At 38.2% G+C, this 142,368-nt stretch overlaps 10 protein-coding genes, 2 long non-coding RNA genes and 1 pseudogene across 18 annotated transcripts; 7 read left to right on the forward strand and 6 right to left on the reverse strand.

Annotated features, from left to right (window-relative positions):
• Positions 1-2,250: 2,250 nt before the first annotated feature.
• LOC122016557 (aromatic aminotransferase ISS1-like) lies at positions 2,251-9,109 on the reverse strand. The gene is made up of 11 exons (XM_042573897.1): positions 9,019-9,109; positions 7,981-8,324; positions 7,796-7,895; positions 7,410-7,457; positions 6,749-6,877; positions 5,980-6,039; positions 5,173-5,329; positions 4,516-4,619; positions 4,365-4,423; positions 3,567-3,675; positions 2,251-2,933 (listed from the first exon to the last, which is right to left on the reverse strand). The coding sequence occupies exons 2-11, from the start codon at positions 8,040-8,042 to the stop codon at positions 2,481-2,483; spliced, it is 1,281 nt and encodes a 426-aa protein (XP_042429831.1). The 5' UTR covers positions 8,043-8,324; positions 9,019-9,109; the 3' UTR covers positions 2,251-2,480.
• On the reverse strand, positions 8,709-14,226 carry LOC122016556. 2 transcript variants are annotated; one of them, XM_042573896.1, is made up of 7 exons: positions 14,098-14,226; positions 12,935-13,270; positions 12,765-12,836; positions 12,557-12,679; positions 11,559-11,594; positions 9,652-11,473; positions 8,709-9,109 (listed from the first exon to the last, which is right to left on the reverse strand). In XM_042573896.1, the coding sequence occupies exons 2-6, from the start codon at positions 13,252-13,254 to the stop codon at positions 9,670-9,672; spliced, it is 2,355 nt and encodes a 784-aa protein (XP_042429830.1). In that variant the 5' UTR covers positions 13,255-13,270; positions 14,098-14,226; the 3' UTR covers positions 8,709-9,109; positions 9,652-9,669. The 2 variants fall into 2 exon arrangements, with proteins under 2 accessions (XP_042429830.1, XP_042429829.1); XM_042573895.1 differs by having other exon boundaries at positions 11,559-11,657.
• A 557-nt stretch (positions 14,227-14,783) lies between these two features.
• LOC122017841 lies at positions 14,784-24,171 on the forward strand. 3 transcript variants are annotated; one of them, XR_006121473.1, is made up of 6 exons: positions 14,784-14,877; positions 14,949-14,989; positions 20,138-20,280; positions 20,377-20,415; positions 22,096-22,432; positions 23,825-24,171. It is a non-coding gene; the product is annotated as an uncharacterized LOC122017841 (long non-coding RNA). The 3 variants fall into 3 exon arrangements; XR_006121474.1 differs by lacking the exon at positions 20,377-20,415; XR_006121472.1 differs by lacking the exon at positions 20,377-20,415 and having other exon boundaries at positions 20,203-20,280.
• Positions 24,172-39,559: 15,388 nt separating this feature from the next.
• On the reverse strand, positions 39,560-39,708 carry LOC122018189 (annotated as a pseudogene).
• Positions 39,709-40,631: 923 nt separating this feature from the next.
• On the forward strand, positions 40,632-43,867 carry LOC122015736 (probable sulfate transporter 3.4). The gene is made up of 13 exons (XM_042572754.1): positions 40,632-41,020; positions 41,097-41,145; positions 41,220-41,427; positions 41,506-41,677; positions 41,766-41,831; positions 41,926-42,039; positions 42,113-42,229; positions 42,312-42,438; positions 42,527-42,813; positions 42,893-43,083; positions 43,198-43,283; positions 43,372-43,448; positions 43,533-43,867. Exons 1-13 carry the CDS (start codon positions 40,682-40,684, stop codon positions 43,668-43,670), a joined length of 1,971 nt encoding a protein of 656 aa, XP_042428688.1. The 5' UTR covers positions 40,632-40,681; the 3' UTR covers positions 43,671-43,867.
• A 461-nt stretch (positions 43,868-44,328) lies between these two features.
• On the reverse strand, positions 44,329-45,815 carry LOC122015737 (FCS-Like Zinc finger 8-like). 2 transcript variants are annotated; one of them, XM_042572756.1, is made up of 3 exons: positions 45,738-45,815; positions 44,861-45,643; positions 44,329-44,773 (listed from the first exon to the last, which is right to left on the reverse strand). In XM_042572756.1, exons 2-3 carry the CDS (start codon positions 45,583-45,585, stop codon positions 44,620-44,622), a joined length of 879 nt encoding a protein of 292 aa, XP_042428690.1. In that variant the 5' UTR covers positions 45,586-45,643; positions 45,738-45,815; the 3' UTR covers positions 44,329-44,619. The 2 variants fall into 2 exon arrangements, with proteins under 2 accessions (XP_042428690.1, XP_042428689.1); XM_042572755.1 differs by having other exon boundaries at positions 44,861-45,809.
• A 1,688-nt stretch (positions 45,816-47,503) lies between these two features.
• Positions 47,504-52,158, forward strand: LOC122017267. Its single transcript, XM_042574830.1, has 13 exons — positions 47,504-47,666; positions 47,759-47,811; positions 47,904-47,981; positions 48,111-48,192; positions 48,562-48,632; positions 48,910-49,011; positions 49,561-49,650; positions 49,991-50,065; positions 50,148-50,180; positions 50,308-50,385; positions 51,355-51,417; positions 51,600-51,718; positions 51,856-52,158. Exons 1-13 carry the CDS (start codon positions 47,612-47,614, stop codon positions 51,875-51,877), a joined length of 921 nt encoding a protein of 306 aa, XP_042430764.1. The 5' UTR covers positions 47,504-47,611; the 3' UTR covers positions 51,878-52,158.
• Positions 52,159-78,671: 26,513 nt separating this feature from the next.
• LOC122016201 (mitogen-activated protein kinase kinase 2-like) lies at positions 78,672-84,850 on the reverse strand. Its single transcript, XM_042573434.1, has 9 exons — positions 84,562-84,850; positions 84,376-84,460; positions 83,303-83,437; positions 81,057-81,281; positions 80,789-80,971; positions 80,472-80,677; positions 79,234-79,279; positions 79,044-79,142; positions 78,672-78,957 (listed from the first exon to the last, which is right to left on the reverse strand). Exons 1-8 carry the CDS (start codon positions 84,636-84,638, stop codon positions 79,053-79,055), a joined length of 1,047 nt encoding a protein of 348 aa, XP_042429368.1. The 5' UTR covers positions 84,639-84,850; the 3' UTR covers positions 78,672-78,957; positions 79,044-79,052.
• A 1,063-nt stretch (positions 84,851-85,913) lies between these two features.
• LOC122013887 lies at positions 85,914-87,534 on the forward strand. Its single transcript, XM_042570098.1, has 2 exons — positions 85,914-87,401; positions 87,451-87,534. Exons 1-2 carry the CDS (start codon positions 85,914-85,916, stop codon positions 87,532-87,534), a joined length of 1,572 nt encoding a protein of 523 aa, XP_042426032.1.
• Positions 87,535-87,595: 61 nt separating this feature from the next.
• LOC122014400 lies at positions 87,596-88,161 on the forward strand. Its single transcript, XR_006120663.1, has 3 exons — positions 87,596-87,887; positions 87,970-88,035; positions 88,140-88,161. It is a non-coding gene; the product is annotated as an uncharacterized LOC122014400 (long non-coding RNA).
• A 657-nt stretch (positions 88,162-88,818) lies between these two features.
• Positions 88,819-92,626, forward strand: LOC122016947 (U-box domain-containing protein 34-like). 3 transcript variants are annotated; one of them, XM_042574385.1, is made up of 10 exons: positions 88,819-89,142; positions 89,216-89,337; positions 89,434-89,546; positions 89,650-89,771; positions 89,844-89,900; positions 89,988-90,181; positions 90,311-90,412; positions 90,827-91,261; positions 91,337-92,083; positions 92,173-92,626. In XM_042574385.1, the coding sequence occupies exons 1-10, from the start codon at positions 88,965-88,967 to the stop codon at positions 92,365-92,367; spliced, it is 2,265 nt and encodes a 754-aa protein (XP_042430319.1). In that variant the 5' UTR covers positions 88,819-88,964; the 3' UTR covers positions 92,368-92,626. The 3 variants fall into 3 exon arrangements, with proteins under 3 accessions (XP_042430319.1, XP_042430320.1, XP_042430321.1); XM_042574386.1 differs by lacking the exons at positions 88,819-89,142; positions 89,216-89,337 and having other exon boundaries at positions 89,621-89,771; XM_042574387.1 differs by lacking the exons at positions 88,819-89,142; positions 89,216-89,337 and having other exon boundaries at positions 89,626-89,771.
• Positions 92,627-114,023: 21,397 nt separating this feature from the next.
• On the forward strand, positions 114,024-116,033 carry LOC122017921 (probable mitochondrial adenine nucleotide transporter BTL3). The gene is made up of 4 exons (XM_042575642.1): positions 114,024-114,665; positions 114,746-115,049; positions 115,136-115,552; positions 115,644-116,033. The coding sequence occupies exons 1-4, from the start codon at positions 114,271-114,273 to the stop codon at positions 115,707-115,709; spliced, it is 1,182 nt and encodes a 393-aa protein (XP_042431576.1). The 5' UTR covers positions 114,024-114,270; the 3' UTR covers positions 115,710-116,033.
• A 3,526-nt stretch (positions 116,034-119,559) lies between these two features.
• LOC122014109 lies at positions 119,560-120,204 on the reverse strand. Its single transcript, XM_042570293.1, has one exon. It carries the CDS (start codon positions 120,195-120,197, stop codon positions 119,616-119,618), a length of 582 nt encoding a protein of 193 aa, XP_042426227.1. The 5' UTR covers positions 120,198-120,204; the 3' UTR covers positions 119,560-119,615.
• Positions 120,205-142,368: the final 22,164 nt, after the last annotated feature.

Genomic DNA, 142,368 nt, shown 5'->3' on the forward strand with positions numbered 1-142,368 from the left:
AGAATTTATGATTTGTTCCTTGATGTTCTGGTTTTCCTCAAGGAACAAACGTTTAGTGACTTACCTTAACTTATCTGTCAGACGTCCTGTTAGTCCTTTGACCCATCTGGACTTCGTGTCAGACATCCGGTCAGCCCGTTGACTTATCTAGACTTTGTGCCAGCTATCCGGTCGTCCCGTCGACCTAGCTGGACTTCGTGCCAGCTATCCGGTCGACCCGTCGACCTAGCTGGGCTTTTCCTGCACACTTGGTCACAGCGTTAGATCACAATGAAACTAACTTAACCTATTTTGTCATTCATAAAAACCTGAGTTAGATCGTTAATGCTAACTACACCAACAACACTGACTTTTCGCGGGGTGGATCTCTTTTTATCATCGCATCAAGTACTTTTTGAGGATTAACTCACTTTATGAATTCACTTTACGGATTTAGATTAAAAATTAAAAATTCTAAACCAATGTATTCTTCTATTGCACCATTCGTCCCTTCCCTTAGCCACCTACTCGATCTCACCCTAAGAGCATTCTACTCTCAAACATTTTGAAGAAGTATGCTTTATATTTATCCTCCTATCTTTTTAACAGTGGTACCATCTTGTCTTTAAATTCAGCATTCTTAAGCTATTATGATAGTCAGCAACGAGCAAATAAAAAAAATATCTCTTGGGCCCTTTTTAATTTACCTTAATTTTTAATTTTTTTAGTATGAGATAATTAAGTAATTTAATACAAATTTATAACAATTAATCTCTCTAATCATAAAATTATTACCGTATAATTTTGAGATCGATCAAGAGTATGAAATATAAGACTGTGTAGATATCCTTTCATATCAAACTCAAAATAAGTTAATCATGAACCAAATTAAATTAAAATTTTATTTTATACTAAAAATACTTCCAAAAAAATTATATTTATCAAATAATGAAAGGTTTAACTCCAACATAAAATAAAACAATAAACATTTAATCAAATAAAATAATCAAATTTGCACAATTATGTTATAAAACCCTAAAATTAAAACGTGTTTTAGTAAAAAAAAATAAATCAAATTACTTTTTTAATCGCCAAAAATTAAATTCGTGTCAAATTTTTCTGAATATAATAGTATAAGTTAATCATGAGTAGATTAAATTAAGATTTTATTTTATAATAAAGATACTTTGAAAAAAAATGTATACCAATTTAAGTGCAAACTGTATAAAATTTATATTATATTAAAAATTGATATATTAAAATTTTGATACGATATAAATATAATTGAATTTATTATACCAAAGTTTTTGATACTGTAAGGTTTCAATATAATAATGATATATCGTACCGAATAACTCTAATAATAAGTAAAATAACAAATATTTAATCAAATAAAAATATTCAAATTACTACAACTATGTAATAGACCCCAATAATTAAAGTAGATTTATTTTTTTTAAAAAAAAAGATTAACCGCCAAAACTTAGATTTGTTCCAATGTTTTAGAAAACATGTGCTATCGACTTCAATTCATCTCTCTATTGTTAAATTCTCCTCCCTCTTGGTCGGTCCATCGATCGGTTTGCAATGAAATGATACACATCCTGAATCATGCGCGGACCATCTTCCTCCCCTTCATCTCTGACCGCCAGTCGCCAGATCAGGAGCATCACTCGCTTCAACTGATCATTTGAATACTACTTAATTTCATGTCATGTTGTGATGCTGGTTATTGTTATGTTATATGAGATTGTTAATATTATTTCATTGTCTGTTCATATTTCAGAATTAGTTTTAACCTTTTGTGCAAAGTTATGACCTCTAGATCATATTTATCCTACTTTGCAAAGTTGACTTTATCCTACTTTGCAAAGTCATTTTCACAATTGGAGTCCATAACTTCATGACTGTAATTTTATTATTACTAAGACATGCTATTAAGAAAAATTTATTTATTAATTTACCAAAAAACTATGACTCAGTCCTTAAATGCATAAATTATTAGGTGACATGATCAACATTTTGAAGCATTGTAGGAGAAAACAATCATAAGTACATTTTTTTGAAAAAAAAATTGAGATAATTTTGATTTAAATGGGTAAAAGAAAATCTCAGGTGAAAACATTATCAGTTATTTTATGTAATATTTTTTAATGAAAATTACAAAGAAAGTATTTTAGTAGCACTCAATCTTTTTTAAATGGAAGAAACATTCAGTTTGAAGGACTTAAGTGAGGAGCCTTCATCAAGCATGCCATACACAATGCCACAGAAAGCTTGCCAGATTCGGCATAAAATCTAAATAATGGAAAATATCATTCATTGTGATCTGAGAGATCTTGTTTGTTGTTATTGCATCTTCGTAATGGAAAATAAATCAAACAGAGAGGGAAAAAAGAATACGAACACAACCGACATCAGTATCGAGGAGGTCAACTGTTACTAGGTGTTATTTGAGCCATTCAAGAAGGGAAATGTAGCTCTGAAAGTGCAATTGTAAGTTACTCAACCATGCCATCCTTGACCAGTTCTTCCAAACCTTTTTTCAGCCTGTAGGCAGCAACCTCACAGTCAGCCTCTTTGAGGCCACCGAACGAGATGCGGACATAGCCTGGACTGCCGCTGGCGCTCCCGGGAATGATGACCACATGGTGCTTCCTCACCAGCCATCTGACGATCTCATAGTCATCGGAGAACTTTTCAGGAAGTTTTGCCCAGAGATAGATAGCTCCCTGTCCGCCTCTAACATTTTCTTTCCCAAGTGGAGCCAAAGCTTTCGTCAGGATATCTCTGCTCCTCACGAGGTTCTGCACCCTGTCGCGAACCCATTCCGAACCAACTTCGAGGGACCGGAGAGCCAAATGCTGGCTTATGATGGAAGCACAGATGGGTATGTTGTCTTGAACTTTGAGAAGCTGAGCTGCGAAACCATCCACAGCTTCTGGGTAGGCTATCTGTAAGATTGTATGCAAGATTAGGAAACAATACTCCAAAAATCAACATCTATGCGTAACTTGTTATACGATAATTCATCCATAATAAAGATTATTTCAACTAGCTCGGTTGTATGTTGCTTATGCATGTACCTATCTATCATCTTTTTGCCAACCCACAGCTGGTGTACTATTGGATCACAATATTGTTTAAGTTCCATAGGTATAACCTCTAACAATTAACACACCGACAAATTTTTAAACTTATATTTCTACCATAATTTAGTTTTTCCCTGCTATGATTGCCCGATGTATTAATTTGTACAGAAAGATATTAAGTTTTATACCTTATAAAGAGAGCACTTGGTGGTCGACATGGATATCAGCTTAGACTTTGGTCTTTCAACTAGAATCTGATCTAAGACATGTATTGCTCATGGGGCGCTGTTTTCAGGAAAACAAAACAGGCTTCAGAGAATTTGACTTGTCGACACACATGTATGGTTTCGAACATTAGGCACGGTAGAGTTTGGAAGCAATTAGCTCAACGAAAAAGAGGTGTAATGGAGTCAAAGGATTGTAAAGACGGTGCAACCAAGATGGAGAAAAATGTCAGCAGACAGCAATTAAGGACAATGAAAGCAGTCAACTTACATATCCAACACGCCACCCCATCATTCCATAGGCTTTAGAAAACGAGAAGAGATTGACAATGTGGTTACCTTCTATGCAAGAATGCTTCATACCATCGTACATGAAGTATCTGCATCGTTATATTTGACAGCAAAAAGAAAGTAATGAGTTTAATGTAAGGAATTTTTGTGGATCATAAGATCAGTTATTTGTCATGCCATATCTACATGTTTTGTAGGTAATAATTTGATTCAGACATTCATAATGGAATTTCTGCACGGAAGAAAATTAATTAGTAGAGATGGGAGTATTTTGGCAAGTAAAATTGAATGACTATTGGAGAGGAGATAAATGAACAAATATGCTTATGACATTAACTAGTTTTTATGTGATAAAACATGGCTTGACAACCTTAAAAAATAGAAACAGGGTAATAATTGTGATTTTGATATATATCTGATGCAAAAATAGGTCAACCTCCATTATTCAGGGACAGGTATAGTGGTACAGGCACATTACATAATGTAAAATGTCACCAGTATAGGAAGCATATCTTATTGTCTAGAACCGATGCGACAATTCTCATCTATAATGAGTAGACGATGATGAAATCATATTTGACATTAGTATAACCCAGTGATCATTGAATAAGGTTGCATCTTATGCCAATGTGCATTATCAAGGGATTTTCCAGTATATGCTCTAGTGTGCATACAAGCATAACAAACTGAGTCAATAAACATTTCAAACAATCTAAAAGTTGAATCTACTGAATAATATAACGTCGTTCATGAAAGAAAAGATAGTCATATCCCTTACTCATATGTATTATCGACAACAAACCAAACACCAGCTCTTTTACAAAGATCTGACAGTTTCTGAAAACATGTAAATATATTAGGCATAGAAGAAGGCAGCACACTCGTAAAGATGTAAAATTATACATATATTAACTATGAACCTAATGTACCACGAGAAGAGGCTCTGGGATGTAGGCCCCTGATGGGTTCCCTGGATTTACAACAGTAACTAACTTGGGAATTGGATCTTGTGATAAAGTCTTCTCTAACCATTCTGCACCAATTATGCATTTCAAGGAAAAAAAATATTATCATTTCACTGGATAATTGATAACTAATAAACACCTCTAAGATAAGAGATGTATGTTAAAAAGAACAAAGATAAGAACATTATGGGACTCAACTAGTGGAACACTGTTATCAACTGAGGCAAGAGTAAAACTTGCAAGATAAGAGCATTATGGGTAAGACTTTCAATCATAATTTCCAATTCTGACTATAAAGATCAGACCCAAGCTTAATTAGATGTCTTCATCCACTCAACTCCACTCCAAGGTTTAGAACACCTCCTAAAGACTCATGACCTTATTAACGATTACTATAGAAACCCTAACCTTTGAAAGCCCTTGTTCCAGTACTATGTTAAATGGGAGGACAGAGATATTATATTGGCGTATTATCAAAGATGTCTTACATGATAAATATAGAATTCAACACCCTAAACCTAAATCATTCAGTGTGGGACTCAACCCACTACACATATATAATGACTTATAATACCTCTAATGGTTGTTTAACTTTAGCAAAACAAGTAACAAAAGACTTGCCTGCATCGGGTTGAAGTGTTTTGGGATCAGTAGGCCCAACTAATATGTTGGTAATGCCTGTCATTTGGAATGACATGTAAGCATTGAAGTAATATGGTGCAAACATGACGACTGAATCCCCTGGATCACAGAGGGTAAGCACCACATTTACAAATGCCTGCCAAACACACAGAGTAAAAAAAATAATTAAACAATTTATTTATGAAGGTAATCAAACAATTTAGGATTTATATATCCTAGCACGTGGAACAAAACAAGACGTTGTACGAACAAACCAAATCAATTTTACCTTCTAAGCACTCTAATATACTAGTAAATAAAAATAATTAAACAAATTTTTTATGAAGATACTCAAACAATTTAGGATTTATAAATCCTCACATGTCGAGAAAAAAAAAGATGCAATAAGAACAAACTAAATCAATTTTACCTTCTAAGCACTGTAACAAACTAACCAAAAGTACTAAAGTAGTAAAGCCTATACAAACAATATAAAATTGCTTACTGAACTAATCCATATTAGTGACAATGGAGTCCACTTAGTTACCATGTAAATTCATTATTTGCTTTAGAGAAACTGAGGATGAAACTTTAGACAGGTAAATTATCCGCAAATCAAAAGACATTTCTCATATGTATTATTTTGTTAGGTTGTGGTATCTTACACTCCTATATGAAGTTAATCTGATTCAACCAAGATGATCAAATTGCAAATGGAAACAAATGATCAGCAACTTCTCTTAGGTGTTCTCACAAAAGATAACAGAGAACTCAAAAAGATGAAACCACTAATAGAAAGGTAATAACCTGATTTGCACCGGCTGTGACCATAACTGCAGACTTATTCAAATTATTCTCCCTTCGCAACTGCAACCAACTCATAATATTAATAGGATTACTTACTATAGTGAATGTAACATGCATATGTTATCAGTCTTTTTAGTTTTCACAAGTTGTACATGTGAAGTTAGAGTATTTATATACTGGAAGAAAAGGTACATTGGTTAAAATAGAATTAAAAAATTGTAAAATATTATGACACCCCTAGTATCAATTGAAAAAAAAAAATCATATCACCAAACTAAGGAAAATCTCTTATATCAATAACCAAGCACCAAGAACCTTCCTATAAACCAAATGCATCAATAGCTCTAAAATCGGAGCACACACAACAAGAGTATATTTCACAAGTTGCACATACTAAGTTAGAGAGAGTATTTATATAATGGAAGGCAACTAATAATAATGGATCCTTCAGCAATAATTTGCTCCCATCTGGGATTTCATGTCTGCCTCGAAAAAATTATTTTGAATAATCATCTACAAAAATTCTCCCTTTCTATCTCTTATAAACTTCAATTCCATGAAATTTTCAAGGTTCTACTACATTATCAGTTATTACATTTTTTATAGAGAGGAGAAACGATTTATCAACTACTTTTACAGACAATTATCTTTACATCTATTTAGAGCACTTGCATCATGATTAAGACTGCCCAAAAGAACAAAGGGTTGAATTTTTAAAACTTAAGTAGAGGAATCTTGTCAGCTATATCATGTAAATATGAGGAAATACCTTCTCAATCAGAGCCTGCCTTAGTTCTGGAAGACCTTCATCAGCACCATATTTACTAATTGAAGGGTCCCAAACAAGTTCTTTGACTTTTTCTAAAGCTTGTTCAGGTGGTGGCCAATAGACTACACCCTGCATGAGAAATTGTGAATGATTTGAAAAGTAGCAGTGATTTTAATGACAAATATTAACAAGATTGTCTATTTGATTCATAGTGAATCAAATAGAACTTAATTGAACCAAACCAACTTTTATATTGATTATTTAGAATCTGAACCAAATTGAACTCAATCAGAACACAAGTCAAAGTAATCTCCACCCAAATATCAATTTGGTTCAATTGAGTTCAAGTTGAGCAAAAATTTTAACTAGATATCATAGTTTTCTTTTTAACTTTTGTATTGGATCACAGCTCCTTATGAACGAATTTTCATTTAAAACAGAATATATTAAATCAAGCAATCATACTGTAGTTTATGACATAAACTTTATATATCTTGAGCCATTCAAAATAAATCTCCATGATAAATATATTTAATTATAAACAAATAAATTTTTAGCATTTCAGTTTGTTTGGGTTTGCAATTACAAAACAGCGAACCAACATAAAACTAAAATTTGAGAAGATAATGGATGGCAAACAGCAACTTCAGAAAATGAGTACCTGAGCTAGTGAGATTGCTTCCTTGGTTCCACGCATCAGTTCCTGAATCTGAAGGGGCAAAATAATCCCTTTAAGAAACTTATAAAATGCAATATAGGACTCCCAAAAGAACCACAACCATAGGAGCACTAGCTAATTAATTCAAATACCAATAGAAGACAAAGATCACTTTCCCACTTTTCATGTAAATAAACAAACATATACATAAAATGTGCAAAGGTTCCTTTTTTTCAGCAGCTTTGCAAGAGAATGGGAAGAAAAGAACAAAGTTGGACAATCTAGAACACCTCAGGCTTGAGCCAAATAGACCTCTTACTTCATTCCCCATCAGTAAGGAGAGAAGGGTGGATCTTGTTTTCAGAAAGCATAAATGCGAGTTAACTCACCTGGACCATGACAGGCATATCCGTCTCGAGAGCTCTCTTCGCAAGCTTAGCCCTTGTCCCCATTCCGCCTCCTCTACTGCAGCAGTAGAACCTACCACGCCTATAATATCAAGAAGGGCACAGGTGTGAGATCAAAAGAACAGCAAGAGACGCCTAATCTCTAGGAAAGACCAACGCCGACTAACCTAAAAAGAGAGACAAGGCCGGAAGCTCCGGCCACCAAGCCCCTCATCCCTACCAATGACATCAGAAACCTCAACGACTCCCTTGTGCATATAAAAATCCAATCTTCACCAGTTCACCAAATTGAGTCTGTCTGAAAGGGAAAATAAAGGCGGAGACGTGGGAGGATCAAACAGCGACAAGTCGAAGAGATCCGATGGAGAACGAAGGGAAGAGTGGGAATCCTGTTTGAGTATATCAGAGAGCGACGCGAGCCAGCGAGGGAGCAGCCAGCCTGCGGCCGAAGAAGTCACGGCGTTGCGTCGCCGAGCAATGGACCCGGCGTCCTCGCTCGTATTTTTATGTCCTGGATTTTCCTTTATTTTTAATAATAATAATAATAATAATAATAATAATATTGAAAAACATCTACAAAATAACATCCACTTTTAAAATTCTCTAAAAAAATACTTAAAAGTCATTTGAATATTATTTTTATAAAAATCATAAGTTTTCTTCCTACAAATAGAATTATTTTTTTAAAAAAAATAATTCAGATGTACACAGAAATACCTCTAGAATATTCATCTCTACAAAAAAAAAATCAAATTCAAATTTATTTATTTACTTTTAAAAATATTTTACCGCTATTGGTCTGGTTTTCTAATTCCACCAGCAAATATGATCCTTTAAAAAAAAATAAGAGTATTTTTCTTTGCCTTAAAATGATTACATATATAAAAATTACCACTAAAAAGGTCAATGCCACATGATCAGAACTTCAAAGTAATATACAGGCAATGAGTGTACTAAAGTTGTCCATCAAAAAGATTCGACTACATAAGCATCCATTGATCATACTAAAGGCAGCAACCAAAACCATTGTGTCCCTCGATACATGACATTGATCAAACACACACACACAAATAATAATAATAATAATAATAATAATGCCTGCAAAAATGAAACAGCATGATACATGTATCAACAGAATGCTGTTCGCGCAGATCAGGGCTTGAGAAATTGGAAGCAGCTAATGAAGAAGCCTAAAAAAGTCTTACAGAGTTGGCGAACTGCATGAACACAGGCTGATCGCATCTGGAGGCATTGAGAAGAAGGTAGAATGCAGATGTGCTTGAGAACAGATAAAAACTGCAAGAAAATGGCTCATTAAACTCTGTATGCAACATAGAGAAGTTCACTTTCTTAATAATTCTCACGCAAGTACTATCTTGGATGACTGAGTTTATGCATATAGCGACAGAGATTCACACTTTTTTTTTTCTCTTTGGAATATTGATGAGTTTACATCATGCCAAACCAGAAAATAGCAAAATGTATAACTAATGTATCATACTAATCCCTTTCCCTTTCTTTCGATATGATCACTAATTAAAAGTTTCAACATTATGTACTGCAGATTGGTTGTGTTCTCCTTGATGTCAATAAGAGAATAACTTGAGGTTATCGTCCCCAAGTTGATCATCTACATTGGTTTAGCAAGTTCTTCATTGAGCATATGAAAGATTAAAATTTAGGTTTCTGCTGCATTGAAGCTATACTGCAGATTAGTGGCAACCAAAATGGAATCTAAGGCCTTAAGAAAAAAAGGTGCAGAAAAGGTACTGGGAGACCTACTAAGTTAGTAGATATTTGGGAACAAAAAGGTACACACTTCAAAAATAATACAATACCTGATGTCTCCATGAAGTCTAGAGAAAGGCTTCACAAGTTGCCTTGTTGTGACCTGCTATTTTGCACCTGCTGCAGAGTCGAAGAGCAGTGTTAATCTTGTTGGGATTAAATCGCTTTCTCCTTGGCCTTCCTGGTGGACGACGTGTAGGGGGAGGGTATGAACTTGCACCAGAAAAGAAATCTATGCTTTCAATATTTGGTATCACATGGATAGATTCTGAATAAGCCAATTGGTAGCATTCGATTCTGAAATATCTTAAACAATAGTCGTAAACATTTTTTTCAACCCGATTAAAGGCTGCAATGGCATGTAGACAAGGAAGACCAGAAATCTGCCACCTCTTGCAAGTGCATTCCCAACTTCCAATGTTGACAACAAATATAGAATTGCCACGAACCTCAAACACAGTGTCGGAAGAGCATAATACATTTAGCTTTCGAGCCTTCACCATCTCCTTTTGCAATTTTTGCTCCATAACTGGTGTTAAAGGGCCTGCCCATGTATTGCATGTTGCACGCCTTTCTTCTATAATCTCTCCTAACTTGCCTATTATTGCATCAAACATATGAACCACTGATGATTCTCTCTTTGCAGGTATCCAATTAATAAATGAATCAACAATGTTTGACGAGAAATGATCATATCTAAAACCTTTGAAAATGGCATCAGACCAATTTTCTGGTTTACTAGCCAGAACCCACTCAGCAGCTTCTGGTGAAACATTTCTTATGCTCTCAATAGAAGCATTAAAATCCTCGATACTGCAGGCTTGTGCAGCGCGGGTAAAATCTCCAATCATTGCATCTTTCACTTGTGAAGACCATGGACTCTTCCTCAGTTCATTTTTAAATTCCTCTAAAAGGTGATGCAAACAATAACTGTGATGGCAATTATCCTCAAATACTCGAGGTATGGCCTCATCCAAACCCTTCTGCCTGTTTGACACAAAGGTAATTGTTCGAGAGGTAGTTACAGCATATTTCAACTGTACTAGAAACCAAAACCAACTATCATAATGCTCATCCTCTACTACAGCAAAGGCAACAGGAAAGACTGCATCATTTCCATCAACTGACGCAGCAACCAATAACTTGTGTTGATTGGTTGCTTTCAAAGGAATCCTATCAAGAAAAAGGAGAGGCCGACAACCATGCTCAAAGCCATGAAGGGAAGCATGAAATGACACAAAAAACCGACGGAACTTTGAATCAAGTGAAGTAGATAGCAAGGCAACACTGCCTGGGTTGGTTTCCAATATTCTTTCAGCAAACCAAGGCAGTTGGCTGTATGTCTCTTTCATAGAATCATAAAGCTCCTTCTGCGCTACTTCTCTTCCTCGCCAAACCTGAGAGTAGGTTAAATTCACACCAAAATCTTCATATATCTCTCTTACAAGATCTTTGGGCTTTGACTGGGGACTGCAATGTAACCTTTCCTTGATAATTTTGGTGAGCCACTGCCGTGTTGCCTTTCTCTGACCATTTCCTCCATCGCAGGTATGAACATCAGTCATTTTTTTGATGATGAACTTCAACTTACTTGATGTTTCTGAAGCATGAATACGCCATGGACAAGTTTCTTCAGCGCATTTTACCGTCACTCTACTGGATTCATTCTTAACAAATTTATATGCAAAACCTTTACCAATAGCATAATTACACAATTGAGATCGAAAGTCCTTGGCATTATCAAATTCCTGTCCCACTCCGCTTATGATCGTGTCCCAGTGGGAGCCTGAATTTATAGGTCTGACATCTTCAGTAGTGACTAGAGATGTAAAAAGAGGTGTACTTGGATCAACCAATATGTTGCCAGTTGCCCTACAAATCACAGCTCATCAGAACTAACTATGATTTTAGATATCATTCATTTACATGTATTTCATATATCCACTCAGGGAAGTACCTTTCATCAACAATGTCACAATTCATGATCCTTAGCCTGGAATTATCCATAGTAGCAGTGGGCGAAACAATTGGAATAAGAAAACCGTCAGCATTTATCCTAGACAATTGTGACCAATAAAAATAATAGTAACTGAATATATCATAAGAAGTTACATTTGCAATGGATCATATCAATTGCAAGGAAGATCGTTAAGATACAAAATGAAGTTATGTAATGGGTAAAACTTACAAATCAATGTCCTGTTAGGCGCTTTTAACAAGTAGATGAAGATAAAGATGGAACTCAGCAAATGGATTTATAGAGAATATTTTCTAGGAGGTAATCAATGAAATAACCGGCCATGGATTGTAGATATAGATGCTTTAAATGAAACATATGAGGGCCTGAGGCCATTCATTATCTTTCCAACTTAATATACACATTTACATTTGCTAAACAGAATTTACTCTTACATAAGAAGGCCCAATTTCAATCAACAATTAATCACCTTGTTAAGAAGAACACAGTTATACATGTGTCAACTTCTAGAATTAAACAAATAGATCTTATGACAGTTTACCACATTTTAGCATGTCCCTTCTGGTGCTTCCCTATTGAACTACTTTAACATATCTTCAAAGACATCCATTATAGAAGTGAAGTTAGGTTGCGGTGAATGTCAGGTGATAACATTATCAACCATAGGCAAGTAAAATGATCAAAAAATGATATAATTAATTTGAAAATTATCAGTCATATAGTTTTGCAAAGAACTAAATAGAAGGATAGATTTATGCAGTCAAACTCAAATAGTAGGTACTTGGGTGACTCTGATCCACGGTTTGATGATGATGAGGTGGCAAATGATTAAAAAAACATGGAAAATGCATGTAGCCACAAGAGAGTAAACCATAATTAATTGATACTAAATTGCAAGCATTAAAGGAGAAGATATGCAAAAAAAGTTCCATAACATCAAATAGCCAAACTTCTAAAAATTGTAAAGATAAGTTTACCTGTGGTCATCATTTTCAGTCATGATTGGCTGCTTTTGGAGATTGTTGGCAATATTCCCAGCCACACCAGGTATAGCATTTGGAATATTGGGTTGAACAACATTCACACGGGCTTTAGTTGTCCTGAAGAAGCAAACGTCTTTGATACTATTCACTATATATTTAAGCAAAACAATCTATGAGAAAGTACACATTAGCATTATTTAACCTTTTTCGTTTCCCATCTTGCGCATTTGCAGCTGTGCCAATATTTGAGGTTCCAGAATCAGCTACAGTTATCCTACACACACACATTCTCTTGTGAGTTTAAATTATGTTTGAAGTGCTGACCAATTAGGCAGCATGGTATTCTCCCCATCAACATTGTAAGGCACATACCTGTTCTCAACCTTGTTTATGATATAAACCTCAGCAGTCAAAACATTAGAAGTAAAATCAATCATCCGGGCTAAGTCCTTGTCGCTAGACACTGTGATGAGTGTTTTATTGTTGCCAGGGAGAAAATATTTGATGGACATACCACTTATATCAACATTGAACACACTACTAAGTTCAAACTTAAAAGAATCAAAGCTCATGCCATGAGCTACTTCAAGTGCATGAGCTTCTCCACCAGAATATGTCATAGACCCATCATTGTTATTGACAAATTCACCACCATATTGGCAAATAGCAACTATTCTTCGCTGCTCATCCATGCTGTTCTCTATCTACCTGCATATTAACACACATCAAACATCAGTCAGGCTAAATGCAATAAACAATATGTACTAATAATATAACCATTTCAGTAGAAACCAACACATACTTAATATCCCAAGTTCCCATGTGAGATTGACCATGACTAGCAATAGCATGGAGTATTTTAGCAGCAAAAATTGCTCAGTTACAACATACTAACCTAGCACCCATGACTTAGGACCAACGTAAGCAAATTTAGGATCTTCAAATGAAATTCCAACATATAACAACAGTACTTGCGCAGTAAAAGCAGCATCACCATACCCAAATAAATAATTATGCCACTCAATTTAGTAGGTTTTGCTGCAGGAGATGCATTTCGTAAAGCTAGATTTTGGCACTGTGCAAGCCAGCCTTGTAAAAACTTCCCTTTCTGATTTTTTTTAGACTTTTTCAATGATAGAAAAATAGGACAAATTTCTTGCAAAGCTAAGACAAATCTATTCACACTCCGCAAATAGAAAAAGTAGAGGGATCAAGAATCAAAAGCAAAGGCAAATAAATTTCAAAGGTAATAATAAAAAGATAAGTTTTCACTATGGTTCACAATATTTTATTATCTGATAACTCCCGTCACAAATCATTTTTGTGAAATCATCCTTCAAAGTAAGTCAAGCCCAATAGAGATCTTCGCAATCAGAAAAAAAGAAAAGGTAAGAAATCAAGTTTTCCGCAGAACAGTAGATTCATCGATTTCGTGTTCACAAACGGCGAGGAGATGGCAATCAAAGGAGAAGCCACAACCGTGTCACTTAAGACCGAATCGACTACACGAAGAGAGAGATAGAGAAACAAAAAACCTGGGCGCGGGAGGAATCCAGCCGGAGAAGCGGCGGCGGCGGCCGCGGCAGCTTGGGTGGGGGGATTTGGTAGATGTACGAAAGAAAGGGGGCTTAGGGCAAAGATCATCATCGGGGGCTACATTTATTGCTTTTGCATTTATCACCTCCTAATTGGTATATGTGTAAATACGCATCATGAAGAGGGTGAAAAGGCAATTCGACTAGCCCTCTTAATTAAATTACAATTTCTCAATTTGGACCCTGTTTTTTCCTTTTAATATAAATAAATTCGGATAAAGATTGTCAATAGCAGGCGAATTAAAATTAAAACATTTCCAGTATCAATTTCTCAATTCGATAGATTTATTATAATAGGATAAAAATTAATTCTCGACAGAGACATAAGCTTTGATAACCAGCTATCAAAAATTAAATATTTCTATTTTGCAAATTTATTTATTTCTCAAAAATTACAGTGAGAGATACTAACTGAGGAATAATTGTTAATGTACTCATATTATATTAATTTAATTTAATTAATATCCAAAAGTCTTTGTATCTGTCTGATAAAGGAAATATGAGCCCTCGTATTTGAAAAAACCCATTCAGTTTATTGATATTAAGTCTTTTTTAACCTTTTATCATTTTCGGACGAAAAAAATATAAAATTTAATAAAACAATAAAATTCTAATCCGATAAAAATGATGGGGAGAAAGGTTAAAAGGAAAAAACCCATGGCTCTCTCTCTCGGTTCCGCCTCCTCCCTCTCCCTCGCAAACCCACTCCATCGTTAGCAGGTCTGCCCCTCTCTCTCCCGTATCAATATCTAACTCCGGATCAATCTCATTGTGTTTTCTTCCTTGCGTAGTCAAAGCAGGCAAGCTATCCCTCAACGCCAAGGCTGTCGAGGTAAAGCAATGTAGAATGCTTCTGTCTGACCCTGCTGTGCTGTCAAAATCTCTTCTTTTTTTTGTGCCTTTGATATTATACTGAATTTGAAATTCCAATGCATGCTTAATTTGGAAGAATAGAGCTGAACTAAAACATCCGTGCAAGTATTTCTTCTACTTTTATGCTCTCGGATAAATGACTTAGGCAATATCACTTTTTTTTTGTTAGTAGAAGATGATTGTGATGTATTTTTGTTTCTTGGACTGATTCAGCAATTGATAATGAAGAGTAAAAGGAAGATGATTCTGATTTATTTTTCTTTCTTTGTCTATTTCAGTAATTGATAGTTAAGATTATTATGATGTATTTTTGTTTCTTGGGCTGATTCGGAATTTGACAACGAAGAGTGAAAGGAAGATGATTATGATTTATTTTTCTTTTTTAGTCTGTTTCAGCAATTGATAGTGAAGATTATTATATGTATTTTTGTTTTTGGCCTGATTCAGCAATTGATAATGAAGAGTGAAAGGAAGATGGTTGTGATTTTTTTTTTCTTTCGTGGGCTGTTTCAGCAATTGATAGTGAAGATTATTATAATGTATTTTTGTTTCTTGGCCTTAGACTTGTTTCAATGATCCTATGTCTCTTCAGATTGCGTGCATTTTAGTCTGCATCCGATGGTTTTTTAATCATAGATTTTAAGTTTCAGTTGGCGCAAAAATAATCGGCAAATGAGTAAAAGGAAGTAATTTTACTTTCATTAAGGCTAGGGTGGTTTAGGCATTTACTAGCCTTCCGATATCATTGGTTGTCTTCCTTTCTCACTTCACTCTAAATCTATTTCTCCTAACAAATGTAGATGAGTAGTTAAGCTGTTATTTTGGACATGTCGGTTCAGGTTTTCGATGGTGGTTGATTGTCATTTAAAAAGAAATCCTTTATATAGTTTGGTGATAGCATTTTTTTTTTGCCATTTGTTTTGAGACCTAGTGATTGTTGTGTTTTTCATACCAAGCTTAGCTAATCATCTTAGAACTAAAATTTCAACTTGATTGGTGATTCACACGAAGGTGTGTCAAGATACTATTTTACAACATCGATCCTTTAGCCTATTAAATTTACAAGATATACTGGAGCTTGACTTATTGGCAGTTACCTAGACTCAAAAATATTGTCATGAAACAAAAATAGTTGCATGTTCACCAATCAATAGGGAAACAATTCAAGTACCTCTTTAGAGTCATCAAAACTTCCTTCATCAGATCTAGGGGCAGACGCGCCCGGGAGGCTGAGGGAGGCTTTAGCCTCCCCCAACCTGGCCGTCGCCCAATAGTACTATAAGAATTGTGGGGGGTTGCTTTTGTAACCCTCCACAGATGCCAGCAATGGCCTGCACCTAGCCCATAGCCGCACAACTCATTCTCCAACAACAAGGTTAGTGAAGAAGAAGGTTGAGTTGAGTCAGCGATGCAACTCAACCTCTTTTTTTTTGCTTTAGTAAAATGACACTTTTTTATCAAAACGACGCCATGTTACTAAAACAAAATTAAAAAAAAAATCCTTTAGTGGAACGACGTCATTCCACTGAAGGATTTTTTTTTTACAAAAGTAATCCAACGGGCAACTAAAGCTGGTCAAGTGGCCCAAGTCAAACAAACGGAAAAAAAACCCCCCCCCCCCCCCCCCCCCCCCTTTCCCCAATTTACTTAGTCACGGGTCCCTCGAGCCAAATGACCCAAATCCTCCCTCTGCCCCTCATTTCTTCCCAAATCCCCCTCTTCTTCCACATTTTTTCTTCCTAAAGGTTGAAACCCTAATCACCCCAAACCTCCATCTCCAGCCTTCATGCGACGACAGCGGACAAACAGCAGCAGCACTCCAACACCTCCATAGGCTCCATTATCCAATTTTTAGTTTTCCATTCTTCCCCATTTGGATAAGGTTAGATTTGTGTTTAAATTTTTTTATTATTTAATTTTTTTTTGTAAATTTACATAATTACATTTGTAGTTTATTAAATTAATTTGGGTGTTTAAATAGTAAGGATTTTAGGTTTATGATTATTATTTATTAAAATTATTTTTTTAAATTTAAATTAAAATTAGGATTTTTAGAATTTGAATTAGAGTGAATTTACATTGTAAATTTTATTAATTTTACAGATTAAAATAGAAAAATTAAAAATTTAAACTTACAAGTTACAACTCTAATTATTCACTTTGTTTTAGTTCAAAATTTGAAGTTAATTGTGAATTGTGATTAAATTACACAATATATATGAATTTATTTTTAGTTATTTATTTGTGCAGAATATGGAGAGATTTTTTAAACGAATTCGTAGTTATGGCTCCTCTAATGAGCCTAATGTTATTGAACAAGTGGAAAATCAATCCCATGTAGAATCAAATTTGGATGATATTGTTAATGATCCAAGATTACAAAAACCAATTGAATAATTTGATATTCCTATTTGAGATCAAGCTTGAAGAGAGTATGCGCTCCAAGGGCCTTGTCAACCAAATGATCATGTGTATCCGAAAACAACTTTTGGTAATCAAGAAAGGAGTTTTCAAGAAACTTGATAAAAAAAATATACATGGCAAAGTCTAGCATATCAAAAGATGCGGCATTTTGTTTTTAATGTTATCTTTTCAAACTGTTAAATAAAGAAAATGTAGATAATGCCTTTATTAAAGATGCTAATTGAAAAAGGGCATTAGAAAGACTCAATTGTCATATAGGGACTATAAATAGTTGTCGCAATGAAGTTAGAATACAATTTGAGTCTTTTCAAGATCAACGACATAGTGTGGGAAATATTTTACAAGTACATGGTCGCGGTATAGAAATTGATTATCGCGCCCGATTAACAACAATGTTGGATGTGACACACTTTCTATTGAAGCAATGGTTGCCTTTTGAGGACACGATGAGTCAACTAGTTCTTCAAATAGAGATTATTTTCTTGAGTTGCTTGAATAGTATAGTCAACGAAATAAAGAGGTTTCCAAAATTATAAAACAAAATGCCCCTACAAACAATCAATTGACTTCCCAAAAAATTCAAAAGGATTTAAGACATGCTTGTGTCTCAGAGATCACACTTGCTAAATCAATGATATTGAAGATAAATTCTTTTTCTTTGATGGATGATGAGGCTCGGGACAGTTCAGTGAAGGAGCATATGAGAGTTGTTTCGAGGTATGTGAATAAAGAAGGTTGTGTGATTGAACAATTTTTTGCAATTGTGTATGTGCCTGACACTAGTTCTCATTCTTTGAAAAGGGCTATTGATGCTTTATTTGTGCAACATGGTTTATCATTATCTAAATTGAGAGGCTAAGGATATGATGGGGCTTTAAATATGCTTGGTGAGTTCAATGGGTTGAAATCTATGATACTATAAGAAAATCCATTTGCAATGTATGTTCATTATTTCTATCACCAGTTCCAATTAGTTATTACTACTGTTGCCAATGACAACTTTACCGTGAGTGAATTTTTTTGGATATGCCACCATGATTGTGAATATATCTGGAGCATCTTGTAAGGGGAGAGATCAACTTAGACAAATTCAACATGATAAGATAATTGTTGAATTGGAAAGTGGAGAAATCACTAGTGGAAATGGAAAAACAAATCAAGAAACTGGTTTGGTAAGATTTTGGATACTCTTTGGGGATCACACTACTTAACATTACTTCGTCTATGCTCTATGTAGTCTTCAGTGATAGAAGTGTTAGAAAATGTATATGATGACGCCTCTTATTCTGCGAATTTAGAAGATGGAGAGTTATCAATTTATTTTTGTGTTGCATTTGATGAAGTATATATTGAGAATTATAAATGAGTTATCACTTTTCCTACAACAAGGGGATCAAAATACTGTTTAAGTCATGTCCTTGATTATAAGTGTGAAATGTCGACTACAAGACTTCGAAGATGAATGACAGATAATTTTGGAACACTTTAACACATTTGTGAATTGTATATGATCCCAATACTTGATAGGGAGGACAATATGCTAACCAGTGGTCATGGCAGGCGCAGAGGGCAACTCATCACCAATTTTCATCATTCTCGTGCGAAGATTTTTTTTCTCAGCCATTATTTCTAAAAATCTATTTTTTTTGTTTGTTAAAGAGATTTCACTGATTATTAATTTTATCATGGTTGCAAATTTGAATGCTAGGTTGTTGATTTAATTATACAAGAGATGAATAATTGTTTTTCAGAAGTTAGTACGGAATTGCTTGGCTGCATAGCATGTCTTCATTCAAGAAATTCTTTCTCTCAATTTGATGTTCGTAAACTCATCCATCTTGCTTATTTTTATCCTGAGGACTTCTTTGGTACTAATTGTTTATTTTTGGAACAACAACTTATAAGTTATTTTTATAATTTGCGGGATGATCCTCAATTTTCTTCAATTGACGATTTGAGAATTATTGCTTAGAAATTAGTTGAAACTGAAAAACATTTGATTTTTTCATTTGTTTATCGTATGATAGAGTTGACATTATTTTTACCAGTTGCAATTGCTTCCGTTGAAAGTGTTTTTTTTTTTCAATGAAGACTGTGATTTACGTAATAGAATGGGAGACGAATGGATGAATGACAGTCTAGTTGTATACATTGAAAAAGATATTTTTTCTACAATTGAAAATGAGCAAATATTACAACATTTTCGACAAATGCAGTCTCGTAGAATTCAATTGTCTCCTCTTGTATCAACTCATCGCAGCAGTTCCACATCCAAAACTAATGCTTCATCCGGTGTCAATCAACAATAGTTTTATAATTATGTTTTTTTCATATATTTTTATCATTTTTACAGTTGTTGATGTAAAACTTTAATTATTAAATATATTTATTTAGCCGCACAAAAGAAATTATCTGCGCAATTCCAACCACCCCCCCCCCCTCCGATTTTTTTTTTCTAGTTCCGCCCCTACTAGATCATGAAGTCAAAGACCTTATTCTTTCTCTAAGTACTTAGCTAAAGATTGGAGTATTTAATTTTAGGCTTCATCCAACATCTCAGTGATAAGTTGCAGAAAGATAGTTTTTTTATCTGAACTTAAGAAGTTTTAATTGAGAATATTATGTTCAAACTAGAATGCTCCATTTATTTGATGAAAATAAACTGCTGCAAATGCATTTGTAGTTTTCTTTCCCATTAGCTTACATGGCAAGGCACTTTTGAAAACTTGATGATGATTGCACCCACAGAAGAAACACTTACATCGGTTTCAAAATCCGGCCAAGGTTCTAGCATACTATGGCTTGACAAACCCTCCATATAAGCTGGTAAGTAGGTGTTTAGTATTATTTTCTCCAAAAATTAGCAGATTGATAACGACTTTGGCTCGTATTCTAACTTCAGAGATGAATTTGTACTGACAGCAATAACATTTTTTGGATCTGGTTGGGTGTGGCTTGCTTGTGAGTTAATTCTTTAAATTTTAGCTCATCTCACTTCTTTGTGTATCAATATGTTGCTGGTATTTATCTGCAAACTATCTAGGAAAGTTAACTTCAAAGCTTATATGCCATTGGTCTCGAACATTTTCTGTTTGATTGCTTGCTTGGTAACCTGAAATTGGATGATCTTTATTCAAGAATTCTTCACTGAATTGAGCACTTAATATAGGGAAATATTTAAATCAAACCCACTATTCTAAAAAAAAATCGAATTAGATGCCTCTTATTTTCATTGGGCCAAGACACATGATCTTATCTTCCTAATCTGCTTGTAAAAGTCAACATATTTATCTTTTGCATATTAAACTTAAAAAAGGAAACAAAAAAAACAAAACTACTATATTTATGTAATAAATTATAGAAATTATTAGATTTGATTAAAAAAATATTCTTATGGTATATTTTGGTGTATCAGCTAAGTAAATATTATTCATATGTATCTTTTCTTAGTATTTTTTTTTTAATGCTAATCACTATCATTTGATGGAAAAGAAGAAAGCTTACTACATCAATTTACCACAATCTTTGTGGTTCTTTCGAAATCTAGCACGACCTTTAAAATTTATCAAATATAGCACATCAAAATATGCATACCATACTAAAATATAACATTCGTCGAGTATGCATCTGATTGTCATTAAGATCATGACATGAATTTCATTTGACACTTCATCAATTCAGCAAGTTGTACACAAGATATTCTACATGGCATCTTTCCATTTTGTGTCACTTTATAAGATTTATCATATCTAGTACAATCAAGATATGTTTTATTAGATATAGTATAACCAATATAAGTTTTAGGAAATCTGGCTCAACCAATACAAATTTTATCAAATCTAACATATACATAAGGTTGTGTGAGGTGAAAGATGTGAACGGGAAAGAAAGACGGCTTTCTAGCATTTTCTACAACATGTGAGATTTTGACATGCCTACATTTTTGATCTAATGATGCCTCCATTATAATCTATGAGAATGACAATCCAATGAGCATTTGCAATTCCTTGCTTTTGATTTTTTGCATTTGCAATACTGCCCAACACTATTCTAGATGTTAATAAAAGCTTGCGAAATTGCTTACATTGTGTCCTCATTAGACCTAATGAGGTCCAAGTGTAGAATTAAAATACAGCCCAATAACTTACACATAGCTTGTATTTGGAGATGGGGTTGTGGCCATTGTTGCAAGCTGGGAACACTAGCCAAAGCTTCTCTTCTTTAAAAGGTGTTCTTGATTGTGATGTAATCTACAGTTTCTCCGTGGGTGTGAGAACTTGGTCAAGGCGACAACTTGTAGTAGGGATTTTTGACTGATGTTACTCTTTGCGCACATTTGTTCTCTTATTTACCGAACTTGATATTCTTTTTCATGTATTAAGCTCAAATTGAACCGAGATTAATACATGTGCATACATTACTTGATCATATATAGAATATGGTTTATGCTAGTGTTATGCCCAACATGGTGATGATTTCTTAAAAGTCTTCTCGAGATCAATTGGTTTTATCACAGCCACAAACTTTGAGTGTATTCTCTTGCATATTTTTGGTAGAAAACAAAAGGTGGACCACGATTTATCATCCAAAAAAATCAAAATTCTTCCTATTAGACTAAATATTTCCTGTGCTACATTGCAGATAGCTATTTCCTTGAAATTAATAATGGCTGAAAGGCTTTTCTCTTGAGTTAAGATCAACACTAGCAAGTGGTGCACAAGTCATCTTTACATGACTTGCTTTGCTGGATGCATAGTTCACTAGTTGCCACTGCTGCTAGTGCAAAACTGTCATGAAGTACATTCCTGACTTCTGCCAATTGATTTCATGAAGTCAACACCGCAAAAGCTGTCACTCAATTCTGATCATTCCACATTAGATCGAAGTTGCAGTCGTCGTTGAATCCATTCTCCCTGCAGTGGAGGAGTTTGTTCATTCTTTGACATGCACAAATGAGTCTTCAACCCAATGATATCAGGTATGGATCTTCTTTGTCAAATTATTGCTGATGTCGATACTTATTTCTCCCAGAGTAGAGATCTATCTCCCCAAGTCGAGTGCTGCCATTCTATTTGCACTCCAACTCACTTCCCTTTCAAAAACCTGAGGCCCTCCCCAAGTTTGCCATTGCTCATGCTTGTATTCTTTCAGTTCCGTCAATAAACCACATTTCACTGGACCAGTTTTTCAGGTTGAACTTGAAGGTTTGGTCCGGGTTTCAAGACATCGTGTCGACCCAAAGTTGTTGACTATAAGTGGCTCAGTAATCATTCTTCAGCTAAATGCTAACCCTGCACTAGGCCTCACCATTAGATGTGAGTTAGTGAGCTTTTGGCTAGTGCTATCCCAACACTAGGGCCCTACCCTACCCATTTCTTAGGGTAAGATTGAGGCGAGAAGTTCATTGTTTTCCACTAAAAGTGATCCACAAAGGATTAGCCTCCTCACTCCTCACTCTCATCTCATAGGACTTCTGAGGACCAGAAACAAAGCTCCCCGGTGGAGGAATAAGTTCAGAGTGATGAGATGGTGCATTGAATTAAGGCACCCCTTCCACTTCTTCTTGTCCCTCCAATGCAGCACTGAGCTTGTTTCTCTTTTGGCCTCTCAGAGTAATGTGACTTTCATTTGCCAAACTCCACCTTATCTTTTAGGGATGCAAATCTATTCATTTAGGCAGTTCATGAACCAATAACTGCCTCATAATTAGCTTATTCAATTGGTTATGCTTGCATTGGTGCAATGGGTTTGAGTACACATACACTTGTTGACTCGTATCATCCGTCCGGTGATGGGCACGCCCATACTTAATCAAATGCGACCGAAAGCTACTTGATATGATTTTCGGCGAAAATGGCACTACGAAAGAAAGAAATGCACATCTCCATGAATGTGAATATCGTAAACTAGCACGACTTACTCGTGCGGAGCTCAAAAGTGTGGTTTAGAGTATATCCCTAATCCCTTGCCATGGGTCCACACCAATCTTTCAATCTAATAATAGGGTTTGAGTACACATACACTTGTTGACTCATAGCATTCACCTGGTGATGGGCACTCCCATAATTCATCAAATGAGACCGAAATTTACTCCATATGATTTTCGGTGAAAATGACACTATGAAAGAAAGATATGTACATCACCATGACTGTGAATATCGTAAACTAACGCTGCTTCTCTGGGCGCCAAAAGTGTGGCTTAGAGTATATCCCGTTTGAGTTGGGTCCACACCAATCTTTCATCTATTAATAGGCCCAAGCACTTTCTCCCCAAGTAGTGGTTTAGCCACTCAAGAAGAAAAGAAAAAAGAGAGAAGCTCAAAATTAGAGTTCTGAAAAATCTAATCTTTACTTTATTATCCCTTTGCAGCCTCATAGAAAGCTGGCTTGTCATGCTCAGAGGCAAAGGAGAGGAAGATGGCAAAAGACAAGTCAATTAGCTTATGATGGCAGCTCACAGATGAGATAAAAAAAATGTGGAACTTCCTCCAATGGTGTGGAATATTCCTGGCATATACTCTGCTGAAGTATGCTGTGTATCTTTTTTAAAGAGAAAAAGAAGAAGAAGAAGAGATTTCCTTTGAAATTTCGTGTTGTCTTTCTTATCATTCATAAAGGAGATTAATAGTTAATCATCAATTAGATGGATGAAGATTTCATGTTGAATATTTTGTATTCTTTTTTATTTCAAAAAAAAAGTCATTTTGAGGCTTTTTATTGGCTTAAAGATTATAAACTTGTTCAAGTGGAGCCCATATCATCGATCTTAGCCGTATCTTCTAGTTCGATCAGTTGGACGGATTGATCCATTTATGTTTTGAAATATTAAAAGGGCTAATTATGATATCTTCGGTCTATTGAAATCCAATTATTGTTTTATATTTATGAATTCTAGTTATTAAAGACTATCCAAAAAAAAAAAGCAAATATTTTAAAAAGAACATTTTTTTCTTAAAAATCGCTTTAAAACGATTGTAGCATTACTACAGTGTGTAGAAGCTACTCAGTAGTTATTACGTGTAGAAGTTATTCGATAATTACTACAACGTGTAAAAATTATCCAGTAGCTACTACAACGTGTGTTTATTATGAATTTAGGATTTAGAGTTTATGATATCTTAATATTATTATATCAAAATACCTTCTACAACTACTTTAAAGTTATTTTTTATGAAGTTTAGACAATTTGAACCAAATTGATAAATAGTAATTTGATATAATAGTGTTTAAATATCCTAAACTCTAAATTTACACTAAACACGTTGTAGCTGATACTGGTAGCCTCTACATGGTAAATTCTAAATTCTAAACTCACCCTAAATATGTTGTAACAACTATTAGATAGCTTCTATACATTGTAATAACTATCGAGTAGCTTTTACACATTATTACAGCTACTAGTAGTTTTCTACATATTATAAATTCTAAATCTTAAACTCATTCTATTCAATAGCTCTATACGTTGTAGAAGCTATGTAGTAACTAATATATATTGTAGAAACTGTCTGATAACTTCTACATCAAAATAGGATTTAGAGTTCAGGCGTAGACAATCATGATCTCACAATCGTTGAATTTTTTTTTTTTTAGCTTCTAGTTATTATAGTATTAAGTATAAAAAAAATTTGAATTAAATTTTTATTTTTTTAATGTGGGTCGATGGTACAAGGTGAATTGGATAGGGTATATCAGGCGGGATCCTCTTGTCCCCCCTACCTGGTTCATCCCTAGATCAGGGACAGTGATTAGAGAGATTCAATAGCCTCCATATACTAAAAGGTGGGGACCATTGAATCTCTTCAATTAATATAGTGGATCATGGCATGATTCATTAAAAGTGAATCAGAGGATCTCTGTTGAGGGTATATATAAATAAAATATATATTATTCTAATAATGATAAATTTAATACATTATTTGAAAAAAAAAAAATTGCTCGTCCTAGCGTCCCGATAAATTAAATACTTTAGGAATGTGAGTGGGCAGGTGTGGCTTGATTTAAGTCTCACATATGTGACTCCCTATCTTCGCTTTATTGACTCATGTCAACCGTTAAGGACAAAGTGAAGAAGTGCTCATAACGCGCGGCAGGGAGCTGAAAGTCCAAAAGCAAAACGTTGACCTTTTGCCTTTTTAATCTTGTTGGTGTCGGCACGAGTCTTATTGGTCAACGCGGAGTCCACCATTCATCATATAAAAACGTGCTCTTCTCGTCAAACTTAAAAGGACCTAATAAATACGTTAATATTATATTTATAGATTTATAATTTTTATAGCAGAATATGAATTATGTTTTAAGTTCGATTAACTTAAATCCGTATTGGTCGGCACAACCAAAATTTACAGGTGACTGGCAGTACCGATTTTTTATTTTATTTATTTTATTCTTATTTTTTATTTTTATAGTTAATTCCTTTCTTCCCGTCTCTTTCTCTGTTTTTTTTCGACAAACAAAAATTAAATATCTTTTTAAAGATATAGGAGATAGGTTATTAGAAAAAAAAAAAAAAAAATATATATATATATATATATATATATATATATATATATATATATATATTTTATATTTTAAAAAATATGGAAATCTTATCAACACAATATGGTATATCATCTTATCATTATAATATGAAACTTTAATATGGTTGAAAATTTTAAAATTTGATTTAAACATAAGAATTTGATTTGCTAATTGTATCGAGAAGCAATTCGTAGCTTTTCACCTCCACGTAGAAAATGATGGACCTACTTATGGTCCTCATATAAAGCCCTAACTTTGAGAATTAGTAGAAAGAATGATTCAATTAATGATCCTCTGGACATCCCTACCTAATTCTAAACTCGCATTTGAACTTATCGATAAGCATTCAAATTAAAGGACAGTATTTGCAAGGCCGGTTTTAGGCATATATTATTAAAGTTTATGTCTAGGGTCTTAATTTTTTAAAGTTCATTATTTTTAATATATTAAATATATTTTTATGTATATTTTTTTAAGAAAATAGAAAATTATAGTGTTTTGATAAAAAATTTGCATGATCTCATTCTTTGATCAAACATTCATATTTTGCAAAGATCTCGTTACGGATAAAGTCATAAAGGTGCTCTCTTTTTAACATTTTTTTTTAAAAATTATGTATGTTATTTCTAAGATCTAATCTATTTCTCTTCAATATCTTTCAACCCTACACTTTCTCCTTTGATAGGTAAGAACGTGAATTAGAAATTTTTTATCCATGCAATGCAAAATAAAATATTAGTTTTTTTTCAAATTCCCCCTCTTCTCCTTTTCCAGCTCTCCCTCTCTATGTTTCTCTCGCTAGTTGAGATTGAGAAAGAGAAATCACACCTAATGCTGTCATGTTGATTCAGTTGGTGCTACTATACTCCTTGTTTGATTAAATTCAAATGTAATGCATCCGTCTGTATTGTGTCCGATCAAGATGCATTATTTTTTTATTATTATTAAGTAAATAGCGACTTAAATATATCTTTATCATTTTGCTTCTTTAATAGACATTAAATTTAGGTTTTATTTAGATGTATTTATAATAATAAATGTTTAGATTTTCTCATTTATTTTTTGTCTTTGGTGGATGATGATGAGTTAAGATTATGAGCATTGTTTTTTTTATTATTGTGCATTCTCTTATTTTCTCAAATTTGTTACCTTTGTAAAAGTTGTTTTAAAGAAAAATTAAATAATTTAGTAATTTTATCCATTAAAAGAAATTATCATTTAAACTTGAATATGAAAATTTAATTAAAAAACTATAAAATTTATTTTTTAAAATTAATATTTTGATTAGTTTTAAAATAATTAAAATCCACCATTGTCGGTCCTAAATCTGAATAAGAAAGAGCATGAAATATTTTTAAAATAATATCAAAGGCCTAATTTTTTTTTCCGTCTAGAATCTCACAGGTCTAATTTTTTTCCGTCTAGAATCTCAAATATGCTTGAGCCACTCCTACTTCCTATTTCACTTTATTCACAATAATTGGAGACCAAATACCCCCAGGGCTATAGTGTAGCGGCAGGGTATCCAGGTTGTCACCCAGACATGCAACTAAAGGATGCTGGGCTCCTGCGCTGCCCACTGCGAGCGCTTCCTGATTTACCCGGATGGCCAGTGGGAAACTTCCGTGGAGCCGGACCGGTCACCCCAGGCTCGACGTTACCCAACCTGGTTAATCATTTCATTTTTTTTTATTAATGATTAGTCTCCGGGCCTATAGTGTCGTGGTAGGACATCCAGGTTATCACTCAGACACCTGCGGTTCGATCCCCAGCTATAGGGTATTTGCAAAAAAAATTTCTCCAAATGAGGGGCGCAATCAAAGGATGTTGGGCTTCTGGGTTGGTCGCTGCGTGCGCTTTCCGATTTACTCTGGTGGTTAATGAAAAACTTCTGTGGGGCCAGGTCGATCACCCAAGGATAGTTAATTGAAGCTAACTAGGATTATCATATATTTTTTTTTAATTAATGATTAAGTAAAAAAATTGGAGATAAAAATTTCACTTTTTTTTATTAATGATTAAGTAAGTCTCCTCATGGCGGTGCCGTGCTTAAGACATAGGGTGTTGCCATATAAGGTCTTGGGGTAAAATTCGGTGTGTCCGAGCATACCTCCTCATGCCTTGGTCACCTACACTAATGGCTAGTTGTCATCCGTGATTTATTTCCTCCGTATTGGCCTAAGGACGAGTTGGCAGGGCGTTGGGGTGAGTGAATCGCCTTTTGTCACATGATTAATGATTAAGTAAAACTCAGTGCGTCCGAGCATATCTTCCCCCATGCTTTGACCATTTGCAGTAAGGGCTAGTAGCCACTTGTGCTTTATCTTCTCCGTATTTGTCTAGGGACGGGTTGGCGGAGGCACTGGGGGCAAGTGAATCGCCTTTTAATTTGACACTTGATTAATGATTAAGTAGTCCCCTCGAGGTGGCGCGGTGATTAAAGCATAGGATGTTGTCATATTTTTCCCATTCCTTGGCCACTGCACTAATGCCTAGTATCCACCCCGTGGTTTACATCCTCCGTGTTAGCCTAGAGACAGATTGGCAGAGATCCTGGGATGAGTGAATCACCTTTTGTCATATTGATTAATGATTAAGTAACTACAGTTTCTTTGTTTACCTACTCATATATGGTTGTAGAGCTTTCATCTTTTATTATAATTGATTCATGATTAAATGCCCTCGGGCTATGGTGTAATGGAAGTGTATCAAATTATCACCTAAAAACTCATGACTCATACTCGTGGTGAAAAACTTTTATGGAATGGGATCGATGGCCCTAAGTTTGATATTATTTGATTAATTATTTTTTTTTATTAATGATTAAGATAAGAAAAAAGAAAAGGTGTCTATGGAAGAACATGCAATCGAATATCCAAAATTCTTCATCTAAATCAGTGCTAATTAATTAATCCATCATACATAAGCCCACCATGCACCTCTTCAAAATATTTAATTCCATGGAGACGAAAGAAACACTTTGCAACTTCTGAATTGTACCGGAACATTTATATGCAAGCCACACGTTTTGATTCCCTACGCATGAAGCAAAGAAGAGAAGAAGGATTAAGAAGGAATCCGCCGAGAGTGATCGGTGGACCAACACACGCCATTCAAGTTTCACCACCATGGATCAAATAGGAGGAGAAGAAGAAGAAAAAGACATTGGAGCCATTTCACCGTAGCCGCGTAACAAGCAAAGGAATCGTATCCCTTAGTTTTGATGCATGGCCATTCTTTAGTTCTTCGATCAGATATTTTTTAGTGAATCACCTGTCACTATCGTTAAGCTGAAAAGGAAGAAGGTAGGCACATGTGCAGGTATTCATGTCTCGCACTGCACTGTTTGTGGCTTTCATGCTTTGTGGACACACTTTGAGAGGGTAACCCCTTTCTCTTTTTGTCCCCACCTTCATAGCACTTGTTGGGGTACTTTGGCAAACAAAATATTGTCGTGTTTGATCGAGGACGGATTAGGCTAAGTTTGGTTTGGTCAAGCGAGGTGAGTGTAGGTTTGGCTTGAAGGTAGCTCGAGGTACACTTGTGACAACCATTTGCAAAGATAACTTCATATAGCTCTTTTCTCATATAAGACTTTCCTTGTCAATGTGCGATCTTAACTTAATCCATTTAGATTTTTCTTTATTTAACCCTCGAGTTAGGACTTTACCCCGGATCGACTCATAATGGCCTATGCTTAGGACCCCTATTATATTGGGGCCATCAAATTATATTTATATATATAATATTAATTTAGATATTAAATATTTAAAATTATAGCTAAAATAAATTTTAGCCAAAATTTATTTTTATTGATTATTTTAATTTTTTACTAGCTAAATTATATTTGGTCAATAGTTTTTAACTTTTAGATTTAATCAATAATTTTTAATTTTTTATTGATTAAAATTAAATTTAATCATTTTTTTACTCGTATTAGATTTGATTGATAATTTATTTTTTTTAATATTAAAGTTAGATTTTATTGGTAATTTATTTTTAATTTTTTATTAAAATTTGACTCGTAATTTTTAATTTTTTACTAATAAAAATTTAATTTAATTATCAGAAATAAGTTTAGTTAATAAATTAAAAATACTTATTAGTTATACTTAATTAATATTTTTTTATAAAAATACTTTTGAAAGTCTTTCAAAAGTATATTTAATATTGTACTATTATTTTTCTCTAAATTTTATTTGTCTTTCTTTCTGCTCCTTTATTATCATTTTTTTTAACATTATTTTTATGTCGTAGCTCTTCGACGAGTTATTATGTACATTTTTTTTAATAATTTACCATCGATATTTACTAGCTAAATATTTTTGACTAAATAAATCTAATTGATAATTTATCGAAGTTAAAATTGATAAAAGACAGCTTGGTTCACGAAGGTCGAAGGTCCTACCAATATGAGATCCTAAGAAATAGTCTATTATATGTAGTGTCTATATCTACTAGACTATTACTCGGACCTATTATATTTAGGTCACATAATAATAATTTGTACTGTTGCGCAGACTTACCTTCATCAAAATTAAAATTAATTGATAATTTTTAAATAAATATCAATTAAAATGTATATTAATAGTATTATAATAATTTATTAATCATGGCCAAATTAGTTAACATAAAATATTTTTTTATTTTTTAAAAATTTTACTAATAAAAAAGTGAGGTTTGACACAAGATAAAGTTATTGCTACATGACCTAGTTGGTCACTCCTTCCAATTGCATAAATAATCATTGACAATGTATAAAATTGTCTTTTTAAATTTTACTAATAAAATTAAATATCTCTAATAATATTTTTAATATTTATTTTTTTAAAAATATTAAGGTCTTATTTTTTTTTTCCAACCTAAGGCCTCAAGAATGGTTGAGACGACCCTAACTTTACCCTTATCTAATTCTAGTTAGAACTTTACCATTTGCTAAGCAAAAATGGCTCAGAACGATTGGGTAATCGATCAAGGTCAAACACAATCGATCAAGTGATCGATTATGAGGAGAAGTTCACGAAACAGAAAGGTGTTGGATCAATTGGGTAATCTCGATCAAGACCTGCGCCAATCGATCAAGTGATCGATTGGGTGCATTTCTTCACGACAAATAGGAGCTCTTGATCGATCAAGAGAAGTTTTTTGCGAAGCACAATAGCTTCCTCGTGAGATCGAGCATGATCAATTGGGAGAAGCTCGTGAGCGAATAGTGAGTTTCGTAATTGATTGATTGAGAAGGCTCATAATCAATTGGCTAATCATTTAAGTGTGAAGAAAAGAGTCGTTGCGAGGTTTGGACAGACAATTTGATGTGCTCAGATCTGACGTGGTAATTGATTGAACGTAAGGCCAAGCAATTGGAACCCCTAATCCGTGGGAGGTAATGACAAAGATTCAAACACAACTCTTCTTCTTCTCTCTTCACCGTTGATCCTTGAGTTTTGGAAGACAAGTGTTGTTACACTTTCCAACCGATCAAGAGGCATTTACAAGCTACAAGAAAACAAGCAAGGTTTTCATTTATATTGTATTTTTTCTTCTTGTTTGCATTATATGTCTTGTATGTGAGCTTGTACGAGGTTTCTCCATCTCTGGAGTGTTTCTGAAAAAGAGGATTTTCATAATGGAGAGTGTACTTTGTGTGAATTCTTAGATTAGTCACATCGTTGAGATGGATACCAAATAAATCCAAGTGTTAGCAACTTATCATTAAATAAGTGATTAAAGCTAATTACCCCTCCCCCCTCTAGTTCGTTTGAGTGTCCTTATAAGTGGTATCAGAGCGAGGTCATTCTTCATTAGACTAACTATTGAGAGAGTAACGAGCTAGAGGAAGAAGAAGATATTGAAGCTTGAAGCTCTAATTTCCAAGTCAAGAAATTATCATCAAAAGAACTCAAGTTCAAAAATAGAGTTTAGAGATGGATTTGGATATGATATTCGAGCACCTCCACCATTCGGCATTGGAAGCTTCGACCTTTAGAAATCAAAGGTTGAAAATTTTCTCATGATGGAGATAAAACAATGATTTGCTTTAATAGAGGGATTTCAAACTACAATTGATGAAAATGGGAAGCTCCTCAAGGAAAATAAATGAACCGAGGAACAAGTCAAGATATGCGAGGTCAACAAGAAGGTAACCAAATTATTGGTTAATTTAGTGTCAAGCACCGTATTATGCAAAATCAGAGAGTATAAAGATGCCAAGGAGCTATGGAGTAAGTTGACAAAGCTTCATGAAGATTCATCCTCAACGGAAAGCAACGACAAAGGCAAAGATGTAAACTCTTTGTTTTATATACATGAAGATTCGGAGGTTAAGAGGTGCTCAACATCCGAGGATGAAGTTAAAGAGACATCCACCTCCAATATTGGGAGCGTAATTTATTGACACCGGAGCAAGAAGAAGCTTCTACTTCTGAGTCAAATGAAGAAGGATCATGTGTCATCCTTATAAGAAAAGAAGGTATATCAAGTTTAATTTGTAAAAATAAAAATCATATTATTTGCTTTGAGTGTAGGGAGAACGGACACTACAAGAGCAATTGTCCAAAATTGATGAAGAAGAAGGCCAATTGACACGAAAGCGAAAGAAGAACCCAAATGAGGTCTTACTCGTGATACGCAAAGGTAAAGAACACATTATGTACTTCATATGCAATCAAAAGGGGCATTACCACAGTCAATATCCAAAGGGAAGGTTTAACAAAGGAGGAAGCTCAAGTTAATGGGAAGCTTCCAAGAACAAACTTAAGGTACCATTAGTTAATGCTACTTGCTTAAATTATGATAAAAAGCATATTACAAATCATTTTTATCATTTCAATACTATTTATCATGAAAATAGAAAGTATGAAAACCTAGAGTTAATTATAAATCATTTCATTCTAGGACTATCTCATCTAAGGTTAGGAATGTAGATAACAATTTAAGCAAGAATTCTAAGGATTTTAGGTATATGCCTAAAAATAAAAAAGCCCAAGAGAATAAAAAAAAGCCTAGATTGAAGGATTTAAGGAGAGAAAATCAAGTCTTAAGGTCAAGACTTGATAAATTAGAAAAGTTCTTTAAAAGAATAGAAAATGTCTTTAAGGGGTCAAATGAACAAGATCGAAGGATAGATAGGGAAGACTCATTCAATGGAAAAAGAGGTTTGGGTTACAAACCAAAAGTCAAAGAGAATGTGCCCTCATACCATAGAGTTCTATATAACTATGGAACTAACCCTAGGTCTAGGAGTCAAGTTAAGATAACAAGGAAAGTTATCCCTAGAAGTAACCTTGAAAAGACTAGTATAACTAAGGCTTTTAAGAAGCCTAAGAAAGTCACTAAGAAGATCATAAGGGAAGTTATCTTTAAAGTTGACCGTAAGGAGTCCAGTGTGATCAAGGTTTCTAAGAAGCTTAGGAAGGTATTAATGGAAGTTATCTCTAATGAGTACCTAGAACACCCAAGAAGTACTAATAGGTTTTGGATTTCTAAAAGTATGTTCTCTGCACCCTAGATGAGTTTAGAGAGTGTCAACTTTAATTGAAAGGGTAGTTAACCCAACCTTGGTGAAGTCAACACTTTGTGGTATTTTCAATATATTGTTACACCTTAAAAAATAAAGGATTAATATTTACTCTTTAGAAGACTAAAATATGTCAAAATTTAAAGATTTGGACCTAATTAAATTGGCACGATTAGGTTAGAAGTCAAAGAAATATCAAGTTGGGATTTTGACAATTTCTTTAAGAGATAGGGCAACTAAGGATTATTTTTAAATTTAGCGATTAGTTAGTGATACTTAGATAGATAATCTAGGTATTTCCTTTATGATTAAATTGCCATGATTTTGTGCCCTATCATATGTCATGACATTACATTTAACATTCATATATGTTTATGAAAAATATCATATGTCATGTCATACATATATCATTATTCATGATAGTTTTTCTTTTTGGAAAATATACATTTGGTATATGTCATGCTCATTTTCATGCATTATTTTAAATTCCTTGTAATTAAGGACAATAACATCAATTAACATTGTAGGTTGGATGATCAAAATTTAAATGCTTAGTTAAATATGCACAATCCCTTAATTTTAGGGAAAATCTATTGTACATTTCACAAGAACCATAGGCTCGACTTGTGTGTATTTTTCAGATACTCTAGATACAAGTGAGATATTAAAAGGATGAACAAAACTTAAGGTATTCATTTAGTGCATATTTTTGAATTTAATTTTCATCTTAACAATAGATTATGAGAAGTCCAATCATTGGAAAAGATAGTTTACAAGTCTTGTGCATTTAACTCAAAGAACATGGTTGAAAATTTGCTTTGAAAAATATTTCAAAATTATTTTGGAAAATCTTGGTGAAATCTATCTTTTGGTAGGAATCACCATTGATTAATTGAACACAAAGTAGAGTGAAGCATTGAAGTTTTTTTAATAGTTTTTAATTTTATGTCAATCTTTAAAAATGGAAGATATTTTCATAGAAAATTATTTTTTCATGATAGTATATGGCATAAATAATGTCTATGTAAAATTTTATGATTTTTGAAAAATGTAGAATTATTTATGGATTTTTGAATTTCAGTCTGAAAATAAAATTAGAAAAATTCAGAAATGTCAATTAATCAAGCAATCGATTCACCCAGACGTGAATCGATTGGTCAATCGATTAAAGGTCATTTTCATGAGCACAAAGGCTCGTGGAATCAATTAAGTGATCGATTAAGCACCCGTCGAATCGATTCACTGATCAATTAAAGTGGCTTCAATCGATTGAAACCCAACTTCAATCGATTGAAAAAGCTTATTTTGGCTGAAATGGTCTGATTTTAGTTCATTAAGCCTCGTTTAGTCATGTTAATCATCCCTAACCTTAAGAAATGCATTTATAAATATTCAAGGATATGTTTCTTGATGATAACAAGAAAGGAATAGTTAAAGAAGACTAACTTAGAGTTTAGAAGGAGGTTTAGTTTCAAAATAGAATTTTGATCTCAAAACTTCAAATTTTGGATTTCCTAAAGGTTTAGGAACTCCAAGTCATTATTGGTGCAATAATAGAAGTATAGTACATGTTTTGAGGGGGAATTCTCCCTTAAAGACTTGATTTAACTTTGTTTTTGGTGACAAAGAAACAATGGAAGGCTGAGTACCTTTATTGTTATGAATGCTCAAGGATGAGCATTGGAAACAATGGAAGATTAAAATTCTTCATTGTGATAGATAGGTGCTCTAGGGTGAGCATACGATATATGCTCAAGGGTGAGCATATGCTATAGGCTCAAGGTTGAGTATATAATATATTCTCAAGGGTGAGCATAGGATACAATGAAAGATATGAGATTTTCATTGTATTTCTTTGACAAAATTGACTTTTAAGGGGAAGAGTTTTTGATATGTGTCAAAGGGGGAGAAAAATATAAAGTTTAAATTAAAAACCCACATTCATGCTTCGAGCATGGGATAGGAGTTGGGCTAATATGGGTTGAGCTAATATGAGTTAACTTAACTTAAATATATTGTCAAATATCAAAAAAGAAGAGATTGCTGGTGCAATCATTTCCCGGGTCAAGGTTGACCAGTTTGACTAAGCTCGAGTGGATTTGAGCTTGAATTTTAATTTTGGACAATATATTGTGGATAACATGTTTGGACAATATGTTGTGGGACATATAAGAGAAAAGTCAAGTAAGTCATAGAGGACCAGTACTTGACTGGTAAAGTCCTAACTAGGGGTTAGAGGTTAGACAATGATAAAGTCCTAACTAGGATTAGGCAACAGTAAAGTCATAACTCGAAGGTTAGGTAAAGGAAATTCCAAGTGGGTCAAGGAGGACCGTGTGTTGGCAAGAAAAGTTCTAATTACGGTTAGGCAAAGGAAAGTCCAAGTTAGTCAAGGAGGACAATACGTTGGCAAGGAAAGTCTAAGTGTATCACAGAGGACTGCATGTTGGCAAGGAAAGTCCAAACTATGGTTAGGTAAGCAAAGTTCATCAAGTGGGTCAAAGAGGACCGCACGTCGACAAGGAAAGTCCTAACTGTGGTTAGGCAAGCAAAGTTCAAGTCGGTCAAGGAGGACCGCTCGTTAGTAAGGAAATTCATAACTACGGTTAAGCAAGCAAAGTCTAAGTGGATCAAGGAGGATCACACATTAACAAAGTAAACCCTAATTACGGTTAGGCAAAGGGAATTTCAAGTGGGTCAAAGAGGACATCACATTAGCAAGGTAAAGTTCTAACTGTGGTTAAGTAAGAGAAACATTTAAGTAAGTCAAGAGGGATGCACTTGGTGATCAGAAGTCCAACGAGAAGTTGGCAAAATCTAAGTAGGTAAAAAGGTTGATCGAACACTTGATAGAGAAGTCTCAATAGGTCATGATTGACCAGAGGTTGGGCAAGGGAACCCTAGATTCATGTTAAGTGAGTTAGGGCTGGGTAACTGATTGTGCCAAATCCAATCGATTAGTGGATTGATTGAGAGCCTATCTTCGTAAAGCAGAAAGGACTCGGATCAATTAGGTAATCGATCTAGGTCAAACCCAATCGATCTAATCGATTGGGAGGAGAAATTCGTGAAATAGAAAGGTATTGAATCGATTAGGTAATCGATCAATACCTACACCAATCAATCAAGTGATCGATTGGGCACATTTTGTTCACGACAAACAAGAGCTCTTGATCGATGAATTGATTAATCAAGAGGAGTTTTTCATGAAGCACAGTAGCTTCCTCATGAGAGCGTGATTGATTGGGAGAAGCTCGCTAGTGAACATTGGTGTTTGTAATCGATTGGATGGTCGAGTGAGAATGCCCGTAATCGATTGGCTAATTGATTAAGTGACGAAAAAAAGATCCATTGCGAGGTTTGAACGGCTGGATGTGCTCAAATCTGATGTGACAATCAATTGGGGGTAAGGCCAATCGATTGGGAGCTCTAATCCGAGGGATATAAATGCGACGACAAAGATTTAAACGCAACTCTTCTTCTCCACTCTTCATAGCCGATCCTTGAACTTTGGAAGAAAAGGGTTGCTACACTTACCAACCAATTAAGAGGCGAGCTACAAGAAAGCAAGCAAGGTTTTCATTTGTATTGTGTATTTTCTTCTTGTTTGCAGTGTATTTCTTATATGTGAACTTGTAAGAGGGTTCTCCATCTCCGGAGTATTTTCGAGAAAGTGTACTTTCATAGTGGATAGCGTACTCTGTGTGGATCTTTGGCTTAGTCACCTTATTTCCATATTTGACAACCTCATAACCACTTCTCTATTCATCAAATGTCATATGTTCTGGAATATTTGCAGAGAGATAGTCTTGTCGTTGAGGTCGTTGTAGACCAACATAGAATGTGAGCCTAATATGAGGATAAGGAAATGGGGTCTATGTTAAGTGGTCTTATGGATAAGTGAAGTTAACGATTGAGACTAAGAGCATGATGAGACCTACTGAGACCGTGTTTGAGAGGTTGCTAGTGATTGAGACCAAGACTAAAAAGATGTTGGGGCTGAGGCTAAGATAGGGAGAATGTTGGAATCTGAGATTGAGACTTGGACAGAATTGGTTTTTGAGATTGAGACATGGAGGATGCTGACGATTTAGGTCGAGATTGAAAAAATGTCTAGGTTGAGGCTGATATAGGGAGCATACCAGGATTTGAGGCTGAGACTTGGACATAATTGGTGATTGAGACTGGGGCGTGCAAGATTCTACGATGGAGGTCGAGATAGGGAAGATGTCAGGGTTTGAGACTGAAGCATAGTGATGTCAACGATTAAGGCCGAGACATGAAAAATATCAGGATATGAGACTGAGACATGAAAGGTGTCGGCGAATAAGGGTGAGACATAGAGCAATGTCGGTGATTGAGACAGAGAAGATGCCAAAGTCTGAGATTGAGGCACGAAGGGTGTCAGCGACTGAGGTTGAGACATGGATGATGTCAATATCTGTAATTGATCAGACTTGAACATTTGAGATGAGTGTTCTGAGTGAGTTTGATTAAACCCGCATCCCTTTTAGACTGAGTTTGCTCCCTTGTGAGCCAAGTATATTTCACCTTAACCTTAACCTTCACCGACAACTCAACATGATTTTTGACCTTACGAGATATGTGGGAGCTACGAGAAACAACCCCATCATAATATGCCAATTAATAGTACTATATATTTTATTAATGAACACGAAAATCAATCTTTTAATACTTTAACATTTACTATGTAACAAGGTTCTTACTGACTAAACTAACTATTACCTTTAGCATAATAATGCCTTAGTAACAATTATTTTATGTCTTAAAGGGAGAGATGATGCTTATTGAACTTGAATCTATTTGAGAATTGCAACAAAGTATTCATATAAAGAAAGGATTCTTCTTGCCTCCTAGATCGGAGATATAGAATCGAATGTCTAATTCGTTTGGAGGACAAAACAAAGACAAGATTAATGAGTAGTGTATGTGAATCTTTGTAAACAAAGGAATCAAAGCATAAGAGTTTTTGGCAAGCGAAGATTCAACATATATATTAACTTAAGTCACTATAGAAGAATCTAAGAGGGATTGTTAGGCTAATTGCTAAAACTAATATAACCAAACCGCATTAATGTCCCTAATAAGTCTTCTCTAATACGCCTTGTATCTAAAGACTAGAAATTATATGTGAATTTGAGACCAACAATCCTATATCCCTCTAAAGGAAGGTATCTCATATGCCTATTATAATGTAATATAAGATAAGCTAATATTAATATAAAGATTTTAGCTTTATTGAAGTTCTACTGTTTGGTTCAACTTTAATGACAAAAATATTGTATAGTTAAGTGGGGAAACCCTTGGTAGATCGCCTCAATCTATATGTAGCATCGAATAAATAAATAGTGTTAAAACTCAAGAGGAAGTGATATTCAAATCAAAATGCAAAACGCTAGAAGAGATATCTAAGAATTATATTTAAGAATTTTGTTAAATTCTTGCCATCATCTATTTTTTTTAACCATATTTAAAGATAAATTGAAATGGAATAGACGGTTGATAAAAAAAATTGATTAATTTGATAATCAATTTGTTCGATTATAATGACAAATTTTGATGGGTTTAATTTGTTTAATTTTTTTTTAATTAATTCAATTTCGATTCATTCAGTTCATTGTAATCGGATGCTCAGTCTTACTGTAGGGCTCATCTTAGACGCCGGACACCACCTCATCAATATGATAATGAGGTGGAGGTTGGCCTGGGTCTTATAGGTAACGATAATTGTCATCAAGACCCTCCAGCCAACGTTAGTATCAGTGAGGTGTCGTAAGTTTTTTTTTTTTAATTTATAAATTGATGGTCGCTAGAAAAATTTTATAGGATCGATTGATCAAGGGTTAGTTAGGTTTATTATTATTACTAACAATCGTGCACACGCATTACGTGATACGAGGAAAGAAAAATTAGACTATAAAAAATAGTTTTAATTTGTGAGTATTATCCTTACTTTGATTTTTTTTAGTGGGGTAGGACTTTAATATTTTTATAATTTTATACACCTCTAGAGGTACTTACAAAAAATTAAAAGATCATCTATAAATTGGGCAAGAGTGCGTCAAACTCATGTAATAGTGCAATGCTAGGACGACACTTGATAATCTCAGCAGTGTAGCAAGCTATTGTAACGAGCTCTCCCTTATAAAAAAATTAATTTAATATCATACTTGATTTTAACTAAAAAGTTTAGACAAAATATTTATAGAAATTTCTCTGCTCATAGTTTTATCAATTCTAATAAGATATGAAATTAAAGAAAATTTTAAAATTTTAATTTATTAATGAAAAAAATTCGAACTATATCACTGATTGATTAATGAAAAAAATTTCTAATAATACATCATAATTAGTCTTGAACTTTAGATTACTAATTAAATTATGTTTTTATGAAAAAAATATTAACATAATTTTATTTTAATTTTTATCCAAATTAGTTAGTAAAAAAGATATAATAATAATAATAATAATAATATTATTATTATTATTATTATTATTATTATTATTTTATATCAAATTCGAGGAACTCAAATATAGATGCTCTATATTAACTGCCTGCCGGTAAATTCGAAGAACTCAAACTTACACGCTCGGTGTAGTTTGTTGAATCCTCGTGAATATATATATTAAGAAAATACTAATTATCTATATAATAAAAATACTCTTTAATTAGATAAAATACATTAATAAAAACTCAAAGTTAAAGCCTTATCTCGAGAGGAATAGTGAGGAGACCGATTCTTTATAGACTATATCAGTTAGATTATCTAGAATTGATAAATCAAAATATTTGAGATATTCAATAATCAATCAAATATTTATAAATAATTTATAAGAAATTGTAAAATCCTTTAATTTCGCTTAAGTTAACGACACATTCCAGATTTGAAGCCCTGCCCTGCCCTGCCCTTCCCTGCCGTGTCCCAACTCTTCTGCACCTCCAAATCTTTTCGTATCGCATCATAAACCCTCCACTCATCGTCCGCTGCCTTCCCCGAAAAAGTAAGTGGAGTTCTCAGCCTTCTTTGATTCCTCCATTACAAATTAAAAATGAAATATAAGAGAAACAGGCAGCAGAATCAACAGTGTTCCTCCTCAATTCCTCTATAAGTAGCCACCATTCTCGCACAAGTTTCTTCAGCCCTGCGTGAGTTCCTCCTTCCAATTCCAAACATGGTTGGAAACTCCAACAGGGTCGACAATTTCCCAGACGGCAATGACCTTGAGGATCCCATGCACTTCTCACGCCCTTTCACGGCGCCTTTGGAAGTCCACAAGGTCTCCGTGCCACCCGAAACCTCCACCTTTCAGTCCCTCAGGCAGAGGCTGTGTGAGTTCTTCTTCCCCGATGACCCTTTCCACCAGTTCAAGAACAAACCTTTTGTCAGGAAGCTTGTCTTGGCGCTCCAGTACGTCTTTCCGATCTTCGAGTGGGGGTCGGACTACAGCCTCGGCCTCCTCAAGTCTGATGCTATCTCAGGCATCACCATTGCAAGCTTGGCCATCCCACAAGTATGAAAACTTCATTTCTGAATCTCTTACTTGCCTTGAAAAATTACCTTGTGATTGTTTTCGTTTTCTTCGACAGGGAATTAGCTATGCTAAGCTTGCCAATTTGCCTCCCATCATTGGCCTCTGTGAGTCTGAGTGCTTAAATTTAACAACTTGTGGAAACTGAAATGACTAGTAATGGAACTGAACTTTTTGACAGACTCGAGCTTTGTGCCACCATTGATTTACTCTGTCCTCGGGAGCTCGAGAGACCTTGCGGTTGGCCCGGTATCGATTGCATCTTTAGTGATGGGATCCATGTTGAGGGAGGTGGTCTCCCCTGATAAGGAACCTATCTTATTTCTTCAACTAGCCTTCACCGCAACCTTCTTTGCTGGTGTCTTCCAATTTAGCCTGGGGCTCTTCAGGTGACACTTTTCGCGCTCTTTATAAATAATTCACAAGCCATAAGTTCTTGGTTCCAAAATCTCGGTTCTCGATTGCAGGTTGGGATTCATAGTCGACTTCCTATCAAAGCCAACACTGACAGGATTCATGGGGGGAGCAGCAGTCATTGTGTCACTTCAGCAGCTCAAGGGATTGCTTGGAATAGTTCACTTCACTACAAAGATGGGATTCATTCCGGTCATGGAGTCTGTGTTTGAGAACAAAGGAGAGGTAAGAAACACCAATTTCTGAAAGAGCTATTGAGATCATGGTGTTTTGCTGTCCAATATCGATTGATCTTTTCTAATGATTTGAGCAGTGGGCATGGCAAACAGTTGTTATGGGACTCTCATTCCTTGCTTTCCTGTTGATTGCAAGACATATTGTAAGACCTGAATCCATCTTCATACTTAATAGACCTCTTTATACATATAAAATTTGGCCAAATTTTAAATTACTCTTGAACTTGTATGGCTCAGAGCATGAGGAGACCCAAGCTTTTTTGGGTATCAGCAGCAGCCCCACTGACGTCAGTGATCCTCTCCACCATCATTTCCTTTGTCTTCAAAGCTCCAAACCACGGCATCAAAACAGTACGAACTTTTCGTCTATAAGAAAAAAAATGTTCAGTTCTTGTTGTTCTAATTGACTTGCTGGTTCAAACAGATTGGGCATTTACAGAAGGGGCTGAACCCTCCTTCAGCCAATTTGTTGGACTTTGAAGGTTCCTACTTGAGTCTTGCAATTAAAACAGGAATAGTTACAGGAATCTTGGCTCTCACAGTAATCCTGCTAAACCTTTTTGACTCAAATCAGATTTATGGCTAGAAGAGACTAGTCGAGTTAATCGACAATGGATTTGCAGGAAGGAATAGCTGTGGGAAGGACATTTGCTTCTCTCAAGAATTATCAGATTGATGGTAACAAAGAAATGATGGCCGTAGGAGCCATGAACATGGCCGGATCCTGTGCTTCTTGTTATGTTACAACTGGTAATCCACACCTTGTTATTCCTGATATCTATTGTTGAAAAGAAAAATAGCAAGTTACATATGAAGTTAACCGCAATTGATGTTTCAGGTTCGTTCTCCCGATCGGCAGTGAACTACAATGCCGGATGCAAGACAGCAGCATCAAACATTGTCATGGCATCTGCAGTGCTCTTCACAATGCTATTTCTGATGCCACTGTTTTACTACACTCCCAATGTCATGTTATCTGCAATCATTATAGCTGCGGTGATTGGACTAATCGATGTCAATGGTGCCCTGCGGTTGTGGAAGTTGGACAAATTTGATTTTCTTGCTTGCATGAGCGCGTTCTTTGGTGTTCTTCTCGTCTCAGTGCAGATGGGCCTAGCCATAGCTGTAAGAATTCTTTACAATTCAACCAATACGAGCCACTTGCTAGCTGAGCACTCACTGTTATATTAATTGTTCTATGCAGGTCGCGGTATCGTTATTCAAGATTTTGATACAGATCACTCGACCGAACACAGTTGTCTTGGGGAATATCCCAGGAACAAACAGCTACAGGAGTGTGGCACAATACAGGGAGGCAACAAGGATGCCAACATTTCTAATTCTTGGCATTGAGTCCCCTATCTATTTCACCAACTCGATGTATCTGCAAGAAAGGTTTGTTTCGTTCTAGTGTCGCTACTCCTACATTTTCATGTTGATTCGACTAGAAGTGATACTCAATTGCGGATATATCCTTTTAGGATAAAAGTATCTTTGATTCTATGTCAGGATCTTGAGATGGATTCGCGAAGAGGAAGAAAGGATCACAAAGTTGAATGAGAATTCCCTCAAATCGATCATACTAGACATGGCTGGTAAGTTCAACATTTGTGACCATGACAAATGGAAAAAAAAGTTAATCTGCTACTTTGTCGTTGATGATAAGCTTCAAATTTTACGCAGCTGTAATGACTGTGGATACGAGTGGTATAGAAGCACTTGTGGAGCTGAAGAAGATACTGGACAAAAGATCTCTTGAGGCAAGTATTTCGGACCGTCACTGCAATTTAAAGTTTGGGTCTCTAGTTGGTATCTTACTAGACATGTCTCAAAATGGTTTGCAGCTTGTTCTGGTTAATCCAGTCGGGGATGTAGCACAGAAGCTATCTCAATCAGGAGTTTGGGATCTTTTCGGGTCCGATCACATCTTCGTGACAATTGGGGAAGCGATTGCTGCATCCTCGCACAAGGTCAATGTATGATCTTGGGTTGGGTTGTCTGTGAACATTAATCTAACATAGAAACAAAAGGGATAGGCAATAAGACAAGCCAACTGTATGATGGCATCTGCAGCAAGCAGTGGCAAGATTCTAAAATATTGCCTTATTCAAGCTCTTGTTGTAAGAGATTTTGAGATGAAAAAAAAAATAACAGAGAAATTTAAATCTGTTGCCTCAAATAGTCTCACTTTGCTTGTTCGTTATTCTTCAAAATTGATGTTTGATAAGATCTTGTTTCTCTGAGCACTTATAATTCAATCATAATTCAATATGAAGAACAAGAGAATCCTCTCTACTTCAACAGTCCAAGTATATCATAATGTATGTGAACTATTACAAATTCCTAAAGAAGAAAGTTAATTGCCAGTAAGATCAGCAAACTAGATGATGCTTGGATTCTATTATGAATGGTTCATTGGAGAGTCTTATTGGAATGTAATCAATGGATAAAAAATAATTTATTTGGAGATATTTTAGATATTAATTTCTCATTCGCTCTAGAAATTAATTTTACAACAATTTGTTCATGAAATAGATTATTCATTATTAAATAATGCTAAATCTAAAAAAGCCATATATACACTTTTTAGAGATTAAAACAATAGTTCAATCATCTCATGGCACAGAGTACATCATGCCATTTCGAAGAGAAAAATTGTAGATTTCACCAAAAGGAAGTTTGTACACAAATTATTAAGCAATTCAATTAAAACTGACCATATTCTTTGATCTGAGCTTTAGAACAGAAGAAAAAGACAGGTAGAGCAATTGCCTGCAAGATCCGGCTAACAGTACTATGAATCCTGAAACAAAGAAATGAATGTACATGGTGATATTAACTTTTTTTTGCAAAAGATCAATTTTACAACACCGGCATGGTTCTTGATAAACAGATGATCAAACTGTTTTATCTTCTGAATTTGAATCCTGATCAGCCTACAAAGCCGAAGGCCATCTCATCAAGCAATATCTCCTCATGGTCTGATGAACCAGGAGTGGCAGCTGAAAATATTCTGGGTTTCTCCTTTTCTTCCATCAATCTTTCTTGGCCACAGCAAACACAGCTACATAGAGCTTTGTTGCTACTGCAATGCATAAGGAGTTATAACGGTAAGGAGCTAATGTCGAATTATAAGGACAAGAAGATGAATTGGAGATGTTTAGGGACTAACCTACACATAAAGATGTCTTTTCCCTCTTCTAATTTCTCCTTGCAAGAAGAGCATGATAGTGAATCTTCCTCTTTATGACCAGATTTCTTAAGAGATGGTGATCCTATGATGTGGCTTTCAAGTATGCAATCTCCAAAAATGTGAGTCAGTTTGGGGCTAGGACCATGAGATATAATGCAAGTGTAGTCCTCCGATCGCTCCATCTCACTCGAAGAGATTGTGCTAAGAAGTCTATGAGAAGATCCCAAAACCTTCTGAAAATTGGACTCTGGTTGAACCTCTGAATTCAAGTAGTTCTTGACATTGTTAAAAGACTTAGTAACAAGCCCTGAAGAACCAGAATGTGGTTTGGGTGATTGAAATTGTGGCTGTGACAAGATACCATAGTCATGGGTCGAGGCATTGTTCCTCATCTGTGAACTAAACACAATGTTCCTGTTCCCAGAGTGCCCTGAGGCCTTTCCACAAGGTTTGGTTTCCTCATCATCATTGAGAAAATCAAGGAGGCCAAGGCCTACCCTGCTGCTGTCCCAACATTTAAGCCTGCCATGAATGCCTGCAGGTGTAGGGCTCCAAACTGCACCACAGTCTGAAGAGCCCTTGCTGGTGAATCCCACAAGCAGGCCAGGGGCATTAGGGAAGGGGCTACAAGAGGCCTTTTGAGACATGAAGTGCTCTTTACTTTGATCCTTGTGAACTGGTCTGCTCCTCTTCCTCAACATCATCTTATCCAACCTATGAACACTGCTACTTAATTAGTTGCTAATCTTCAAATCCCTAGTACTGGCAAAAGATCAAACAAAAAGCATGAATGATCAAAGGCTATCACATAAACAGATTACAGGAGCAGAAATGAGAAAGGAAAGGGAAAACATGCCAGCTTTTGAGTCCTTTGCCGGTGGTATTCTCCCTCTCCCTCTCTCAAATGCGAGTGTGAGAGATTCATGCAGTGGATAAAGAAAAAGAAGGGCAGTAGGTGGAGTTAAAGTGGGGTTTCACAAACGTACCAAAGCTTCCGAGGAGAGCACTGTCACACTCAGTCACAGTCACACACACCTCCCTCTCCTTTGGCTGCATGCATGGAATTCAGGGCAGGGCAGCTCTGTGGCTTCTGCTGCACTCCGTCGATCACAGTCGTCAGAACACAACGTTAATTTATTCCTCCGTTACATCAATCTCAGTTTTGTTCTGAAACCGGAAGGAAACAGTGCGAGCCTGACAACTGAACCATGCAACCATTCAGTGAGTAAACGGAAGGATGGGAGTGAGAAGGTTGGAATTTGATTGAGTTGTTGTAGTGGGTCCACATGGCAGTGTAGGCCCACGGGGGAATCTATGATACTACAATGACGAGATGGTGGTGCGAGGAAAGGGAGGGTGTTCCCTTGTCTCTTTCGGAGGCATTGAAAAAAGAGCGGGAAAGAAAGGAAAAACAAAAAGGAGATGACAAAGAGTAGAACGATGGTGTCAATGCTGGTGGATTTCGTACGTTCGGATAGAATTAAAATAAAGATATTATATATAAAAAAAAAGAAAAATAATATATAGAGAGAAAAATTTTAAGAAAAATTTTAGAATAGATATATAAAATGATGAAATTCATAAAAATGAAAATAATAGATCATTAATTTATATATCTATCCTGAGTTTTTTTCTAAGATTTTTTAAAAAAATTAATTTGTACTATCTAAATTAGAACACCCACATTAATTTTTTCTATCATTATATATAAAATTTTTAGGTAAAAACTAATTTTATTAAATTTAGATAATTACTTTTTACTATACACTATATCAATTACCTTAACTTTTCTATTATCTTTAATTTTTATTATTATTATTTTTTTATTTTTTATTATTATATTTATGGAATTAGTAGAAGGAGAGAAATTGAAAAAAATTAATGGAAGAAGAGAAATTAAAAAGAATTAGTGGAAGGAGAGACTAAAAAGAAATATTATTTATTTTTATGATAGAAGTTTTATCACTATTCATTAAATCTAAATTTAGGAATAAATAAGGTAGTTGAGTTAAATATTTTTTAACTACCATATTTAAAATTTAGGATAAAATTTATGGATAGAATAGCTAATATAACCCATTTGAAAATTATAAATCTGGATCTGAACTTAGACCAACCAAATAATTCGATATCATATTTTTTTAATAAAAAATTAAATAAAACTTCAAAATATATAATAATAATATTTTAATTTAAATACATAATAACAAATCTCGTTTTATCATATATTTTTATTTTATGAATTTAAATATTTAAATTTAAAAATTTAATTGTCTAAATTGTTAATTACTTAAAAAATAATTATTTAGAAAATTTAAACCTTTGATAAAATAAATATTACATTAAAAATTTATGATATCAAAATCTCCAAGCGTTAAACATCACAAAATAACTTTACTCTATTTTTTCATCTTAAATTTAGGTAATTCAAACCCAATTTAAATTCAACTCAATCCAAAAATAAATTTTACTTAATTTTTCATATGTTTTAATTTTTTAAAAATTTAATTTATTTACAATATTGTAATTTAAATTTTTAGGATTTAATTTTTTTTAGAGCCGGACCGGTCCAGGACAGATCGTGCCGTGCCCGACTCAATCCCGGCCCGTTTACACTGTCAAGGTTTTTGATATGCACTCATCGTCATCGACCTCCTCTTTATCGCCGCCGCCGACGGATTTTGTATTTCTCGTCTCCCAAGCGAAGGGTTCAGGCAGGCGATTAGATTGATGGCGACGCAGGTTGTTATGGGGCTGTCCAAAATCGCGCTTCTGCTAGGAGCAGGTGACTAAATTCTTCCTCTCCGATCTCATCGACTTGATATCTGTTCCTCGCTTTATTTGATTCGATCCGTGTTTTTTTTTGGAATATTTCAGGCTCGATCTTGATGCGAAACGGCAGGCTGTCTGATATCTTATCAGAGCTTCAGGTTTGAGTTGTTTAATTTTGTGCTGTTTTTTTTCTTCTTGATTCGGTGATGAATTCGAGATTCTTAGATAATTTTATCTGATCGGTGATCAGGTTATGGTCAAGGGTTTAGAGAAATCTGCAGAAGAAGGATCTGTCGATTCAGAGCATACTGAAGCACTTGCATCACAGGTACTAGTTTCATTCGTTAGCATGTGTTAGCGATGTTACCGTACCAATTGGATTTTTGATGTCAAATAGATTTCATCTTGTTTATTTCTTTATATTTACTTAGAAATCTCACATATCAATTCTATGCAGGTTCGTCGTTTGGCAATGGAGATGCGTCAGATTGCCTCAGCACGTCCAATAACTATTCTCAATGGAAATTCTGGCGTAGCAGGTATTTATTTTACATGCTCTCCCAAATGTTTGAAAGGTATAGTGAAGGCCCTCTTTTTTATTATTAATTGTTGAGGTTTTCTTTGTCTAAGGTATTTTTTTTTATCTTTTCATAATGCAAGAAAGAGTTGCTTAAGATAGGTTTCCAAAAAGTTGAATACTGTCATCATGCTATTCATATTTTGGCAATTATTACAGGGTGCACAATTTTGAGTGATGCATAAAGACATTTTCTTAGAGTCGTTATTCTTATTCTTATATTGCTTCATACTATAAAAATCTAGTTATTTTTCTTATATATATAAAAACTCTTGCCTTTTGTATTGATTTTTTTTTTTTTGCTGAAAACTACATCTACTATTGGTACCAGGAAATATGACATCACTTGTGATTCCAACTGTTGCACTTGGAGCATTAGGCTATGGCTTCATGTGGTGGAAAGTATGTTTCTTCATATTACTAGTTTTTTTTTGTTGTTGTTGTAGAAATTCTGTTTTCTATTGAAGAAATCTCTCACTTACCTATGCAAAGTAATTCTGTCAAATGGAGATTAATTGTTCTTTCTAATTTTCTTTATTTTGGATAAATATCAACTTAAAATATATGTTATCTCAACACCTTATTCTCTTGTGGTTCTTTGTGAGTTATTTGGTGAATTTTGATTTATTTAGTTTAGGCGACCTAATATACTTATAATTCTCTTTTATGTTTTTGTTAGGGTATCTCCTTTTATGATTTTATGTATGTTACTAAGAGAAACATGGAAACTGCTGTAGCAAGTATGGCGAAGCATCTAGATCAAGTCTCTGCTGCCCTTGCAGTGAGTATTAACTTTTTTATCTGCACATTTTATTACTTCATCAAAGAAAATGCTATCTAAAAGATCATCTCTTTCTTTGTGAGATTTAATGCTCAATTAGCAAATTTACTTATTAAATTGCTATGGGCCTAAAGTTGAATAGGCTTGTGACAAGTTGAGTCTTTACAATATGTTCAAACTAGTTTGAGGGGGAGTGTTAATGAGCTAATTGAGCCCTTTTCTAAATATTTAAGGTAGATATCGCCTTTTCTAAATATCTAAGGTAGAGAATTCAATCGTAATATTCCATATTTCTAATAACATTTATATATTGGTAAAGTGTGACTGCCTAGTTTTTTATGAGGAATAATTCTCCTTAATCTCAATGGTATATGGTTATCATTTTATTGTTATGTTTTATTGGAATATTTGATATTTCAATTATCACGTAGGTTTTTTTTTCTAATTGGTATTATTTGTCTTCTTTTATAACTTTGTGATTCTTAATCCCTTTTATATGTAGTTATGAAACCATTATACTAAAGAAGAAGTTTATTTATTTGTTTACAGCAAGCTAAGAAACATCTGACCCAGCGAATTGAGAATTTGGATGGGAAAATGGATGAGCAAAAGGGGATATCTGGAGAAATAAAAAATGAGGTAATTGTTTGTTACTTTTGCTATTAGCTTAGTGATTTTGTGGTTGCAAGTACATTTCTTTTGATACAAAAACAAAATGTCATTAATTTTTTGCTACAATCAAGATTTACAATAGCTTTCTGAGTTATGTTTCCAAATTTAATTTTTCATGTCTGGTCTTAACGTTAACTAGTTGTAACATCTACCCATCGAATCTTCTATACTTGGTAAGATTAAGATTGCTATTGAATACTGATTATAGACATAGGAAATAAGTATAAATGTTACATCTCTTCCTGCTTGCAAAGTTGCTATGCTATGGTGTTGTTGTCTCTCAACTCATTTCTTGTTCCATAAATAGGTAGTTGAAGTTCGCGGAAAAGTTGATAATATTGGCTTTGAATTGAATAACCTGCAACAACTGCTTTGGGGTCTGGTGAGCAATTTTCCAGCTTCTATTTAGCTGATTTTGGTTATGCAGTTCCTTTTTTTTAATGATTCCCTAATTTTCTAAACAGAATGGGAGGGTGAGTTCCATTGAAGACAAGCAGGTGAGCAATTTGAAATTGTTGTGCTTTAGTCGTTGTGCAAAAGCTTATCTTTGGTTTCCTGTTATTACGAAATAAATACAGGATCTGCATGCTATTCAAGCCATTTTCATTGTTTTTGTGATAACAGAATTTTGCCTGTGCTGGCGTTATGTACCTCTGCCAGTTTGTAGAAGGAAAAGGTGGGAAAATGCCAGATCTCCTGATGGTAAGATGGTGATGGTTATATCATTTTGCAATTGTATTCTTTATTTGTTATCAATATGGACCTTACACTATCTTTATAATATGTATTGTTAATGATCTGTTATTTAACAACACAAAAAAAATGCATCCCTATTATTTATAATTTTCTGATCATAGCAACTCCATACGACCAATACTTATGACAGATGATCCCTCTTTCATTTTTCTGTTTAAATAATCATGCTCCAAACCCTTATGCGATTAAGAATAATTTTCACAAGTTGGGCTTTGTGTGATGGAATAAGTATCATTGGCCTTCACGAGGAATTGAGAGATTGTTTTTGTTAAAAAAAAAAATGATAGAGATTGATGGTTCTGTTTGGTTTCTGAGAGCTGACACTTTGTCTACGAGGGAAACGTGTTGTTGCATCATATGAGCCACGTTAGTGGCCGAAATCATATGCATGGCAAGAAACAAACTTTTGGTTTCTGTTTTCTCTTTGAGTTGGTCTTGGTACGAGGGTTAGTTGTAATTTATAGTTGTGTTTGAAACAACAATTAGCAGTTGTTGTGGTGTGTCTAATGAATTCAAATAGTTATGTGGATTCTCTTCCCGAGAATGGCCACCTGAGGTCTTGTCTTCTCTCCTGCAATATATTAGCGCTAGTTATCTTCCACCCGTGGTTCCAATTTGTCCATAAGCAAGTTCATGCGCAATCTCTTTCCCCTTCTCACACTTAAGATTTAGTTTTTCCTGACAACCCGAAGAAGTTGGTGGATTCACATCAGTAGGAGTTACATGTTGGTCTTGTTCCCTATGTTTCTATGGATGTGCACTGGGCAAAGATTGTAATATTTTTTGTTTGTGCTTGTCTCTCTCATTTCAACTCAAATGATGTGCTCTAACTGTTCCGTCAGGTTTTTCTGTCCATACTTATTGTCAGCTATCTTATTTCCCATTTCCCTTATATAATTTTTCCTCTATCTGCAGGATGGCCTGGATAGCGGTAGGAAACGACGCTTTTTGGGAGCTAGCGAGGCTAAACAATTGAAGGTTTCTGTTTCTTATCTGAGTCCATACGTTCAATATACAAAGCTTGTATCATCATTGTAGAAAACGGCCGATCCTTTTGCTAGCAAGATTTACATAATTCATATCAATTAGAATAGTGATCTAAGTTGCTGTTGAAATATTTGAATGTTTAAATCACTCGTATGCTTTTACCATTTTTACAGGGTTTGCAGGACATAGTAGAGGCATTCGAAAATGAAAATTACGACACATCTAATATTGACGGAATCATACAGAATGACACTAACTCACTGAGCAACTTGAAGTCGAAGAGCTTGTCCCGGTCAGTGATGCCCTCCCTCACTTTCACTTTGAAACATTTATTTGGTTGAAGATTGATAGTCTTTGCCTAGATAGTAATGATGCAATGAGTTATAACTGTTTTCTATTGATTTTACATCGATTTCTATTCTTCTCCAGGACTATCTCGCTCAAGATCTGATGTGTATACAAACATCTGCATGTATTATACCATGGGCTTTTTCACAGTGTGGTTTTATTTTACATGGGCCTGAGAGATCATCTCAGAAACTCGATCATTCATTGCCCATCCACTTTGTGGAGAGAGAGTTTTCTTAATTGCTGTCATCATATATGTAAATCTATTTTTCTAGGTTCTTTTACTATTTTCTTGATTGTTCCAATTGTGTAATTGGGATCTGGCTAGAAGCTTGTTTACTTTTCTCTTGAATAAAAGTTTACTATCAAGTAGTCATTTCTCAAGATGCCTTAGTTTTAACGGGTCATCTAAGGGTGATCCAGCCGTTGTGAAATAGGAAGCAAGATCGATGTTCAGGTCAGCATACCTTTCAGGCTGTCAAGGCAACTGTGCCGGAGTGCAGATAAAAGCTTTAGATATTGAGTCCACCAGACTGTTAAAAGATCATAACTAGACTAAAAATATAGAGAACTTATCGATACTTGTATGTAATTGCATGTAAGAGTAAAGATGTAACGCAGACCCAAGGAGCTTCCAATTATCGCACTAACACCAAAATCAGATATTTTGACTTCGCCTATATGATTGATCAAAATGTTTGATGGTTTCAAATCACACTGGATAATGTGCTTTTCGTGATGCAGATAGCCCCAGGGCTACTCAGAGATGATTTCCTTCCCATACAATTACAAATTATAACTTGCGAAAATGAACACTGGCCTGGTTACAGATTACAGCAAGATATGGCTCTGGAATTGTTCTTACACTCTTCAGAAAATCTGCAAGTGAACCATCATCCATGTACTCCATGTGGCAAAGATGATTCGCTCGCTCACATCACCCCTGTCAACTTGTCCCTAAGCCAACACACATCATCCATGTATGCCAGAACTATAGAAATAACACCATTATCATTGAAACATTGATAGCATTGTACAACAAAGGGGCATTGGGTTGATAGGCTTATCCTAAGTTCCTGAACAATCTGCTTCCGTATGTCCACTTGAATGTTCATGTGTATAACATGAATGTTAAAAGTCATATTAAGAACTTCTGAATATAGATTAGGTTTGACACAACCATAGAACATCTTTCATTTGAATGCTAGGTAGGAAAGATCTTCTAAGAAATAAATTATTCTACCAAGAAATAAATTATTTTCAAATCAATCTCATTGATTATATCTTTTTTCACCCATGATTTGAATGACTCCATTAAAAAAAAAGATTTGATTATTTTCTACACCTCTTAGTCCTTTAATGCCACTTACTTCTTTTCGGTCCTTAAGATATTTACCTAGATATTTAACTCAACTGTCAGTCTTTGATTAAATATTTCAACCACTTCTATCTTTAAATGTGTTCCCAATATACTTGCAATGTAAGTTGGATTATTTGAGGAGAAAAATGATGTTTTGCTGTTTTTTTTAGGGCCAAATCCAGCAATATTGGGATTGATTGTAGTAGCTATATGTGAGTAATGTTTTATACATATCAGCATTTTGGAAGGGTTGAATTTCTTGTCCATTGGCAGATGAGCAGATCTATATATCCACATTTCATCAATGATAAATCTTTACAATCATTTTGTAAAAGGCTGGGCTTGCTAATAACAAACCTATCATTCAGTTCAGCCTTGATTACAATAGAGATGCTGAATGAAGACACAAAAAAATTTAATTCTAAGAGACTAATTGAGAAAGCATGGGGCCGAGTCGGTCACCCCAGGGATAGTCAATGAAATTAACTGATATTATCATTTTTTTAAAAAAAAAAATTTCCGCATATTTCAACTTAAATACAAAACTTTTTTTTCTTCAATTAATTGTAAGAGCTTGAAAATAGAAAATACAAAGTGTTCTTAATTTTTGATAATTATATAACATTTAATCCCTTTTATACGTAGTCAATTATGAAAGAACTTTTCTATTATACTGAACAACAAATTTATTTATTTATTTAATAGAAAATTATAAATTTTTCCTGTTATACAAGATAATTGTTTGTTACTTATTATTAGCTTGGTAACATTGGGATTGTAAATATATTTTCTTTTGGTTTAAAAATAAAATATTTTCTTTACTAACTCTTTTCTTGTTTTGTCATATCACCAAACTTTATCATATTACCAAATTAAGCTAACTAAAATAATACATTTATAATATTAATTCCTCCCAACACGGTTTGAAAGTCGTCCTAATACCGGATGAAAGATAACTTTTTGAAAATTAGTGGGACTTCAGTAGGGATGAGTAAAAAATTTAGTTAAATTGAATAAATCAATCGAATTTAAAATTTTGATTATATTAATTTGGTATTTTGGTTTTCTCTCCAAAAAAAAATTAAGTTTTTTCGGTTAATCCGATTTGTTTCGGTAGAATAAATTAAAATAAAAAATTAAATTGATAAATCTCTCATAATTCTGTTATTATTAAAAAAATTCAATTCCAATTTCAGTTATATATCTTATTATTCTAAAAAAAATAGTTACTTTAATTTTTGCTTAATTAATCAATATTTTATCGATTCTGATTTATTTAATTTTTATTGAAAAATTTGATTGATTTGACTAATTTTAAAAAATTTAATTAATTTGGTTTAAAGTTTATTTATGAACTATTTGATCTATTGAAATATAATTATTATCTTATATTCATGAATTTTAGTTATCAAAGACCATACAATCTAAAAAAAAATGGTAAAAAATAAAAATATATATATAAATTATGTAAATCAAGTAAATCTTGAAAAGGACACTTTTGTTTTAAATCACCATAAAACTAATTGAATAATAAGTGTTATAAAATTGTAATAATTATTAAGTAATTGTTGTAATACAATAATAACACTTAAATAAAATAATTTTTTTAGATATAAAATACCTAGCAGATTGCTTTTTGTTTTTAAAATGTAACATCCTTTTACAATTTATATAATTTGAATTTTTTTTATTTTTTTGTTGACTTATGTCAACCGTTATAATCAAAGAACAAAATGTTTACTTTGTTTTCTTTTGTGATATTATTGATGTCGGCCTTAGTCTTAGTGGCCAACGCCGAATGTCTCCTAAAATATAAAAAGGCCTAATAAATTATTAGTTAATATCCAAAATTAGCATAAACCTACCATGCACCTCTTCAAAATATTTAATTCCACTGAAGATGAAAGAAAGACTTTGCAATTTCTGAATTGTACCAAAAACATTTATAAGTAAACCACACGATTTGATTCCCTGAATTAAGTATAGAATTTGCAAAGAGACCAATACACGACATTCAAGTTTCACCAGTGTGAATCATCGGATTTAGTTGTGAAACTTTATCATAACACTGTAAATCATTAATAATATTTACAGGCATTGAGAAATTGTGATAATAAAGTCATAAAATTATATACCAAGTGTGACTATAGTTGGTCAAAGTTCAAGTACATTGACATTAAATTTTTGGAGTTCAAAGTTGTCAAGTCATGATAGAACATATCAATACAGATTTCATGTTGATGATCCACTCATGAAGGACTTGATGTCTAAGATGTTCTATGTGCATGTTTTGAATATGTAAGTTTTTTTTATAGAAGAAGAACTCATATGGTAGGAATATATATATATATTTTATTACTCTAAATTAACAAAAATAAATATTTTATTTTAATTATAGTGCGTACTTAAAATTTAAAATATTAATGAGAATTCTATTTGTTTATTTGACTCTCTGAAATAAAATATCATGATTTATTATTACCGTTTAGCATTTAGTGTTGGTAAATATGATATAAATTCCATTTAAAATCATAAAGCTTTGCTCATAATTTGTCAATGCAGTTTAACATAAAGTTTTAACAAATATGATCAGACTATTTTGAGTCACTTAGGACTAGATCAAAATTGACATATACTGATTACATTCCATGTAATTTACACACACTACACATCTACATTTTGATATATGCCATTAATGATATTGATACTGTGATTACTATTAGGGTTTCTTACAAGTATATACAATAGTTATGATCTTTTTAGTCCTATATCAATAATGGACCAGATTGTTTACAAGGGTATTTTGTACTCATAAAATTTGATATTAACTAAAATTTTATTTGTATTTCATATACAACTCACAAATAGCTCAAGTGGAAGATTGTTGGATATAATCTCTATTACGTAAACTTATTTGTAAGTTATGCATATGAATACAAACTGAACTCATTTAAGTGAATTAACTTAAGGTTATTAGGTTTTGGGTTATTGAATGTGAGTTTAATGTGTAAAACTCTTTAGCCCAATCCGTTATCATATATGAGCTAATAACATATTATATTGCCTATATAAGGGATTGGTCCTTAATGATTTAGAGTATCATCTTTGAAACATTTCTTCGTTCCTTATTGATTAAGAGGATTAGGTACCATCAATCCTAATCCCTTTCGAAGGCTTTTCCTATTGCTCTGGCTTATTCTTCCTTAGAGATTGGATCTTTCAAATGATGCTACAAACAAGGACAATAACTCTTTAATCAAGTTCCTTGTCGTTTTAGTTTATGTTTTCTTTACTATGATATGATTTGATGAAGCTAGATCTATGTTCTTGTATTTTCCACTATTCGCCATCGGGGCTATGGTGCAGTGGAAGGGCACCAAGTTTGTTAGGGCACTCTGAGAGTTACAAGAGGAGGGTGATTAACTCTGATCGCTTCGTTGATGATTTATTGCAGCAAACTCGTTGGATTTTACTTGGTCTCCACTTCCTTGAGATGACTAATCCAAGGGTTCAATCTTCTCGCTCACAGATGCACTGTGAAAATGTCATTCATGGAGCCAGAGCAAAACCTTGCTCTTGATCTCTTGTTACTTTGGACTGCCTCTTGATGTTTGAAAAGTACAGCAACACTTCTCTTCCAAAAAACTCAAAAACTATAGAGAAAACTAGCGGAGAAGAATATTGATTTGAATCTTTCACGAAATCCTTTATATCGTGCTGATTTAGGATTCCCAATCGGTTGGCCTTATCCCCAATTAATTACCATATTAGATCAGATCAAATGTAATAGTCCAAACTTTATAATGACTCTTTTCCTCAATTGATTAAGTCATAGCCTTAATCAATTAAGCAACTTCTTAATCGATCACCCAATCGATCAAGAATGCTGTAGTTCATAAAAAAGAGCCTTTCTAATCGATTACCCAATTGATCTGGGAAGCTACCGTTTGCTCATGTTTTCTCTTAATCAATCACCTAATCGATTGGAGATGATCTTGATCGATTATCTAATCGATCCAACACCATTTTGTTTCCTAAAAAGAGACTCCCAATCGATGACTTTGGCCTTGATCGATTACCTAATCGATCCAGCGCTCTTCTGTTTCGCTAAGAAAGACTCCAAATCAATAGCCCGATCAATTAACTTTGGACCAATCGATTACCCAATCAATTGTTCAGCTCTAATCCCTTAAACATAATTTTAAGGTTCCTTTACCCAACCCGAAGCTTTCTATGACTTATCGAGACTTCTCGTTGTTTAGCATACAGTCAACTTTGACCTGCTAAAACTTCTTGGCCAAGTTTCGGATCAACCCTTGACCAACTTGGACTTTCCCTTATCTAGTTCCTAACTAGAACTTCTCTTGTGCCAAGTGTTTAGCTCCTAGCTAACCCACCTTGGACTTAACCTAGTTCCCAACTAGATTTGCCTAGTCCCACTAGGATTTCCCTTGTGTCAAGTGTTTAGCACCCAGTTAACACATCTTGGAATTAACCTAGTTGGGAACCTAGTTGTGTCAAGTGTTCCCAACTAGGTTTGCCTAGTTCCAATAGGACTTTACTTGTACCAAGTGTTTAGCTCTCAGCTAACCCACCTTGGACTTAACCTAGTTCCCAACTAGATTTGCCTAGTCCCACTAGGATTTCCCTTGTGTCAAGTGTTTAGCACCCAGTTAACTCATCTTGGAATTAACCTAGTTCCTAACTAGGTTTGCCTAGTTCCAATAGGACTCTACTTGTACCAAGTGTTTAGCTCACAGTTAACCCACATTGGACTTAACCTAGTTCCCAACTAGGTTTCCCTAGTCCTACTAGGACTTCACTTGTGCCAAGTGTTTAGCTCCTAGCTAACCCATCTTGGACTTAACCTAGTTCCCAACTAGGTTTGTCTAAGTCCCACTAGGACTTTTTTTACCTAACCTCCAGTCTGGACTTCTCGTTTGCCTAACTTTCAGTTAAAACTTTGTCAGTCAAGTCTCTAGTCAATCTTGACCTACTTAACTTCTCATTCACACATATTGTCCAAACATCGAAATTTAAAATCGAGTTGACCCAGTTTAGTCAACCTTGACCCAAGAAAGATTGTACCAACAAAGTTATCACCGAAGCACTCGTCGTTCGATATCCATCTATGGTGCATTTGCATAGATTTTTCCTTCAACTGAGATGCACAACCATGGGATGCTGGACTTCTAAGTCGTCCACCGCAAGTGCTGCCTGATTTACCTTGACAACTGATGAAAAACTTTCACGAGACCGGATCGGTCATCCGTGTTACCTAATTCATTATTTTTTTTTATATTTCCTAGTATTTAAGCTCTTATTTGATTCTTAAAATTTATGCGGCTAAGTATTTAGGCAGAACTATCATTTGATTCATAAAATTCATGCGGCCGAGGATTTAGGCAGAACTATCATTCTCTTCTCGAGAATGGCCACTTGAGGTCTTGTACTTCTCTTGTCCAATAGATTACCGCTAGTTATCTTCCACCCGGGGTTCCAATCTGTCATAACAATTGAGAGAAATTAATCAAGTTCAAGTGCAATCTCTTTCCCCTTCTCACACTTAAGATTTAGTTTTTTCCCGACGACCCAAAGAAGTTGGTGGATTCACATCACTAGGAGTTACATGTGTTTCTATGGATGCGCACTGGGCAACGATTTTAATATTTTTTGTTTGTGCTTGTCTCTCTGCATTTCAACTCAAATGATGTGCTCTAACTACTGTTCCTTCAGCTTGTTTGTTACACTTTATCGATTTTACTACTTCCCTTCCTTTTCCCAGATAGCAGTGGGAAACAACGCTTTTGCGAGGCTAAACAATTGAGGGTTCTGTTTCTTATCTTAGTCCATACGCTCAATATACAAGCCCGTATCATCATTGTAGAAAATGCATGATCCTTTTGTAGAAATAGTGATCTAAGTTGACCTATAGAAATATATGAACGTTTCAATCACTCTTATGCTTTTAACATTTGTATAGGGTTTGTAGCATATAGTAGAGGCTTTCGAAACTGAAAATTATGACACGTCTAATATTGATGAAACCATACAGAACGATACTCTAACTCACTGGATAACTTGAAGCCGAAGAAGAGCTTGTCAAGGTCAATGATGCCCCCTCCCCCGCTATCACCCTGAAAGATTTATTTGGTTGAAGATTGATAGTTAATTGCTTAGATAGTAATGATGCAATGAGCGATAACTATTTTCTATTGATTTTACATCAATTTCTATTCTTCTGCAGGGCTATCTCGTTCAGAGCCGTCTCAAGGTTTTTCAAGTCCCTAGACAAAATTTTTTTTAAGGCCTTTACCAATTTTGAAAAAAAAAAATTCTCAAATCATTTTTCATTCGGATTTGGAACCGACGCAGATTTTTTTTTTTTCTAAGAAGTTAAAAAATCAATTTTTAAAAATAGATTTTTATATCAAATTTTTTTTTTAATTTTTAATGTAAAATTATTAATTAAAATTTTATATTCAAGTTTTGATAATAAATTATTTATAACAAAAGTATAAAAATAAATATTAATCAGCTAAAGAATTGTCATATTGATACAAGAACTGTTGGTAGTTTTGAGAGCATGAAAACTAAAACGAAGTAATTAAAATAATAATGCAGAAACCATAAACACTCACATTGATCTCCCGAAGAACCGCAACTGAAGACGCCGATCGATGAAGAGATTGCCGCTGTCGGAAGCACGATCACGGAGTTGCCGGAAAGCGCTTCAAGGTTCATGAGCCAAATCCCGATCTACAGATGTTCTCCCTTTGCTCACACACGATTACCTCCGCTACTCCTCTGATCACCTCGATCGCTTGCTCGCTGTTCACCTTCGCATCAACCTCTCCCTCTCTTTGATTGCCTTGGACGCCTCTTATAAGAAGGCCGAGGAAGACGAAGGGGAAAGGACGTCCCTTCGTCTCCTTGGCATTTCCAGCAAACTGCCGTTTGCGGCAGCGAAAGGGACGAACCATTTCGTCTCTTGTGTAACGCACAACATCTCTCACTCGTCCAAGTCAATCCAAATGGTCACATAGACCATGTTAGCCACATAGACTACAAGGTGATCATGTCACGAAGACCAGAGTAAAATTTAGTCACAAAGACCAAATAAGTCACATAGACTTTATGAGGATCAAGTCTCGAAGACCAGAGCAAAATTTAGTCACATAGACCAAATAAGTCACATAGACTTTATGAGGATCAAGCCACAAAGACCAGAGCAAAATTTAGTCACATAGACCAAATAAGTCATATAGACTTTATGAGGATCAAGTCACAAAGATCATATCAGAACATCCATTCCATACATTAGGAAAAATGGTTCGTGCGACAGCAAGCACAGTGAGCATTCAATTGCTAAGAAGATTGTCACACCTTACTTAGCTGCTCCATAGAACAAATCAGAGACATAAATGTCCATTGAACGAATCATAGACATAAATGGCTTGCCTTTACCCCAGATTAAATTATTTACATCATTATGAACATCTCTAATCCCTCATATTGACCATATGTCAAGAGCATGTTCAACACCTCCAATCAAACAAATTATTCACAATTACATTTTATGTACTGAACTAAAAATGTAACCGGTACCAGTGAATAAATGTCGCAGATGTAAATCAATCTTAATCTTCCTTTTTAGCTAGAATCCATTCATTCTAATCAGTTGTTTTCCTAGTTATGCTCCATAGACCGAATCATCCATAGCCAATAGGAAACATGCTAAAGTAGCAGACACTGATCAGAACTTCAAGTAGACAGCTAAATAGTCACTTAGGGTAAAATCGAGATTAACTTATAATCTCAAGGGTCTCACATAGTAGAGAAGCAGAGATCCATTCTCCTACAACCCTTCTTGTCGTCATAGCACATGTGGTATGAATCACATGCTACGATGTTATTCTCTTTACCAAAAAGAGCCCATGTTTTTCCCAATTTTAACATCGTACAGATTTCGATCTAGACATTCCCAATGTCTAATCCTAAATTCAACATATGAATTCTAATCTGGCTTTAAAAGTAAATGGTGGGTGCATTTACTCCAATCATTACACAAATGATCTCATCTTGACACAAATATCAAGGCGGCCTTAACTTATGGGTATGTCTCTATTCACAGCTACAAAAGCTGTCCCATAAGCAACGGTCTTACCTCTATTCGTGCTTAACAAATAGAGATGATTGTCCATGTGAGTGGACCAATCCCAATCTGCCAACATGCTTATCGAGACTTTTATTCGAATGTAACCAAGACATATACACTGAATAGATCATGGAATTTTTTTATTTATCAAAATGTCTTTACAATTGTTACATTCTTCGAAGTCCCAAAGACTTCATATGCCCATGAAATGACTCTTTAGTCAATGGCTTAGTAAAAGGATCAGCAAGCATATTTCGTGTAGGGATGTACTCAAGAATAATCTTTTTCTTGTCATCAATATCCCTTACAAAATTATACTTAATTTCTATATGCTTGCCTTTGCTGTGATATTTGGGATCCTTGGAAAAAGCTATCGCAGCTTGACTGCCACAATACACTGTAACAAGACTCCCACTATCCTCATCAATCTTCAGATGCTTCAGGAACCTTCTTAGCCAGATAGCCTCTTGCACAGCCGCTACACAAGCCACATACTCAGCTTCCATTGTCGACAAGGCTACACAAGCATGCTTCTTGTTGTTCCATGAGATGGCGCCATCATTCAGCAAGAAGACATAGCCAGATGTGGATTTTCTGTCATCAAGGTCCCCTGCCCAATCTGCATCTGAGTAGCCACTTAGGCTCATATCTGATCCTTGGAAACAGAGACAATAATCAGCTGTTCCTTTAAGATATCTGAATATCCTCTTCACCGCTTTCCAGTGTCTCGATCCTGGGTTTGACTGGAAACGACTAACTAAGCCAACAGCATAGCTTATATCGGGACGAGTACACAACATAGTGTATATCAAACTACCAATAGCACTGACATATGATTTTTTCTTCATTTCAGCTATTTCCTCTGGAGTCTTGGGATACATACTTTTGCTCAAGACAGTACCTTTCGCAATAGGCGTCTGTTCAATGTTGCAATCTGACATATTGAAGTGTTGTAGCATCTTAGTGATATAAGCTTCTTGAGACAAACCCAAAAGCCTCTTTGATCGGTCTCTAACGATCTTCACTCCTAAGATGTACTCTGCTTCTCCCATATCTATTATGTTAAATTGTGATAAAAGCCAACTTTTGACTTCTATCACTCTTTATGTCACTTCCAGCTATTAGCATATCATCAACATATAATGATAAAATGACAAGCTTTCCTTTTTTCCTTTCTTAGGTAAACACAATGATCCTCATTGATCATTTCGAAACCATAAGATAATATTACTTCATTAAATCTTATGTTCCATTGTCTTGACGCTTTCTTTAGCCCATATATAGACTTCCGAAGTCTACATACTCTTTTCTCTTGGCCTTCAGCAACATAACCTTCTGGTTGTACCATATAGATTTCTTCGTCAAGATTACCATTAAGGAAAGCCGTTTTTACATCCATCTGATGTATTTCCATGTCATAGTGTGCTACTATAGCTAGGATGACACGTATTGACACAAACTTCACAACTGGGGAGAATGTCTCTTCAAAGTCAATACCCTCCATTTGGGTATATCCTTTTGCAACTAATCGAGCTTTGTATCAATTAATCGATCCATCTGCTTTCCTCTTTACTTTGAGAATCCACTTATTCCCAATAGCCCTTCGGCCCAGAGGAAGATCGACTAAATCCCAAACTTGATTCTTTCTCATTGACTCCATTTCTTCATCCATTGTAACTTTCCATTCTTTTCTAACTGAGTTGCTCAAAGCTTCCTCAACTGTTCGAGGTTCCTCATCGTCAACTGGGAGAACCATCAATGCCTCATTCTCAATATCAAACCTTCTTCGAGGAATAATCTGACGACTACTTCTTCGAAGGTTAGACTGTTGAGAAACTGACTCATTCAGTGGCAAATTACTCCCACTCGGTTGACTAGATTCATGCATCTCCTGACTCGTTGATAAAGGAACATTATCCTCCTCCTCTATCTCATATGGAGGAATTGTCTTATCAACTTCACCTCGTGTTGGGAACTCAGTTTCTAGAAAAGTAGCATCTCTTGACTCTATCTCAGAGATGGTTCCATCTTGTCGCTCACCAATAAAAACATAACCCTTAGAGGTCTCAGAGTACCTTATAAAGATACACTTCTTACCTCTGGGGTCCTAGTTTTCCATATTCGTGAGTCTTATCATGAACGTAGGCAGCTGACCCCCAAGGTCTCAGATTACTCAGATCCGGCTTTCTGCCTGTCCAACGTTCATGTGGGGTAGATGAAACTGACTTTGAAGGCACTTTGTTAAGTATATAGGTCGCTACTAGTAATGCATCTCCCCAATAGGAGATTGGCAAATTAGCTTGCGCCATCATAGACCTAACCATTTCAAGAAGAGTCCTATTTCTTCTTTCAGCAACCCTATTTTGCTGTGGAGTTCCAGGGATAGTAAGCTGTCTAATAATCCCTTTCTTATTACACATTGTCTTAAATTGATCAGACAAATATTCTCCTCCACGGTCAGTGCGCAAGGTTTTAACCTTACGTTCCAATTGATTCTCAACTTCGTTTAAATAACGAATAAAGCAATCCAATGCTTCAGATTTGTGAGAAATCAAATACACATGACCAAAACGTGTGAAGTCATCGATAAATGTAATGAAATAAGAACTCCCATTTCTAGCCTTCACATTCATTGGACCACAAATATCCGAATGAATTAATTACAATGGTGAATCAGCTCTAATAGCCTTACCAAATGGTTTCCTAGTCGTCTTTCCAGCAAGACAATGCTCACATATAGACAAGTTAATCTTAGCATGAGTGCCTAAGATACCCTCCTTAGCTAATCTATTCATTCATTCTTGTCCTATATGTCCCAATCTATCATGCCAAATTTCATCATTAACATCAGCATTACTAGTAAGAGCAATGTTTGAAAAACAACTATTATTATTTGGTTCTACATCAAGAACCATAAAACCATTTGTTACATAACCATATCCAATTAACACAGAGTTAATTTGAAGTTCCACACAACGGCTATAAAAATTTACATTGTAACCTAAATCAAGAAGACAAATAACGGAAACCAGATTCCGTCGAATCTCAGGAGCGTACAGGACATCATGTAGAAACAAAGTGCCTCCACCACGTAGGTTGAGCTTGCAAGTGCCAATTCCTTTGACTTCAATTCTTGCATTGTTTCCTACATATATCCATTTGTTGCCAGCTGGTACCCGACGGTACTCCACATATGTAGCTCGATCAAGAGTTACGTGGTTCGTTGCTCCTGAATCTACAATTCACAAAGGATACGAATCAGCTAACAACACTGTACTTGCAATATATTGCTCGTGGAAAGAAGATAAAAATGGTTTTACCTTTTTAGGCTCAGTACAATCCCGAGCAAAATGACCCTTCTTGCCACAGTTGAAGCAGGTCAACCTGCTCTTAGGTTTTTGTCCATATTTCTTTCCTTTCTTCTTGATTTGGTTTCTTGTAGCAACAACATTAGCCTCCTTTCCTTTCCCCTTTCCTTTCTTAAACCACTTGTTCTTATTCTTGGAATCAGAACCTTCAGCCACAAAAGCTTGACCCGAAATCCTTGCGGATTCAATCCTCTCCACCTCAAGTTCCACATGGCGTGAGACATCAGTGAAAGTCTTGATACTCTCACTATGGGTCAGGTTCTGTTTCATCGTTTCCCAAGAATCAGGAAGGGAACGGATAACTGCCTGAACCTGTTATTCATCGGTCAACGTATAACCAGCAGTCTTAAGCTCTCGAATCATGTTACCCATCTCCCTGAGATGTTGGGCCATGGTAACATTCGAGCGCTTTTTACAACTATCAAACTTGATAGTTAGCTGACGGAGCTTACTCAGACTGACTCCACTGTACTTCTCTCTAAGGGCTACCCAGACTGCATGAGCCGATGGTAATGGCTCATACTCAAATACCAGGTCATCCACCATTGAACTAATCAATATGCCCTTAGCAATGGAGTCCTTCCTTTTCCATGCCTTATAGGCATCAAGGTCACGTATGTGCTGTGCTGAAGAACCATCAACCGGTTCCTCCATAGTTTGGTTTACAGCCTCTAGAACTTCTTGTTCCTCAAGAACATATTGTATCTTGAGGTGCCAGATTTTGTAGTTATCCCCATATAATTTCTCACCCTTATTGAGTTCAGCTATGATGTTTTTAGTTGCCATGATCTACATAAATAAACAAATTATTTATTATTTCAGTGTAATTCATATATGTGCAACTATTTATTGACTCAGTGTAAATTAGAGTTAGTTTACAAAATCAAGTGATAACATTGTTTCCACTCATCATTTGTATGTTCTAATCTAATCAACACTGATCAATTATATTACACATATCCCAACTAATGAACAAATTATTTTATATGAACGAATCATATTTATATGAACTAATCATATCATGAAATGAACTAATCATTTCCAAGTTAGTTAATATATAACATAACTTTTATTATATAATTCTGTTCGTACAAAACAACAGAAATTATTACATGACTCAAAAACTAGATGAGCTAACAATGTTCGTACATAACGACAGTAACAGAACACTAATAAACTAGATAAGCTAGCACTACTCCTACTAGGATAAATGCTAGAGCAGTGGGTAATTGCATCCCGTTTCTCCCAGATTCTATGATAGGTGGATCAGCCTCAGATGTATCCATCAGATCCATCTCTGGATCTTCTACACACTCCTGAGGATCCTCCTCTGATCCTTCGGGATCCAACTCTAGATCCTCCTCAGGATCCATCTCTGGATCGTCCTCGGAATCCATCTCTGGATCTTCCTCAGAATCTTCAGGATCCATTTCTGGATCCTCTTCAAATTCTTCAAGGTTCATTTCAGGATCATCTTCAGATTCTACAGGATTTGGATCCTCCTCTAAATCTTTAGATTCCATTTCTGGATCCTCTTCAGATTCATCAGGACCCCATTGCAGATGAAGTAGCTGTCTGCACATCTCTGAGTATGAGATGTGCCCATCAGAATCATCCCAAAGTTGGAATGCTATCTGCCTCAGATGTTCCGATAATGAATAAACCAGAGAAAATCTTCTTTCTGTTTCCTGAACGGGACACCCTTCTTGCTCGAGATTCCAGAACAACCAATCGAGCCGACCAATAAGCCTACCGACTCCGTGATCCGGGTCATATTCCAGCTTCTTGATCTCCTCCCACAGCTCATGTTGTCGTTCATAGCGACCAGTCATTGTGTATATCGTTCTTTGTATCTGAAATTGAAAAACATGATGTCAGTACAAAACCGACTGACCATTACAAAACCGGTCAAATTCAATTCCCACATATAGAACAAAATATACAGTATACACACGCAATTAAGAAAAACAAATTTCCTTATTTTGGGGAGTCTCATGTGACTGACACATTGGATTGGTCGATCATGAATCCGAATCTTAAGCTTAATCTATTGTCCTCACTAGAACTAATCTAATTGGACATATGTTCTGTTTTCGTTTAAGCCCATTTGAGTCAATCACAGACTTATTAATCAAACTCAGGTTCGTTTGACTCGTCCAATTGCCCATTGGATTAAGTCTGACTCATTAGAACAAATCCAATGTTTCTGATCAAATTTTGACACAACGGAACTAATCCGGTCATATTTGATCAGCCCAACTTCTGTAGTCAAGATCACCCTTATTAATTCAATAATAAACTGAGATGGTTAAACCAACAAATAATTTGAACCAGCTTTAGATATTATTGAATCAAATTGGTCTGCTTAAATTAACTAATAATTTAAACCAGACCGGGGTTTGATCGGATAAGTTGGTCTGATTCAATTTTCAGTAAATTGAACCAGAAATTAAATATCTATTTATTAATTAATAATACATAACTATATGCATTTAATTAATTAATAAATATATTTAATTAATATTCACATCTACGGTTTATTAATGTGAAGAAATATATATATATATATATGCACATGCATGCACTGTGCTTCGAAACTGTTCATTCCTTTTTCATTCGATCTTTAATCGATTTAGATTTTGTAATGAATCGATTCAAATATCGAAAATATTACTGTGCATGATTTTTAATCGATTGACGAATCGATTCAACAAAGCACTGTGCCGTCAATTGAATCGATTCAATTCCTTATTCAATCAATTCAAATATTTGAATCGATTGAACAATCGATTCAAACAAAAAATACACGCTGTTCGCGATTTTTGAATCGATAGAAACGAAATTTCAATCGATTCAATTCACTGTTCATCTTTTTCTTTGCAACAGAAGAAGGAAAAACACGAGCTTTTCAGCGTCGTTTTTCATGCTGTCAAAACTATACATGCTCTGATACCAATGTTGGTAGTTTTGAGAGCATGAAAACTAAAACGAAGTAATTAAAATAATAATGCAGAAACCATAAAACTCACATTGATCTCCCGAAGAACCACAACTGAAGACACCGATCGATGAAGAGATTGCCGCTGTCGGAAGCATGATCACGGAGTTGCCGGAAAGCCCTTCAAGGTTCATGAGTCAAATCCCGATCTACAGATGTTCTCCCTTTGCTCACACATGATTACCTCCGCTACTCCTCTGATCACCTCGATCGCTTGCTCGCTGTTCACCTTCGCATCAACCTCTCCCTCTCTCTGATTGCCTTGGATGCCTCTTATAAGAAGGCTGAGGAAGACGAAGGGGAAAGGACGTCCCTTCGTCTCCTTGGCGTTTCCAGCAAACTGCCGTTTGCGGCAGCGAAAGGGACGAACCCTTTCGTCTCTTGTGTAACGCACAACAAGAACTAGCATCAAGATTCAAGACACATGGAAAAAAAACCCCTCTAATTTATGCTCTTACCGACAAAGTGAAGTGAAGAGAATGACGTCTTTGAAAGTATCACTGAATCTAATATTTTTGAGAGATTGGAAAGAAAGAGTTGATGAGAACTTAAAGCATATAATTAAAATAATAATTATAAAAAAATTACAATAAATGAAATAAAAATAACATAATATTAAAATTGTAAAAAAAAGGAATTAAAAATTTTAAAATGTTAAAAATTATGGCCCTAAATTGAATGTTTGAGGTCCTTTAATTATGTCCCCTCTCTCACTTGTCGACTCTTGTTCTGTCATCTCAAAAAATTTATATATAGACAAAATAGTTGATCCGGTGGTAAAGTGGGACTCGGATGATAGAGTAGCCAATGACATGTGGGAGTCAGAGTCAAAACGGTCAACATCCAGTGCCTGGTCGGACAGCCGAAGTACCTGCTCGAGCGGCAGTGCGACAACCCAGCTCAACGCTGGGTTTCCGACGCTCAGGGGCGAGCGGAATCCCCGCTCGGCCGGACGATAGACATGGCTCAACCACGCGTGGCAGGGCGGAAGCAGGATGAAGCACTAGGGGGCGAGCAGGCCTCCCACTCAGATCGGTCACTCTATCAGCAGTACAGGGGCTCGGTCGAGCAAACTCCCCGCCCAGCCTCGCAGACGACAAGAAGAGCAGGAGGGAATATCTTCTTTGGGGAAAGAGTCACCGATAAATGGCATGGTTGACGGCATGATCAGGCAGAGAATCGTACGGTGGGAGTTTCCACTGTCACGTCAGGGATATGCCCGGTCTGTTAAGGTATGACGTCAAGCGTGCTTTTCTGACATACTCATTGCAGGTATGCTTTGAGAAGCGTGCACGTCTTGGTAAGCGTGCACGCGCCTTCAAGGAGTCCTATATAAGGACCCCCAGACTTCAACGGAGGTATGCGCGATTCATCACTATAGCTACAGTTCTCGTCATTCTACTTCGATTTCTTGCTGCCGAAGGCTGACTTGAGCGTCGGAGGGTCGTCGCCGGGAACCCCTTCCCGGCTCGATTTTGTGCTTGCAAGTTCTCGCCGAAGGTCTACGTCACTCACAGGGCTACACAGAGTCAACGAGAGCACCACGTCCTCAGCGACTGTCAACTCAGCACTCGGACAGGATCAAATTGGCGTCGTCTGTGGGAACGCACCTGAATCTGAGTCGAGAAGATGGAGGAAGCTGGACGCTCACACACCGTGACGCTCTCTCCGGAAGAACTCAACGCGCTCATCCAAGCGCGAGTGGCAAAAATAGTGGAGCAGCAGCAAAGGGCACAAGCCGAGCGGCTTGCACAGCAGGCTACCTCGGCATCCGGTGGCTAAGTGGCGTTGGAAGATCGACCGGAACAATTTTCTAATTGGGCGTAGAACAAAGGGCAGACCGGCACGCCAAGAGATGCACCACCCGCGCCAATTCCCTTCCATCGGGCCCTATTCCAGACTCCCTCTGAACTCCCACAGGCCAATCAAGGATCGTCAGCCGATGAAGCGCCCGCACGGGACGTCAAGAAGGGCAAGGCGCCTCGGACCGATTCTTCTCCCAAGCGGATCAGCCGTCATTTTTCAGAGGCGATTCTGCAGGACCACTCCCGAGGCACTATGCCCCCTGGCGATTGGAGAATACAGTGGTGCGACTGACCCGGACGAACATCTCGGTAAGTTCGATAACGCCGCTACTCTCCATCAATACACTGACGGAGTTATGTGTCGAGTCTTCCTCACTACCCTGTCCCACTCAGCGCAACAATGGTTCCGGAGGTTGCCGGACGGATCGATTCAGAGTTTTAAGGACTTCCGGACGGCGTTCTTCCACCACTTCGCAAGCAGTAGGTGCTACCAGAAGACTAGCGTCAGCCTGTTCTCTATGAAGCAGGGGTCCAGAGAAACTCTCCAAACCTACATCCAACGATTCAACCAAGCAGCCATGGACATCCCGACAGTTTCATCCGAGACCATGATGCATGCCTTCACCCAAGGGTTGGTCGATGGAGATTTCTTCCGTTCGCTCATCCGAAAGCCGCCCCGCGATTACGACCATATGCTGAAGAAGGCGAGCGAATACATCAACGTAAAGGAAGCACAAGCGGCCAGGAGAAAGGAGGGGTCGTCAGAACCATCCGCGCCGACTGAAAGGAGGCCACCTATCAGCCACCAGCCCCCTAGAGGGCTCCGAGTTGAGGGGGCTCGACAGCATTACGAGGCCAAGCCGCACGCCGTCCAACACGTGGCTGTCGAACGACCGAGGTCGAATGGAAAGATGTGGACGCCCATGTTCTGTACTTTCCATCAGTCAGTCACCCACAACACACACGACTGCCGAGGAGTTCCTACAGTCGCTCAGCTGACCCCCAGAGGCTACCGCCGTCGATCTCCTTCCCCCGACCGACGGTATAGGCAACACCACGCTGGGCGACTAGAGGGGGGCAGACATTCACCCGAGCAACAGCAGCATCAGCCAAGGAGGCACGACCATCCTCGGGCCTCGCACAAGCGTGGCCGACCGACCGCTAGGGAGGAGGAGAACAGGAGCAACGCAGCTCGAGGTGAAATCAACATTATCGCCGGAGGATCGACCGGCGGCGATTCTAACCGAGCCCGAAAATCACATGCTCGGCAACTGAGGATCCACGTTGTAGGCTGCAACCAAGAGAAGGCGAACGGGCTCGAGATTAGCTTCGGCCCGAGGGATCTTAAGGGAGTCGAAGTGCCGCACGACGACGCCCTCATCATCAGAGTGGTAATAGCCAATTATACTATTCACCGCACATTCATTGATACAGGCAGCTCGGTCAACATCATTTTTAAGAAGGCGTTCGACCAGCTCTAGATTGACAGAGCCGAGCTGTCGCCCATGACAACCCCACTGTACGGGTTCACCGGAAACGAGGTTCTGCCGGTCGGACAGACTAGACTAGCTATATCACTGGGGGAGGAATCGCTTCGGAGGACGTGGACCACCAACTTTATCATGGTAGGAGAGGTTAGAGGGGACCAGCTAGCAGCTTGGCACTGCTACGTGGAAATGATGCGAGCCGAATCCAAAGCCGCACGGAAGACCCCCCGGATCGAGGTAAATGCTATAACCGAGAAGCCTCCTACTTTAGTTTATGGAGAAAAAGAGGAAGTGCAGATTCATCTAGGCCGACTGGAGGCCACCACCTTTATAGCATTCGACCTGGAAGTGGAGCAGAAGAAAGAACTCATCAAATGCCTTCAACAAAACTACGATGTCTTCGCATGGTCGACGCACGAATTGCCTGGCATTTCCCCAAGCGTAGCTCAGCACAAGCTCCACGTCCGATCGGATGCCCGGCCAGTGAAACAACAGAAGAGAGACTTCAGCGTCGAGCAAAACCAAATTATCCGAGCGGAGGTGGAAAAGCTCCTTGAGGCCGGCCATATACGTGAGGTTCAGTTCCCGAGCTGGCTCGCGAACGTAGTACTCGTCTCCAAACCAAACAACAATTGGAGGATCTGCATCGACTTCCGGGACCTGAACAAAGCATGCCCGAAGGACTTTTATCCGTTGCCCTGAATCGATCAGATGGTGGATTCAACCGTCGGGTGCAAGCTGTTATGCATGCTAGATGCGTACCAGGGGTACTACATCCAATAGACCTTTACCTCAGTAGCTTCTCCCAGAGCAATAGGCAAGTTGAGGTAGCCAATCGGGAGATCCTGCGGATTCTACGAGTTCGGCTCGACCACGTCAGGGGCAGCTGGGTGGACTCGCTCCCAGGCGTATTGTGAGCGATCCGAACGACGCCGAAAGAGGGGACGGGTGTCACTCCTTTCCACTTGGTGTATGGAGGTGAGGTAGTAGTTCCCGTCGAGGTCGGAATAGAATCTGACCAGGTGCAGCAGTACGGTGTGGACAACGCCAAGCGGAGACAGCTGGAGCTGGATTTGGTGGACGAGGCGTGCGCCAGGGCTGCCGCTCGGCTGACGGCCTATCGGCAAAGGATGCGACAAAACTACAATCGGCGAGTGATTCCCCGATCCTTTCAGGTCGGCGACCTAGTATGGAAAAAGGTGAAGTCGGTCGACGACGTTGGCAAGTTGGAGGATCCTTGGGGTGGACCGTTCAAAATTGTGGAGAAGCTCCGCTCGGGGGCTTACTACCTAGAAGATGAGGATGGACGGCGACTGGAGCGTCCTTGGAGCGCAAACCATCTCCAGCCCTACCGAGCTGGATGAAAGGTGCGTTAATGTATTCAGTGCCGTGTGTTTCCTATTTTTCCTGCGCTTTCAATTGCAGGAGTAAAATCAAAAAATAAAGTATGGCAAAGTTTTCGCCAAACGGTAAGCTAGGGTCGGAGCGGCGACCATAAATACCCCGTCTGAAGACCGTCGAGCAGAGACGTTAAACCCCAGGGTCGGAGCAGCGACCATAAATACCTCGCCTGAAGACCGTCGAGTGGCGAGGATAAGCCTCAGGGTCGGAGCGGCGACCATAAATACCCCGCCTGAAGACCGTTGAGCGGCGACGTTAAACCTCAGGGTCGGAGCAGTGACCATAAATACCCCGCCTGAAGACCGTCGAGCGGCGACGTTAAACCCCAGAGTCGAGCGGCGACTATAAAACTCCTCCTTTGCATCATTTCAATCTGACATAGGTCCTCTGGACAGGAGGCGATCCTAAACTCGATTGTCGAGCAGCAGCTCAAAGATCAAAAGACGAGGCTCTCACGAATTTTGTAGCGATCGAGGGAACAGGTAACCCGCTCGGATATACACAATGAGAGAACAAGCAAACAATGGAAGGCCCAGAAAGAGTTCATTAATCAAAATAGGCCGAACGGCAAGTACATATACTAAAATAGATCGAACGGCAACATATCAACGACTTCACTCTAGATAATCAAAGATATCATCAGGGATCGTGGTAAGGAGCCCGGCATGGTCACAGACAGGAATGGTGAAGTCTTCAGGGAGACAGCCCTCCGTCTTCAGATAATTGACTGTGGCAGTGACGGCCAACTCGAACGCACGAACGAGCCGAGCGCTCTCTATTTCAATAAACTCTATCGAGCGGATATAGTTTTACTGCAGGACGGCGACGCAGGTCGGCTCAGCCTCTTGATATTCTTTGAACGCAGCTCGGGAGGCCTCCAGCGCGTCCTGGAGGTTCTTTAACTCCTCTCGCAGGGCAGTCGCCTCTGCCGAGTGAGCAGTCTGTTCAGCGGTCAGCAGGTCCGCCAACTCCTTGACCCTCTGCGCAAGGGCCCGGGCCTCAGTGTTTTTTATCTCCAAATCGGAGATAGCCGTGTTTTTTCTGGTGTTGGCTTGCTCGATCTTTTTGTCAGATGTCTTAACCTCGGTCTTGAGCTGATCCACCATAGTCTGTAGGCTAGAATATTTATGCTGCTCAGCCTCCAGCAGTCTCTTGGTCTTGTCAAGGTCCGCCTTCAACTCGGCATAAGAGGGGCCTTGAGGGGGAGCCCTACCAGAAACCTTGAGCTTCTTGAACTCCTCTTCTAGGAGAGTCAGGTGGTTGCTCACTGCAATACTTTCTACCCAATACTGCAACAAGATCGGAGGGAAAGATATCAGTGTCGAACGGAAGTAAAAAATAAAAGTTGAGAATTACCCCGGTGGCCTGTTGCAGGTGGCTGTTGTCGAGCAGCCCCGAGGGCATCAAAGCAACGCGCGCTCGAGCATCCTCCCAGACTTTCGCCAGGGGTCCCCGGATGGTTATTTGGTGTTCGGGGCTCGCCTGTCGGTCGGTCGCCTGTAGATTTTCCTTCGTCGGTAGATGGAGTATGACCTTGATAGTCCTGCGCCCGCCCAGTGTAGAATGAGAAGACGCTGAAGGAGCAGAGGACTGGCTGGTCGGATCAGAGCGGATAAGAGATCGCCTGATTTTCCACTGAGCGGGAGGGAGTGAGCTAAGGGGCTGGACAACGAGGGGGTCAGAAGGCCAATCGCCTTGAGAAGGGGTCCGGTCGGAAGATAGCGCTTCCACCATCGCAGGAGCCAACGGAGGGGGAACGTCCGTCTGCTCGGACACACGCACAGCTGAGGTGGCCGAGCGAGTTGGTGTGCTCGTTCGGCGTCGTTTGTGTCTAGACAATGGAAGTGTTGGGACCTTTGTGTCCACTAGAGGGGGGGGGGGGTGAATAGCGGTTCGTCGCTCACTTGTGTTTGCTTCGTCTTGATGATGTGCAGCGGAATACAAAGACAAAAACAACCACAACGCTAACACTCAGATTTACTTGGTATCCACCTCAAGAAGAGGTGACTAATCCAAGGATTTACACACTCGAGCACTCTCCACTAGTAAACAACTCCTTCTCGGTCGCAGCCGGAGGCGGAGAAGCCTCGTACAAACACACACAACACTACAACACTCACACAAGAAGAAGATACAAAAATACAATTGAAATACACCATTCTTCTTGCTTACTTGTTGATTGTTGTTGCCTCTTGAACCTTGGGGATGCACCCCAAGAGCCTTCAAGAACTGGCGGAGAAGCTCAGAGAAGATCGTCGAAAAATCGTTGTGAACTCGCAGGAAAAGATCGCAAAGATCTACGGAGAAAACGCTCCGCCCAGGCTTTAAACAGTGCTCCCAATCGATCAAATTCATCCCCAATCGATTGTCACGTCAACACCGCTTCATCGCAGCCGTCCATCGCTCGTTTCTTGTGCAACGGTCGAATCCCAATCGATCGACCGATCGATTGGGAACATCTAAATCGATCGGTGGATTGATTCAGAAGCGTTCTGTGTTCTCGTGATCGCGCGATAACTCCCCTACCCAATCGATCGACCAATCGATTGGGCAGCTCCCAATCGATCGCTCGATCGATTAGGAAAGCTTCTATGCTCGCGATTTCACATCCCAATCGATCGACCAATCGATTGGGCCTTCCCACAATCGCAGCACACACCAATCGATCGACTGGACCCTGGTTCAATCGATCGCCCGATCGATTGACCAGCCTGGACTTGACTCAAACTCAAGTCCAAAGCCTCCAACCCAACTCTCGGTCAACCGTCACCTGTTGGATCTCCGTGCCTAGTATTTGGCCACACTCGACCAACCTCGAACTAGCCTTCTAGCCTCCTCCATCAGCCTTGCATCTCTCGGATATCTCCCCATCCTTCACGTCTTGCCTTCAAGAGCTTCCTTCGGCCTCATCCTAGTTATCAAGTTCTCCTTGCCAAGTCACACTAGGACTTAGCTTGCGAAGACCACATGCTTGGACTTACAACCTGTGCCAAGATCACACTTGAACTTTCCAATTGCCTGGCTCCTCACCAGGACTTTCTCACTTGACAAGATCACACTTGGACTTTCCAATTGCCTGGCTCCTTACCAGGACTTTCTCCTTTGCCAAGATCACACTTGGACTTTCCAATTTGCCTAACCTCCAGTTAGGACTTCCACCACTGCCTAAACTCCAGTTAGGACTTCCACCACTGCCTAAACTCCAGTTAGGACTTCCATACGCCTAACCTCCAGTTAGGACTTCCATACACCTAACCTCTAGTTAGGACTTTCCCAGTCAAGTCTCCTGTCAACCTTGACCTACTTGACTTGTATTCTCATCAACCTGGTCAACCCTTTGACCATCTCCATAACCGGACGATTGCCCTAGCAATCTCCATATATTGTCAAATATCAAAACTCAAACCCCGACTCAAGCTTTACTTAACTCAAGCTTAGTCAAACTGGTCAATCTTGACCAAGGGAAATTGCCCTAACAGGAAGTTCATCACCAGAAGACCCGGCTTCCTCGGCCTGAATGGCCGGTTGAGTACCTGACGGGGCGGTCTCTCCTACCGTCTCGGTAGTGGCGGTCCGAGCGACAGACGCATCGCCTGCCGTCTGCGCCTCTTCGCTCTCGCCTTCATGAGAATCGATCGGAGCGATGTCGAGTTTCTCCGCCTCCTTCGATGTAGCCGCCTCTATCTCGGTAGCCTTGAGTTTTATCATGCCGAGCACCACCGACTTCATCATAGTGGCAGCTGCGAGAAAAAAAGAAGAAATCAGTTAGACCCAAAGAAAAAAGGAGAAAGTTATTTCTTACCAGGGCCGCTCGGAAGCCTCGTTCGGGTCGGACTTAAGCCAAGCATATACATCATTCCTTCGTAGAGCAGCTTATGGATATCCAGCTTCAGCCTGGCCAGCAGGTTGACTGCGTGGAGGTAGGCGGGCTCGGTCCTATACGGCTTCAGGTCGGGCTGGGTAGGCAGAGCGGTCTACCATTGGGTCCGGAAGGGAGGTGGTTCGGGGAATCGCAAGAAGAAGAAGTAATCCTTCCAATGCTTATTGGAGGATGACATGTTATCAAAGAAGACGAGGCCGATCCGAGACTGAAACAAAAAGGTACCTATCTCGGACTGCTTCGGATAATAAAAGTAATGGAAAACTTGAGGCTTTAGAGGAATGTTGTGCACTCGGAAAAGCACAACTACGTCGCATAGCAGCCGAAAGGAGTTAGGGACAAGTTGGGCGAGCGGAATGCGAAAGTAGTTGCAGACTTCTATCATGAATGGGTGGATGGGAAACCGAAGGCCCGCTACGAATTGGTCTCGGGAAAAAGTGACAGCGCCAGCCGGTGGGTCGTGGGGTCGGGCGGACGGCTCGGCTAAAACTATCTCATGGTCCGGGTAAAGATGGAAAGCACCTATTAGGCTAGCAACGTCACTCGAATCGAACTGACTCTCCATGTTGTGGTACCAAAGGCTGGGAGAAGGGTCAGAGGAACTGGTCATGACCGAAAAATGAAAAGCTCGGTGGTGTCGCCGAAGGATCAACGGAAAAAAGCCGACAGGAGTAGAAACAACGCACAGGAAGGAAAGCCAAAGCAAACGACAAAGGAGGACGATGAAAGGACTTACGAGAAAGTGAAACGTAGGGGAGAAAAGTGTGCTGAGGGTTCACCGGAACGCCAGAGGAAAAGGTTGTCGGAGCATTGGGCGTAAGGGAGGTCACCAAAGCACGAAGGTAGCAGCAATGCAGCAGAAGTCGGCCTCGGGGTTTTATAAAGATCGAGCTTGACCAGCCGTAGTCGTCCGATCTAGGTCACGAGAATCAAGGCTTGCATCCGGCCGTGGAATTCAAACCACCACATGTCCCATCGTGGCAGACACCCCCGCCGTACGATGACGGCGGCAGCGCCACGTGGCGCTAGGTTACGGGGCGACATTTAATGGAGCCCATTACTTGGAGTGGTCGCAGGCACGACTTTAATGACGGTGATTTGCACGGATTCCGAGGAGATTCCGATGGCGACAGCTCTGACCACAGGCAAACCCGGACATGGAGCGATAAGATTAACAAAGTGCCAACGAACGCTTGGCCGAGCGGCCGACGAAGGCCCGACCGAGCGGATCGCTCAAGCCCACTTGGGCCGCTTCACCATCACTTCCGATGGGCCGACAAAGCACTAAACTAATTTGTCCAGTCAGTCGGACTTACAACCTCCTTCGACTAGACTTGAAGGGGAGGCATGTGATCCGGTGGTAAAGTGGGAGCTGGATGGTAGAGTAGCCAATGACACGTGGGAGTCAGAGTCAAAATGGTCAACATCCAGTGCCCGGATGGGCAGCCGACGTACCTGCCCGAGCGGCAGTGCGACAGCCCAGCTCAACGCTGGGTTTCCGACGCTCAGGGGCCGAGCGGAATCCCCGCTCGGCCGGACGATAGACATGGCTTGACCACGCGCGGCAGGGCGGAAGTAGGATGAAGAGGATGAAGCACTACGGGGCGAGCAGGCCTCCCACTCGGATCGGTCACTCCATCAGGGGCTCGGTCGAGCAAACTCCCCGCCCAGCCTCGCAGAGGACAAGAAGAGCAGGAGGAAATATCTTCTTCGGGGAAAGTGTTACCGACAAACGGCATGGTTGGCGGCATGGTCAAACAGAGAATCGTACGGTGGGAGTTTCCACTGTCACGTCAGGGATATGCCCGGTCTGTTAAGGTATGGTGTCAGACGTGCTTTTCTGATACACTCATTGCAGGTTTTCTTTGAGAAGCGTGCACGTCTTGGTAAGCGTGCACGCGCCTTCAAGGAGTCCTATATAAGGACCCCCAGACTTCAACGGAGATATGCATGATTCATCACTGTAATTACAGTTCTCGTCATTCTATTTCGATTTCTTACTGTCGAAGGCTGACTTGAGCATCATAGGGCCGTCGTCGAAAACCCCTTCTCGGCTCGATTTTGTGCTTGCAGGTTCTCGCCAAAGGTCTACGTCACTCACAAGGCTTAAAAAAATTTAATTTTAAATTTATAGAATTAAAAGAAAGATCGTTTACCTATTATTAAAAAAATAATAATATCTTCGAATTTAAAAGTTACGAAAGAGATTTTCACATAAATACTATGAAGTCGCTGCTCACCGTTAAGAAATTTAACAATAAAAGTTTTTTTAAAAAAAATGTTACATAGTGAAAGTATTAATTATAAACGTACTTCGACATTTTAATGAAATATCACCTGAACAAATTAGATGTGTTACATTCTATAGACTTTATGCTTAACTTCGTCGGGAAGTTAAGTATTAATTTATATAGACTCCAAAACACAGACAAGACATCAGTGAAACCCGGAAAACCATCCATTGTATATTCCTGCACCAAAGATGTGTGTCATCAACAACCAGCATTACCAAATCGAGTGTGGTATGGTCATTACATCAGACACAAATTACGTGATCTCCAGTTGAAACAAGATAGCAAAAATGATCCAATGGCATTACCAAATACATCAGCATACAATTCGATACTCTGGCCGGCGGTAACAAGCAGCAGTGAAATAGAAAGCAACATCAGTAGCAGCCATGGCTGAAGAGTGAAAAATACTCTGCATCCCGATGATTAAGAACACTGCAAGAATAAATAAAAGTAAAAAGAGTAATTCTTTGCCACTTCAATGTGCAGATAGCGAGAACTAATATAAGACATAGACTTACCGAAATCATTTAGAACGTGGCTAGGGGTGATCCAGCCGTTGTGAAATAGGAAGCAAGATCGATGTTCAGGTCAGCATACATGCTCAAGAAAGGATGTGCCTGTTCAGAATAAATGATGAGATCAAGGGAAAACCAATCTGCCTCTTCGTAAAGCAAAAGAAAAATGAACTAATATGTGACCACGACGTACCAAGAGCGCCTGTGCAGGTTTTCTATCCATGGGCTTTTTCTGTAAACTGAAACAAAAGTTTCAAATGAGTTATATCATTGAGAGAATATTAACAATCAATTGAGAAGGAACAAGTCCATGTGGAAAAGAAATAGAGAATTATTTAATTCTTATATTTTTCTATTTTTAGAAATATCAAACAAAGTTTCAAAATTATCAAAATATTGTGTGAATTTACAAGCCCTATTCTTTTATCTTCCAAAATCTAATATTGCTAAAACAATCTCCAAATTTAAAAACTATCCCTTGCATCTTTCATAAATTAGTTGGATTTATCGAGTCTGAAGTAAAATAACCCTTACATCTTTCATAAATTAGTTTTATGACATCTGCTATAGGTTGGCACTTATATGATAAGATGTAGATTTAAGACCATAGAAAAAGAGAGATATTTACCAGGCATGCTCCTAGGCTCTTGTATCTATGATGCACCATAAAAATTTATCATACAAATGATGGTAGCATCCTCATGAATTAAAGATGAGATGAACTGAGCTGAATTTTTTGAGATTTAGTAGTCTTCTATTGAACGAAGTGTAAATATTTCTCAAATGATATATCAACAATAGGTCTACTAGCTTAAATATGATCATGAAAAATTTTCTTGGATGTACCAATATCAATGATTTGAAGAGGAATTTCCATTAAACAAGGAGAAGCCACAAATAGTTTTCAAGGGTTCTTTTAATAACCTTTGTTTTTCCTAGTGTTCTTGAGTGAGAAATGTTGTAACTTTTCAATGTTACCCAAGCAAATGTAATTAACAAATCCCATAATATGCATTTGAAGATAAACAAAGTATCTTTTTCTGAAACCATAGTAGCACAAATAGACCTGCAAGTCAAGTTTGCTTCTGACCATTGTTTCAACTAGATCATAATAAGATATACAAGATGGTTAAGTGCAGATCATGAATAATCATATTTTGGTAATACTCCACCAAGAAATTACTTTCACCGATGAAAAAAAAGTAAAGCAAAGTTTAAAATGTTAAAGCAGTTTCCTAATGGAACCACAAAATTTGACCAACCAAATATCCAATTATAACTAATTTCAAGTAATGATTCAACCAAACATAAATTTGAGAAAGAAGCAAATAACAAAAATTATTTAGCATTACAAGCTACGTTATCCTATATAGAATATTTAAAACCTGAAGTTCAAAAGCACATGTCAGACTTATAAGGTACCATCCTTACCATTCAGAAATAAATGAGGAGAACTCTGCAGAAAACTGATCAGAAGGTGCAAAGGGTGAGGGGCGTTCAACCACTTCTTCAAGAAGTTCATAGAAGCTATCACGAGGTGGATAAGGAAATTGGCCCGTAGCACATTCCAGCATAATAAGACCCAAACTCCAAATGTCACTTACAGGACCATGTTTTTGTCCAGTAATTCTTTCAGGCTGTCAAGGCAAATGTGCCAGTGTGAATGCAGATAAAAGCTTTAGATACAATCCACCAGAGTGTTAAAAGAGCATAACTAAACTAAAAATATAGAACTTATCGATACTTACAGACATGTAATTGTATGTACCAGTAAAGGTGTCACGCTGACCCGAGGAGCTTGCAATTATCGCACTAACACCAAAATCAGATATTTTGACTTCGCCTGTATGATTGATCAAAATGTTTGATGGTTTCAAATCACGATGGATAATGTGCTTTTCATGATGCAGATAAATCAAGCCATTTAGCACCTGCAAGAATAAATTACTTTACTCAGAGATGATTTCCTCCCCATACAATCACAAATTATAACTTGTGACGACAATGAGCACTGGCCTGGTTACAGATTGCAGCAAGATATGGCTCCGGAATTGTTCTTACACTCTTCAGAAAATCTGCAAGTGAACCACCATCCATGTACTCCAGAACTATAGAGATAACGCCATTATCATAGAAACATTGATAGCACTGGACAACAAAGGGGCATTGGGTTGCTAGGCTTATCCTAAGTTCCTGAGCAATCTGTTTTCGTATGTCCTCTTGAATGTTCATCTGTATAACCTGGATGTTAAAAGTCATATTAAGAACTTCCGAATATAGAGTAAGTATGGCACACAACCATAGAACATCATCATGTGTTTCATTTGAATGCTAGGTAGGAAAACTGTGTGTTGCATTTGAATGTTATTTAGGAAACTAATGAAAAATTCTAACTGAAAAGAAACACAAATAATAAAATATAGACTGATGAATGAAAATTTATGAAATCATGTGAAGATTTGATGATAGTGAAAACCTAATATCTTGATGCAAGCAATTATCATACTGTTCCAATGTGCAAATTGATGATGATCTGTCTACAACTCATGAAGTTTGACAATATTGAAGATATGCAAACATTTCTTTGATTGGTTTAACATAAGCCAGAGGATGGAGAAAACTTGAGCTTTTACAGAATATAAGGTACATATTTATATGGTCATGCATCTTTCTCTTAAAGGGCACCTGTAGGTATCCAAATATCCTTTTTTAGAATAAAAAAAACAAGATGGCAAACTATTATTTTTTGCAATAGTTAATCCATGCCTCAACTATAAATGTTCCAAAGCAAAAAGTAGAATGTGTTCATCATTTTTTTCAATGAAATGCTGATAAGATAATTACTAATTTAAAAACTAACATAAATAACTTATCTAACAAACAAGAGGATCTACCAAAATAAACTTTTATATAATCTCAAAATTTTGAAAATTAAATTTCAAATTTACATTACTTGGTTAAGCATTATTTAGAAAGTTACAATTACAGCAAATTACCTCCTAGTCCCTTAATTCTACTTGTTTCTTTTCAGTCCTTAAGATATTTACCTCAGCTGTCGGTCTTTGATTTTTTTTTTTTGTCTTCTTGCAGATTAGTACAAAATGCATTAAAAATGCATTCATGTTGTCAAATTAAATATTTCAAGCACTTCTATCGTTAAATGTGTTCCCAATATATGTCAAGTTGGATTATTTAAAGGAGAAATACGATGGTAGAGTCAAATTCGGCAACATTAGGCTTGATTGTAGTAGCTACACGTGAGTGATGGTTTTATATGCATCAACATTTTGGAAGGGTTGAATTTCCTATCCATTTGCAGATCTATTCATCTACATTTTATCAATGATGAATCTTTACAATCATTTTGTAAAAGACTGAGCTTTCTAATAACAAACCTATCATTCAGATCAGCCTTACAACAGGGGTGTTTGCTGAATGAAGACGCCAAAAAATTGAATTGAGAGCCTCATTGAGAAAACAGCAATTACAATTTCTTGTTCATATCATCTCATTGAACAGTAGATTTAGTAGTGTTTCTTCTTTTTATCCTATTAACAAATGAAAATTTTAAAGCCTTGAAACGAATCTGTAGAGCAAAATATTTGAATTGATTGTTGGCTGCCAGAATCTCAAGGCTATGCTTTCAGGTTCAGGAGATAACTGATGCAGTCTGAATCAGGAAATTATCATCATCATTAAACTGTATTTGCCTGAATCATTTGTGATTGGCTACATAATCTTATCCCTCTAAAGACAATCATGATCAGGAAATACTGTACTAAAATACAGACAAAATATCGAGGCTTTTTTTTGCCTAATTTTCAACCAAAAGATCTTAAGCTTACGGTGCATAGATAAAGAAGCAACGTGATAATACTTCAAGCCAGAGTTTACAAAAGAGTAGCAATATGAAACAAAAGGGACAATGATTAAAAATTATCATTGTTTTTTTACAAAAGGAAGGCAAGCTGCAACCTTATTAGATTAATATATTATCGTGGAAATGTACAGTAGTGTATGTATATATAATAAGAGAGATCATTTAGTGTCTAATATACACTACCAAGTAACAACACAGTTACACAAACACAGCTATACAATCTCTCCAAAAAGACGGCATCATTGCCAACCACTTGTAATACTAGAGGAAAGTTTTCAGTGTCATATATGACAACGGTAAAAGTGAAAATAAATTCTTCAATGATCAGAATCATAATATAAACATTCCCAATATTAGAATGTATAGGAGACTGATGTTATACCTTAAGAGCAAAAAATTGGCTGGTCCACTTGTGACGAACAAGCTGAACAATTCCACCACTACCTTTTCCAACTACTTTAACTGCATCTAAGTCATCCAAACTCAATGTATTATCCAATGGTTTGATAAGAGGTGGCTGCATTACAATACAAGAAATACTGTGAGACTACAGATTCAGCAGAAGGAACCAATTGTATACAGAAAACTTTAAGTACTTAATTATGAACATGCAAAAAAAGATTAACAATTGACATGTATTACCATGTAGCAGAAGACTATACCATCTACTTTGTGCAATGTAATTCCTTGATTAGACTCAATGGACTGGGATGGGAGCAAAAATAGTATGATACTACATAGGCTAACTGCTACTTGATCAGGTCTACATATTTTTGGAAATCAGAAACTAAAGTTCCAGTATGACTACATTATTAGATTAGTAGCCCGATCAGATGGTATGAACTATGCAATACCCACCAAGTTATATGCTGATGGATCTCTCATTACTTCTTACACTCTTCTCTTCCACTTTCTTCTACCTTCATTCTCCACTAATCGTCTCTGAAACTGTCCAATGGCTTGCATGAGGCTAGCAAGTAATGAACATGAGTCAACTAACCATTTGAAAGTCATCTAAAGAAGTATTTGATAGGCCGACTTCAGCACTAACAAGGAGAAACAGAGCCAACAAACAGCAACATGATTTAGGTGGTTACGAGCATATAAAAGGTTATGAGTATAGATTAGGGATTAATATAACTAAAAGAAAATTGACCTTATGGACTATTAGAACTACAAAGGGGTACATGACAATTAACAGTAATTTTACCTTAATAGTCTACACAACTAATATTCAAATCAGACAACATCCAAAACTGTCACTAGAAACTCCTGATATCACACCTCAACATTTCATAGAAATCAGAGGGCACCTTGAAATCATAGCTTCTCAATGGCGTATGCCATTGCTATTCCCAAACTTCTTTCATTTTCTTTTTCATGCTGTTCCTTTTCAATTTTTTTTTTTAATCTTCTGGCACAAAAAAAAAAGCAAAAAACAAAAGGAAATATTACCCCTCCTTCTTCGCTTTGAGAAACGATTCGAAGTCCATCTTTATTGACGAGAAGATTCCCATCCTTGAAAGTGCCACTCTGTGTCCTACACTCCAAGCAAAAAATTGAGCTACTAACCGAAAGATCAACGATGAAAAGAAAGAACAAATCAAGTACAAATCACAGATGGAAAAGATGATCGATTACAGAAATTTTCCAATAGACTCCTCCTGACGAGGGAGGGAAAGCTTGAGCTTCAGATTTCCAGGCCCCGTCTTCTTCATTGGTATCGGCTCCGCTTCTCCCCCCTTATTCCTCTTCTTCTACTCTTTCTTCCACCGCGACGACAACCAGAAGAAATGCCGGCTCTGATCGAGCGAAGCTTGAGCCTCTCGTCCAAAGGCGGATCAGAGATCCCGACGCATCAGAACGAGCTAAGCTAGAGATGTCGACTTCCAAAAGAGAATCGATCGGGAGAAAAGTCTACCGGAGGATAAAATGGTCGAAAAGTAAGATAACAATTTCATCTCGACCCCCGTGACTTTCACACGTTTTTCAAAAGCACCTTCAAATTTTCAGAATCTTCACTAACTGTGTCTCAACTTTATATATTTTATATGCATCTTAAAATTGACCACTGGAAGATTTATTCAATTTAAATTTTAATTCTTTTATTTGTATGCATCATTAACTCATTTTATAATTTATATGGAAACTAGAAACTTAAAAGAGTCCACTAATTTTCAAATATTAGACACAATGGTCCATTGCAAATCAAAGATAAGACTTTACAAAAGTGTGTGTTCACTGCTGTACAAATGGGGCCCATATAGAATTCCAAAGTAGAAGTTTGTTGGATCTTATGCAAAGTAAGCATTATGAATATTTCTTAAGTATTGTAGTTAAGCAATCTAATGAAATTACTTTTGCAATTACATATATATTGTTATCTCATATAATTGGATGATTATAATAAAATTGGGGGAAAATTCTCGGTTTAGTCCCAAATCATTTGGTTGTTTCCCGGTTCAGTCCCTGATCTTATTTGTGACCTGATTTAGTCCCATTTCTTTTTTATTTTTTACCCATTTGATCTTTCCGTCAACTAATAGTTAAAGCCCAGACTAAAAACCCTAATGCCTCTTTAGAGAAATTGATCCTCCTCCTCAAATCGTCATCTTCGGCGCTACCTCTCACCATCCAAGATCTGCTCACGCCTCCATTCAATTTGTCACCTCAATCTAGCAATCCTCCTCCACACTCCTCCACAAGTTCAAGGTAAGACTTTTATTCTCTACTCGTTTGTTTTCAATTTGATTTTTCAATCTTTAGGATTTATATTCATGAGAAACTTGAAAATTTCACGAGAATGAGAATTGGAAAAATTGAAAGCAGCAAATGAGTGACTTTTATGTTTATGTTAGTTTTTTTTGTTTGTTTATTTATTTATTTTTTTATGAATGACTTTTCAATATCTCATTCTTCAATATCTCAATCCAGCAAATGAGTTATTTATTTATTTTTATGCTAGCAATGATATAGACTCTATGAAAGGAAAAATGGTTGTCCGTGAGGATGAAAGTGAAGCGGATATTTGTGCAGACAGTGATGATTTAAACAGTCTTGATGATTCTGATGAGGATGAAGTTAAAAATTATCCATTGTTTGATCCAAAGAAGGATTTTGAAAATCTAGAGTTGAAGCTTGGTTTAGTTTTTAACTCAAAAAAAGAAGCAAAATTCACAATTGAAAGTCATTGCATTAGACAAGGAAGACCTGTGAAGTTTGTAAAAAATGATAATATCCGGCTTTGGGCTAAGTGTAATGATGATAATTGCTGTTGGATGATCCATGTTGCGAAGATGACTAATGATAACTGTTGGCAAGTAAGAAATTTTGATGGATGTCACAGTCATTGTGTTCGGGATTTTAAAAACAAGTGTGTCAACTCAACATGGTTGGGAAAAACTTTTGCTAAAAAATTCAGCACAAATCCTAAATTGGGACACTTGGAGTTTAGGGAAGAGATTTCTACCATCCTGCAATCAGATTTTTCGAGGAAGACTGCCTACATGGCTAAGAGAAAGGCGCTGAAATTGGTGCAAGGTTCTGTCGAGGAGCAATTTCAGCAAATAAGGAAGTATTGTGCTGAATTGAAAAGATCTGACGTTGGGGCTACTATAGTTTTGAAGTTGACGGAGGATGATGAAGGTCCAAGGTTTCAGAGATTATATGTTTGTTTTTCAGCGTGTAAGCAAGGATTTAAGAATGCTTGTCGGCGTATCATTGGTGTTGATGGATGCTTCTTAAAGGTAGAACATGGTGGGCAATTGTTATCGGCCGTGGGGCTAGATCCAAATAATAATATATTTCCAATATGTTATGCAATGGTTGAGCGTGAAACAAAAGATAGTTGCACATGGTTTCTTCGCCTCTTAGATGAAGACATTGGTATTGGCAATGATCCACATACCTGGGCATTTATGTCAGATAAGCAAAAAGGTTTGATTCCTGCACTTGAATCATTGTTTCCTGATGTTGAACATAGATTTTGTGTGAGACATTTAGAGAGCAATATGAAACGTGATGGATTCAAGAGTGTAGCGATTAAGATCGCCTTTTGGGCTGCGACAAAGGCAACAAGAATTGAAGAGTTTCAAGTGCACATGGCTGAGTTAAAAGACATTGATACAAAAGCATATGGATGGTTGGTGAACAAACCTGAAAGCCAGTGGTGTAAGGCATATTTCAGCACCACTTCTAAATCAGACATCTTGTTGAATAACATGTGCGAAAGTTTTAACAGCTTTATATTAGATGCTAGGGAGAAGCCAATAATTGAGATGTTTGAGATAATACGAAATCTTTTGATGGGCAGATTTCAAAAAAATAGAGAGAGGGCTGAGAAATGGAAAGGTCGAATTTGTTCAAAGATCAGAGATGTGTTAGAAAAGATCTATGTGGAGGCTATTAGGTATTCCCCCATGAAATCAGATGAAATGCACTACCAGATAACAAGGTCAGATGATAGACGTGATCAACATTCGGTTGATCTGTTGAGCAGGTCTTGTAGTTGTAGGAAATATGATTTAACAGACATTCCTTGCAAGCACGCTGTATGCGCCATTTGGTGCAAAAAAGATGATCCAGAGGCATATGTCCATCCTTATTACTTGGTAGAGACATATAAAAGATGTTATGCAGCACGAATAATGCCTATCAATGGATCAGACTTGTGGCCTCAATGTGATTTGACGCCCCCACTACCCCCAGTATACAAAGAAAAAGTTGGAAGACCTGCAAAATTGCGAAGAAGGGAACCAGATGAACCACCCCCTTCTGAAAATAAGTTGAGAGGTGTAAAAAAATTTACAAAATGCAAATTATGCGGTGGATCAGGACACAACAAAAGGACTTGTAACCGGACTGAAAATGTCCAACACCAAGAAGCTGTACAACAAGAGCCCATGACACAACAAAGTGCTATTTTACCAAATAATAATTTGGATCCAACTAGAAAAGAAAAACTACAGGTACCCAAAATGAAAACTTATTTTATTGTATTTTTATTTTGCCTTCTTTAAGAAATCTTTGGTTCTGTGTACTTATATGTAGGTGAAAAGAGCACGGCAAGTTGGAGTTAATATTGAAGGGAATTCAGGTTCAATATCTTTGATAAATGTAAGTCTTTAAAAAATTTTAATTTAATATTACTCATACTAGTCCAATGTATTCTCAAATGATATGGTTGATGTAATATAATTGTTTTGTTTATATTGTTATAGGTTAACCAATCATTGAATATTCATACACCTGCTTTTTTTAAAGACGGTGTCAGCTTTACAACAGTCTCACGATTGCAAGCTTCTGTTGGTGTTCGAGGTAGAGTTGAACAGTCATCGTCTTTGCCAGCAAATCCCATGGTCAAGTCTAATTCTTCTCAGGAATCTTTTAAGAAGAAGTGATTTTGTTGGAAGTGATATTCCATCAAGAAGATGTGATTTTGTTATGTATCCAGTTTTAATTTTCATATTAGTTTATGTTAGTTTTTTTTGAGGTTTCAGTGGCATTGTGCCTACTTGGAAAAACAAGTGTGAGAACTAAGCTTGATGTATTTTGTGGGAAGATTAAAATGCGATACTTCATGTATTTTCTTCATCAGCATACTTATTTTCTTCATCAGCAAACTAAGCTTGATGTGTTTTTTTTTGAATTGATTCGATTGTTCCGTTAATTTTAACTATTAGTTGACGGAAAGATCAAATGGGTAAAAAATAAAAAAGAAATGGGACTAAATCAGGTCACAAATAAGATCAGGGACTGAACCGGAAAACAATCAAATGATTTGGGACTAAATCGGGAATTTTCCCTAAAATTGGTAATTAATTTTTAAGGAAGTAGCATTATTAAATATATAAAAAATATATGTATTTATAAACCGCCGTCCGCCGGAAGTTTCGAAGCGTTGACAACAATTTTTGTTTTTCAGTCAATTTCTGGCGGAGCGACTCTTCTTCAAGCCTCAATCTCAACCACACGCAGACCGACGGTGCACCCCTTCGCCCGCCTCCTCTTCCTCCTCCGCCGAACAGTGCACACCGCGCCGCTGGATGATAGCGACCGGCGGAGATTCAGAGGCGGCGATAGCGGTGGCTGTGTGCGGCGGACTCGGTGGCGGCCGCCGTAGCCGCCGCGCTGTCCGCTGGGCTGCCGACCACCTCGTCCCCTACGCCCGCCGCGTCGTTCTGGTCCATGTCATCCCCGCCATCGCCTCCATCCCCTCTCCTTGTAATTCCCACTCTTCTTCCTTCCTTAAAACCCTAAAAATGTGGTTTTTAAGTCTTTTATCCTGCTTTTGCAGCGGGGGAACTTGTTCCGGTGGACCTCGTGGGGAGAGACGTGGTGGAGATGTACGTTCAGGATCAGAAATCGAAAGCCCAGCGAGTGTTCTTCGAGTTCAGAAGGCTTTGCGGCACTAGAAATGTGACTGTTACCTCGCTTCCCTGTGTTGCCTTTCCTTTGCGCGTTCCTCTATTGGAATTGAGAAAGTTAGTTTAAAAATTGGACCTTTTTCTGTAGATTGATTCTATTGTCTTGGAAGGAAAAGATCCTGCTTCTGCCCTACTGAAATATGTGTCGGAATCAGGAACTAGGAACCTGGTTTTGGGATGTTCGTCAAATTGGCTGAGAAGGTTTATTTCTTTTCTGTTACACACAGATTATGATTCTTCTAAAATCTATACTCAGTTGTTATAGGTTGTTTTAGGTCAGTTCTTACTGATTGCAACTTCTTAGGATATTAAAAGGTCCGGATGTGCCAATGACAACCCTGAAATACTCGTCCAATATCTGCAACATTTTTGTTGTGTCACGAAGCAAGCTCATTATTAAATTTGCAGATCGATTAGTCTCGGATGGTATGTTTAAAATTCTATCAATGAAACTATACTTGATGTTATGCATCATTCTTGACATATTGTTTCTTGCAGATCCTACATGTAGCTCCCATATAGAAACTATCAGCCGCAAGTTACTTGGTCGAGGAGGTTGCGATAGGAATTCTCTTCTTGATGCTTAATCTTGTTTATATATATTGGAAATTGGTACTAATCCCTTGCCACCTTTGTTAACAGGAGTTGGCTCACACTCTTATACTTGGAGCGACCGGAAGTCATTTGTCAGTACATATTCTGAAACTACTCAATTTAGTGCAGTACATGGAGGAGAACAAAGTAATAGAATACTATCAGTTCCAACCCACAAGAAATTCGGTTTTCTGGCATCTATTAAACGCATGCATTTGGCAGTCTTCCGAACAATGAAAAAGGTTCTCTTTCTATCAGAGTATCTAGTATGCATTTTAGAGCTTCTATGACTATCACTAATGAATTATTCTTACTGACTAGCTTGTAAATGTTTTATCCAATAATGGGTTCTCGTATGAAACAATCTTCAGAGTGAACCTTTGCCTGGAGTATCAAAGTTAAAGAAAGAGTTACAAGACACTATCGCTAAGTATCATCAAGTTTGTGATGATTTGGTTGATGCGAAGACGAAGGTTGGCGTTTTTTCCTTGTTATTTTTAATGAAAGATTGAATTATATAATGAGTCTTTCATACAAAAAAAACATATTGCTTACTTTATTCTGGTGTAGACTTATCTTAGTTTTGATCGATAAATGGACATCTAACCCTTGCAACTCTGGCAATTTGGAAGTATCATTATACTTATTCAATTCTGTTAGGATGTTTTGGCTTTTTCTTAAGGAATATGCACTCCATTATTCCTTTTCCATCAATCCACATATATTTTCTTCTTCAAAACCATTGTGTATGTTCTTTCTAATTGTTTATCTTTTCTAGATGACTGGGATGTTTTGTTTTTTTTAGAGGGATATGTAAATAACTATTGCTTTCCCATCAATTCATATACTTTATTGCCTCTAAACCATTCAACACATTCTTTATGCAGGTTCATTTACTTTCTACTGAATGCTCGGAAGATGAAAAGAAACTAAAGGTTGCATCAGACAGAGAGGAAGCTTTGAAAAGGATTGCTGCAGAAGAAAGAACTGAGCATTTGGAAGCAGTGAAAGAAGTTGAGGAAGCGAAGCAATTTAGTTCACATATGCAAGAGGCCCTAGAAAGACAAAAAACAGTAGGATTAGCTGGCAAAGTGTCGTTTGAGAAATCAGAAATAATAGATGCTTATTTTTTAAATAGCAATTGGTGCCGAAGATATTCAAAGGATGAAATAGAATATGCGACTGATAACTTCTCCGAAGCCAAGAAAATAGGAGAGGGAAGCTGTGGCAGTGTCTACAAGTGCACCCTTGATCATACCTCTGTAGCCGTCAAGGTTCTTCTTCAAAATGCACACGACAAGAAAGAGCAGTTTCTTAGAGAGGTAAATTTCAATCATGAAATGCATATCAACTATCAGCTAGAGATGATAAACAAAACCAGTTTCAATCTTCTGTAGGTAGAAATTCTTAGCCAACTACATCATCCTCACATGCTTTTGCTGCTTGGAGTCTGCCTTGAGAATGCTTGTCTTGTGTATGAATACATGGAAAATGGAAGCCTTGAAGATCAGCTTTTCGGTCATGGCAAGAAGCCACTTCCTTGTATTATTCGATTCCGGATTCTTTATGAAGTAGCTTGTGGCCTTGCTTTTCTACATGGTAACAAACCTGAGCCTATCGTTCACCGTGATCTTAAACCAGCGAACATTTTGTTGGATAGAAACTATGTGAGCAAGATTGGAGATGTCGGACTAGCTAGACTCCTCTATGATGTTGCGCCTGATGAACTCACTGAATACAAAGAAACTATTCTTGCTGGAACATTCTTTTACATGGATCCTGAATACCAAAGAACCGGCACAATCCGCCCTAAGTCTGATATCTATGCCTGGGGCGTGATTGCACTTCAATTGCTGACCGGGAAGCATCCAAATGGATTGATAGTCAGTGTGGAAAATGCTATCAAACAAGGAACCTTCTCTAATTTACTCAACCCGTCAATCACAGATTGGGCCCTTACCGAGGCGGAGAGATTAGCTAAACTTGCTTTGCAGTGCACACAATTAAGGTGCAGGGATCGACCTGATCTTGATCTTGAAATTTTACCAGTGCTTGAAGATATATTGAACAAAGGGAATACTTATTCCAATCTGAAACGAAACAGCATGGATGTGCCAAAGCATTTTTTCTGTCCCATACTACAGGTATAACTTAATCTCTCATTTAAATTCTCATGCAGCTTTAACCTATCCTTTTTCAGTTTTCAGTAGAAATGTTTGCAATCTCTACACAGGAGGTGATGGCCAACCCCTATGTCGCGGCTGATGGTTATACATACGAATACAGGGCTATCAAATCATGGCTTGGGAAATATGATACATCTCCTGTGACCGAACTGAGGTTTTCACACAGGTCCGTAATCCCTAATCTCTCATTGCGTTCAGCCATACAAGAATGGAAGTTGCAGGTAGCTTTCTCGCCTCTTTGAATCAAGAAGAGTGTGATCTATTTGTTTGAATGTGGACTTTTTTATTTATATAAAAAGAGAAAATATTTGTAGTGTAAAAAATTTGTAAATGCAAAAAAAAAAGGAGAAAAAATATTTGATTTTGAAATTATTTGTCTTGTTTAGATTTTAGAATAAGGCTGTACGCTCCAAATTTGCATAGTAAGAAATGGAAAGACAGGCTAAGCTTGGTTTTTGTATGTTTGTGCACAAAAATGAATTGAAATTATCTTTCATATTTTATTGTTGATACAGATAATGTGTTTATCGTGTTAACGATCACCCAATGTTAATTTGTTTTAATTTCTGAAGGCATGAAAACATTTAATCGCAACCATTCTTTCACAATGACTAAAAATATAGTAAAGTAATGAAAACTAAATTGAGAAAACAGTAGTCGAACTCAATATTTGACTCTGCTAAATACAGGTAATTTATCTTAGTATAACGGTCTTTTGCATAAAGAGGTCGGAAATTTTTTTAATATATTGGGTCAATCCGTGGGGCAACAATTGGTATTAAAGTGGATGACTCAAGTTAACAAGATTAACATATTGAAGCAATGGTGGCTTTCAATCTACATCAGTAAAATATAATGGGCAATCCTTGCTGGATATGAAGATGCAAAGGAAAATAAAGGAAAAAATTGAGCAAATGAAGACACTAAACCATTTAAAAGGCAATAAAATTTTGATCAACATTGGTGAATTTTCAGAGGAAAGTGGACAACTATCACAGGAAATCCTTACAAGACTAAGAACTCCAATTGATTGAGGATAATAAACATCAAAAGTTGAAAGCTAACCGACCAAATTAATGAATTCTGATGTGGTGGTAAAGGGAGCCTATTAAGTATAAGTTAAAGGTGAAAAAAATAGTCGACATGGAGGTCAAAGTTAAGTTAAGGCGGTTAAAGGTAGGAAACCACCTAGTCATCAAAATTGGCCAAGCGGGTGGCAATGGGCTGAGCGGGCCTGAAGGGTCCTTTTGGCCCGGATGCTCATCTGAGCAGATCGCTCGTTCAGCCAGGACGACTATAGAGAAGGCATTAGATGCCCACAACTATGACGACCCTATAAGGGTTAGTCTGAGCGGACCGCATGTCCAGTCACATGAGGAACAACCTACCGAGCCGAGCGACTGTGGAAAAGAATAGTTGAGATTGATCGGAAGAGGAATCCCTGCCGAGTAGCTCCCTCACTAGGCCAACAGTGGGACCCCTTACTTAGCTCATTGTATCCTTCTAGGAGTTGGTACTGCTGACAGCAGGGCATGACCAACAGACAAATCGTATGACGAAAATTTCCACTGTCATATTAGGAATTTGCATGCCATATTAAGGAATGGTGTTAGAGACACTTCCCTAGCATATCTTTTCATAGAATAGTTGGAAAAGCGTACACGCGCCTTAAGAAGCGTGCACATCTACTACTAGAACACTATATAAAGGGGGGTCACGTACCGGTAGAGGTATGCGTTATTTGTGATTAGGCTTCTGCTGTTGCTACAGTTATGTCATCTTGCTACTATTCCAATGACTGACTTAAGCGTCGGAGGGTCAACGCCAGGGATCCCTTCCCTAGCCCGGCACTAACGTCCTTGGTTTTGTAGGACAAAGTGGAGTCTTCACACGGTCAACCATCGAGCCACATTCCCAGATAGTTGTCTTCACCATTTTTGAACAGGATCATATTGGTGTCATCTGTGGGAACTTAACCTGTATTCGAGATGTGAAGATGGATGATGCTGGATGACTTACCACTATGACATTGACGAAGGAAGAATTAGACATGCAGATACAAGCACGGTCGACCAAGATGGTGGAGCAGCAACAACAGGCGATGACTGAGAGCCAAACGAATGAACCCACGACGTCAGCAATGGGACAACAGGCAGACTACAAAGACACAGCGAAAAATATATTGGCTCGGAGGCTAAACAAAAAACCAACCGACACACATGGGGATGCACCAAATGCGTCGATCCCCTTTCACGGGGCATTGTTCCATACCCCTTCAGAGGAACAAGGCCAAGCGGATAGAGAGCAAGGATCTTCCTTGGACGACGCACCTATCCGCGACGGATGGAAGGGAAAGGCACCAAGGATCGATGATTTCCCCGAACAGATCAATGGGCAATTCTCTCGATGGATCTTGGACAATCCACTACCACGACATTACACTCCATTGACGATCGGGGAGTACAATGGGACAACTGACCCAGAGAACTATCTGATAAAGTTTGACAACATGGCCGTGCTCCATCAGTACACCGATGTAGTTAAGTGTCGAGTTTTCCTCACCACTCTTTTTGGATCAGCGCAGAGGTGGTTTAGACGCCTGCTGATCAGATCAATCCATAGTTTTAAGGACTTCCGGGTGGCGTTTCTGCACCATTTTGTCAGCAGCCTCCACCACTAGAAGATGAACGTTAACTTGTTCGCTGTGAAGCAAGAACCCAAAGAGGCATTGAGAGCCTACATTAAGAGATTCAACCAAGTGACCATGGACATCCCATCGATCACCCCAGAGTTATTGGTAAGCGCCTTCTCGCAGGGACTTATAGAGGCCGAATTCTTTCGCTTACTCATCCGAAGGCCGCCAAAAGACTTCAACCATCTGCTCAGGCGTACTAATGAATAGATCAGCGTGGAAGAGGCCTAAGCAACACGAAGGAAAGAAGTGTCGACTGAACCTATCGCCGCCACTGAACGACGATGGACCAGTATCCACCAACCACCAAAGGGCCCCCGAGCGGGAGCAACTCAACCGCACCTGGAGCCCCGAGCTCACACTGTGCAACATGTAGAAGCAGGGTGGCTGAAGGCAATGAAAGGCAGGTCTTGAACACCGATGTTCTGCTCGTACCATTGCTCGGTGACATATAATACTCGGGACTGCTACGACTTGAGGGCAGTTTCAAGTCGGCCAGCTCCCCGAGGATATTGTCGCTGGTCACCTTCTCCTAATGGGCATCATCGACGCCGATCGAGTGGACAACAGGAAGAAGATAGGTCGACAGCCGAGTAGCATCAAGACTAGCCTCAACATAGAGGTAATGCGAGTCCCGCTCGGATATCCGTCGAGTGGGCTTGACCTTCATCTCGGGAGGAGGAAAACCGAAGCAATGCAGCTCAGGGCAAAATCAGAATGATCGTCGAAGGGCCAACCGACGGTGATTCTAATAGAGCGAGGAAGTCACACGCTCGACGACTGGAGATACATGTTGTGGGGATGCAGTAAGGAGAAGGGTGAGAGATCAGATATCAGTTTTGGCCCTCGGGACCTAAAGAGAGTGAAGATCCCTCATGACGATGCCTTGATCATCCGAGCGGTAATACTTAATTATACTATTCACCGAACTTTTATAGATATAGATAACTCAGTGAATATCATCTTCAAGAAGACGTTCGACCAGTTGCAAATCGACCAGAGTGACCCGCAACCCATGACGACCCCACTGTACGGGTTCACGAGCAATGAAGTATTGCCAATCGGCCAGGCTTGGCTGGCCATATTACTCGGAGAGGAGCCCCTCAAGCGGACAAGGACGATGAACTTCATCGTGGTGGATGAGCTGTCCGCTTATAATGTGATATTAAGCCGACCGACCCTAAATTAATTTCGAGCTGTAGTATCCACCTTTTGTCAAAAGATCAAGTTCTCGGTGGATAATTTGGTGGGCGAAGTCAAAAGCGACTAATTGGTCGCTCGGTAGTGCTATGTTGAGATGGTTAAATATAAGGCAAAGGCCGATCAGAAGATTTAGTGTTTAGAGGTGAACACAATTATGGAGGAACCTCCTACGTTGGTCTATGATGAAAAAAAGGAAGTTCAGATCCATCCCAGCTAATCAAAAGCCACAACATTTGTTGCCGCTGACCTGACAGATGAGAGGAAGCAGAGCTGATCGCCTACCTTAGGCAAAATCATGATATGTTTGTTTGGTCAACTCACGAGCTCCCGAGCATCTTGTCGAGCGTGGCGCAACACGAGCTTCACGTCTGGTTGGATGCTCGACCAATAAAATAGAGGAAGAAGGATTTCAGCTCAGAGTAGAATTAGATCATTCGAGCGGAAATCGAAAAATTACTGAAGGTCGGACACATCCGCAAGGTTCAATTTTCGAGCTGGCTGGCCAATGTTGTGCTGGTCTCCAAGCCAGACAACAAGTGTCAGGTCTGCATCGACTTCCATGACTTGAACAAGGTTTGCCCGAAGGATTTCTATCCCCTACCACGTATTGATCAGATGGTGAACTCTACGACAGGTTGCGAGCTAATTTGCATGCTTGATGCATACCACATCTACCATCAAGTGCAGCTCGTCAAGGAAGATCAAGAGAAGGTCAGCTTCATTATAGTCGACGGGATTTACTGCTACAACGTTATGTCGTTCGGACTGAAGAACGCCGGTGCCACTTACCAAAGATTGATGAACAAAGTATTCCCACGGCAGATCGACCAGAATATGGATGTATTTGTCAATGACATATTAATAAAATCGCTCTGAGCCATTGACCTTTGCGCAGACATCGAAGAACCCGCCGAACCCTGAGGACGTATTGAATCAAGATAAACTCCAACAAGTGCCTGTTCCGGGCAAAGAGTGGCCACTTCCTTGGTTACATCGTGATCAAGCGGGGAATCAAGACAAATCCAAGCAAGGTGAAGGCGCTACAAGACATGCCCCGTATCACAACTTAAAGGAGGCCCAATGGCTAATTGAACAGATTACGGCGTTGTCAAGATTTATCTTCAAATCGGCCGATCGAAATCACCCGTTCTTCAAAATCCTGCGCCCTACGACAAAATTCCAGTAGGACACAGAATGCGACAAGACATTGTTAGAACTTAAGAAATACCTTACCTCCCTACCTGTACTGGCAAAGCTCATCATCGACGAATCGCTCCGAATATATTTGTCGTCCACAGAGCATGCGGTTGGCTCGGCGTTGGTGCGACAAAATGGCTCTGAACAACAATCGATATATTTCTTAAGTCATATATTGAAAAATGTAGAGTCCTGCTACACCTGTCTCGAAAAGTTAGCATAGTGGCTAGTACTCGCCATTCGGAGGCTTTGTCCATATTTTCTCTCACATCTCATCATGGTGCTGACTAACAGCGCGCTGGGAAGAGTCCTTCTTAACCTAAAGGCATCTGAACCGTTGATCAAATGGACCACCGAGCTGAGTGAGTTTGACATACAGTATCAACCTCGAACGGCGATCAAAGATCAAGCCTTAGTTGATTTCATCACTGAGGTACAGAACACCGAGCCGGATGCAACTTGGATGATATATGTGGATGACTCGTCCACCCATCAAGGCAGTGGAATAGGCATCCTCTTGGTATCTCCGCGCGAAGAAAGAATTGTTAGCTAGAGCCCTAGAGTCAATCATTTGATGATTGTATTTTGAACTTGTTGTATCATATTCTATATAAATAAAGACATTTGATTTTTGGTTATTATACTTACTTGTATTGGTGCCAGATAAACTAAGTATAATAACGTCCTTGAGTAGAAGGTTCTTACCTATATCAATCGGTTAGCTGAACCGATAGTGAGATGATATAGGGAACACTACTCTTAATCATTCCTAGTCGAGTATTAACATTCAGGGACAATGTTAATGCAATAAGACTAGCATGTAGGTCAACTCGATGACTTGATCTCACAAGTCATGGATATAGAGATATCAAGTTGACACATGGGTATGCATTAGAGAATGTATACTGAATGACCCGCCATGAGAAAGTATCATGGATCGTTATATGAGTGTCATATACTTTCTCATGTGACTATTAGTATGACTACTAGTCCTTAGACCTGAAGTCACCATGGATCCCTACATAAGGAGTTATGTATTTTAGTTTCGTCAAACGTCACCCATAACTGGGTGGACTATAAAGGCGATTACTGGGTATGTAACGAATTATGTAGAGGGATGTGAGTGATGTAGATGGGATCTATCTCTCCTATATGACGGGAGAGACATCAGTATTCTTGATAGAGTGAGACCGCGAAGTGCATGGTCATGCCCAAATGAGTCAATATAGGATATTGAGCTCATTTGATTTAGTGAGTCTACTTGGAGTTCAAGATTTAAATTGGTCAGAGGATGACACGGTCTATGCCTCACATTGACCAATCTAGATGTCTAGGATAGAAGGACACTTGTCATATATTGTGAGGAGTCACAATTAGTAGTCACAAGATGATGTCGGATCTCGACATTCTTGTAACTTGGGTAGTAATGATGTATTGCTAGATACCGCTCATTACTTATGCTTCTAAATGAGTTTAAGGGCATTGCCAACGTTACAAGAACCTATTGGGTCACACACAAAGAACAAGTGGATGAAGATTAGGTTCATATGATGAACCAAAAAAGGATTAGATTCATTTGATGAATCAAATTGGATTAAGAGTAATCCTAATTGGGCTAATTGAGTTGGACTCAATTTGATTCATGTGTTCAATGAGTCTAATTTAGATTATGATTCATTGAATCAATTTAATTAAATGAATTAGATTCATTATATTAAATTGGTTTGAATCAAATGGTTGGATTAGATCAACCATTAGAGAGATTAAGTCAAGTTTGACTTGACTTGAGAGGAAGAGTAAGAGTCAAGTTTGACTTGACCCTTTTGCCACATCATTAGTGAGTTGGTAAAATGTGGACCAATCATAAAGTGCCACATCATCAAGAGAATGTCACCTAATGGAAGTTACATTCTCTCCTTTGCTTTAATGTGGCCGGCCACATTAATGAAGGGGGTTACACTTGGTGTGGCCGGCCACTAAGGGAGTAAAGAAAATTGATTTTCATTCAAGGTGAGAATTGATTCCATCTTCTCCAAGCTCTCTTCCTCAAGCTCTCCCTCTCCTCTTCTCTTGACCGAAAGTTTTCAAGCAAGAAAGAAGGAGAATGTGTTTGAGTTTCATGAAGAAAAGGTAGAGTGATTGTCACATAGAATTCTCTTATCTATCTTTTCTTTTCCCAAATCCTACCCGAGAGCCCTAGAAAGTGCTAGCACACTTGGGGTACTCTCTTCTCCATCCTTGAGTGTTAGAGAACATCTCTTGTTCATGTGGATATCACTAGAGAGTTGTCTACGTTGACAACTTCGAGATCCGGTGTACCGTTGGATGAGCGGGATTTGCGAGGGCACGCTTCAAAGGTATAAATATTTTTCCTTTGTAGATCTACTGTAGATCGTAGTTTGAAACTCGTATTCGTGTTTTCGAAATTTTTCTTCGCACGAGATCTAATGGCTAGGGTGATTCGGGGTTTTTGCGACGCGAAAATGCGGTTTTCGCAGCCCGAAAAACCCAACAAGAATACAATTGTCCGTGCGACTGAACTATCGAGCCACAATTAATGAGGTAGAATATGAGACCTTGATAGTCGGCCTACAAGCAGCCTGATATGTAGGAGCTAATAGAGTTCTCATCTACTCAGATTCTTAACTGGCGGCTCAGCAACTATCAGGGGTGTTCGAAATAAATAACATCCAGCTTAAGTTGTACGCTGAGGCTTTCGAGAAATTGAAGGCAAGTTTCCTGGAAGTGATTATACATAAGGTCCCCCGGTCGGACAACCAGTATGCGGACAAGCTGGCCAAATTAACGAGTTCTTTATCTCCGGTAGTCTTGGACAAGCCGGTCGAATAGGTTTTGCTGGTAGCACATATCGACAAGATGGCTGGAATGAGCTTACCAATTGACTGGAGGACGCTGCTGATTGAGTTCCTTTGAGCGGGGGTCACACCGGCTAACTAGGTGAAAGCTCAGTTGTTACAAAAGAGGGTCGGATGGTTCACCCCAATTGGAGATCACTTATACAAGAAAGCTTTCTCAAGGCTGCTGCTTAAGTGCATCGGTTTGGATAACAACCAATATATATCGCAAGAGGTGCACCAAGGTTCTTGTAGTAGTCATCCGGGCGTTTAGTCATTGACCCGGAAGATCCTATTGGCTGGGTATTTCTGGCCAACACTGCAGGCTGACGTCGCTCAGATGGTGGTCACATGCATGTCCTAGCAAAAATATCAGAGTATATCGCATCGACTGACTGAAGAGTTGAAAGCGTCTACTGTGTCCTGTCTGTACGACCAATGAGGTATGGACATCGTTGGACCATTTTTCATGGCGACCGGACAACGAAGATTTCTACATGCAGAGCCGCTCGCCAAGATAACCGAGCACATGGTTATCAAATTTATATGGCAAAACATCTTGTGTCGGTTTGACATCTCTCGCAAGCTCATCTCGGACAATGGGAGGTAATTTGCAAGGCAGAGACTCAGAGAATGGTGTACTGGCTATATCATCTTGCAAGCCTTCACGTCAGCGGCCTACCCACAAGGTAACGACCAGGCAGAAGTCACCAATAGAGAAATCCTTAAAGGACTCCGGGCTCGGCTCGACCATGCCGGAGGTAGCTGGGTCGACGAACTCCCAAGTGTGCTGTGGGCCTATTGCACCATGCTTAGAGAGGCGACTGATATAACCCCGTTCCATCTGGTGTACGGAGGTGAGACAGTGGTGCCAGTGGAGGTAGGAGTAGAGTCTGACCAGGTGTAGCTCTACGACAAGGGAAATGCCGATCGGAGGCTTATGGAGCTCAACTTGGTGGATGAAGTTCGAGATAAGGCTGCCGTTCGGCTGACAACATATTGACATCGCATGAAGCAAAGCTATATCTAGAGGGTGATCCCGAGGTCATTCTAGGTAGGTGACTTAGTATGGAAAAGGGTGAAGTCGGTCGGCGACGTCACCAAGATAAGCCCTATGAGGAGGACCATATAAAGTCATTCAGAAGCTCCGCTTAGGAGCTTACTATTTATAAGATGAAAATGGGAGAAATCTCGAGCGGCCCTAGAGTGCAAACCATCTCAAGCCCTATAGGGCCGAGTGAGAGGTGTGTGATTAAATTTAGATACACTTGTAAAAATATTTGTTCCATGAGTGCAGGAGAATATGAATGAAAATCTACCAAGTGACCTAGAACCTTGAGCCGTCTGGCTAAGTTATAGGAAGTAGAGTCTTCGCGTCAAATATAAAATCAACAATCGAGCGACAACTATAAACTTTAGATAACTAATATTCAATAGTCGAGCGGTGACTATAAACCCTTGAACAGTAATGTTTAAAGTCGAGTGACGGCTATAAACTCATGTGAAAGTAATAACAACCGAGCGGCGGTTATAAACCATGGTAAAGTAAATATTAACAGTTGAGCGGCGGCTATAAACCCTAGTAAAATAAATATCAACAGTTGAGCGACGACTATAAACCCTGGTAAAGTAAATATCAACAGTCGAGCGGCAACTATAAATCTTTGGGCAATGTAGCTAGCAGTCGAGCGGCGGCTATAAAACCAGGAGTTGATGATAACTTAAGCCGAGTGGCAGTTATAAACCCAGAAGTCGATGAAAACAACAGCCAAGCGGTGGTTATAAACCCTAGCATTGCCATTCGGGAAGAATCAGAGCTAAGCAGCGGCTTTAAACCCGAGCACAATGTAATTTGAGAGTCAAGCGGCGACTATAAAATCTTGAGCCTTGATAACCAATCAATTGAGCGACGACTATAAACTCGAGTATAATGGAGATAAACAGTCGAGCGGAGATTATAAAATTTAGATAACCAATATTCAATAGTCAAGCGGTGACTATAAACCCCCGGTTCAACAGTCGAGCGACGACTATCAAACCTAGCTGGTGCCAAACACTCCTAATCCGACTGGGCAAATCATAAGTGAGCGAAGAGGAATCCTCGAATGAAAATGTCAAGAGTGGGAGATGCTCGACTCGATTGAGCCAAGCGCCTGTTCTTATTTTCTACAACGGGTTGTCGCTCGACCATGACTGAGGGTATTCAAACTATTGTACTGGGTAACTAAGTTAAATGAAAAATGGAAAGCGTCGAGCGGGGACGCATGAATTAGTACTTGGTAGCTTCAAAAATGAAGTGATGTATGGAACCAAATGGGTGAATATTGTTTCACACTTGGAAGACGTCGAGGGTAAGGCACTATACGCGCAGGACGGAGGAACATTGATTCATACTTGAAATTTTTTTACAAAAAACTAGAGGAAGTACAAAAAGCTGACAAGAAACTTGAGAAGAAAAACTACTCTAGATTAGCAACGACTTCCTCGAGGAACGAGGCCACAAGCTCATCCTTTCTAATAGAATCAACGGAGACATCAGCAGACAAGTGGCCGTCATCCTTCAGCTGTTGGGTGGTGCTCTCTATGTCGAGGTCAAAAAGCCATAGAATTCGATAAGAGAAGAGCTGGTTAAATCCTTCCGAGCGGAGCTCGTCCTCTTGATACTTAGCCAGCTGGGCCCTGGGTGCCTCCATCTTGGCCTTCAGAGATTTCAGCTCGGTGTCTTGGTCGGTGATTTTCTGTTGCTCCGCCGATCGACTCAATTGTTTTTACGCCAAAGCTGTCTCAATTTCCTTGAGCTTCTTGTCCAAGGCTTGAGCCTCGAGGTTTTTCTTCTCCAGGCTCTCTATTGCGCGGAGTTTCCGAGTGTTCGCTGATTTGACCTTGGAGTCAAAATCCTTGGCTTGCTTGTTGAGCTGCTCAAGCTGTTGAGCCTACTCCTGACTCTTTTTCTTCTCTGTTGATAATGCTCGCTTGGAGTCCACTAGCTGTTCAGATGACTTTTCTAAATCCTCCTTTAGCTGAGCGACTTTAGCGGTGAGCACTTCGATAGTAGCTCGGGATGCATTTGCCCCACAAATCGGGGTTTGCAGCTGCTTATTTTCATGCTTGAGGAAGGTCAACCTCTGGCACATCGTCAAACTCTCCACCTAGAATTGCAAAAAGTATGAGTTAAAACGGTGCAACAAAGGTGAATAACGACTCTTAGGGAACGTACCATGGTAGATTTCTGAGTGAAGCCGTCAGCTAGCTCCCTGGGCGGAATGATCATCGCCTTGCTCTAGACGTCCACCTAGGTCTAAGCTAGAGGACCTTGAATGTGGATCGTGTGCTCAGGTGATCGGGGCGTGTCATTATCGGGGGAGCACCAGGCGCCAGTGTGTTAGAGTGTATACTAAAAGCCTAGTTTTTGTAAACATTTGTTTTTAAAATAAAAGAATTACATTAGTCAAATGTTTACATTTATTTGATAAGTGTAGTTGTTCAATTAATTTATATTATAGATAACATGGTGTGTGGTGTCACACAGGAGATCATGTTATTAGTTCTTTATAAATTATAAACAGTCGCTCACGACTAAGATGGAAAGGAATAAACCATTGGAATAGTCCTAGTATAATTAGGTATTAGTTTATCTTGACTAATAAATTACACTAGTACACTATGAGTGTATTAAGTATGATCATTTAAGATAAGTTCTTTTTATACTGACTTAATAAAAGAACAAGACCTTAGTTATTATGGAAGTGTGTACTCTTAATCCTAATATAATAACAAGCATATATATTTAGTATTTATTTCTTTAACTTATCAAAGGGTGAGATTTAACTCGATAAATCAATAGACCCGATAAGTTGGGAAATAATATTACTTATAGTATGTGTTGTTGATTATAGAAGGAAATTGTGTCCTAGTAATCTAGGTTGAGAAAGTCCCCAAGAGGAGCTCATAAGGATTGTCATGTTAAACCCTGCAGGTGGACTTAGTCCAACATGACAATAAGGTTGAGTGGTACTACACTTGGACTAAGACATTAATTAAAGTGAGTTGTCAGTAACTCAATTAAATTAATGGACATTCGATATCTTAAACACAGGGAGACTAACACACTCATGATAAGAAGGAGCCCATAATGTAATTTGAGATTGGTGCGGTAGTGCAATAATAACTCTCTAGTGGAATGAGTTATTATGATGAACTTGAGTTGTGTGTTCGGGGCGAACACGGGATACTCAAGCTCGTCGGAAGGTCAAAATCAATTTCTCCTCTAGGCCCCTGTCGTAGTCTCATTAAAGCCTCAAGTCCATCCATATAAAGCTCATCTTAATGTCCAAGAAGGGGGCCAGCCCAAGGCTTGGTGACCAAGCCAAGGGGCCGACCACCATCTTCTCTAAAGGGGCCGACCACTTGTTTTGTAAAGGGGGTCGACCATAATATTCAAATTAGGAGGGGTGTTTTGAATTTTTAAAATCTTCTCTTTGTAGATAACTACAAGTTTAAAAGAAGGATTTTAAATTTACAAAACTTTCCTTATTTAAATTAGGCCACATGGTTTAAAAGATAGTTTAAAAGTTTTTAAAACATTCCTTTTTTAACCATCCTCATAGTTTTAGAAAAAAAAGGGAAGAGAGTTTTAAATTTTAAACTTTCTAATTTTGTAACCATGTTAAAAAAAAAGAAAATCTTAGAAGAGAAATTTTAAATTTTAAAACTTGGTTTTAATTTTTAAAACTTTCCTTTTTTAACATCCACATTAGGAAATTAAAAGAGAGCTTGTAAAATTTTATAAGAGCATTCCTTCTTTGCTTATAAAATTTTTTACAAAATTATTTTTCCTTCCTCTTAGGGCCGGCCACCCTTGCTTAGTGCCCAAGCAAGGGGTCGACCAATCAATTAAACCAATCATGATTGATGATTGAATCAAACAAGAGGAAAGAAAAGGAAAAATAAAAGAGGAAAAGGAAAAACAAGAGGAAGATTTTAATTTTTTGTAAAAATCTTTCCTTATTTGCCTTGAGCAAGTAATATAAAAGAAGGGGAGGGGAGACCTCATGAGACATCAATTCTTATTCTCTTGTTGGAGCTCTTCATTGTGATCGACCCCTCTCTTCTTTCTTTTTCCCTTGCTCTCTTTTGTTCCTTGGTGGTGGTGGTGGCCGAATACTAGAGAAGAAGGAGGAGCTTTGGGTGGTATTCATCTTGGAGGATTGTCGCCCACACGACGTCCAAGAGAAGGCGAGGAATATGACAGAAGATCTCGAGGTTATTAGCATACAAAGTAGAGGTATAACTAGTAATTATTTTTCGCATCATACTAGTTCTTCTTTGTTAGAATTCTAAACACAAGAGGCATATGATTCAAGAGTTTCGGATTTGTTTCGAAGTTGTGTTTTTTTTTTATTTTTCGAATTTGTGATTCGATTGTTCTTTTTGGTTAAACCTAATGTTATTTTAGGAAATTAAATATTTAATTTCGTTAAGAGGTTTTGTCGAGGCAGTGGTGGATGCTCCTATACCCAAGAAGGTCATGTGCCTCGCTATGCTTGTCCTGGGAATCGATTTTCAAAATAGATATTTAATTGAATTTGTAACATAGGTTGATTTGGATCAATAGTGTTAAGTTCTGCTTGCGATCCAAATCTAAACTATTAAGAACAGATAAGTTAAATTTGGAATCAATAATGTTAAGTTCCGTTTGTGATTCCTAATTTAATTTCTAAAGAACACAATAGGTTGTTTAGGAAATGTTCGACACTTGTACAAAATTTTTGTACAATGAAACCGATACGATCTTCCTAGGACCAATCAACACAGTGGATAGGCAGATCAGAGCCAAGATGTGTCTATGGTTGATCGGATCTGAGGGCTCTGAAGTCGCCTGTCCCTTGGACTTGGACTTCGAGGGGCGGATAGTGGAGACTGAGATCCCTAGATCGGCCGACGGTGGAAAGAAGGAAACCAGTTGTGCCAAAAGTGCGTCGGTAGGCAGCTCAAGCACTGATGGAGTCCGGTTGGATGAAGCCAGTGTGGGCTAAACTGCCGCCCTCTTGGGGACGGCAGAAGACGAACTCTCACCCCGCTTGGATAGGGGTCAAGAAGTAGGTACTTCCACGGGCGTCAGTATTGAGGCTCCCGAGCGGGAGGTCCCCTTCGAGCGGAGTCTCTTTCTCCATTAGCGTTGAAGTAGTGGCTCGCTATAACCCGTTGAGTCAGTTGGTAGCGACTCAGATGGTATGGCCACTGGGACCCTGGTGGGCCACTCAGGAGGAAACTTCCCTATGGTAGAAGTTGCACTACTCCCAACCACTCGGCTCACATCGTCGGTATGATTGGCAGAGCTGCCAACTGGCACAAGTCCGCGGTTTGCCAACTCGGCCGCACCGTAGACATTAATCTTAGTCTCGAAGAGCTTGCTCTGGCCACTCAGTAGAGACTTCAACATGACTTCGACTGCAAAAATGAAAGTAAAATCAGTTAGATTATAAGGCGACATAAGAAGAAATAGTTTACCTAATGAGCCGGGCAACCATGAACAGAAGGGACTTAGTCCAAAAACATATAGAACGCCTTCGTGCAACAGCTTGTGTATGTGGTACTTTTGACCGCAAGATGTTCGGTCGTCTCGAGGTAGGTCGGCTCCTAACGATACTTATGCAAAGTGGGAGACTTAATCAACTCCATTTGCCAGCCGGTCAGGAATGATGGCCGCTCTCGGGAAGGTGAATAAAAAAGTAATGCTTCTTCCAGTGCTGATTGGAGGAAGATATTTTATCAAAGAATACTAAGCCCACTTGGGTGTATATCTAAAAGGTTCTCGCATCTGATAGCTTAGGATAGTAAAAATAATGGAAAATACGAGGGACGAGCGGGATGTCGTACAGACGAAATAACCACCCCACACAGAAGTCTAAAGGAATTCGACACTAACTGGGGTAAAGGAATATAAAAGTATCTATAGATTTCAAAGAAGAAGGGGTGGATCGGGAAGCACATACCGGCTAAAAATTGGTCTTTGAAAAAGTAAGGCAGTCGTCCAGCGGCCTATGTGGGCATGCATAGGCAGTGAGAATGATTATTTGGTAGTCATCGGGAATATTGTAAGACATTTGCATTTGCATTATTTAGTCGTCGTTAAAATCAGTCTTGGTGGATGTATACCACAGTCCGGCGACAAGAGGAGGAGGAGGAGGAGAGGAGCAGGCCATGGATAAATAATGAAAAGCAGAGGCGGGAATGTCAATGAAAATCAAGGAGCGGACGAACAAAGGGAGAAAGAGCTTACTAAGAAATATTGCCGACGATGAACAATAAAGGAGAGAATCGGTAGAGAGTGTGCACGAGGAAGAAGATGTAGTGAAGTAGGAGAACGATGACAAAAAAGGGTTTATAAACCCTGGGGACGGCTGCTCTAGGCTATCCGATTGAGGGTTACGAAAACAAAGTCAGGATCTGGTCGTTGAATTCGAAACGACGCTTGTCATATCAATTGGGGATATTCGTATGTCACATCAAATGTGCGGCAGAAAGTGGGTCACATGGCGCTTGGCGATATGGTGGCATTAATGAGGTTTAATTAAAGGGCATGGGCAGCGTGCTCGGTATTAATGACCGGAGATTTGCGCAGTCCTCAAGAAATTGGAATGATGTTGGCAACCATTAAAAGCCACTTACTCACCAGAAGAAGCGGCTGAAAGTTGAAAAAATGCTTAGTGCTGCCCACGAGCATCCTAAACGGACGGCATGGATTGAGATATAACCGAGTGACGACTCTAAACTCATGTTAGTAAGTGATAACCAATCAACGACTCTAAACTCATGTCAGTAAGTGATAACCAATCAACGACTCTAAACTCATGTCAGTAAGTGATAGCCGAGCGGCGGCTCTAAATCCATGTCAGTAAGTGATAGTCGAGCGGCGGTTCTAAACCCATGTCAATAAGTGATAGCCGAGTGACTATTTTAAATCCATGTCAGTAAGTGATAGCCGAGCGACTACTCTAAATCCATGTCAGTAAATGATAATCAGGCGGCAACTCTAACTCATGGCGAAAAGCACCTGCAGTATTCACTATAGCCGAGTGATTGTTCTGAAACTGAGAATGTCCGATCGGACGTGGAAATCACCGAAGACACTACTGGTCCAGTCAATCGGACTTACAACCTCCTTCGACTAGACTTGAGAAGGCTTGTGATGCGGTGGTAAAGGGAGCCCACCAAGTATACGTCAAAGGTGGGAAAAGCAGTCGACATAGAGGTTAAAGTTAAGTCAAGGCCGTCAAAGGTAGGAAACTGCCTGGTCACCAAAATTGGTCGAGCGGGTGGCAACAGGCCGAACGGGCCTGAAGGGTTTGTTCGGCCGGGAGACTCATCTGAGCAGATCGCTCATTCAGTCGGGACGATCATAGAGAGGACATTAGATGTTCACAATTGTGACGACCTTATAAGGGCTAGTCTGACCGGATTGCAGGTCCGGTCACGCGAGGAACAACCTATCGAGCCGAGCGACTGTGGAGAAGAACAACTGAAATTGATCGGGAAAGGAATCTTGGCCGAGCGACTCCTCCGTTAGGCCAAATAGTGGGACACCTTGTTTAACTCATTGTATGCTTTTGGGAGTTGGTGTCGCTGACAGTAGGCATGGTCAACAGACAAATCGTATGACGGAAGCTTCCACTGTCATGTTAGGAATTTGCATGCCCTGTTAAGGAATGATGTCAAAGATACTTTCCTGACATGTCTTTTCATAGGACAGTTGGAAAAAACGTGTATGTGTCTTGAGAAATGTGTATATATGCTACTGGAGTACTATATAAAGGAGGATACATGCACCGACGGAAGTATACGTTATTTGTAATTAGACTTTTACTGTTGCTACAGTTCTTTGTTGTATTTTCACTATTCTGATGACTGACTTGAGCATTGGAGGACTAATACCGGAGATCCTTTCCTTGGTCCGACATTGATATTCTTGATTTTACAGGGTATAATGAAGTCTTCACACGATCAACCATCAAGCCACATTTTTAGCCGACTATCTTTATCGTTTTTGACATGATCAAATTTGAAAAACTACAACTCTGAGAAAAATCATCAACATCACATGACTAGGATGGTGAATACTGAAGATCAAAGAAATTAAGTTAAAATATGACTAGCACTCTTTCAAATCTCAACGGCATAATATATACTTCAGATGCAATCAGAAAGTGACTACAATGGAGAAAGTTAAAATCAAGGACAAAAAAATGAGAATAAAATTAGATATTGCAATGTTGATTGTCCAAACATCTAAGAAACATTAAATATTTTGAGTGCAAAAAAGAAAAACATTACTAGAGTCGATGTTCAAAAACCAAAAAGCACAAATCCAAATCAAATTTTCATCCTAACTATAATCCAATTTTTCAATATTCAATCACGTTTTACTCAAAGACAAATTAAATATATGAGATCCTAGCTCTAAACAAGCGGTCAGCTCAACCACTAGTACATAATAATTTCTATCCACATCATTTTGGAGCACTTAATCTTGAATCTTTCGCTTAATTAAACATCAAGCCATGTGACTAACAAAATATAAGTTTTACCAAAAGCATGCACCAGTGTCGAGTAAATGAGTGGTATTCAATGGATTTAGACTTGTGGTTGTGATTTTTTTTTTCCTTCACATTTTCTATCTTTCACATGCATAGTTAGTCAAAAAAAAAAATATTTATCATAAATTGATTTATAAGGCAACTTATGAACATCTTTCATTAGTTTTTTATAGTGCAATCTAAACATGCGCTAGACAACCATGTTTAACTTGAGAGAGACGTTTTAAGTTGAACATTTGAACTTTCCAATGTTCAAAAAGGGCCAAATTCAAGTGATCATGGTAAAGATGAAAAGGAAAGCCAACATATCTTCCGAAAATAAAGTCCATCACGATAATAGCTGGTCATGAGACAAGCCAAAGTGCGAGGGTACTGGAGGCATTAATTTGATCATTTAAAGATCCTCTGTACCAATATTATACCCCGTTAACAATCGAAACGTATAACGGATCAACCGATCCAGATGAATATCTTTCATTAGTTTTTTATAGTGCAATCTAAACATGCGCTAGGCAACCATGTTTAACTTGAGAGGGACGTTTTAAGTTGAACATTTGAACTTTCAAATGTCCAAAAAGGGCCAAATTCAAGGTTGGCTTGGAGGCACTAATTTGATCCTTTAAAGTTTGAAGTGTAAGGTATTTTAAATAATTTTACATAACATGAGTTATGCAAATCAATTTTTAAATAAGTTAAATCGCAATTAAATCACAACATGAGAAAAAAAATGAGATTGATTTTCAATAAAAAAAAATAGCAAGGGTGTTTGTTTTATTAAAACGCTTAATGTTTTAAATTATGATGTATTCAACATCCATATAAAAAACCCGATAAAATTACCTTTTAAGAAAAATAATGACCCACTACCTCACTTTTCTAAAATTATATTTTCCATCCAAAAAAATAATATATTTTTGATACACATTTAAATTTTGATCATATTAAATAATCAACACAAATTACAGTACAAACTTTTAATAACCGGGTTGGTAGTAGCTTATTTTGATAAACAGGGGCATCGACGTATTATGGAATTAGCCAATAAATAAATAAATAAATAAGAGATGCTTTTTAGGTAATTCCCCATACAAATAAATATGGATAAAAAATAGAAGACGTCCCTTGTTTATTTCACTTTTTATGCGCACGGCACTCGTCCCATCAATCCCTTTTAAAATTACATAATATCCTCAGGTGTACTATTCAATCGATTTGTGATGGTTGAATAGGCTAATTTTAAAATCTTAAAATTAAAATCCCATCAATCCCTTTTAAAAATACATATATTTTATATAAAAAATAGTTAAAAAATTAAAATCTTAAAATTATTTTAAACGTGAAAAAAATATTAATATAATTTTATTTTGAGTTTCACTAGTTCAATACTATTTATTCGACCATAGATATGGTATCGTTGAATAGTATGTTTCGGCACTAGGTAGATTTGTATAAATTCGATCCTATAAGGTAATATCTGAACTCTTATACTAATTAACGATTAATATAATTAATGCTTTTAAAAAAATTAGTAATTGGTATATATGTGGTGGTGACTAATGAGTGGTAGGAACTAACTTAGATTTGGTATGCTCCCAAATATATAGTGATGCAGTGATGATGAAGAGTCACATCCATTTATCACGGTGGAGGTCAAAAAAATGTCAAAATTAAGATGATCAATGGGTTGACGATGTCGGTCGGTCGGAAGAATTAGGCTCTGGTCCACCATCACCCTCGACCCGGGGAGCATTCAAACACTCGACATTCAAGAGAGAACGATGTGCAGAAGCCGAGCCGAGCTGTTCTTTTGCTCGGCCTAGCAACAGACACGACATCAACCGAGCATGCCAATGGACTTCCGGCCGAGCGACTATCTCGCTCGGCCCGCCAACAGACAACACTTTGGCAGTGGACTTCCAACCGAGTGGCTATTCCGCTCGGCGCGACAACAGACAGCGCATGGACGGCGAAATTTCGACGAGCAGCTATTCCGCTCGGCCAAGCAATAGACACAGCAGGATATCTTTTGACATCATTTTTGGAGCTAGTACCGCTGACAGGCGGCATGGTCAGACAAAGGATCGTACGACATAAGCTTTTACTGTCACTTTAGAGATATGCTTGGCTCGTTAAGGTACTCTGTCAGGGACACTTTACTGACATGTCTTTTCAAGAAAAGTTTTGAGATGCGTGCCTGCCTTGGGAAGTATGCACGCACGCTACCGAAACTCTATATAAGGGGAGGTCCAAGCACCGACGGAGGTATGTGTTACATGCGATATTTATTATTGCGCTACAGTTCTCGTTGTTTCTTCTTCTTGCTTCGTCGGAGGATGACTTGAGCGTTGGAGGGCTATCGTTGAGGACCCCTTCCCTGGCTCGGTACTGACGCTGCTTGTGTTGTAGGTCAGAGTGACGCCCACTAGAGGACAACAGGAGCGCCACATTCCCAGCATTCATCTCATCAACTTTCGGATACGATCATATTTGGTAATGTATGTGGGAACGTCATCTGCATCCGATCCGAGAAGATGGAAGACGCTGGACGACTAACCACCGTGACGCTCACTCAGGAGGAGCTGGAGATGCTCATGTAAGCACGAGCAGCGAAAATGATCGAGCAACAACAACAACAGGCTCTAGCCGATTGGCTAGCACCGCAGCTTGCAACATCGGCGGCCGATAGGCGAGCGGGGCAAGAACACCGAGCGGAGCAACTCTCTGTATGGGGGCAGAACCGAAGGTCGACCGACACTCAGGGGGAAGCGCCGCTTGCGCCGATCCCCTTCCATTGAACTCTATTCCAAATCCCCTCGGAGATAGCCCAAGCGTATCAGGAGCGAGGATCGTCTTCAGACGATGCTCCCGTTCAGGACGCACGGAAAGGCAAAGCGCCCCGAAGTAACACGTCTCTCGAATGGATCAACAGACAATTTTCAGAGGAAATCTTACAAGACCCTCTACCCTGATACTACATCTCATTAATGATTGAAACGTATAACGAGTCAATCAACCAAGATCAACATCTTTCTTTAATTTTTTATAGTGCACACTAAACATGCGCTAGACACCCATGTTTAACTTGAGAGGGATGCTTTAAGTTGAACATTTGAACTTTCAAATGTCCAAAAACGGCCAAATTCAAGGTTGGCTTGGAGGCACTAATTTGATCATTTAAAGTTCGAAGTGTAAGGTATTTTAAATAATTTTACATAACATGAGTTATGCAAATCAATTTTTAAATAAGTTAAATCGCAATTAAATCACAACAACATGAGAAAAAAAAATGAGATTGTTTTTCAATAAAAAAAAATAGCAAGGGTGTTTGTTTTATTAAAACGCTTAATGTTTTAAATTATGATGTATTCAACATCCATATAAAAAACCCGATAAAATTACCTTTTAAAAAAAATAATGACCCACTACCTCACTTTTCTAAAATTATATTTTCCATCCAAAAAAATTATATATTTTTGATACACATTTAAATTTTGATCATATTAAATAATCAATACAAATTACAGTACAAACTTGTAATAACCGGGTTGCTAGTAGCTTATTTCGATAAACAGGGGCATCGACGTATTATGGAATTAGTAAATAAATAAATAAATAAATAAATAAATAAGAGAGGCTTTTTAGGTAATTCTCCGTACAAATAAATATGGATAAAAAAAAGAAGGCGTCCCACGTTTATTTAATTTTCTATGCGCACGGCACTCGTCCCATCAAGCCCTTTTAGTATTCAATCGATTTTTGATGGTTGAATAGGGTGATTTTAAAATCTTAAAATTAAAATCCCATCAATCCCTTTTAAAAATACATATATTTTATATAAAAAATAGTTAAAAAATTAAAATCTTAAAATTATTTTAAACGTGAAAAAAAATATTAATATAATTTATTTTGAGTTTCGCTCGCTCAATATTATTTATTCGACCATAGATATGGTAGGTATCGCTGAATAGTATTTTTCGGCGGTAGGTAGATTTCTATAAATTCTATTAATATCTGAACTCTTATACTAATTAACTGATTAATATAATTAATGTTTTTAAAAAATTAGTAATTGGTATATATATATGTGGCGGTGACTAATGAGTGGTAGGATCTAACTAAGATTTAGAATATTTAAATTTATTTGATAAGTTAATTGAGTTAAATCGAATCCAACTTTAAATGAGTTAAGTCTTGAAATAATTGTTCAAGTTTATCTTGAATATTATTAGTGAATACTATTAGTTAATTTTTATTTATAAATTTTATTCACTAATATTATTAGTGAATATTAATAAACCGATCACATCACTAATTATGTAAATTTATTTATGTATATGAAACTTATCTGCGGACGTTTTTCCAAACCACGCAGATTTTGGTATGCTCCCAAACCACGTCGACTCCTTAACAAAATGTCTCAACTCACAAGGCATCAGAATCCGTGGAACTTCGTCTTCGTCAAATCTCCAAACTTCCGTCATGGAACAAGCTTCTGAATCATGTTTCATCGTTTTGCACTGCGCTGATCACTATTAAACACCCCCGGCATTGCAACAGTTTCCGCAGCTCGTAGTGTTTGGCTGTTTGCAACAGTCGAGCGGGATGTCTGCTCTATTCTTGGAAGACAACAGAATGGCCAAAGATTCCTACCTTGCGATCGAAGCCCCACGGGAAGTGCTCGCCGGATCCTTCTCCATTTCCCACTGGGTGTCCAAGTTCCTCCTCGCCAATCTCCCCATCAGGCCCGGTTCCGCTTCAGAACTGAGTTTCCTGATCGACGTGAAGAGCGTGGCTGCCAGCGCCAGGATCCATGCGACCAGGAGGGTTGGGCAGGTCCTCCGATCTAAAAGAGTGGCGGCCGCCGTCGAGGGAGGAAGAGGAGAGGAGAGTGGGAGCGCCGGCAGCGGGTTGAGTTCAGGTAAACCCGAAGGGAAGGGCTCGTGGAACGACATGCCCAAATTCATCGTCGCAGGCGCAGTGTCCACAGTGATTTCCAGGTCCCGTCCCCTAAGCTTTTGCTATAGGCCTGTGCTCGCGTCCTGTTTGCTGTATTTCCCCAACGAAAAATTGTGTGCAGGACGTGCATTGCTCCGCTGGAGAGGATAAAGCTGGAGTGTATCGTGCAGGGGTCGAAGCATTCCTGGCTAAAGATTGTCCAGTGCATCTGGGTTTCTGAAGGTTTGAGAGGGTTTTGGAAGGGCAATGGGATCAATCTCTTGCGCATGGTTCCCTTCAAGTCTATCAATTTCATTGCCTACGACATGTATGTGAATTGGCTTATCCGCTCCGTGGGGAAGAAGAGAATCACAAATCATGACAGGCTCATTGGTGGTGGCATCGCCGGCATCCTTGGCACTGTCCTATGCATTCCTCTGGATACCGTTAGTAAAGTTGTGGCAATAGATAGATAATTGGTCATGATTCCTTAACATTGAATTGTTATGTTTGGTTATTGATTTTGATATAGTTAAGAACAAGACTGGCGGCTCCGGGCGGCGAAGCTCTTGGAGGAGTGGCAGGGTGCTTCTGCCATATGGTTCAGAATGAAGGCTTCCTTTCACTGTACAAGGGCCTGAATGCAGCCCTTATCAGCATGGGGCCATCGAGTGCAGTCTTCTACCTTGTCTATGACATCCTTAAGAACTCACACCTAAAGAAGAACCCTCATGGCGAGAGGAGTGAGTTGGGTGTGACGAATACCTTGTTGTATGGTGCAATTGCAGGGGCAGTGTCTGAGACAGTTACCTATCCTCTAGAAGTCATAAGGAGGCAGCTGCAGCTCCAGCAATCCAACAATTTAGGGCTGTCTTCTGCCTTCATTGATATTGTCAGAAGAGAAGGAGTTGAGTCTCTCTTTGCAGGATTAGTCCCCAGCACTCTGCAGGTTCTCATCCTTTTGTGTTCATAATTATGTTTCAGATGTCATATTTTACCGTAATCACAATCACTAATTGTCATAGTTTGTGCATATGCAGGTACTCCCATCTACAGCTTTGAGCTATTTCTTTTATGAGATGCTGAAAAGTATTTTGGAGATTTAGTGCATTGCGATGTTGTTGACAACAATTATCCCTTCAAGATTGTTGGTGGTTTGAAAATTTGCAATTAGTCAACTAAATTGTATCAGGCAGAGCTGTTTCTAAAATTATAGTTATATGGCAAGAATATAAGCTTGAAATCTATGTCTGTTGATACGATATGTTCAAACTTTGAGTTAAGCATCATTACTACCAAGTTTCTCTTTTCTTTCTTTGTTGTTAAACGAGTCAATCCAATGTTGTTACTGATCTGTTCTTTGACTAATTGGTCTGTTAACTTTGTATGTTTTGCACAATTATGATGGATTCTGTTCATTGCCACGGCAATGGTTGAATGCTCGTCCCAAATGATAAATCTGAGATTGGATTGGGTCAAATATCCACTTCAGATGGAGTTATCTGTTACCTAAACATGGTCAATTCTGTAACATATGTGGTGTCTGTCGACTCAGTATGTGGCATCTTGGCACGAGGGACTCCAAAGATTCGTCACCACAAAAATGGGAGGTGTGGAGTGGCTGATGTGCATACAAACTCCATATCCACTAGTAGCAGATAGGTCAAGGGGGAGTAACCACCTCAAACAGAACCTTGCTGTAAGGTTCATATCTGTTATATTGAACAAAAATTGTCTTCTTGTGTTGGATATCAAAACTTGGAAACAAACAAGCCACAATGTCTAGGAACATGTCTAGAGACAGGGGGAGGACAGGAAGGAACTTGGAAACAAACAGGCTATAATGGCTGATGGCCCACCTCAGTTGGTTGAGCATATGTCTAATCAGTAAGTATCGGACCACTTTACATTTTGTCGCAAGAGGCGGTTTCCGCGACTTGAACCCGTGGCTTCAAAGTTATATGGTAATCCTTCACATTATGTCTTAGCGTTTGCAAATTAGTGCACACTAGAGTTTGAGAGTTTTGTGTATTTAGTGAATTGATCAAGTAAAACTTTTAGATGATTTTTAAATTTAGCGCCTATTTTGGATTTTGTTTTCAAATATAACACACATGTATGTGTATGCTTATCTCTTAGTTATACCTATCTGAAATGGCATATATTTTTTTTCTTTTAGAAGGAAGATAAAAAATAATAATAAGCATAAGCAAATCTTGTCGTAGCCTCTGTTTATAGCTTTCAAAATGACATTTTTGATAAGTTTTACTGGTTACTTTGTTTGTTTTCAATTGACTCAAATTCTAGCCAATCTATTGAAATATTGATCACAGGATCCGACATTAGAAAAAGGCTTTGAAGAGCCTTTTGGAATCCTCTCAAAAGGAGAAAATGGACAAAGGAGCAAAAAGAAAAGATTGAAGTTAAGTGAATAGCCTGAGGAGATATTTGAGCAAGGTTGGAGAATTCACCAATGCAAAGGATTTGTGACACCAAATAATCAACCTTCATGGTAAGCATTTGCAAGCACGATAATTAAGCTCAAAATAAATATTGAATTGGGTTGAGCAGAAGGATCCACAAGTTGAAAGGTTGAAGTTATTCAATCCGTGGAACCACAAGTTGACGAGGAAGAAATTGAAGATCAAATCTCAATTTTGGAGAATGAGAGATCATTCAAACTCTTGGACAACAAGCATCCACCTTTTTCGTAATTTAAGATCTCACATCAATTGAAAAGGACACAACAACAAGAAAACTATCAATCTCTACAGGAGTAAATGTGTGAAGAAAGAGACACATAAGGAGTGAAACACAAATCAAAGAGGAGAGGTGGAAGTTTATATTAGGATAAAAAAATTTAGATATTATCTATTTTGGGACTAAGCCCTTATAAATTTATTTTTGAGTCTAACCAAAAGATCTTATATTAATGAACATATTTTTTTTTTTTTAAACTCATAATATTTTTTATATTTTTTCAATGTGAGATTTTGATTGTATTCTCAACAATCCTCCTCTCGAACAAAGGACTATCTAATTCTCATGATTCTGGCCTTTCCTCAAGCATAAAGTCACTCTTGACTTGTTTCGAGCATCCCTTCAAGTATTCGATCACTCTTGAAAAATTGGAAAAAAACAAGACACGAGAAATTGACAAATGAAGAGAAATCGTCAACAAAGAGAAATCATCATCTCTTGGTTTTACCTAAAAAGGAATTCTATTCAATAACAAAAGATAATTCATAATATTAACTAAACAGATGCTTTTATAAACCCAAAATCATAACCTGTAAAAGATGAAAATACCCTTAAATATAAAAAAAATCTGAATATTATCAAAAATAGTTAAAAAAAATGTTTGAAGTCTCTCAAAAGACCCTAAACAATATTTTTTTTGACCTAAAACTAGTCGGTTATAGGTTTTGCCCAATAACAACTATAAATCCTTGAACAAACTTCAATTTATATTATAAATCATCTCGTTCTAATACCCGAGTAAAAAATTATGGCCTATTAAACTCGGCTCCTTCTACGTCAGTTCTACATCAATCGACAATGTGGTAATGAATTCTTAACTTTAAATTTCACAAATTAATATATAAATAAATTATGCAATTAGAGGAATCCCCTAGAACAATTAAAAGCTCATAAAGGAGCATCTAGAAGATGGGCAATGGGATACTAAATTCTTCGATCCTCTAGCTTTCAATTTCATAATTTAATGCTGGATTTTTTTATGCAATTAGAGGAATATAGGGGAAAAAACCAAGGCCATAGAACATGAATTAGGAACAACCAAAGCTAAAATTAATTCTTTTCCCATGGTAGGTACGAATAAAGACTCTTGAGTTAGACATTTTAAATTAAAAAAAAAAATCAAGAATTGAGATTGAAGCTTGAGAACATGCGAATAGATAAGTTCACAAATGGCTCAAAATAGTTAAATACGATTTGGAGAACCAAAGGTCAACTTATGATAAAACCGATTTAATTAGGATACAAACCAATATATAAAGATAAGGCTTATGCACCATTTGATAGGATTCCATCAAATTCAGGCTTAACCATGCGCCATGTTATTTGATTATATACATATTATCAAATTGATATGACAATTAATCATAAAATATAATACATAGCTTCACACGGAAACTATTGAAACTTTTGAACTACTTAAATTGTATGCCAAAACCATTAATCTGATGAATTTGCATGAGAATTTTTTTTTTATATGTTTATGGCACTAAATATGGTGCATGCAAAATTTCAAAAAAGAAGAAGATTTTTTTAAGATATTTTTTAATTTAGAATTCTAAATTTTATATAATCTAGTCAACTAAAATGTGAGTTTCAATCAAGTAGACACAAATCTGATAGTACTAGAATGATAGCTAGTGCCAATTCAAAAATATTGTTTCATTCATCATGTCAAATTTCTTATTTTTAATCTTTAAATGCTTACTTGTTTGATCACCATGCTTAATTTATTGCCATTAAGTTATTAAACCTTCCCCATGTTATAAAACAATATACTGGTATCTTGACTCTAGAATACTTAGACGAGATTGAGGTGGAGCTTAGGTTGAGAGGGATAAATGAACTCTTTAGAGAATCAGAGAAGAAAAGAAAACTCAAGAGAAGTGAATGTTTCTTGAGTTTTCAAACTTGTGTTTGTATTCCAATTGCAAAGCATCAATTCAAATTTCAGAGATTAATTTTTCACAAGTTTAAGTAATTTATTTTACAATAGCTGAGTCATGATATAGATTATAGACAATCTACATCTAACTAAATGGGTACTTTATAAAGCAGTGTTTCAATCTATTTTTCATTTCAAAACATCCCTGTAGCAACTTTGTTCAAAACTACTACAACATAAACCAATTTGACTATACCAAAGTTGTTATATGTTGTAACAGTTTTAGATAAAGTTATATTTTATAGTAACTTTGGATAAAACCCCAGGTTTAATTAGGTTATTCTTTGATCAGAAGGTGCCTAATGATCAGTTAACTAATACTCTTCTTGCAGTTGCAGTACTTGTTCATCTCCTTAGTGATGGCCGGGATGCAACTTGAGCTCCTGGTGAGGCATTCTTTCTTGGCCTCGCAGCCTCTCGCCGCCCGGCCGCCTCTCGCCGCCTTCCTCAAGATCTCCCTCATCGCCTCCACTTGAAGCTGCACCGGGTGGGTTCGGTTAAACCGGCGGCACACGCTCATGTGGGCCTCCACCGCCTCCCTTTGCCTCCCGCCATTCTTCGCCGCCTCCTCCTTCACCGCCTCCCCACACAGCCCGCAGACCAGCCGGCCGGCGAACTTGTCACGCACGTGCCGGATGTACCCCTGCGTGCACTCCTCCGACATGCCGCAGCACTCGCACTTGGCGTCCTCCACCTCGGCGATCGGCGGAAGCTTGGACGCGTCCGCCGACGCCGCCACTGCCGCCGCCGCCGCCTCTTTACTGATCTGAAGGGAGAGGTCCGAGATGGCGCGCTGCAGGCCTTCGAAGTTGCTCTTGGCGTAGGAATTGGCGACGACGAGCATCTCCCCGTTGGGCGCCATTTGAGCAGCTGAGATCGGATTGGACTTCATATATATATAAAACCCTAAACAGTAGTCTTAGCTATAACCCCAAACCCTTTAAGGCCTATTTATAGACGCCATGCATGCACGCATGCACGCATGCACGCATCATGTAGTCGGATCGAATTTGCATGAACCTTACAGAAAATATAGCACTAAATCAATAGAATTTATCAAAATTTACGTGATCTTTTAGGGCGTGCCCGAGATTCCTGACCAATCATGTCCAAAAAGTTGTGCGTGATGGAACGAAACGGCATCAAGTTGAGCAAGAGGTTTCGATAAAAATGGAGGAAAAGGGTCACGAGTGAGCCTGCGAAGGCCACGCATGGAATGTGAGGGTGGGCATGCACGGCGAGATTGCGCTGGAAGGGTGACATGGCTCGACGCCCGCCATGCATGCATGCATGGCCATGGCTACGGGCTACGATGCCAGTGATTCACGTGAAAGCTAGGGTTTGATTAGGTCACAGAAAGTGTTTGGGGATAGACTTTTTAAAATAATGGCTGGTTTGATTTAGTTTGGGGAGTGCAGCAATGTGAGACATTAAGTCGATAATGACAGTTTTCCTTCTCCACATCGTCTCATTGTAAATTAAAAGGTAGTGTACGTCTAAGATATCATTTGGCGATCATGGTTCGAATCGACGGTTTAGAATTACCGGTTCAATAATTTATAATAGATATATGAAATTTTTAGTTTAAGAACAGTAATGAAAATTTATGGGTATTTTTTAATCTACATTTTCCTCATCCCAAACCATGAGTCCTTTTTTCCCTCTACCTTGTTAGGCTGTAAATCTTCTTGACTAAGTTTTTCACTCCAGAGTTCAGGCTTTCCACTGTACCATTACATTATGCATTGGATTGAAGGAGGTGGACATCCCATCAACAAGATTTACTCTACATTAGACCTTTCAGGCTCAACTGTACAACATTAGCAGGTTGCTCGTTCCAGTCTCGCAAGATCTGGAAAAATTTACTAGCTTTAGCCAGTTCAGACCATCTGTCTTCATTTTTCTCTGTTCCCATGTTCCATGGCTGATCGAACGGATCAGATTAAATCTCATGGATGCTTTATACATCATGAGGATACTGCACATATTTTAAAGATACCATGATACATTGAGATTTAATTTGATCCGTCCGATTGACCATGAGACACAGGGACAGAGAGAAATGAGGACAGAGGATCCAAACTGGCTTTAGCAGGCTGATTAGAAATGTCAATTTACTACTCAATGTAGCTCAATTTTTGAAAATACTCATGCCAATGTGGTGGTGAGAAAAAATCGTTTAATTATAATATATCGGTCTAGACTCTAGCGATGATATTTCAGTTTTATTTGTTTAATTGATTTCTAATAATAAATAAAAATAATAATTTCAAAAAAAAAAATTCAAATTAATTACTTCGAAAGTTGATTGATTAATTTGATTTAAATAATCTTTTACTCAACCCTTGCCACTGCCAGAAAACTCTCGAATAAGAACAGAATTATAATTCCATTGTAATATCGGTCGTTATTAATTAAAATCATATTTAATATATTTAATTTAGTGAAATTTTCGTCGCTCAAACAAAAATTTCATTCTATATATCGCTAATTTAGCAACAAAGATTTAATTGGAAATTACTGTAGTCTCTATTTCAGCGACATTATTTAATTCCATGGCTAAAATAGATTTCATCGTTGAATTCAACGAATTTAGTATTTCCTAACCTAATTTTTCTCCTATCTCATCGATCTCTCTCTTCACTCTCCGATTGCTGACATCGTACGTCCTCTTCGTGACGCGATCTACTCTCCGACATCAAGTAATTCTCTTTTCTCTCCCCTCCTCTCACTGCAAGAAAATTTTCAAATAGATACAGAATATCAATATGTCGCAACTTAATAGGATTTTACTGACAAAATTAGAATTCAATCGGGCCTTATTGAGTTCACAAGGCCGGCCATGACCGCGGGCTCTCCCTCCCCTCTCATCTCTGGTGGTGACTGCAGGCTCTTACCAAGGTCACGAGGTTGGTCGTGGCCTGTGTGAGCTCCGGCCGTGGGCTCTCGCCCGACCGAGAGCTCTTGGTCGGCTGCTAGCAGGGCCTTTGCCTCAACATTGGCGGCGAGCTCGGCCAACCTCATCTTGGCTGCGAGCTCGGGCACGACCTTAGCCCTAGCCACAATCTTGACAAGCCTCAGCTTGGTCGCGACCTCATCTAGCTCTAATATCATGTAATGGCTCCTAGGCTCAAGAGTCATCCTAGTTTTTCATCTACTCAAGTGAAAGCATTAACACAAGAAAACCAACGATTGAGAGATCAATTCACAGCATTAGAGTAGTTTTGGGTTAGTAGGGAACAGTAGATTCAGGATCAGACCAAGATGTTACTAGAGCGACAAATGCAAGAATTCATATCTCGATGGAGTCCAAATTTTCAAACGCCACATGGTTTTGACGCATAAGAGAATCAAGATTCGAACGTTCCAAATAAATAACTCATACTAATAACAGTTCTTCTAATGTATGTTACCTTTAATTTTATTTTGTTTATCACTCATAAAATATGAAAAATGATTCAATTAATTTTGATATTATATGTATTTTTAATTGTATTACATCTTTTCAGTAATAATATAGATAAAATGTTAGCACATTAAAAATTGGATTTGATACTATATTCTTATTAAAGTATATGTATTTAAATTTGTGTAGATCAATTTTTATATTTTTTGATAGGTAGTTTTAACTTTAGATTCATATATGAGCAGAATTAATTTAAAATAGAAAATATAGTGTAGCTTAAATAATGTGTTTACTTTTTTAATAGTGTATTGTATTATACTTACTATAGGATCGGATAAAGAGATGTGACGACGATGGATGTATTAATTATTTAGATTTGGGTTGGATGTAATGGATTTGAATTATATTAATTTTGATGATTTAAATATTATTATTATTATTAAACATTGTGGCACTATAACTATTAGTTTAGTTGCCATTAGGGTGGTGGTAAAGCATCACATTATTTTTATTAAACATGAACGTTGATTTGTTGATAGTGTAGTCTGTAATGAATTTGAATGTGTTTGTGAATGTTGAATGTAATTGATTTGAACGTGAAGTGTATCGTTGAGTTAACTATTGAATGTTGATGTTTAATATTGTTATTGAATGTATCATATATTGTTAAATGTAAACATAATTGAAATATCTCAAGTAAGGAAGATTCTATAAAAATTTTAATTAAAATTAGCGACGAAAAATTTATTTCCTTCGTTAATTTAGCGACAGAAATAAATAGTTTGTTATAATATTAGCGATGAAACTTAAATTTCATCATCACTAATATTAATCATAAAATTTAAATTAAGTATAATTAGCAATTGATTAGCGACCGAAATTTTGGTCGCTAATCGTTGTTTTCCTTGAAGTGCGCCCAAGAAAATGTTAGAAATTATAAATGAGAAATTAAAAGGTTTAAGTGCCTTTCAAATAATTAAAGAGTGTTATCTTATGAAGAGGTAATGTGCCTCTTAGGAAATGATGCAATTTATATCATCCAATTCAAAATGGATTGATGAGATCTAATTGAATCAAGAGGTTCTTATACCCCTTCATTTAGTATAAATAAAGTCCCTTACATCCTCATTTCACTTACTCAATTCCTTCCAAGCAAAGTAAGCATTGCATTCCATACTTGCATTGGAGAGTTTGAGAAGCCTTTTTCGGTTCAGAGGTCTTGCGATTTGCAGTGCTGCTATCGCAAGATAAAGTCATTGTATCTTGGGAGATGATTACCGTGTTCCGTGAGTACCGTGTACGTGTGCGGGGTAAATTCGTCTTAAAGAGATAGAGTCTAACTCTAGCCTCGACTCAACCAAAACAGTGATATATCGTCATTCTGCCCATACTCAGATTTCACCAAAATAAAGATCCCAACAATTTTAAGACGAATTCTAATCTTGCAGACTGATGGCTAGGATCAACAATGGTACGATCGTCACTCCACATGGAGAAAAGCCGTAGAAGTTCAACGGAACTGACTTCAAACGATGGCAGCAAAAGATGCTATTCTACCTGACAACGCTAAACCTCGTACGGTTTCTTCATGAAGACCCGCCAGTTGCTACAGAAGGCAAGTCCGATAATAAGGCTGCAGCGATACGTGGACGCACAGAAATTTCCTGTGCTGCAACTACGTTCTCAACACATTGGACAACACGTTGTATAACGTGTATTGTTCAATGGAAACAACAAAATCTCTGTGGGAATCACTTGAAAAGAAATACAAAACCGAAAACACAGGATTGAAGAAATTCATCATCGGACGGTTTCTAGATTTCAAGATGATGGATTCCAAGAGCGTGACATCTCAAGTTCAAGACATGCAACTGATAATGCATGATTTGGATGCCAAAGACATGAAGCTAAATAAGTTGTTCAAAGTAGCTGTGATAATCAAGAAACTGTTGGTTGGTCCTAGGTGTTAGATGTTGCATTAGTTGTAACGTCGGGAAGATGAAGGAGTGCCGATCCTTCATCTTCCTCCATTGAAAGCTAACCATCAAAGCATCGGTTGGTAACCGATGTTTTGCTAGCTATATAAGATGGCGTCCAAGAGCAATCGACATCGGAGGTGAACAGTGAGCAAGCGATCGAGGTGATCAGAGGAGCAGCGGAGGTGATCGTGTGCGAGCAAAGGGAGAACATCCGTAGATTGGGATTTGGCTCGTGAACCTTGAAGTGCTTTCCGGCAGCTTCGTGATCGTGCTTCCGACAGCGACAATCTCTTCATCGATCGACGTCTTCGGTTGCGGTTCTTTGGGAGATCAATGTGAGTGTTTATGGTTTCCGCATTGTTTTTATCTTTGCTTAGTTTCGATTTTCATGCCATCTGGACCAACAATGGTATCAAAGCATGCTAGATTTGAAAGCATGAAAATCGACACGAAAAAAACTCGCGTTTTTTCTTCTTCTGTCGCGAAGAAGATAATGAACAGTGAATATTTTTTTTGTTTTAATCGATTGTTCAATCGATTCAAATATTTGAATCGATTGATAAGGAATTGAATCGATTCAATTGATAGCACAGTGCCTCCTCATGTGCTGAATCGATTGAGAAAAAAAAATTATTCACAGAATTGATTATTCAATTGATTGAAGAGAAATTAAAATCGCGAACAGTGTTTTTTTGACGAAAAGAAAAAAAATCATGAACTCAATCGATTAATGAATCGATTAAAGGCATGAACAATTTTTTTTTCCTTGAAGCATGGTAAATCATGCAAGAAAAAAAGGAAACAAAAACGTGAACAGTTTCAAAATTTAATTAAATACATTTTTTGTTGCATGAAAAAAAAACGTCAACTTTTAGTGTTAAAATTTAATTAAATATTTATTAATTAATTAATAATACATATCTATATGTATTTAATTAATTAATAAAAATATTTAATTAATTTATGGTTCAATTTACTGAAAATTGAACCAGACCAACTTGTTCGATCAAACCCAGGTCTGGTTTAATTTATTAATTAATTTAAGCAGACCAGTTTGATTCAATGATACTTAAAACTGATTTAAATTATTTGTTGGTTTAACCAGTTCGGTTAATTATTTAATTAATTGGGGTAAGTTTGATTACAGAAGTTGGGATGATCAAATATGACCGGATTAATTCCGTTGTGTCAGATTTGATCAAAAACATTAGATATATTCTAATGACTCAGACTAGATCCAATGGGAAATTGGATGAATCAAACGGACCTAAGTTTGATCAATAAGTCTGAGATTGACTCAAATGAGCTTAAACAATAGCAGAACATAGGTCAAAAATCCCTGTCCAATTCGATTAGTTCTAATGAGGATAATAGACTATGTTTAACATCCGGACTCTTGATTGACCAGTCTAATGGGTCAGTTGACTTATACTCCTGAAAATCGAGAAGATTTGTTTTTCTTGGTTTATAATGATGGTATGCCTGTATAAATTGAATTAAACTGGTTTTGTACTGGTTAGTCGGTTTTATACTGGTTAGTCGGTTTTGTACTGACTTATTTAAATTCAATTTTTCAGATGGCACGGACGATTACCACATTGACTCGTCGCGAAGTGCGGCGAAACCAGCTCCGAGAGGAGATTTAGGAGATAGAGTATAAGTCTGCTTATAGAGTCGACGAACATGTTAGACGGCTGGATAGACTATTTTGGAAACTTGAGCAAGAAGAGTTTCTAGTCCTGGACAGTTATAGGATTTGGGCATTGATGCATTCATTGCCAGAGTATCCCAGGATAATAGCAGACTATGTATGGGGGCGTCATGAAGGGCGCGTCACATATTCAGTACTGTGTGAGGAACTACTTCACCATATGAGTGAAGAAGAGCCTGAAGAGTCTGAAGAGGACCAAGAGATGGTCGAGGAAGATCCAGAAATGGATCTGATGGAGAATCCTGAAGCTGCCCCATCTAAGATTATCCCAAATGAGTCCAGGTTAATAGGGATAGTGTTGGCTGCTATACTAGTGTTTGTCCTAGTGGGAGCAGTGCTGACCTATCTAGTTTATTAGTGTTCTGTTTACTATCGTTATGTACGAGCAGTGTTAGCTCATCTAGTTTTTGAGTCATGTAATAATTTCTGTCGTTATGTACGAACAGAATTATATAATGAAAAGTTATGTTATATGTTAACAAACTTGAAAATGATTAGTTCATTTCATGACATGATCAGTTCATGTGAATATGATTCGTTCATATATCCATATGATTAGTGTTGGTGCAACCTTAGGTCAAGGTTGACCTAGTTGACCCGACTCGAGTTGACCTGACTCGAGTTGTATTTTGATGTTTGACGAGAATAGAAAAGTTGTATCTTGATGTTTGACAAGAATACAAACTTGGGAGATTGTGGGTGCAACCTTCGGTCAAGGTTGACCTGGTTGACCCGACTTGAGTTGACTTGATTCGGTAAAGTCCAAGTATGGAGACTTGACACGGGAAAAGTCCAAGTATGGAGACTTGGCACGGAAAAGTCCAAGCAGGGAGCTTGGCACGAGAAAGTCCAAGCAGGGAGCTTGGCACGGGAAAAGTCCAAAGTATGGAAGCTTGGCATGGGAAGTCGGAGAGGGCTCGGCAGCTCGTTCTCCGGACCAGGTCAGAGAGGGCTCGGGAGCTCATTCTTTGGACCAGACGAAGTCGGAGAGGGCTCGGCAGCTCGTTCTCCGAACTAGGTCAGAGAGGGCTCGGGAGCTCGTTCTCTGGACCAGATGAGGAAGTCGGAAAGGGCTCGGTAGCTCGTTCTCCGGACTAGGTCAGAGAGGGCTCGAGAGCTCGTTCTTTGGACCGAACGTGGAAGTCGGAGAGGGCTCGGTAGCTCGTTCTCCGGACTAGGTCAGAGAGGGCTCGGGAGCTCGTTCTCTGGACCAGACGAAGTCAGAGAGGGCTCGGCAGCTCATTCTCTGAACTAGGTCAGAGAGGGCTCGGGAGCTCGTTCTCTGGACCAGATGAGGAAGTCGGAAAGGGCTCGGTAGCTCGTTCTCAGGACTAGGTTAGAGAGGGCTCGGGAGTTCGTTCTCTGGACCGAACGTGGAAGTCGGAGAGGGCTCGGTAGCTCGTTCTCCAGACTAGGTCAGAGAGGGCTCGGTAGCTCGTTCTCTAGACCGGGAAGGCCTTTGGGTTTAGGGCTGGGAAGCTCTAAGGCATTGGATCGGTCTGGTGACCGATCCAGTGATACTCTGATTGTCTGGATCGGTCTGGTGACCGATCAGTAACCAAACAGAATGTTTCTGTGGGTTAACTGATCAGTCTGTAGACCGATCAGGAAGCGATGGACTTCAGAGAGCGATAGGAGGGGATCAGTCTGTAGACCGATCCACTTATAGTCTGATCGGTCCACAAACCGATCAGACTTCGAAGCTAACTCTCTGTGAGAGTTGGTTGATCGGTTTGGGGACCGATCAGCCTAGGGCCTGATCGGTCCACAGACCGATCAGGGTCCTCTTGGACCGATCAGGATGGAGCCTGATCGGTCCAGGCCTAGCCGTTGCGACACAACGGCTAGATTTCTGTGTTGCTCTTTGTCTTCTTCGCAGGTGCAGGATATAAGGCTGCTACAAGAGAAGAAAGATCACTCTCGAAACTGTTCTTCTTGTTCCTCTTTCTCACGAGACTGTGATTTGAGCTTTGCTGAGCTCTGTGTTTCTGAAGCTTCGTGTGAGCTCCCCTCGACTGGTTGATCAGCTGCTGTTGGCATCATCCGTGAAGTTGCTGCTTCATCAACGGACTCCAGTCGACGAGAAGAAGGTAAGCAAACTTGGTAGAGTGTATTTACATTCATATTATCCATTGTTTCTTGCTTTATTTCTTGTACTCCTTTATTGCTGTTGCAAAAGAAATTGTGGCGAGGTTTCTCCATCCAGAAGGAGTATTTATTAGCCGATTTTTTGGGGTCTCATCCATCGACGGATTGATAGGATTCGTCCACCTTACGGACACGCCGAGGAGTAGGAGTATCATCTCCGAACCTCGTTATATCGTCGCGTTTGAGGTTTGATCTTCTCCATTTTCGTTTCTACATTGTATTTCCGCTGCGCTAACCTAAATTGTAGGAAGAAACGATAATTTGAGGTTGGCTATTCACACCCCCCCTCTCTAGCTGCTATCCGAAGGTCCTAACAATTAGTTCATATGAAAAATGATTAGTTCATTTTAATAATAATTCGTTCATTAGATGAGATATGTGTAATATGATTGATCAGTGTTGATTTGATTAGAACATACAAATGATGAGTGAGAACAATGTTATCACTTGATTTTGTAAACTAACTCTAATTTACACTGAGTCAATAAATAATTGCACATATATGAATTACACTGAAATAATAAATAATTCATTTATTTATGTAGATCATGGCAACTAAAAACATCATAGCTGAACTCAATAAAGGTGAGAAATTATATGGGGATAACTACAAAATTTGACACCTCAAGATACAATACGTTCTTGAGGAACAAGAAGTTCTAAAGGCTGTAAATCAATTCATGGAGGAACCGGTTGATGGTTCTACAGCACAACACAGACGTGACCTTAATGCCTATAAGGCATGGAAAAGGAAGGACTCCATTGCTAAGGGCATATTGATTAGTTCAATCGTGGATGACCTGATATTTGAGTATGAGCCATTACTATCGGCTCATGCTGTCTGGGTAGCCCTTAGAGAGAAGTACAGTGGAGTCAGTCTGAGTAAGCTCCGTCAGCTAACAATCAAGTTTGATAGCTGTAAAAAACACTCGAATGTTACCATGACCCAACATCTCAGGGAGATGGGTAACATGATTCGAGAGCTTAAGACTGCTGATTATGCATTGACCGATGAACAACAAGTTCAGGCAGTTATCCGTTCCCTTCCTGATTCTTGGGAAATGATGAAACAGAACCTGACTCATAGTGAGAGTATCAAGACTTTCACTGATGTCTCACGCCATGTGGAACTTGAGGCGGAGAGGATTGAATCCGCAAGGATTTCGGGTCAAGCTTTTGTGGCTGAAGGTTCTAGTTCCAAGAATAAGAACAAGTGGTTTAAGAAAGGAAAGGCTAATGTTGTTGCTGCGAAAAACCAAATCAAGAAGAAAGGAAAGAAATATGGACAAAAACCTAAGAGCAGGTTGACCTGCTTCAACTGTGGCAAGAAGGGTCATTTTGCTCGGGAGTGTGCTGAGCCTAAAAAGATAGATCCATATTTGTCTTCTTTCCACGAGCAATATGTTGCAAGTATAGTGTTGTTAGCTGATTCGTATCCTTTGTGGATTGTAGATTCAGGAGCAACAAACCACGTAGCTCATGATCGAGCTACATATGTGGAGTACCGTCGGGTACCAGCTGACAATAAATGGATATATGTGGGAAACAATGCAAGAATTGAAGTCAAAGGAATTGACACTTGCAAGCTCAACCTACGTGGTGGAGGCACGTTGTTTCTACATGATGTCCTGTACACTCCTGAGATTCGACAGAATATAGTTTCCGTTATTTGTCTTCTTGATTTAGGTTACAATGTAAATTTTTATAACTGTTATGTGGAACTTCGAATTAACTCTGTAATTGGGTATGGTTTTGTAACAAATAGTTTTATGGTTCTTGATGTAGAACCAAATAATAATGATGGTTGTTTTTCAAACATTGCTCTTACTAGTAATGCTGATGTTAATGATGAAATTTGGCATACTAGATTGGGACATATAGGACAAGAACGAATGAATAGATTAGCTAAGGAGGGCCTATTAGACACTCATGCTAAGATTAACTTGTCTATATGTGAGCATTGTCTTGCGGAAAAGACGACTAGAAAACCATTTAGTAAGGCTATTAGGGTTGAATCACCATTGCAATTAATTCATTCGGATATGTAACGACCCAATTTTCCCTATTTCAAGTTCTAAATGTCCTTGAAAATATTTGGAAATGCTTTTAAAATATTCTAGAGATTTTAGAAATTTTTAGAGTATTTTAATGCAATTTTTGGAGGTTGTTTGGTATTTTTACTAAACGAAAGAAAGTCCGACAAAAATAATGTTGAAGCCGAGATTCGAACCGTGGACCTCGGATCTGAATCAAGCCTTAACCAAATCCAGCCAGCGAACTGTTCCGCAACCTTTTCCTGAACATATAGAGAACAAAATCTATATAAGTAGTAGAAGTTAATAACAGGAAATAATAGGAAGAAAAGGGTTGCAGCCGAGATTTGAACCCACGAGCCGAGCTTTAAGCAAAACACAGCCAACCAAGTGTTCACGCGGCTGTTGCTGAATAAGGAAAGAGCGACAAATATTTAAGGTATAGTAATTAATAAAAACCCTAGTTATAAGAAAAGGATTAGGTTTTCTTTTTTCCGAAAACCTTTCTCTCCTCCCTCCTCACGCGGCGTCGATGCGATTTATTCTCTCTCGAGCGATTCTTCTCGGGCGAAGGCGCAGTGAAGGCTAGGGCTCCTCCTCTCGGGCGACGGCAGCGAAGAAGCAAGGTCATTCCGTCGAGGAGGGCACGCAGACAGGAAGGGATCGTTGAGATTTTCACCTCCTCCGAACCCTAGACCATTCTGTCGGCTGTAAGTGCAAGAACAAGAGTAAGTACTACTCACCCGTGGTAGGAGTTGCTCCGAACTTAGAGTTTTCGTTCCTTGCTTCGGATTTTGCTGTGCCGAGTAGAATTATATGATAGAGTTTTAGTTTCCCTTCATGATTTTGGATCATGCTGTATAGAATTGTTGCTAGGGATTTAACCTTTCTTTCCTGACTCCGGAACATGCAGAATTTAGGTTTGGGTTCCTTTGTTGCTGCAGTATTAAACCTGAATTTCCTTCATATAATTCAGATTGGAGTTTCTTTAGTTTGCAGTGGTCCTTATAGCAAGTGCAGATCTGAACCTTTCCTTATTACTGCTGTGCCGAACTAGTCTTGATTTCCTTTGCGATTTGTTGGATACAAATAGCCATGTGTTCAAATAATCTAGTTCCAGATTTTTAATTAAGCATACAGTTTAGTTCATTCTGTTGTAGCATTTCAGTTTACGATTTCAGTCTAGATTTCTTGCTACCTAGAACCAACTGTCATAAGAATAGTTTCTTAGCATGAGAAATTAGTAGCTTTATAAACTTCCTTTGCTGTTTTCTCTTCCTTGCCGTTTACAAGCATGAGAAATTTACGAGCAGTATTAGTTCTTAATTCTTTTCACTTGCCGTATTAGAATAGCATGAGTAGTATTGATGCTTAATTCAGTTTCTAGTCTCTTGTTTTGATACATATGCATATATATGTTAGTTAGCTTTTAATAGCTCTTTAATCTAAAGCATATAGTTAGTTGTCTTTGCTGTTTTAATAAGATGAACGACCATGTATTTTAGTGGAATGATTATGTGCTCTATTAAACCTTTTTAGAGGATTATGAGAAGTTATGAGTAGAGAAAAGACCAAGGTCTAATTAGAAAAGATAACGAGTAATATAAAGTAAGAGGCTAGTACCCGACTTCCGAGGTTGTCGTTAAACAAATCCAGGTGACCAATTCCAAGGTCTTGGCCCTGGTAAGACCGAGGTCTTTACCCTTATAGGATTGGAGGATCGCTACCTCAGTCTCTATTAGAGAGCGCGCATTTTGGTACTAAGCCTGGGCCCAAGAAAGAGGAGAAGAAAGTTAAATATTAATTTTAAGTATAAGGCTATAAGTATATGAAACAAGTATCACCTATGTTTAGAACTAGCGAAGTTTAGCTCTTATAATTCTAAGCATACAGTATTAGTTTTCATTTTTTTTTCTTATGAGTTTATTGAGCATGATTAGCTTTATTTCCAGCATGCAGATTTATTCTTGTATATCATGAGTATGCAGTTTATTTTTAGTGTTTTGCTATTAGATGAGCATGTGTAGCTTTTCTTTTTAGCATTTCAGTTTTAGCATCCTTTGTATCTTATGCACTTTCGAGTTTTTGTGAGATAGTTTAGTACTTACTAAGCGTTTCACTTATAGATTTATTTTCCTCCTACTGCAGATAAAGGAATAGCTAAAGTATAAAGAGGAAGGCGACAAGGAAGATGCGTGATGGATGTGTGTGATGTTGAACTATGGAAGCCTCGGGACTTGGCTAAGAAGTTTTTTAGAGTTCTTCTTTAATGTTAATTTCTCCGTAGATTTGTATGGCCGAATAGGAAAAATCCTGAAAAGTTAATTTCTCCACCAAGTCAGTATCAGCTCCCAATAACAGATTGGAAAGCATTTGTGGATGCGAGACTGGATCCATCATGGGAGGTATAATTTATAAATTGTCATGTTTATTTTAAGAATTATTAATTTCCATACTTAAATAAAGAACATAATGATGTAGGTTATTCATGAAAAACAAAAAGAACGGACCATGCATTGTAAATATCACCACAAAATGTCTCGTAAGGGTTACATCGGCTTGGAGGCTGAACTGGTAAGCTATGGAGTATTCTATTTGTTATTTTAAGTAAGTTTTTCATGTTCTTAAGCTGATGAATTTTGAATTGTAGAGAGAGAATAATATAATTGCTGAAGACGAGGAAGTTGATAGATCAGTGCTTTGGCGTAAAGGCCGGGAAGACAAATCTGGCAACATAACAAATGTGGAGACGTCAGAAGTTGCAGGAAAAATTGTAAATGTTTAGTTTTATTCAATATCCATATTGCCTAGATAAATAAAAATTGTAACGTTATTAAAGAAGTTGAGATTGTTAAGGAGTTGTTTCATTTTTCTTATGTTGCTAATTTAGTCTATTCCGCATTATTAGTTTGGTTGTTTTCCCACTGTTGGAGCTTTATTCATTTGCTACTGCTAGAATAGTTTTTTTAAGTTGTTGTGTCTTATTACTGCATGGTTGTGAAATATGTATACCAGTCGCATGTGGCTGATGGTTTATTTTGCATGTATTGATGAATATTGTCACCGGTACAGGGGAGACTCTGCCGAAATTTTTCGGTAAGAACTTCTCTGTGGCCGTGATAGATAAGTGTTGCTAATAATAGCATAAGTAACATTAGTAAGTAGAGTTAGTAGTTAAGTAACGGTCATCCTTAGAGAGTAGTATAGTATAGTAAGAAGGGTGGTCGTTACAGTTGGTATCAGAGCAGTTCCCATTCGCCAGCATCACACACACATCAGCATCAGCCTTGCCGTCTTCAAGTAAGAAAGTATTTAAGTTTTTCCTTTTATGCTTTCTTTATTATTTGCAGTATGGAGTAATAGCTTATATATATGCGCTTTAGTAAGATAGAAGTTTGTTTTTCTTTATTCATACATATGTTTGTTTAGAAAGGATAGAGAAGATATCAAGCCTTTTTCCTTGCATAATTAGATGGCAAGAAGAGGACACCCCCGTACTGAGGAACCAGCTCAGGAGAACGAAGTGCCCAGAGCAACTGAGCCCAATCTCTTTGAAGTTGTTGCTCAACTCCAGAAACAGGTAGCAGAGCAGCAACAAGTGATTGCCAATCTGATGGAAAATCAGTAACTAGTTCCTCCCACTCCTCCAACAGTAACTGTGGAGACTCCAGTGGTAACCGAGGTTCCAGCAGCTACCCTGGGAGTCGTCACAGCACCTCAGAGACAATAAGCTTACCTCATACAGTGGCTGAAACTAAAACCAGAGAGCTTCTCAGGCACTACTGAGCCCTGGGATGCCCAGGCTTGGTTCAAAACACTGGAGAGCACAATAAAGCTTCTTGACTGGCCAGAAGTCGAGAAGGTCAAGTGCGCCTCTTTCTGCCTGTCAGGAGATGCTCGTATATGGTGGGAGAGGATAAAGACCAAGAGGGCAGCCAATCAGATGAGCTGGGCTGATTTCCAGTCAGAGTTTTATGAAGAGTACTTCCACCTACAGATCACCAACAAGCACTATGAGGAATTTATAGAGTTCAAACAAGGTGACCTAACAGTGGAAGAAGCAGTCAAGAAGTTCAACAGACTAGCTCGTCTCTGCCCAGAGTTGGTAAGTACAGAGAAGGCGCGAGTCAGACTGATGCTCAGAATGCTGAGACCACAGATAGCACTGAATGTGAGCAGTGGAACTCACCGGCCCCAGATTGGTGAAGAGTTGATTAGTAGGACATTAATTGCTGAGCACTACCTGAACGACATCAAAGCACAACGAGCGCAGCACAAGCCAGTGAAGATAGAGGACAAGACAGTGGGGAGTCAGAAATCCCGGTCAAGTAAACAGAACTGGAAAGGCAAGGGTAGTAAAAGAAAGGAGTGGAACTCAGGAAGTAACCAGAAGGGAGGACCAGCAAACAAGCAGACCAAGTTCCCTCCCTGTCCCAAATGTGGGAGAACACATCCAGGAGCCTGTCTTTTGGGTAAGACTGGATGTTATTCCTATGGTCAGGAAGGACACATGGTTAAAGAATGTCCTAACAAGCTCAAAGCACCTCAGCCACAGCCAGTGCAATATGGAGGCAAGCCTGCACAGTTATATCACATGGAAGCAGCACTTGAGGGACCCTATATCAGTTAGGGAAGGTTGGAAGCTCCACCAGTTCTAGCCTTTGATAGTGCCAGAGTATTCTCCCTCACCAAGGAGGAAGCTGCTAGTGTCTCCACGGTTGTAACAGGTCAAATAGTTATTTTTCAACATTTAGCTACTGTACTATTTGATACTGGGGTGACCCATTCTTTCGTATCAGTACCCTTTGCCAGTAAATTACAAGTACCTACAGAAAGCATGAACTCCAAGTTCCTGACAACCCTACCTTCTGGGGAAGTCATGGAGTCCAATCAGTGGCTACGAGCTGTACCGGTCAGAAATGTAGACCGAGAACTATATGTTAGCCTGGTAGTCCTCGCCATGCAAGATTTTGATATCATTTTGGGTATGGATTTCCTCAGCAAGTATAGTGCTTCAGTAGACTACCGCAGGAAGAAAGTAATCTTCAGTCCAGAGGGTGAACCACCTTTTGAATTCACGGGAGTGCCAAGGAAGAAGACCCAGAAACTTCTCTCTTCTCTAGCAGCTCACCAGATGTTAGCTAAAGGGTGTGCTGGTTTTCTTGCATACATAGTAAATGTAGAAGAACAGAAAGGACTCAAGCAGAAGGATGTTCGGGTAGTATGCGAGTATCCAGAAGTATTTCCAGAAGAGCTACCTGGACTGCCTCCCAATAGAGAAGTGGAGTTTGAGATTGAATTGGTTCCTAGTACCGGTCCAATTTCAAAAGCTCCGTATCGCATGTCTCCAGCAAAGCTGAAAGAGTTGCAAGTGCAACTTCAGGAGCTACTTGACAAAGGCTTCATCCACCCTAGTCACTCACCTTGGGGAGCTCCTGTGTTGTTTGTCAAGAAGAAGGATGGATCTATGCGGATGCGCATAGATTATAGAGCTCTGAATCAAGTGACAATCAAGAACAAGTACCCTCTTCCCAGGATCGACGACTTATTTGATCAGTTGAGAGTGTTAGGACCTTCGGATGGCTAGAGAGGGGGGGGTGTGAATAGCCTCTTCGCAAACTTACACAAATTTTCTTCCAGAACTTTGTTAGCACAACGGGAATAAGCAAAAACAAACTAATACAAGGAAGAAAACAAAACACCACTAACACAATGATGTACGAGGTTCGGGGATAACTTGCCCCTACTCCTCGGCGTGTCCGTAAGGTGGACGATCCCTTGATCTTTCGGTAGATCAACCCCCGGACAGATTCCGGCTAAGTATTTCTCCTTCTCGGTGGGGAAACCTCTCCACAAAGTCTCAAAAGGATTTAAATGAAGCACAAGACTTACAGAATTAGGTGGCTACAATGAATGCACAATTAACTTACAGCCACAATGAAAGCAGAGCATAAAGAAGCGGATCCTCAGCCAAGAGCTCCACACGGCACTCTTGCTTAATCGACGACAGAGAGTTTGCAATGCAAAAACATTACCCCAACCTCTCTTCTTTCTCCTTCTTATTTCTCTGCTTTCTTCACTGCGTTTGTCTGCATCGAATCACTGCAAGCTGCATAGAATCGCTGCAACCTGTATCGAATCACTGCAATCAACTCAGGCGTCACCAATCACTCCTCCTCCTCATCTGGTCCTCTGAACTCACACCAATATCATCCATGGTCTTCACTGGTGTCTTCTGAGCTCGAACCAATGCCAAGGAGTCAAGCTGATTGCAGCCAGAACATACCTAGATCGCCAGTATCCGTTGATGCTTCAAATGCACCATTTGCAGCCAAGCTCAGTAGAAAAACCATTTTGTCTTATTCCTCTGATAGACCTTAATTTGAATTCAAGCATCGTCATGATACCTGCAACCTGTAACTCAAAAAGCTCACAGCAGATCGTTAGTTCAGAGAAATCAGAAGTTGCAGAAAGACAGCAGAATACAAACGACATCGCTGTGGATCGGTCAGCAGACCGATCCATGGCTCTCTGGACCGATCAGGACACATCCTGATCGGTCTGGGACAGACCGATCCCCCTCCCGTTCTGTTTCTTACTGATCGGTCTACAGACCGATCAGATAACCCACAGAAAGTTTCTGTGCGATTACTGATCGGTCACCAGACCGATCAGATAACCCATCGAAAGTTTCTGTGGGGTTCCTAATCGGTTACCAGACCGATCAGATAACCCACAGAAAGTTCTGTGTGGTTACTGATCGGTCACCAGACCGATCAGTGATCTTTTAGTATCACTGGATCGGTCTGCAGACCGATCCAGACGACCAAGGTATCACTGGATCGGTCTGCAGACCGATCCAATGCTCATGCGAGTTTTGGAGCTTTCCAGCCCGAAACCCTAAGGTCTTCCTGGTCTAGAGAACGAGCTACCGAGCCCTCTCTGACTTAGTCTGGAGAACGAGCTACCGAGCCTTCTCCGACTTTCACGTCCGGTCTAGAGAACGAGCTACCGAGCCCTCTCCTACCTAGTCCGGAGAACGAGCTACCGAGCCCTCTCCGACTTCGTCTGCCAAGCTTTCATACTTGGACTTCTCCCGTGCCAAGCTCCCTGCTTGGACTTTTCCGTGCCAAGTCTCCATACTTGGACTTTTCCCGTGCCAAGCTCCCTGCTTGGACTTTTCCACGCCAAGTCTCCATACTTGGACTTTTCCGTGCCAAGTCTCCATACTTGGACTTTTCCGAATCAGGTCAACTCAAGTGGGGTCAACCAGGTCAACCTTGACCAAAGGTTGCACCAACAATCTCCCCAAGTTTGTATTCTTGTCAAACATCAGAATACAACTTTTCTTATTCTCGTCTTTTCTTGTTTCGTCAAACATCAAAATACAACTCGAGTCAAGTCAACTCGAGTCGGGTCAACCAGGTCAACCTTGACCTAAGGTTGCACCAACGATCTCCCCCTTTTTGATGTTTGACAAAAACCATAATCAAGTTAGGTTAACCCGATAATCTACCTTAGGTTTTTCAATATCCAATAGTTCTCCAACCAATGTTCATCCTTGAACATTCTCCCCAAATCAATGTTCTTCTTTGAACATTCCTTGGACATTCTCCCAAATCATTCTCCCCCTTTTTGACACACATAAAAAAGAGTGAATCAAGGTCAAGAGTTTCCTCCTAATGAAAGTCCCATACCTTTCATTGAAACCCTTAATTTCCCCCTTGATACTAAAGACATTATCAACTTAGTGATAATCCCATATCACTAGTAAAAACTCCCCCTAAAAGGTAACTCCCCCTTGACCAATAGGTAAAGCTCCCCCTAAAGGTCAACTCCCCCTTGACCATTGCACCAACAATGTCTTGGAGAGTTTCAAACCTTTAGAAATCTAAAACCCAACTTCCAATGCTGAACTTTCAGACAATCAGGTCGAAAATCAGCATTTGGCACGTACTGATCGGTCACCAGACCGATCAGGACCTCACTGAATCGGTCCAGTGATCGATCCAGACTCCCCTCTGATCGGTCCAGGAATCTCCTGATCGGTCTGTAGACCGATCAGAAAGTGATCAGTAGCCTTCTGCGTAAACTGATCGGTCCCCGGATCGATCAGGGAACTTCCTGATCGGTTTGTAGACCGATCAGTGTCTGATACTGAAATTTCAATTCGTAGATAATTCGTAGAAGTTTCTTCAGTAAACCTTCCAAGTTCAGTATCTAGACCCTGAAGAGTCTATATGCATAACTATTTCCCAGCGATGAGGTCCTATGGTCTTAAATTGTCTATAGCCCTAAAGATTCAGTTTCAAGTTTGTCAAAATAGACAACTCAAGGTTAAAAACTGAAATCTTCAACCTTGTTATGTTCAGTTTCAAGTTTGTCAAAATATATCCAAATTTCTATCATTATTTCAATGACTTATCTTAGTTTCAAACAAAAACACGAAAGGTATCGATCAAAGGTATCAAACAGTCCAACAATCAAGGTTACATGATTTATAGGGAAAGGTCCAACCAAGTTTCCTTGGTTGGAATATATGAGTAAGATCTAGGAACCAAATACACATGAATTATATAATGGTCTTCCCCATACTCAGTTTATGTCTCTTCAACCTAATTATTCAAGAGATGCATGATACATTTTGAATAATTCGGCTGATCCTAGCATCTCACCCAATTTCTAGCAAACAAAAATAATTTGTTAAGCCTTATAGTTTGTGTGAGATGTCCCCAAGTTGCCCAAATTAATTTCCCAATTTCTCTTGTTGTTTTAATTGTCCTCATTGATCATGATGATGTCCAAATGGTCTATTGAGCCAAACACATTCCCAATTCTCTCCTCAAATGACTAAATTCATTTTCTGGAAGAGGTTTGGTGAAAATATCGGCTAGGTTTGACTTTGAATCAACATATGTGAGCGCAATGTCTCCCCTAGCTACATGATCTCTAATGAAGTGATGACGCACTTCAATATGTTTGGTTCTTGAATGATGGACAGGATTTTTCATTAGGTTTATTGTGCTAATGTTGTCACATAACACTTGCACTCCCTTATACGAAAGTCCATAATCTTCTAGGGTGTGGATCATCCACAACAATTGTGATACACTCTCTCCCATGGCAATGTATTCAGCCTCGGTCGTGGAGAGAGCAACGCAATGTTGCTTCCGACTTGACCAACTAACCAAAGATGAACCTAAAAATTGACAACCCCCACTAGTGCTTTTCCGATCCAACTTGCACCCAGCATAATCGGAGTCAGTATAACCTATCAAATCAAAAGACTCAGTACGTGGGTACCAAAGACCTACTCTAATTGTGCCCTTAAGGTATCTCAAAATTCTCTTAACAGCAATTAAATGAGATTCCTTGGCACAGACCGCCCACAGCAAAAAGTATGTCCGGTCGACTAGCTGTGAGATATAGAAGACTACCGATCATGCTTCTATATTGCGTTAGATCAACTGGTTTTCCATTCTCATCATTGTCAAGGCGAGTGTTTGTCGCCATTGGAGTGGATACTTCCTTAGAGTCACTCATTTTGAATTTCTTGAGCATCTCTTGAGTGTATTTTGTCTGATGGACATAAATGTCATCTCGAGTTTGTTTAATTTCAAGTCCAAGGAAGAATGTCAATTCTCCCACCAGACTCATCTCAAACTCACTTTCCATGTGAGTGATAAATTCATTTAAATAGCCCTTGTTATTTGAGCCACAAATTATGTCATCGACATACACTTGGGCTACAAATATGTTTTCACCATCTCTACGCAGAAATAGTGTTGGGTCTATTTGACCTCTCACAAAACCCTTTTCTAGTAAGTACGTTGACAACCTTTCGTACCAAGCTCGAGGTGCTTGTTTAAGCCCATAAAGAGCTTTCTTGAGCTTGTACACGTGGGTTGGAGCTTCGGTATTCACAAACCCCGGTGGTTGTTCAACATAGACTTCTTCTTTAATGAAACCATTTAAGAAGGCCGATTTAACGTCCATTTGATAGAGCTTGAAACCTCTATGTGCAGCAAAAGATAGCATTAAACGAATGGACTCTAATCGAGCCACGGGAGCATAAGTCTCATCATAATCGAGACCTTCGACTTGACTATAGCCCTTGGCTACAAGTCTTGCCTTGTTTCTTACGACTTCTCCCTTTTGGTTTAACTTGTTTTTGAAGACCCATTTGGTTCCAATAATGGTGATCTTCTTAGGTCTAGGAACTAAGTCCCACACTTGGCTCCTTTCAAATTGACCTAACTCATCTTGCATAGCTATGACCCAGTCAGGATCGTGCAATGCATCATCAACTAATTTTGGTTCGATTTCTGAGATCAAGGCGACCTCATTAGACTCATTTCTAAAGAATGATCTAGTCCTAACCCCTTGTTGGATGTCTCCCACAATCTGGTCTTGGGGATGACTAGAGGCTATCCTAGATTGCCTTGGTGTTGACGGTGTCTCATGAGTGGTCTCACTAGACACAGGCAAGGGCTCAATATCAGGCAAGGGATCAGGCTGAGCCCTCTCTTGCCTTTGCTCATCATTATCGGAGTCAATTTGGACTCTTTCTATGTTTTGATCATTTAAACTTAGATTTCTAAGTTCAAATTGAATTTCTCCTACATCCCTTGATTGATCATTTGATTTAGGGATTTCTTCAAAAGCTACATCCGAGGACTCTTCAATCAACTTAGTCCTATTGTTGTAGACTCGATAGGCTTTGCTGATGAGAGAGTACCCGACCAGTATCCCTTCATCAGCCTTAGCCGTGAACTTTCCAAGATGATCCTTGGTGTTCAAGATAAACACCTTACAACCAAACACCCTAAGATGTTTGATTGTAGGGGGTTTCCCAAACCAAAGTTCATGGGGAGTCTTTCCTAAAAACCTATGTATCAAGACTCGGTTTTGCACATAGCAAGCTGTATTTACAGCTTCAGCCCATAGGTAGCTCGGTAGAGAGTACTCATTGAGCATGCTTCGTGCAGCCTCTTGTAAGACTCGGTTCTTTCTCTCCACAACCCCATTTTGTTGTGGGGTCCTTGGAGTAGAGAACTCATGCCTATATCCTTTTTCTTGACAAAATTCCAAAAATCTATGGTTTTGAAATTCTCCACCATGATCACTTCTAATTGTTTTAATTGTTGTTGATTTTTCATTTTCAGTTCTTCTACAAAAGGAAATAAAAATATCTATGGTTTGGTCCTTATTTTTCAAAAAGAAAGTCCATGTAAATCTAGTAAAATCATCAATGATTACTAAGCAATATCTACTTCCATTCAATGAAATAACATTACTGCAATCAAACAAGTCCATATGCAATAAATCTAAAGCAGTAGATGTACTTACAATGCTCTTACCTTTATGAGGCGCTTTTGTTTGCTTACCCTTTTGACATGCATCACATAGTTTTGACTTTTGGTACTTGATGCTTGGTAGGCCTCGCACTAATCCTTTGTTGACCAGCTTTCGAATGTTCTTCACGTTTACGTGGGCCAACCTCCTATGCCAAAGCCACGATTCTTCTTCTTTTGACATGAAACACTTAGCAGAAGCATTAGTAGCACTTTTAAATGATACTTGATAGATGTTATCTACTCTTGTGCCTACTAGTACCGTGTCAAGTGTGTCAATGTGTTTGACCAAACATTGACTTGAGTGAAACTCAATTGTGTAACCCGTATCACACAATTGGCTGACACTTAGGAGATTAAAATTCATCCCCTTGACTAGAAGGACATTTCTGATTTGGAGACATTCGGATATATGAATATCTCCAACTCCTA

The sequence above is a fragment of the Zingiber officinale genome, chromosome 8B (assembly GCF_018446385.1).
Source record: "Zingiber officinale cultivar Zhangliang chromosome 8B, Zo_v1.1, whole genome shotgun sequence".
NCBI lineage: Eukaryota > Viridiplantae > Streptophyta > Magnoliopsida > Zingiberales > Zingiberaceae > Zingiber > Zingiber officinale.

What these genes read in the sequence shown, in the direction of transcription:
- LOC122016557 (XM_042573897.1), bottom strand. Translation starts at nt 8,042, where the DNA reads ATGTCATTGGTAGGGATGAGGGGCTTGGTGGCCGGAGCTTCCGGCCTT. An exon ending in TCCCAGAGCCTCTTCTCGTG is followed by an intron (nt 4,424 to 4,515) that starts GTACATTAGGTT and finishes ACATGTTTTCAG; the next exon opens with AAACTGTCAGATCTTTGTAA. An exon ending in GTTGTCGATAATACATATGA is followed by an intron (nt 3,676 to 4,364) that starts GTAAGGGATATG and finishes ATAACGATGCAG; the next exon opens with ATACTTCATGTACGATGGTA.
- LOC122016556 (XM_042573895.1), bottom strand. Translation starts at nt 13,254, where the DNA reads ATGGATGAGCAGCGAAGAATAGTTGCTATTTGCCAATATGGTGGTGAA. An exon ending in CAAGATGGGAAACGAAAAAG is followed by an intron (nt 12,680 to 12,764) that starts GTTAAATAATGC and finishes TTGCTTCTTCAG; the next exon opens with GACAACTAAAGCCCGTGTGA. An exon ending in ACTGAAAATGATGACCACAG is followed by an intron (nt 11,658 to 12,556) that starts GTAAACTTATCT and finishes ACAATTGTCTAG; the next exon opens with GATAAATGCTGACGGTTTTC.
- LOC122015736 (XM_042572754.1), top strand. Translation starts at nt 40,682, where the DNA reads ATGGTTGGAAACTCCAACAGGGTCGACAATTTCCCAGACGGCAATGAC. An exon ending in GCCTCCCATCATTGGCCTCT is followed by an intron (nt 41,146 to 41,219) that starts GTGAGTCTGAGT and finishes ACTTTTTGACAG; the next exon opens with ACTCGAGCTTTGTGCCACCA. An exon ending in TCGATGTATCTGCAAGAAAG is followed by an intron (nt 43,084 to 43,197) that starts GTTTGTTTCGTT and finishes ATTCTATGTCAG; the next exon opens with GATCTTGAGATGGATTCGCG.
- LOC122015737 (XM_042572756.1), bottom strand. Translation starts at nt 45,585, where the DNA reads ATGATGTTGAGGAAGAGGAGCAGACCAGTTCACAAGGATCAAAGTAAA. An exon ending in AAAGACATCTTTATGTGTAG is followed by an intron (nt 44,774 to 44,860) that starts GTTAGTCCCTAA and finishes TATGCATTGCAG; the next exon opens with TAGCAACAAAGCTCTATGTA.
- LOC122017267 (XM_042574830.1), top strand. Translation starts at nt 47,612, where the DNA reads ATGGCGACGCAGGTTGTTATGGGGCTGTCCAAAATCGCGCTTCTGCTA. An exon ending in CTGGAGAAATAAAAAATGAG is followed by an intron (nt 49,651 to 49,990) that starts GTAATTGTTTGT and finishes TTCCATAAATAG; the next exon opens with GTAGTTGAAGTTCGCGGAAA. An exon ending in AAATGCCAGATCTCCTGATG is followed by an intron (nt 50,386 to 51,354) that starts GTAAGATGGTGA and finishes CTCTATCTGCAG; the next exon opens with GATGGCCTGGATAGCGGTAG.
- LOC122016201 (XM_042573434.1), bottom strand. Translation starts at nt 84,638, where the DNA reads ATGAAGAAGACGGGGCCTGGAAATCTGAAGCTCAAGCTTTCCCTCCCT. An exon ending in GCCAATTTTTTGCTCTTAAG is followed by an intron (nt 81,282 to 83,302) that starts GTATAACATCAG and finishes TTTAACATCCAG; the next exon opens with GTTATACAGATGAACATTCA. An exon ending in TCCTCATTTATTTCTGAATG is followed by an intron (nt 79,280 to 80,471) that starts GTAAGGATGGTA and finishes CTTTTGTTTCAG; the next exon opens with TTTACAGAAAAAGCCCATGG.
- LOC122013887 (XM_042570098.1), top strand. Translation starts at nt 85,914, where the DNA reads ATGGTTGTCCGTGAGGATGAAAGTGAAGCGGATATTTGTGCAGACAGT. An exon ending in ATAGACGTGATCAACATTCG is followed by an intron (nt 87,402 to 87,450) that starts GTTGATCTGTTG and finishes ATGATTTAACAG; the next exon opens with ACATTCCTTGCAAGCACGCT.
- LOC122016947 (XM_042574385.1), top strand. Translation starts at nt 88,965, where the DNA reads ATGATAGCGACCGGCGGAGATTCAGAGGCGGCGATAGCGGTGGCTGTG. An exon ending in CGCCTCCATCCCCTCTCCTT is followed by an intron (nt 89,143 to 89,215) that starts GTAATTCCCACT and finishes CTGCTTTTGCAG; the next exon opens with CGGGGGAACTTGTTCCGGTG. An exon ending in TCTTCCGAACAATGAAAAAG is followed by an intron (nt 90,182 to 90,310) that starts GTTCTCTTTCTA and finishes AACAATCTTCAG; the next exon opens with AGTGAACCTTTGCCTGGAGT.
- LOC122017921 (XM_042575642.1), top strand. Translation starts at nt 114,271, where the DNA reads ATGTCTGCTCTATTCTTGGAAGACAACAGAATGGCCAAAGATTCCTAC. An exon ending in GTGTCCACAGTGATTTCCAG is followed by an intron (nt 114,666 to 114,745) that starts GTCCCGTCCCCT and finishes AATTGTGTGCAG; the next exon opens with GACGTGCATTGCTCCGCTGG. An exon ending in TATGCATTCCTCTGGATACC is followed by an intron (nt 115,050 to 115,135) that starts GTTAGTAAAGTT and finishes ATTTTGATATAG; the next exon opens with TTAAGAACAAGACTGGCGGC.
- LOC122014109 (XM_042570293.1), bottom strand. Translation starts at nt 120,197, where the DNA reads ATGAAGTCCAATCCGATCTCAGCTGCTCAAATGGCGCCCAACGGGGAG.